This window comes from Taudactylus pleione, unplaced genomic scaffold (genome assembly GCF_031769625.1).
Source record: "Taudactylus pleione unplaced genomic scaffold, aTauple2 ptg000627l, whole genome shotgun sequence".
In the NCBI taxonomy this organism is placed as follows: domain Eukaryota; kingdom Metazoa; phylum Chordata; class Amphibia; order Anura; family Myobatrachidae; genus Taudactylus; species Taudactylus pleione.
The window spans coordinates 2403513-2547691 of record NW_028285029.1 but is presented as its reverse complement, the minus strand read 5'-3'; the positions used below and the strand labels follow the sequence as shown (position 1 = coordinate 2547691).

Genomic DNA, 144179 nt, shown 5'->3' with positions numbered 1-144179 from the left:
ATATATGTTAAAATGCATGTTAAAACATATATGAAAACATATATTAAAATTCAGGTAATACATGTTTTACATATTGTTTATAGAAACCACTTGGGCTCAAAGTCGGCATTTAATCTGTGTGGTTCAAAGTTTTTTGCTTTATAAATTATTCTCAATTCAGTTTTGGCAAAGAAGGTTTCTACCTCCTTAATGCGCCAATTCCCTTCCACTTTCTGGATACCCATAATGTATTTAATTCACTTTGTGGATCCCTAATGCACTTCTGAAACATGTTTGGACAGGGAATGATTCGAAACCCCTTTCTTGATATTTCTGAGGTGTTCAGCCCATCTCTCACTAAGTTTTCTAGATATTTTTCCATTGTATTGTAACCAACACATACATTCAATCACATATATACAGTTCATGCTGTTACATGTTATGAACTCTTGTACTTTAAAGGTTTTATCATTTGTACTGGAGGTAAATGTCTCCAATTTAGATATCTGTTGTGTGTGTTTGGTACACATAATGCAGGACCCGCACTGGAGAAAAACCTTATTTTTTTTTCTTCTTGCTCTATTTTCAGATCTCACACTCTTAACAAGTCTGTTACTAATATTGGGAGATCTCCTGTATGTAAACATGGGTTTAGGGGGTATTATGTCCTTCAAGATGGGATCTTGTTATAATAAATATCAGTTGTTTCTGAATATCTGTTCTACAAATTTACATCTATTATATTATATGAGGTGATTAAATGAATAGTAGTTTGTTCTATACTATTATTTTTACTTTTGTATTCTAATAAATCTGCTTGTGAAATGTTTTTCATTTCCTCAATAGTATTGTCTATTAATACCCTATCATATCCTTTTACAGTAAATTTATGTTTCAATGTTTTCACTTGTTCATTGAAAATACTCCCTTCTGTGCAGTTTCTACGTACCCTACAAATTTGTCCTTTTGGGATGTTTCTAAGCCATCTCAAGTGATGATGGCTATTAGCATTGATGTATGATTTGCTATCAGTGGGTTTTTCATAATTTCTAAATGCTAAGTGAGCACACGTTTTTTGAATTACCAAGTATAAAAAATGTACTTCCTTCTGGTCCACATTAAAAGTCAAGGATATATTAAAATTGTTTTGATTTAAGTATTCACATAACTTTTTAAGATCCTCCTCTTCCCCATTCCAAATAAAAAATATGTAATCTATGAACCTTAACCATATTGAAATATTTTTAAATAGGGCTTATTATTCCATATCACCTGGTCTTCCCACAATACCACAAATAGATTTGCATAGGAATGTGCCACCCTACTACCCTTTGCAGTTCCCTTCTTTTGTATATAATATTGACCGTTAAACCAGAAATAAATATTGATAAGAATAAAGTCTAAACATTCCTTCATGAATTCTATTTTCTTTTCCTCAGTGGGTCCTGATTTTTCCTTAGGGTGTATTCATCTGCATTAATGCCTAATTTGTGGTCTATTATGGTGTATAGGGATGAAACATCTGCTGTGATAAGAAAGTGACTGTCCTATACCGTAATATTTTGTAGATGTTTTATGGTATCCATGGTGTCTTTAACATAAGATTTTACTTTGATCATTTCCAGCTGTAGGTAGAAGTCAATAAAGTGTGCCAAATTAGAGGTATTAGAATCAGAACCTGCTAAAATGGGCTGCCCTGGGGGGTTGGTAACATCTTTATGTATTTTTGGGAGGATATATATCACAGGCAATAAAGGATGTTCCTGTATCAAATATTTTTTTCTCCTATGTGTTATTAGTGCCTTTATATTCATGCGTGTTCGTGAAGTTTATTAATCTATTTTCTATTCGGTCAGTAGGATTTCCTCTTATAGGCATGTATGTCATTTTGTCACTGAGTTGCCTCATGATCTCCAAGTTATATTTCTAAGTATCCATGATCGCACCCCCCCTTATATTTCTAAGTATCCATGATCACTTACCCCCCCTTTTTATCAGCTGATTTAATGGGTATATTATGGTTCTTTTCTAAATCTTGTAGAGCTGGAAATTCCTTTTTGGTGAGATTATGAGCTGTGCTCTGCTTACAGTTGTTTTTCAACTTCAGAACACAAAATATATAGATATCCAACTCCCTAAGAATATAGCGTGTCTTTATGATATGAACATTTTGACAACTATACAGTACCTTAATAATGAAATTCAGAAGTGGAAACATCTTAGTCTATCATATATGGGTAGGGCAAACTTAAATAAAATGGTGTCCCTTCCGAGATTATTATATCCATTACAAAATCTCCCTGTACTTTTAACAAATAGAGATAGTTTAGAAATTAATAGATTGTTCCGCAATTTTATTTGGCAAAATGGAAAACCCAGAATTAGTTTAATTAAACTAAAACAGAAAAAAAATCATGGAGGTATCAATTTCCCTAATGTAATGCAGTATAACAAGGCTGCATTATTGCGCCATCTTAGAATTTGGATTCATAATTCGCAGGTATATACAGACACCACACTGAAACAAGGATTCTTGAGAGATATACATCTTATAGCTTTTCTAATCTAAAATACACGTATGTAGATTTGACAAACCGCAATAATCCTATACTAATGTCCACAAGGAAATTATGGTGAATATTACGTAAAATATTTAAGGTAATAAGTCTCAATTTTTACCATTCCTACGAAACCCGGAGTTTCAGAGAGGTGCAGCAGCCTATCTGTTCAGTATATGGAAATTAAGGAGAATTAGTAATGTTGGCCATCTTATGGATATGACTCTTGGTAAGCTGCTAACATATACACAAGCTAGTTCTTAATATGGTGGTCTCATATCACATAATTGTGCATGTTTACAGGCTTAGCATTATGTGGCCACTCTATGTAGTATCTTAAAGCAGGAAGATCTATTTAATTCACTGGAGCGATTGTTACAACAACAAAACCCAATTAGGAACGCAATATCCATTCATTATAACTTATTACACATTCCATTTGAGTATAATAAAACAAATATAGGAATAATTAAATGGTTAGATTACTTTCCTCATCTAACAGTGGATAAATTGTTAAAGGCCCTGACTGACTCCTCTCAAATAATTCCAGCAATAACATATGTTGAAATGTTTTACAATATCTATCATAAATCATACTTGTCACCCAAAAGGCGGTTTCAAATAGGATCTCTCAGATGATAACAGCGGCCATAAATGTAAGGCTTCAATAGCTTAAATATATCAATTTCTGTGGCAATGCCCTAAAATTAAAACATTTTGGTTGGAAGTATGGCAATTCACGGTGAGATTCTTAGTGAGACCTTTTCTAATAACCCCATATTGGGCAATACTGGGAATACTACAGCAGGGTATCAAAATTCAGAGGGGCCCGGAAAAGCTACTATTTGCAAAAGTGTGCTCCAGATGTGGGCACATGATGAGCCCCCAACAATGATACTCTGTTTTATATCTTTTGCATGGAATAGGTTGAGGCTTCACTTCAAAAAGAAAAAAGGGGGAAACAATTCTTTGAAACTTGGGAAAGTTTTATATTCTGTCTACAGATATAAAAGTACAAATTTGCAAATGTTTTTATGCAACACAGTGGTTTGAATTTCAAACAGCCAGACAGGAACATTTTTTATATCACTATTGCACATTTTTAGATTTAATTTTTTTTTTAAGATATACATTTCTCAAAATTTTTTGAATATCAATATATGTATCAAATTTACTTAATTTGTTTACCGGTGCATATTTTAGTCCTTTCTTTAGTAGGTTATCCTCATCCTTCTGTAATGTGTATGTACTTAAATTATTTTTTTTGTAGTGTCCTCTACTTGTATTTCCTCAGTTTGTCTGCAGGTGGATAAAGTTCCAATTTTTTTCATTTTGTACCTTTCCCCCTTTTTCCTCTCTGTGTACAGCTCTTTTTATTTTCTACATCCATCTGTTTTGATTTATGTCCCTCTCCAAAAAAACAAAGCGGTTTGAAGTGGGAAGGTGATGATATGTATTGTATGGGGATACCTCATAGTTTCTATTTCTCCATGATTTTTCAGAAATTCATACCCATCATCATCTGTTAGTTTTTCTCTCCCTATTGTCCTCATAATTAACCCTCCTACTATTTTGTTGATATATTTCTCCCATATGTTGTATTTCTATGATAATACAATGGATGATCTCTATGTCTTCCATCCTTTTTGTTTTTCATTAAAGTTCTTATAGTTGGTGTGTAATCGGATCTGGGTGTATGAATTGGACATGTTCTGGGGGTCTCCACTTCAATGTCACTGTGATTCTTTATTTCTTCCACTTCTAATATGTTTAGAGATTCTCTCTAATCTCTAATATATTTCTTCTGCTGTCTGTTAATTAAATCCTTCTCTTTACATAATACTCTACCTTCCATTTTTTTCTCTAGATCCTTATATTCTTTTAATTCCCTACATGGATCTATGAGGGATGTGAATTCATTTAATTCTTTCTTGCTTTGTTAAAGGTATGTCCTCCTTTCTTTAATTATGAGACCAATTAATGAAAAAGCACATCTATTCAAAATGAATTACCATTCTTTTTCAAAATCTTCATTCTCTGTTTTAAAAGTACAATGTTATGGATTTGTAATCCTTTGGGAATTAACTGCTCTGCTATGTATCTCTCTAGTGTTGCTAATTCTCACCATGCCTTACTTTGATTTATCAGAATTTTTTCCAATTTGTTCATTATACTCTCCAAGTTTTCATCATACACAGTTCTGTGCTCTCATTATTTAGATGTTTATCATCTACCATGAAAGTACAGAACTGTACGACGAAGACTTAGAGTATAATGAACAAATTGGAAAGAATTATGGGTATCTGGAAATTGGAAGGGAAATGGCGCACTAAGGGGGTAGAAACCCTCTTAGCCAAAGCTGAAATGAGAATAATTTATAATGCAAAAACCCTTGAACCACACAGATTAAATGCCGACTTTGAACCCAAGTGGTTTCTATAAACACTACATATACCATGTATTACCTACATTTTAATATATGTTGTAACATATGTTTTAACACATATTTTTAATTTTTCACCTATTTTTATATACACTGTTATGTACATTGTAATTTTACTGTGCATATTATGTTATCATTCTTATTTGTATGGTTTTACATGTTGCCTGGAAGAATTATGTATGTTTTATGGGTGGGAACCTAACCACAATATATATCAGTCGTACCGCTGGATATTGTGAAGTATTTCATCACTCATATACTTACCATAACCTCATCCACCGTTGTTAATATAGGATGGCAATTCTCATTTTAGATTTAGATACTGCATTTAAAATAGCATATCTAAGTTGAATATATAAGTAGACATGGCCATAAGAGGAGTTTTGCATATAAAACACGTGTAAGTGGAATTAAATCACAGCAATCTCTAGGACAACAGGTAAATATACTTGTTGGATGAAATAAACCATAGAGTACACTCCTCTGTCCAGTTATAGTTTGAATTGTAATTCTATAGAATAATGTTATTGAGAGAACAAGTCTCCCTAATAAGAATATGGGAGGTGATTACAACACTGTCTATAAATACCTGGTTAAACATTACCTCCACATTCACCTTGAATTAGACCAGTGAATGGTTGAAACATGTTGGTGCAGGAGATTGAAGTGCTGCTATCTAGATCCATCCCAGGGAAGGTACTGCTCTATAGGGGGAGCATTATTCCCCTATATGTGTTTTATTGTATCTTTCATAAAAGGGCTCTGATGGTATATGGCCATTTTATTGTATTTTATACATTGAATAAATGTTTTTGGTTTTACACTATTTTGTGTCCCCATATTGTGTTTTACATATGCCATCAAGAACACTGTGTTGAAATTGAGGGGCTGTAGTGTTGAACCTTATTCATGTGATTGGAGGAATCAGGTCATTTCCCCTTAAGGGACTTAATACTTCAACAGGAACATTATTTGACTTCAAGTGAAGGACACACTATCTTCAGAAAAGTGACTATACTCATTTTATTTATCTTGGGACTAATAATCCGGTAGACTGTACCTAGAAAGATCGTTTTTACTGTTTTATAGCTTGCATTTATTTAAGGTGAATGGTCAGAGTCACATTTGTTTCAAGCTGCCTTTTTGAATTGTGGAGTGCAAACAAGTATTTTAATTGTATGATGTTGATAACTGTTAGTTTTAATTCGTTTTGAGAATTACAACAAATCAATGCTTATTATATTTAGCTCTAATAGCCTATAAATACTATACTACTAAATAAACAACCTGGAAGGGTTGATTTCAGGGAGGCATGATATACCATGTGTGATGGAATTGACCCATTAACCATGGACCATGGCATGAGGATTATAAACTTAATAGGAAAATATAGAAGGTGGGCCTAACTGGGTTTTCATTATAGACATAATGTCTAAACATTCTACAAAGCTTTCCCAGTGCAGAGCACCTGCAGAGACTTTACCAACCATGCCATGTCTGTTGAGAAGCCTGTCAGGTGATTATGTGCCACTGGCTGTTGGCTAGCTTACTGCTCACAACTCTGTACTATATACTTGCCTGATTCCCCATCTTCTGTGTTCTAGGGGCTCCATACCTCTCCAAACCATCAATCACTATCTACCACTGTATCTGTGCCCATGCTCACTGGCTCCCAGAGAACCAGGCTCACCCTCCTCATGGCTCTTTACTACTGGTGTGATCTTCTTCTGCCTACCTCTGTGGGTGGGCCATGGACTTGATTTGTAGGCCAAGACTTGTGACTCCACAATAACAATAATAGAAGTGTGGCTGATGTGACAAAAGGTGAGCTCCTGCTTATTGTGTTTGTATAGCTGCTCTGCCCTGGCTCAGTCCTGGTTCAAAAAACACATCCAGCTACTTTTTTTTATTTATTTATTTTATTTATTATTATTATTACTTATTTTTCTGGGCATCTGTGTGAGGTGTGGACTCTAGAGCTGGGTGATTGTCTTTACTCTCTCTGAATGGCAGTTATAAAAACAAAGTTGCAAAGTGACCGAATTTACATAGTTCAAACCATCAGAGTTTATAATGTATCTGAGAACCACCTGAGAGAGCCTGCATAAGTTATAGTTATTCCTCAGATAAGTCTGCTGCTGGGACTGGTTTTGATTGCTTACTACTATATCCCTGCTAAGCTGCTGTTATTTATTTATTCATCACCTGCTTGATTGTTACCCGCTGTATTGTTACTGCACTGTGACGGACCTCTGGGCCTCATAAACCTGCCCAGCTGGACCAATGCTGCATGGAAAACTCATGATCTCAATACTCTTGTGACAGTGGTCCTGGGTTATCTGAATTAACGGATTCAATAGTGTTAGGATGTGGATTGTGATCGGCAGCTACTCAACTCTGCGCTTGCGTCCTTGGGCTGAGGTGTTCAGTTGCTGGGAGTGGAGGTGAGTGGTGGCTGAGTTTTTCCCTGGGGTCTGCTAGGTATTCTGTTCATGCGTCCTTGCTCCAGTGGTGGCAGGCATGGGCACAGCGATGTTGTTCCATATCACCTGACAAGTCTCTCCCAATGGCAGTCCCAAGGTCATTCAGCTGATCTCCTGATCCAATGACCAACTGCCTAGGGATATTTAGATCTGCAGGAACAGGATGTTGCCTTATCAACTTCATTTCTTCATTTACTTCATTTCTGCTGTGTTCCAGTGTCTGAGTACTATTTCTTCACTCCAGGCTCCCTGTTTTCTTCAATTTCCAGAGGTTCCCAGTAATTCTCTCTGCAGTGAGCAGTTCAGCTCTCAAGCTGATTCTCTGAGTTACATGTTTCTGCTGTTAAGATGATTACCAGTGTTCCAAGTTCACCTCTCATGCTGATTTCTGGTGTACAGTTCAGCTCTCAATGCTGATTTCCTGTATTACATGTTTCAGCTGTTAAGCTGTTACCAGTGTTCCAAATTTCACCACTCCTGCTGCTTTCCCTAAGTAACATGTTCAGTTCTCTCACTGTTCTCTAGTGTTTCTTGGAGCAAGTCTGCATATTGATTCCAGTATTTCCCAGAGCTAATTTGTTGCAGGATATCTGATATTTCATACCACCTTCTGTGTTTGTACTTACTATACATTTTCACAGCAAGTCAGTATCAGCATTTCCCTGTGTTTCCCAGAGCAAGCCTGCATCTGGCTTTTACCAGTATTTCCAGTGCCAATTTGTTTTAAGTGTTTCCCAGTGTCGTCCCATTCTAGTTATTTCTACTACTGCCTCACTGCTAGTATCTCCAGTGATATTAATTTTTTTAGTAACTTTCACTGTTATTACATTTCAAATAATTCTCAATGCTACTTAATTTCTACTATTTTACTGTATCTCTGTCTTTTGCCACTCCCAGATACCTGTCCAGAGGGCCAGGATCTGCTCACTTGGTGCAGCAAAACCCAAATCCACATAGGATGGGTCTCTGGTGAAGACCATCAAGTGGTTTAGACTCCGCACCTCTGGGCAGGTCTAGCTAAACCTGGGTTTTGCCACAGTAGGAAGATATTATCACTGACACCCCCATCAGTTGCTGCTCTACCACCCTAACTCCAAATTTCCTGACCAATACAGAGGTAACCCTAGTGCCTAGTTGTGACAACTAGGGTTTTTCCTCTCTACTACCTGTTATATAGCCATGATGGGAGAGATGTAATTGCTATGATTCCATTGTCATCCACCAATGTTTTCTAAGTATATAATTTCTATTTCCACATGGGGTAATGATACCTAAACAATATTGACTCTACCTCAAGCCATCTTTCAAGTTTACAGCAACATAAATCTCCAGAATTAACTTTCTGGATTTGTGGAGCATTCTGTGTTGCTTTCTCAGGTCCCTTCTTCCATCTCCCTTCATGCCTCCCAAGAAGATTAAGAAATGTGCTCCTCCTAAACTAACTATTAGCAAACCAAGCACCATCCAACCTATAGGATTTTATCCCCAGCTGCTGAGTTAAGAACAGTGGCTGTAGCTAGTACTGGATCCCAAGGCACCTCTATCCTTTTCTTGGACTTTGATGTAAATCAAGACTCTAATGCTTTACCTACTGTTAAAACTCTCTGCCCAGTACTGTCAGCATTCAGAATGGATCTTAACAAGGAACTTACAGCAGCCAATAGGGAGGTTAAAATTGATTTATCCACTTTTGGTGCCTGGAACAACAATTGAAGCCTAATATGGATAAGTTGGTCACATTCCATTTCAGCACATGATCATCTGCAGTCAGAAATGGAGGCATTTCAGGAAAAAGTGGCAGATATGCAGAGTCGCTCAAGGATAAACAACATTAAGATTAGGGGAATCCTTGATTCAGTCTCCAACTCTGTACTAAAAGATTATGTTTTATTACTTTTTGGTAAGCTACTTCCAAATGTCAAAGACAAAGATCTCCTGATAAATTGGATACATCATCTCCCCATGCCTTGTTCAATCCCAAGCTCTCGTCACAAGGATACTCTGCTTTGTATCCATTTCTTTATGGTTAAATAATGTATCTTTCAAGCTGCATGGATGGCTTGGAAGTCCAATATTTTAGGTGACCTTCAACTATTTTTTGACTTCACCATACCTGACCATCTCTAAATGCAGATCTTTTGCTCCTATTTCTTTGGCACTCTGGGCCTGATTCAGACACGCTCGCGAGCACTGAGAGCTCACAACGGGCCGATGGTGCCCTAGTGCGCATGCGCACAATGGAGGGAGCTCCACCGTGCGCAAGCAAGAGACCAGCATAGCAATGGCCAAGCCGTCACTATGGGTCTCGCACCAAAGGTGGCGTGCTGTCGATGGTGAGTGACAGCACGCCCCCTTTGGTGGGCATGCCGGGGGCATTGCTGCCCAGATGGAGGCATTCCCATGGGAATGCCTACCTTCTGGGGCCGGCCCCACTGACATCACAAGTGATGTCAGTGATAGTGCTTTTGTCTCTGATAGAGCCAAAAGCACTACTGGGCTTGCGGCAGCAAGACCCTAATGCAGGGTATCGTCGCAAGCCCGATGGTCACGATGGTATTGACAACCGCGACCATCTTTTTGGTTGCTTGCATAAGCTGTGGGTGGTCACCCACAGCAATGTGAGCGGCAAAGAGGCTGCTCCAAATTTAGGTAGGAGGGCCCTGATTAAGAGCGAGCTCTCTTGTCAGAGCGTCCGGCTCTGAATCAGGCCATCTGTTCTCAAGAGAGCTCTTACTGATGGGGTTTCATAATAAAAACTGATAGTTTAATACAATTGATCAACATAGATGATCTCCTTGTTCGATGGCGAAGTTAGATTTTCCAGTTCAACTGCCATTACTTGCAGAGAAGGAAGCCAATATACAACCAGATTGTTCAATCTAGTTGTTTGTTATTCTCTATTGCAGCTTTTATCTATGATTTTTAGTTTTTTATATGACATGATAGCATATTGTGACAGATACAGCTGCCTGAGGTGTGTTTGAGTGTGCAGGGTTGTTGCAGGAAACAATCCACGCTATGTGTTTCTTTTGGCTAGTGTTGAGAAGCAACTGATTGCAGACACCGGTCAGATTGTTTTAAAACTGTCTTAGGTAGTGTGCTCAGGGCTTCTGGTGGTGGTTTAACTGCCCAGTGTCATGTCCAGAGTGGGAAGTGGACCCGGACTAAGGCCCTGATTCAGAGCCGGATGCTCTGACTGAGCGCTCGCTCTGAATCAGGGCCGTCCCTCTTACTTTTTGGTGCGGCCTCCTGGCCACTTGCATAGCTGTGGGTGACCACCCACAGCTATATTGAGTGGCCAAAATGATGGTCATGATGGTGAAGACCATCACGACCATCGGGCTTGCGACGAGACCCTTGTGGTAGGGTCTCATCTGCCGCAAACCCAGGAGTGCTTTTGGCTCTATTAGAGCCAAAAGCACTCCCACTGACATCACTAGTGATGTCAGTGGGGTCGGCCCCAGATGGTAGGCATTCCCATGGGAATGCCTCCGTCTGGGCAGCCATGCCCCCGGCATGCCCACCAAAGGGGGCATGCTGTCAATCACCATCAACAGCATGCCCCCTTTGGTGCGAGCCCTATAATGACGGCTTGGCCATCGTCATTCGGGTCTCGCGCATGTGCACGATGGAGCCACCTCCTTCGGGCACATGCGCACTTGGGCAACATCGACCCACTTGCGAGTGCTCAGCGCTTGCGAGCGGTTCTGAATCAGGCCCTAAGTGCATTAAAGTCCTTGATAGTAGTTTCTTCATTTTCAAATTAAGCTAGATGTAAGAAGTATTTGTTTATGAATGTTTCAGCAATCGCAGGATAATGCGGAAGATCAAGATCCAGGTGAAACCAGACAACCATCGGGTATTCTTTTCATGACACCTGGAGACACTGTGGTACAGGAAATAAGTATTAGTGCTGAGTATGGTTACTGGTGTAGGGAGGGCTCTATAACATAGCACTGTAGTGGTTAGGATACCAGAACTGAGATGGCTGACCAATTGGCAGAGGCAAAATGAATCATAGCAAGTAGCAATGATTTCTGCAACTGAATATGGCACACTGTAATCGGGACAAGGGAGCACAGAGAACTAGCACACATATTGCACACAGATGTGGCTAGTATTAACACTGCAACATGATGGTCTGCACTTATACTTCAGGCTACAAGTAGAGAATGAATTATACAATTTTCAAACAAATGTCACCATTATTTTATTTTTTAAATGGTGCATCTGTTTTATATGTCACATGAGTACCTTAACACATTACACATTATTGTGGCCTCCAAGATGGACGTTTTCAAGAATAACAAACATTTTTTTTCCTTCAATACTAAATCATATGTGTATACAATGCAATCATATTTTCCTAGTGATTTCCCTTTCAGAACAGTGTTGCCACACTTATGTACTGTGTAATGAGTGAACTAGGACAAACAGTTGTTTATTGAACTGACATGTAACAAAATCTTTAAGTTTATATGACAGATGGGCAGACTTCAGATTCCGCCTAAAAAAATAGCTGCAAGGAGGAACCATGTAAGAAGAACAGTTGGTGGGACCTTCCATCAAACATTGAAATACACCCTAATAGAAGAACTGACATTGGTTTGTATAGAAGAGGAGGTAAAAAGCATGGCTCACACTGACATGCCAATGCATGACTTTGCACCTACTGTTGAGACCCCAGATGCTGTTTCAGGTCTTTGTATTGTATTTTTGCAAAATTTACTTTCTTCATCATGGTAAAGCAAATGTAAACAAGCATTATTTATTCCATTTCAGATGTTGATGATGCTGTTCTTGAAGAGATTTTGGCAGAAGATAGTCCACCAGCTGCCCCACAAGGACCATCTGGGCTACCCATTCTTGCCAATGAAGATATTTTTTACCTCATGCATGAGGAATGCCAGAGGAATGTGGGAGTCTTAATGTGCCCATACACAGTGCGATTTGCATACGATGCAATCTTGTATGAAATCACCCTTGAACTCTCTCCGGCAGCAGAAGTGGAGAATGTGCAGCAAAAGCTGCATGATGTTCACCCAATTTATTGTGCAAGATCTAATGATTTGCATAATCAATAGTTTGAGTGTGATATGACACAGATGCACATGTAGCATGGACCAGGGAGATCCATGCTACATGCATCTGTATCATTGATACAGAAGCATGGGCGGGATCAGTGAGACCCATCGGTGCTAATGTGTATTTCCATGACACAGATGCATGCACAGACAAGGAGATCTGTGGTACATGTAATTGTGTAATTGACACAGATCACGGATGGGATCAGAGCGACCCACCTGTGCTGCTGCAGTAAAAAAAATCCCTTTGTTAAAAAAGAAAAAACATGGTGTGCCCACTTTCAAAGAGAGCAACAAGCCACGGACTTTTAGTGATCCAGTGGTGGTTGTGCTTAGATACAGGGTACAAATGATATAGGCATCTCATGTACTTAAGAACAACCAGCACTGGGCTAGTCAGAACCAGCCCTAATTGCCAAAATATTTCACAGCAGCAGAACAATCTAGTTTCTCAGATCCCGTCTGTGCTCTGTGTCATAGACACAGATGCATGTAGCAAGGATATTCTGGTTCGTGCATGCCATTGTGTCATTGAAATACACTGCAGCACACACGTGTTTCACTGACCAATCCATGCTTCTTTGTCAAGGACCACCACTTTTTACATGATTGGTCATTAAGAATGATCGAAAATGGCCAAATCATGTAAAAAATTGCACCGTGTATTGGCCTTTTAGACCTAATTGCAGCATCATTGGAGCTGAAAAATAAGCTCATGCTAAGGATGATTTCCAACCAGGAACAGCAGAACCTCTTCTTGCATAACAGCATCCGGGATGTCTCCACTCTTCTCGCCCTAATGTTTGAGGGATATAACAGCCAGGTTCCCACTAAAAGTCCCTATACCACAAATCCCCATTAAAGCCACAGCCACTACCACAAGTGTAGCATCCCCCAGCCCTGGCCAGGTGTAGTCCAGGACTGGGCAGGCTACTTGCAGATCGAGTCAGCGATTGGCCTCTGTCACATTTTCGAGTATACCTGCCAAGAAGTGGTCCTTTAATTTTTATTTTTTTGGTGCTATATTCTGTTATATATAGTATTTTGCAAAGGTTATAATTGAATTTAAACATTTAGTTCTGACTCCTTTGTTTTGACTTTGTAGCAAGATTGTGTGCTTATTGCAAATTTGTTTTTGTTCTGTTGATGTTTATTATTAAATTTCATGAATCTAAATTGTTGTTTATGAAAGATAATTATTTCTAAATACAATATATAAATGGTTCAATGCTTTAGTTTTGCAAAATATTATTTGGACATGATAGTGAAAATCTATACAAAATCAAACACTGAAAAAAAATTAGAGATTGCTTTTGATAAAACACATATGTGCATATTTGAGTTTAATATGTGCAAAAAAAATGTAAGACCTTATTAGTTTGTTTCACCGATCATACTTAACACATATTATATGTAACTAAACAAACAATGATGTAACATATGGGTTGGTTCACTGAAAGTGTAATGAATACATACTGTATATTCAACATACAGTGCATCCAGAAAGTATTCACAGTGCTTCACTTTTTTCACAATTTGTTATGTTACAGCTTTATTCCAAAATGGAATAAATTCATATTTGTCCTCAAAATTGTACAAACAATACCCCATAATGACAACATGTAAAAAGTATAGATTATTGCAAATTTAATAAAAAAAAAATGCTAAGAAATCACATGTACATAAGAATTCACTGTCTCTGCCATGAAGCTCAAAATTGAGCTCAGGTGCATCCTGTTTTCACTGATCATCCTGTGGTAAAATCAGTTGATTGGACATGATTTTGAAAGGCATACACCTGTCTGTATAAGGTCCCAAATTTGACAGTGCATGTCAGAGCACAAACCAAGCATGAAGTCCAAGGAATTGTCTGTATACCTCCGAGACAGGATTGTCGCAAGGCACAAATCTGGGAAAGGGTACAGAAAAATATCTGCTGCTTTGAAGGTCCCAATGAGCACAGTGGCCTCCATCGTTTATAAATGGAAGAAGTTTGGAACCACCAGTACTCTTCCTAGAGTTGGCCGACCATCTAAACTGAGCGATCGGGGGAGAAGGCCCTAGTCAGGGAGGCGACCATGAACCCGATGGTCACTCTGTCAGAGCTGCAGCATTCTGTGGAGAAAGGAGAACCTTCCAGAAGGACAACCATCTCTGCAGCAATCCACCAATCAGGCCTGTATATTAGAAAGGCCAGACGGAAGCCACTCCTTAGTAAAAAGCACATGTCAGACCACCAGGAGTTTGCCAAAATGCACCTGAAGGACTCTCTGGTCTATTGAGACAAAGATTTAACTCTTTGGTGTGAATGCCAGACATTACATTTGGAACAAACCAGGCACCGCTCAACACCAGGCCAATACCATCCCTACAGTGAAGCATGGTGGTAGCAGAATCATGCTGTGGGGAAGTTTTTTAGTGGCAGGAACTGGGAGACTAGTCAGGACAGAGGGAAATATGAATGCAGCAATGTACAGAAACATCCTGGATGAAAACCTGCTCCAAAGTGCTCTTGACCTCAGCCTGGGGCGACTGTTCATCTTTCAGCAGGACAATGACCCTAAGCACACAGCCAAGCTATCAAAGCAGTGGTTTCAGGAAAACTCTGTGAATGTCCTTGAGTTGCCCAGCCAGAGCCCAGACTTGAATCCAATTGAACATCTCTGTAGAGATCTGAAAATGGCTATGAACCGACGCTTCCCATCCAACCTGAAGGACCTTGAGAGGTGCTGCAAAGAGGAATGGGCAAAACTGCCCAAATGTAGGTGTGCCAAGCTTGTGGCATCATATTCAAAACACTTGAGGCTGTAACTGCAGCCAAAGGTGCATCAACAAAGTATTGAGCAAAAGTTGTGAATAATTATGTACATGTGATTTCTTATTTTTTTTAAATTAAATTTGCAAAAATCACAAAAAACTTTTACACATTGTCATTATGAGGTATTGTGTATGAATTTTGAGGACAAAATGAATTTTTTCCATTTTGGAATAAGGCTGTAACATAACAAAAGCCCTCATTCAGAGGCGATTGCAAGAAGTGATCACTCTCTCTGAATGAGGGCGACCGCTTCCTTTTTTTTAGTGCGGCCTCCTGGTCGGTCGCTAAGCTGTGGGTTACTACCCACAGCTTAGCGACCAACCAGGTTGATGGTCGCAATAGTAAACAGTTCTGTTTGTGAAACCACCACCCCCTCCCCGCCAACAAAACAGGGCAAGCTGTCGATCAACATCGACAGCCGACCTTTTAGAGAGATCCAGAGCAAGAGAGTTTCTCTCTTGCTAAAGGGCTTGCGCACGTGGTGTGCGGCCGCTGCGCGTGCACAGGGCTAACCATCGACCTGGTTGTGAGCTCAGCGGCACTTGTGACCGGGTCTAAATGAGACCCAAAATGTGGAAAAAGTGAACACTTTCCGGATGCACTGTATATAAATATGAAACAGAGTTCTGGCCAAAACATACACACTGTGTAATGACCATACTGTGGGCCTGATTCAGCCTGAACAGCAACTGCAGATGGCCGATTGTCATGCAGAGCGCATACATTGCAGTGTGCGTGTGAGAATGCAGCTCGGTGACAGGTCTGCGATTATGCAGAGCAATCACAGAGTTAGTGACAGATGGAGAGCATTTGGGGGTGGCAATGATGGGGTGGTCAGAGAAATGCAGGCGTGCCAGTGAGGGTGAACACCATTAGAGGGACGTGCATAAATTAGCCACAGCATCAGCATACTCAGCTTGAGTCCTTACCGCATGCAGGAAAGTTAGCAATTTCTGAGTAAGGTCTGACCTGCTGTCAGGGCAGGATTAAGGTCTGTGGGGGCCCCTGGGCAACAAACTTGTGTGGGCCTCTATTTAACATATATATATATATATATATATATATATATACATACACACAGTATATCTGTATATATAACTAACTATACACACACTCATATATAGGTGTTAGTGTGTGTATATATACATATACTGTGTGTGTCAGTAAAATGAATTTTGAACTACCTTTTATTACTCTTGTGTGTGATGTGCTTATTAGTACCAATCTATATTGCTGATAAGGCTGATACCATAAATGTATCTATCACATTAGTGTCTGGTTACTAATACTAATATAGCGGTGTTTTGGTCCGGCTTTTATCTCAGGATTTACCTGTTAATTTATCTTATCTTCAACTAATATATTCACCTATCCTATTACATTTAGCATAAGATGACAGCATATTATTGACTAATTATAGTCCGTCTGAAATCTATTTTCCTTTATGCTGTTTATGCTCTTCACTAAGATAACAGCATAAATTAATGACTAATTATAGTCTGTTTGTAATTCATTTTTTTCCTATGCTGTTTATGCTCTCCATCAATATCTAATTGTTTGGATTTATATGTTTTATGTTGTGTCATGTCTTGTTAGTCCTAGTCTTACGAAATATATTAAAAGTTAAGTTTTAACCTACTCAGAAGATGAATCAAACACAGAAACAGACCTAAGGAGTCCCACTACATCACAGGGGCAATAAGCTCTGCTGTCCTCAGATTTAATTAACCTAACTCAGTGTGTCAATCAGTACCACTGTAAACAGGCACAATTTGATCTGTATATAAATATATATATATATATATATATACATACAAAAAATTTGGCACTCCAAGGTATAATCCAATTGTACTCTTTTTACTGATGTCTGAATAAAAACTTCAGTATTTACATTACACCCTGGAGTGCAGTTTATTTAATTGTTATATTGCCTTATCCTGGCACCCTCTTTTGCGATTTTGTTTGGCATGCCCATTTCTCCTATGACATATATAGTCCAACAAAGCCTGGCACTCTGGATATCAAGTCCAACGGTTGGGTGCCCTCCTGCAATAAAGTATACTCTCCAAGAAGTCCTTAATTATGAGACCAAGGCGGCACTCCAATGCACAGCGTAGAAAAAAAATGTATTCAATAAAACATCAGAGACATAATCAACGTTTCAAAGTCCGCAAACTTTTTCCTCAGTATATGTCACAATACGTGACGTAATGTTTGTTTCACGTATTGTGACATATCCTGAGGAAAAAGTCTGCGGATTTTGAAATGTCGATTGTGTCTCTGATGTTTTATTGAAAACAATTTTTTCTAAACTGTGCATTGGAGTGACGCCTTGTTCTTATGATTAAGGACTTCTTGGAGAGTATATATATATATATATATATATATATAATAATATAACAAAGCCAATTACTCGGCAGTCCCCAAAGCTGTTAGTTAGTCATGCTTGCTGGGTGCCATCTAATTCCACCAGGAAAAAATATACAGTAATCCGGCAGCGCTCTCAGACTGAAATATCTTGGTCAGAGCAACCTAGAGCTATAGTACAATGATTTCTGTTTATTACAACCTTCGTCAGGAACATACATATAATGAAAAAATCATACCTTTAATAGAAACACCATACAAGTGTCATCTGTATTCCCTCACCCACATTTGGGTGGCAAGATAAAAATAAAACATACTTTAACTTGTTCATCAAGATATGTCATCCACTTTATTAGATGCCCGTGCAGACAACTTTATGTGGGCAAAACTATGCGTAAATTTAAATAGAGAATGGCACTAGATCTGCTCTGAATGGTAATCACAATGAACAGCCAGTAGTGAGACATTTTTATGAGTACAAACACTCACTGGCAACAATGAGATATAAAATAATTGACTTTGTCTCTGAGGACCCGAGAGGAGGGGATAGAGAACGTAAACTTTTACAAAGAGAGGCATGGTGGATTAATTATCTTAATACTGTAAAAACTTTTGGATTGAACAACTATCTTCCTTTGTCTTGCTTTTTGTGATATGTATAGTTAGTGCGCTTGGATACAATGTATAACTTGGATTAAGATTAATTATTTTCTGCATTACAGGCATAGCCTTGTTGTCATTGTGATGGTATTCACAATTGTTTCAGACCTTTACTCCCCTAAGCTGACATCATTTCCACACAGGTGTGCTGTGAGTGATGCTGGAGAGGAGGGGACAGTTTGAATTCAGCATTCACTTGTATGGTATTTCTTTACAAGGTTTGATTTTTTCATTATATGTATGTTCCTGACGAAGGTTGTAATAAATAATTAATAAATAATTATTTTTATGTTCATAGTAAGCAAATTATGAAAATTGAATCTTCATTTAAACAAAAACCAGAGTTCAGTGTAAAAGCATGCCAATATATTTTTCTATTTTATTGTATGAACTTTGATCTATGAAAACTGACCACATTTCCTCCCCTTAATACGTTCCTACAATTTATCATGGATACATCTCTGCATATGGTTCTGATGAGTCATTTTTCATGTAGATATATTGTGCTATTCAAAAGTTATTATAATAAGGGAAATTGGGTATATACTGTAACAGAGATTTCAGTTCCACATTAACAATACTGATGGAGTCATCTAAGTGATTATAAGATTTGGCACATGGGGAATACTGTGTTACAGTGTTTCTGAAGTTTACAATTAAAATTTGGATGAATGTACTAAAGTTTAAAATGAATATCCATTAAAAAAAATTATGTCAGTGCTACATGACAGCATACCGTTTCATTTTTCCATTGTATTTTCCATGTCTCAACATGTAACTGTGTATCACCTGAAACAGATCCATCATATTTTTCACATTTTGTTCTATAAATTGTAAATTTCGTTTCATTAAATGTTACCCAATTCTCGAGCTCCAATGTTGAAGATAATTCTCCATTTTCATCAAAAAAGGTTTCATTACCATATTCATCATTATAATGAACCTTTTTTATGTAGTTGTGAAACTTTCAAAGGAAAAACAAGAGAGAGAGAGACTGGACATGAACAAATATAATCATTTATGAGCATAATAAAATAAAGGATAAGTGAACTAATAACGCAGACTGATATAGAATTAAGACATAGCAATGATGGAGGACATTATTCTACAGATAAACTATTTATATTTATTATCTGTTATATTATCTGCTGTGAAACTGGGTGACAGCTCTTATACTTATTTCCTCTATAAAAGGACTGTTTAATAGTCCAATTGTTTTTTTTTTTTTAATTACTACTAATAGTAGTCTTCTTGGTCCATTTCTGGGATAAAGATCCACCCCCAGCAGCAACAATAGGCGTAGCACTCAAGGATCCTTCTGAGGAATCACATATAGGAGAGGAGTCAGTCATGCTTATGAAATTGGATGCAGTACTACTTCCGATCACGATTGAGGATGTTGATGATAATGCAGGTGTTGGTGGTAAAGATTGCAGGTGCTTATATCCAGAGAGAAGGGAAAAACTAATTGACACTGGACAAATTGTTACTTTTTTTTAGCCAAAGTTTCTAAATTGGAAAAACACTTTTCAAATTAATGACTGCGCTGAAAGTGACATAACAGGGAGGAGGTTCCTAGATTTTTAAGGTCCTCACCTCTACTCACTGTTACTTGACAATGGTTGCAAATGGCTTGGCAAAGACTGTCCGGATTTGGGTGGAACTAATTCTACACATGAGAAATAGATTTTTTGCTCCTTTGCCCAAGCATGTCAACAATGGGATTTTTACAACCGTGGCTACAACTGTTGCCTGATTAACTGTTTTTAGACACAAATCTTCTGCATCAACATCCTCATCATCATCATAAACATCCACATAATTCTTGTTGTTATCACCAACTACAAAAATATCCTCCTCATCCTCCTGGTGCAATTCCACATAAGCATCCTCGATTTCTACTTCAGCATGTTGACTTGTGCTGCTCATCCCCACATTTGCAGAGGGCACACAAATGGTGGATGGAAGATCCTCTTCAAGTACAATATTAGAAAGGTCAGGCTCACACATGGCAAACGCTGACACACTTGGACTTTCCTCGGGGGTCTGTGACTTTTCGGAGCACACTGGTGGTTCCGGTGTCTTACTCTTCTTAACAATTAAATCTTTTTTACCTATCCTACAAGCAGAAAGGCTTAAATCATCACAACAAGACCCACCAGTCATAAATAAAAAGCCAAGGCCTTATCCATTCCTTGCCACTTCATGTAGTGAATGGAATATTGCCAATTTTTTGTTTTAATAAAGCTAACTTAGCTTTAGATTTATTTTTTCTTTAACAGGGTAACAGTTGATTTTACATGAATTAAGCCCTAGTGCATCGGCCTTCACAGAATATGTTGATAACCTTGTATCATCATCATGACTACTGCCAGCAGCTACAAGACTGGTATGTGGATCCGGCTCTACTCTCATGTGACCATTCTCCATATGCACTGCAGTCCTACAACAGTGTCACCAAGCAATTATAGTGCAGCTAAGTTGCAGCTAATTCACACAACCATACAAAAAAATAATAATGTTTCAAAACTGTGGAAGGGCACCCCGGAATGAGTCAGCAGCCCCTTGATAAATGACACAGGCAGCACTCCTGCACAGCTACATTGCTGATAAGTGTGGCTAATGCACACACACAAAACACTTTTATAAATTAATTTTTTGGGGGGAACTTGGGGGAGAGAGCACCCATGAATGAGGCAGCAGCCCTGCACAGCTACACTGCTTATAACTGCGGCTAACGTGCACACACACATACACAGAAAATAAACACTTTAATTGATTTATTAATTTTTGGGGGGTAACTTGGGTGGAGAGCACCACTAAATGAGGCAACAGCCCCTTTATAAATGACACAGGCAGCACTCCTGTGCATCTACATTGCTGATAAGTGTGGCTAATGAACACACACAGAAAAAAAAAACAATTTCATTAATTAGTTTTTTTTTACATTGCTGGGGAGAGCCCCACTGAATGAGGCAGCAGCACCTTGATAAATGACAAAAGCATCTCCCCTGCACAGCTACATTGTTGATAATTGTGGCTAATGTGCACACACACAGAAAAAAATTACTTTTTTATTTTTTTCACACTTGGTGTGAAGAGCACCCCTGATGGTCAGAGCACCCCCTGGACAACACAGCAGGACCACTTTATGGACTGCAGTGATATAGGAGCCATGGAAGCCCCCCCCACAGCAGCCAGCCTCTATGGACAAAAGCAAGCCCCTATGGACAACAACCAGCCCCTATGACAACAGCAGTCAGCCCCTATGCAAAGCAGCCAGCCCCTATGCACAGCAGCAGTACAGCCCCTCTCCTGCATCCTCTTCACTCAGTCTCCACAGCCAGAATGAAAATGGCAGCAAGCTTGGGGAACCTTTATACAATCCAAAACACATGAGAATCCAACACAGGGATGATGAAGTTTCGCTTTGTGATCTGAGTCAGGCGGTAAAACCTGAGCCAACTTAGATCTCATTTAAAATTACTAAGTTCGGTTGGGTTTGGTTCTCAGAGACCCGGACTTTCTCATCCCTAATATATATATATATATATATATATATATAAAACCAGGTAGTATTACAGTTAGTAAAGTGCTTCAGTTTATATTCCATTGTGTTATCAAATTAATGGAAATGTCATCTGTTGGGGTGTGCAAATTTTCAGATATTGCGATGTCCGCATTTAGAGAATCCTTCAGATTTAACCATGGGGTATTGAATGGTTCCACTATCCTTCTCCTTACACCTGCTAGGGGCTAGAAATTCCTTAAGGTTTCTTGGTTTCTTGAAAATGATGTCTGGTTTATTTGGGAGTATATTGGCCAGAATGGGATACGTTTGTACAATATTTACATTTTTGTTGCAGGTTTTTCTAATTCTATTTTCTTCACAATTATATTTTGTAAAAAAGGGAACAAACTCATCTGTCTATTCTTTATCAATCTGAGTCCTAGTTTTGCAGAGTAATTGCTCTCTGTTCAGTTTTTCACTCCTGTAGATGGCTTTAGAAATATTCTCTTAGATTCAGAAATAGAGGATATTCCTATCAGTATATATGTTCATTTGTTCTTTGTATATTTCAGGTTAACTGCAATGAATCTTAATTCTATAGAATTTGGAGTAGGGTATTATATTTTTCCAGGGTTTTGCATGGCCACTTTTATAGTAAAGACTAAAGGTGCACATCCCCTTGCCAATTTTAATGAGAAATTGAATGATAGTGATATTGTTATCATTCAATCACTCATTAATTTGTGTATGAATCGGGCACTAAGATGTCAGAAACAATCAGCAATGCACGCTCCCGCTGGCCAATTCTGACATCAATCATCGCTCAAATCTGCTGGTCAATCTGCCGATAATGGCAGATTGAACATGTTCAGGGATGATAGATGGTGCATACACTAAATGATTTATCATTCAATGTAGGTACTGCAGGGTATGGGGAACAATGGTACAATTACAATGTCGTAATCATACTGTCTTTCTTGGGTCAGCACGTGCATGTGTGCCTTAAGATTTATGGTAATCTCTTTGATGTAAATTTGGGTGATTATTTAATTGCCTTCACTTGTGAGGATCAAATCCAAAAATTCTACCTAAGAACTGCAGATGTGATACATCAATTTAAGATTATAATCTTTGTTATGGATTGTGACCGGACGCTTTTTGCCTAGGCCGTCCCTGGTCACGGGTTAGCACTTTTGGACTCCCACTCACCGTCAGTGACCGCCTGTCACTGACTCCGTCAACTGCATCGTGGGCATGTAGCGATGCTGCCACCACCAAACTCTACCATCGGCATTTGGAACCTCTTTTTATGTACAATTGGGCTCCTGCCTCAGCACCTGGAACCGCTTCTGCTGCATATGTGTTTGACTAACTGCGGACACACCTCCTGTTTGGTGTCGGCTGTATCCTCCTGATCCCTCGCAATGGACCAGGTCTGCACGGAAGCTTGGCAGAGGGCTTGAACTTGGAATCACGGAGCTCTTACCCAGAACAGCAGGAGAACAGAATAGCATTTTCCGCAATTCTGTTGGTCGCAGGATTGAGATACAATTGGATTCAGGTCATATCATAGGTCAGGACAATTAACATATCACTTCCTATATCAGGAGGTGAGAATCTCTCATAACCATTTGACTTAAATGTTACAGCCTTCTTAATCAAAACAACTTATACATTCCTTATAAGTGCATTTTCTCTTCAAAATATACATTTAAACCATATAGTGCATAGCCTATTAAATATATGTTGCTTCATGCACTAATGCATTGCAGATCAGCTGCAGTGCATTACAGCAATACATATATACTTTAATACAGTTTATTATAAACCATGTACAGTGTGCTTTTACACTGTCCTTTTAAAAATGGTGCAATGGCATGAGGGTTAATCCCCTCAGTGCCTTGGCAGCCATTTTAATAACGTGTAGTCGGCCTCCAGCCACACTTCTCCCCCCCTCAAGCGGGACACCAGAGGGCCATGTCCCAAAGATTTGGCTCCTGGTCCCGCAGTCTCTTGGGGGGTTCAGGAAAGCTACCTGGGTGGCTTTGGCTCCGGCCCGGACAGTTCATCCATATTGCAGTGGGCCTTTCCTTGCCTTTGCACAATGTCCAAATAGTCACACTGAAGTCCAAGCCTGCACCACAACAGTCTGTCAGTTTCCCTTTAGGGGGGCCGGTCGCACACATAGTGCTGAAGGTGGTCCAATGCCCAAACAATGGCCAACCACTGTGTTCCAATTTGCCATACCCCACCTCCCACCGTAGCAGTATCCTGCTCAAACAAGCAAAAGGGTGCTCCTGCCCATATGGCTCCTTATGGCTCCGTACTGCTCCCAGTCAATGCAATGACGCATTAGTTCGTACCACAATGTCCTGGTCCTGAAATTGCGCCATCTGCACTGGAGCTGGTATCAGAGCCTCCTTCAATGACTGGAATGCCAACTCACAAGTGGGTATCCAGTCCACTGACTTGGGAAGTCCCTCCCTGGTCAATTCAGTAAGGGGTGTCACTACAGCACTAAGGTCAGGGACAACTCGTCCGTAGGGCCTTACAGTTTCTAAGGTCAGAACCTGTCTTGGGGTTGTGGGATGGGGATAGTTTCTGGTTGCCTCCACCCCCACTGATCTGGGTCTTCCCCTGTCTCCCCCCACTCTGTACCCCAGGCACTGCACCTCTGTCATCTCCACCTGGCATCTGTCTGTACTACCTGTCAGACCTGCCCTACCATCCTTCTCCAATGACCTATGACTAAGGGAACCAACCCTGTCACCTAGGCCTTCTCTCACCACCTCATCCACTACCTGTTCCACAGTGATGGTGGACAGATCACCAGCCTCAGAACCCCGTGTGGCATTCACCACGGGTAGGCTGTGTGTCTTCCTCAATCTACTTAGCACAAGCAGGGGACCTTGCTCCAAAACTGGCCTATCCCCTTCTACTTTCTGGGCTACCCTGTATCTTAACCCTCCCCGCCAGGTCACACTCACTGCCGCTATCCCTGAAAGGCCACTGCCAGCTTGGCACGATATGCCTTCCAGATATGGATCAGCAAGCTGAGCTTCCCTGAACTTCTGTTGGTGGCCCTCACCTCCTTCTAAGTTGGGACAGTCTACAGGGGGATATGGGTTGGGATCGCTAGGGTCAGTTTGGTTGAGGTCAGTCAAAGGGAAGTCAGTGTGGTCACTCATACTCACCGTTGGAGATGGCACTAGGGACAGGCGCATCACTAGGCACCCTCACAGGATCCACCAAGCCGGAACCAACATCCTCTGTGTTGCTAGGGGACGTAGGCATACCAGAGGCAAAAGGCATGCTTGGTAGATGTGCTGATCTGGCCACTGTAATCTTTTCCGCTGGGCTGGTTGATGCTGTGCTAGGCTGTGCTGGCAGTTGTCTAGCTGCTGTGGTCTTTTCCTCTGGGCTGGGCTGTTCTGGTGCAGTTGATATAGACTGTGATCTGGAAACTTGACTCCAGGCAATGGCGTCAGCAAATGTGGTAACGATTCCACCACCAAGGTCAGTCCCCAGGACCACATCTTTTGGAAGGCTATCCATGACAGCAACATCCCTCAACTCTGGGCCAGCTCCCCAGTCCAGGTAGACTCTCACCACAGGTACCTCTCGCTCCATTCCACCTGCCACGGTCACTTTGGCACTGCGACCTGGCAGTACTGTGGCAGAATCATTTAGGCAGGGGCTCACAACAGTGATTGAGGCCCCAGAGTCTCTTAAACCTTTTCCCAGCAGGGGCCCCACTTGGACAGACTGCAGGTGCTGCCACATATTTTGGGGTGGCCCCTTGGCCATGCAGGTGACTCTCTCCGTAGAGTTCACCTGATTCTCCCCACACTCCATTGGACTGACTGGAGGAGGAACAGTCTCTTTGAGCTCATCTCCCCAGGTCAGGAAAAGCAAGCCGGGCTCCAGCACTCGGATTTGGGGCACGAGTCTGGGGTGCTTGGGGTGTGGGACAGTTCATCCTCAGATGTCCGATTTTACCACAATCATAACACTTCTTGACCAGTCGGGGCCCCGGTGGTCTCTGATGATTTGCAGGAACAGGGCGGGGCGATTGCTGGCCAAGAGCACCCGGGTTGGAGGATGCCTGCTTTGGGGGGTGATGAGCAGAAGAGGGGTGTTCCCCTGGTTGTACAGTCCATTGGGGTCAGCTACTAGTCAGGCACTTCTGCCCTTGTGGCCAAATTGCCACATACTTGTCCGCTAACTGGGCCGCCATCTTCAAGCTTGGTGTCTCCCGGTCTAGAACCCACTCCTTCACTCTGGGGCGCACTTGCGGTAGAACTGCTCTTGGCATAGCAGATCAATCAGTGTGTCCCAGGTAGTGGCACCAGATCCCTTCGCCCACTTCACCACATACTGCCTCAGCTGGGTGGCGAACTGTTCATGGGTGCTGGTACGGTTCTTAGGCAAGTCCCGGAACTTTTTCCTGTAGGACTCAGGAGTGACAAAGTATTGCTGTAGGAGGGCCCTTATGACTTCATCATAGTCACTGCAGTCCTCGGTGGCCACTCCTCGATAGTCCTCCAGGGCCTCTCCATGCAGTGTGGGCACCAGGTGTCTGACCCACTCCTGCTTGGGTAAATCGTGTAGTTTAGAAGTTATTTCAAATACTTGCAAATGTCCATCAATGTCCCCATTGCTGTCTGCAAACTTGGCAAACTGGATACGATCTGATCCCGGTACAGCAGTCTGCTACTGTGCTTGGGGTACCATGGCCCGTGGTGCCTGCTCATCATGCCACATCCGAATGATGAGCATACATTCTTGTTCCGTTGCCTTTTCTCCCAATTCCGCTAGCTGATCTGCTAGGGAATCCATTCTGTCCCCCCTGGGACGTTGGGATCCCTGCCATGCTGGGGAATGCTGAGAAACATAACTGCTGTGAGAGGGTGTGGGACTTGTTGCTCTCACCAGGTTCTGTGGGGCGTCCGTTGTTGCGCTGGCTGCACTTTCCACCTCCGTCTGATACAACTCCATTCCACTGTAATCAGTCATCCTTCGCGTTCTCCTGAACTTCAGTTACTCCTCTCCTGAGTAACTTGGCTTCTCTCGTTGGGTGACCGAAAAGCTGCATGGGATTATCCCACCGCTATGCCACCAGATGTAAATGGATGCCTTTCGCCTAGGCCGTCCCTGGCCAGGGGTTAGCGCTTTTGGACTCCCACTCACCGTCAGTGACCGCCTGTCACTGACTCTGCCCACTGAGTCGTGGGTGTGTAACGATGCTGCCACCACCAAACTCTACCATCGGCATTTGGAACCGCTTTTTACATACAATCAGGCTCCTGCCTCAGCACCTGGAACCGCTTCTGCTGCATATGCGTTTGACTAACTGCGGACACACCTGATCCCTCGCAATGGACCAGGTCTGCACGGTAGCTTGGCAGAGGGCTTGAACTTGGAGACACGAAGCTCTTACCCAGAACAGCAGGAGAACGGAATAGCGTTTTGTGCAATTCTGTTGGTCGCAGGATTGAGATACAATTGAATTCAGGCAAGATGTTTATTGCTCAAAGTCTTAAAGAAGACCCTCCCTTCAGCCTGAAGGGGAATATCACACAGAAATCAAACAGCAATTCTCCACAAAGGATTTCCAAAGATGTACCACATACAGGAATCTTATCAGCAGCTCTTCTCCTCAAAAAAGTTACTGGGTTGTACACATACAGAGGCTCACATTCCCTGTATATATAGTCAGAACACATAATACAGCATGGTGACATCCACCCACAGTTGGTCTTGTAACCCAATCAGACCATCTATCGCAAAAGTAATTACAACTCACATTCCACAGGAACTGGTCATTTACTTTCATCCTTTGATACATTTATCACACAGTGACAAAATACCTATGTAGGATGACCAGCAATAATATTCGCTTTGGTCTTCCTGCAATAATCATGAAAAAACAAACACTTCTCTCCCCCAGAAGTGCACACACACACAAACACAGGAGAGATAGTCTCAGGCCATTTCACCCTCTTCACACCACACAGAAAAATTCCAGCCAGGTCTAAACTGGAATGCACTTCAAAGAAAGCTTTGTTACACAATGGTCTGACCACTATCATAGGTCAGGACAATTAACATATCACTTCCTTTGTCAGGAGGTGAGAATGTCTCATAACCATTTGACTTAAATGTTACAGCCTTCTAAAATAAAACAACTTATACATTCCTTATAAGTGCATTTTCTTTTCAAAATATACATTTAAACCATATAGTGCATAGCCTATTAAATATACGTTGCTTCATGCACTAATGCATTGCAGATCAGCTGCAGTGCATTACAGCAATACATATATAATTTAACACAGTTTATTATAAACCATATGCAGTGTGCTTTTACACTGTCCTTTTAAAAATGGCGCAATGGCATGAGGGTTAATCCCCTCAATGCCTTGGCAGCCATTTTTATAACGTGTGGTCAGCCTCTGGCCACATGGATCAAGTCAATTAACTTTTTAAAATGTCCTCATCCCTCTCCCATATAATAACAATGTCATTAATATGTTGTTTATAGAAACATATATTATCTATGTATGAGTTATTATAATAAATATAATTATTCTCCTACACCCCATCAAGATGTTTGCATATATAGGTGCAAAGACTGTGCTCATGTGTCCCACAGGTTTGAAGATAGAATTAATCTAAAAACTTACAATTATTGTGGGCTAGGATAAAATGTATTAATGTACATATAAAATCTTTATGGAAGTTGTTTAGTTCTGGGTCCCTTTCCAGGGATTCTCTGCAGGTTTAGATACATTTTCCATGTGTTATTGAGGTACAGATGTGTCCTACTACATCATTGCTGCACCCATTAGTGGATACTTGCACTGCATTTGCACCAACTCTTCCATAGGATTGCATGGTGCGAATGCTGTTGCCATAGCGTATGCTGCTGTGGCTAATCACATAGCCTGATTTGTGCACACATTTGTAGTGAGATCTGATGCACACCGCACATCCCTGCCCCAGGAGAAGAATTCATGGCAGGGAGGAGTGATGCAGTGAATTCAGTTACTCCCTGCAAGCACTGTGTGGAGAACTGTACAAAGCACTTCCCTGATTTAAAGATGGTTCCCAAACCCAAATAGCAGAGGAGCTATATAAAGCCCATACAATAGGGGGTGGCCCAACAGTCTCTTCACGTCCTTTGAAGAGGAACTGAAGCAAGTCATTCCCTTTGAAGCCCTCCCAGGCAGCCATATTGATAACACAGACCATCCATCCACTCAAGAAGCAGCTGGTGAGTTATAAACAATATTTTCATGTTTTAAGGGTAAAATCATAATTCATTCTGAACATACACTTACCCATGTTGTTACAATTTGATAAACTTATACTGTAACAATTGGAGGTAATTTCAACACAATACCCTGATGAGTTTGATGAACCAATGTCAGAGGAACTGCTATTTGCAACTGTGTACAATGTTTATCAAGAATATAGTGGTTTGATTAGTGTAAATGACCATCTTGTATATTGATTTGCCTCAGATACTGATTTACATTAAACTCGCACATTGAACTCCATCCTAGATCAGTCTATTATTTTATGAGTTTGTTTCTGCAATTTCTGCATGAGTTTAGTGCTCGCAGCCTATTACATCTGGAGAGTTGTATGTTTAACATGGAAAACATCTGGATGGCATGTTTGTCCACAGTGAGAAGGGGTGATGAGAATTTATTGCAAATTTGCATGTTCTCATAGACAATTACATTGGTTGAATGGAAACTCACATGTATCCCTCAAAAAAACTGGCATTTTTTTACAACCTTGAATCTTATTACATTTACCCCAATGAATACTAGTGCCTTATTGGATAGTATAAATTATCGCATACTGTATTTTTTTCTCCAAAGTGCAATGTTAGTGAGTCCTTCTGAGTATGTTACTGTTACTTATTGTCTATAAGTGATCATGTCTTTCTATCAGCATCAGTCAATTTAAACTGCATCTCTTCCAAACTGAAGATTAGTTGATCCTTTTACCTGAGACCCTTTAATAATCCATATTCATATATACTCCAGATTTAATAAATAGTGGCAATTACTGTATGTTGATGTTATTCAGTGCAATATAATATAATAATAATAATAATAATAATAATAATAATAATAATAATAATAATAATAATAATAATAATAATAATAATAAATAATCACTCATCATATAAACTCACATGGTTCTGATTTACTTTATACTTGTTTCTCATTCCATTATTGCTTAAAAATAAATACATATCATGCAAAGCTTGAGCCAGGATATAAACAGCACTATACACGTGGTAGGCCATAGGATCTTCATAATAATAGTCAAGACTTTGAAGTTTCTTGTTAGTGCAATTTCTAAGGGTTTTGTCAGTTAATATTGGAAAAAGCAAATTCTTTTTAATATTTTTAGACCAACATTGAAATTGAGTTATCCAGATATCCTCCAGTAATGGATTATTTGATTGATTTGATTGACTGACATTATTTAGAAATATTTCTATTTCTACCTCAGGGATAATACATACAGGAAGTGAAAACACAAGGCTGCCATTAATGGGAATTCCATATTTCCTGTCAAAAGCAATGTTGAACAATGATGACCATGAAGCCGTAAGAATAAAAGTCTTATTGACAATAAATTGAGCTATTTTGTGGATAAAAAGTAAAAAGTACATGGTATATGTGCCACAAATTATTATAATCTCAGCAGTAAAATGAGAAATATTCTCCATTAATGAAGTTTTAAAATTGTCATCAATATCAAAATGTTTTAACCTAAATTCAATACATATCCCATGAGTGATTAACTCCCAGCTCAGCTGTTGGAGCTCCCGCTCTCCAGTGTCATCATCTGATGAAATTATCACAACCCAGTTCCAGCCAAACAGTTTCAATAACCTGACAATTGCCAAAAATTGCATCTGGTCATTGGGAATTGTTCGAAAAAAATGTGGATAAATCCTTCTGTCACTCAGCAGAGGATCTTTTGCTCCATAACTGATCTAAAATTAACATTAATTTATATTTAGTTGACATAATAATCAATTAAAACAAACTGTTTTATTTTCATAATAGTGTTAAAAACTGTAATATTGTTTTTTAATACTACAGGGGAACATGTTTAAACAAATAAAGGTTCACATTTTAGTTTTCACATTTTCTCTGCACAAATACTTGGTACATCCACTTCTGGGATCAGATTTGTTCTATGCATGTTGATAATGGTAACATAAGTCAGTCACTACAAAATATTCATACTCTTTTAATCCTGGGTTATAGCAAACTCTTTATTATTGTCTTCAGTAGTGCTAATTGGACCAGATGTGATATTTGTAAATTGTCAAAGTAAGAGGACATTGGGATTGTCTGTGTCATATGTTAAATTTCAAATTGCTTCATTTCTTTTGATTTTCAGAATACAAGTGTACTATTACATATTCAGTGCATCTTGAATGGATCATAATAGTCTGTGTCTTTATGCTAATGTCATGGTCTATCTTATGAATAATGAGATGCCCACTTGCAGCATCTTGTGGCAGTACAAATTTGAATATACTGTATGCACATAATTCACAACCATAATGGTTCAGAAGTGGCAGTGTAAGTGATAAATGATTGCCAGGTTATAAAAACAATGTAAATAAAAATATTATCTAACTGAAGCCAAATACATAATAAAAACCCAAGTGCTGTAGATACAGTTTTTCATAACTTTCCAATGGTCATAGGAGGCAGAAGAGAATTGTAATCAAAATGGAACAGCTGAGAAAACAACAAGTTAAGCAATTCATTGAACCAGAGGTGGCAAGGCAGTTAACACTGTAGTAGGAACTATCACTGGTGTAGAGATGGTCATTGACCATGAATGATTTCAAAACATCAATAGTGGCGACCCAATGTTAACTAGTTTTGCCATCAATGGTAGAGAAACAATTGTTCTCCATCATCGATGGATAAGTGGGTGCTAATGTTTTTTTTCCCTTGACAGTATGGAGCTTAGCCCCACCCCCTTTCAGCCACTAAGCAACATATCCAGGTTTGATTGGCCCATGGCCCACCGTCACCCCAGTAGTGATGGCCATCGATGGGGTGCAAACAATTGATAGTTCACCATAAATAGTTTTTGTGCCATCAATGGTAATAACCAATTGGTCTGTAACCCACCCTCTGGGGAAATTATATAAGCGCCTCCACCCAAGCTAGTTTGTATATGTGTTCATGGGTCAGCTTGGGAAAACAAAGAGGAATATGGTGTACAGTTGTGAATTGATATATAATGATTTATCAATAATAATACCCATTCAATCACAACCTGTCATTCATTTGCAGATCCACGGCCACTAACAAACAGGGCTCTTCATCCTTAGGAAAGTAACTACTCTATGCTGATAGAATTATAGGTTAATTTGTATATCTTGTACAAAGTGTAATAGACCACACAATTGAGTAAATGAAACATACAATACTAAGTTACAATGGAAATCAATATGTTAATACTGACATTGCAAGACATCTAATAAAATACAACGTGTACATAAAACTACCCTATCTCATACAATGTCTTGCAGTATATACTTGCAAAATGATAATCACAGTTGTGTGTGTACAATGTCTATACTAGTGAGATTAGAGTTGGCTATTCTCACTCGGAAAAGGAAGTCTAATTCTCCCTATTTAAATTCCTTACAATACTACTTCACTGTTTGCATAGCTGTTAAGCTAATTCAGAAGAAATAGTATAACTGATCTCGTTATCCCATTGCTGAAAAATATTCCCAAAACTTATAATGTAAGTACTGTATTGATCTTGAATTTGGCTAAAATGAAATGTCTTCCTCCAGTAGATGATGTAATCATTATATTGTGGATGATAGATTGGATAAACCGGGAGATAGTCAATTCAAGACCTGACAGTCTATAATAATATACATGTAGTGCAGGATTGGCAGAATAATAAGTCATTACATTTCTGATAATATAATTTACATATCACTCTAAGGTGATTGGTAACAGATTAATAAATTAGTGGTAGGCAACACATCATAATATAAATATCTTATAATTTTCTCTTGGCTTTTAGTGAAAGTATCGATCCACTCTCTTTAAGAAATGGCCCAAAAATCTTCCAACTCCCTCTGCTCCCTCAGTGTATCGACACTGGAATGAGGTAATATGATTTCTGACAATGTCTTGAAGGTGCTATGTCCCTCAACTTCCCCTCTTTGGCAGAAATAATTTCCTATTAATGTCCTAGTAGCCTCTTCTGATTGACAGTAAACAATGCTTGCAATTTGTAAATATGCCAACTAGAATAAGCCCTTATAGGTCTGCGATCACCTCCTCCTCTAAGCTGAATATCTACTCACACAACTCAGCTGTTTAATTCAAAAGTGGCAGACTAGTGACCTGCTGCTGACTTGACTATGCTAATCGGCTTCACTGACCATCCTTGCTTTTAATCAGAGCTGAGGTTCTGTGATGCCTCCCGGTCTCACCTCAGGCCCGCCTCCTGTCAGTACTAAGTGGCTGCAGCAGTGCTGCCTGGCTGCTCTCACTAGACCACTGGAGGGGTCTGTCTGCTGCTGGTTGTTTATTTGGGTACCCCTCTGATCGAGTACCTCCCACTGCCACTATGCCCTCATTGGCTCAAAAAACCTGTACCCTCAGCACTGCTAGCCAACACTCATGTAATCTGGTCAGTAGGCTCTCAAGGGGAAACCAACCGCTCTCCAACTGCCACAGCATTCCGTTCTCCTTTGTCCCCACTGACTGCACAGACCCCTTCTCCCTCTTTAGGCATGAGCCCCACTTTGTGCCATTTCTAGATCATTATACATGCATCCAGAATAATACCAACAATATCCCATTTAGTGCACACTGCTCAAATATGTACATAAATGAGTTGCCCCACCTCTGTACAATATAAAGGCTTTCACCAAACAAATTATCTTAGTGGATAACAATAATACAAATCAATTATATATATTCCATACTCTGGCCCCTCTCATTTCTGCTAACACTAAAGAGCTCATTCTGACCTGGTCGCTAAGTTGTGCTCACTCACTCTGGGCAATGGTCGCCCGTCTGCGCATGCCTATAAGTCGCAGTGTGCATGCGCAAATTAGTCACTGCAATGTGCAATCATGCACTTTTTGTACACAGACAGGACACTATTTTGAGTGACAGTGCAGTTTGTGGGTGGTAATAGGGACAGGTGCTTGTGAACGGGGGAGTGGTGCTGTGAACGCAGGCATGTATGACTGTCAAAACGGAGTTTAATGGGAGTGCAAAATTAGCAAAGTAGCATCATTGTACACGTGACTTGGCTTTATACTCAGGCGTGCGCTCACTGTGGTTGCTCTCTAATACATAGAGGGCATCCTTAAGCCTGACATTGCGATTGTGGGAATTGCATGTCCAGGCCCTTTAGCCATTGAGACAGCACAGCTTAGCTACAGGGGTCTGAATGAGCTCATAAGTGTGTTACATGTTCATAGATGGTAAAATTTGATGGACACCACACTGATGGATATCCCTACACTGGCATGGAGTCTAACCACTCCCTGTCTAATTAAATCCTCCAGCTAATCACAGACTGAGCTATTATCATATGACCACTGCAGAGTTCAGATTGTTCAATGAAATATTTATCTATACATAAACACAGTTGCAGTTGTGGCGGTTGCAGCATATTCTACCAACATAGATGAAACTTTTGGGGTATAATTTTACATTAATACTGATTCATTTTAGAATGAGGCTCTTCCATAGAACTATTTTATAAATATATGTTCATGGGGGCATATCCAATTAGCCACAGGGTTTACCCAGCAGCTAATTGTCGCACTGGATGGGATACAATTAGCGGGGATTCCATGCACGGGTATCCCTGAGACCCCCACGCATGAGTCCTTGCTGTTTGACTTTGCCTCGCACCGAATGTAGGTGTGAGGTAAAATCAGTGTGAGGCTGCCCTATTCAGCCTAGCATGAGAGGGTATTACACACTCATTCAGCAGTTCTCACAGATGTAGTGTGTTCTTGCACAGGAGTCCCTGTCTACTGATGCAGGGAAATAGCTGTTTCATTGAATAGCTAAACCCTGCGTTGCGGGACTTTTGCCTGTCAATTAACCGCGGGGGAAATCCCATGGCTAATTGGATATGCCCCATAGTGTTGAACATGACAAAAAGTAGTTTCAACAATTAGTCATTTTGCTCTGACCTCCTCAATATTGTATGGTTAAAAGAGTGTCAATTATATACTCATTGCTTCTTTGGACTTTACGCTGTCTATTAACTTCCTTTGCCTAAAGAGTCTGCACAATACTATGAGGTGGCATAATAATAATAATAATAATAATAATAATAATAATAATAATAATAATAGTAATAATAATAATAATAATAATAATAATAATGTTTATATAGCACTTTTCTACTAAAGGACTCAAAGTGCTTTACATTTGCCTTTAAAGCACAAGAAGAGGACAGAAACATCTGGCAGCTGGTAAGTATGTGTGAGTGGTTAGGTGTATGCAATAAACTTTTGCTTGTCGCGGTGTGTGTGTTTTATATTTGTTTAACTATTTTTTTTACAAAGGGGGTACAGGTGTTGCTCGTCTGCTGGCACTTGTATTTCCACAAGTGCAAAAGGGCATGCATGCTGGAACCTGTAGTCCCACTGTAAAATACAATAGTTTACTAATATTTCCCACTTTGTTACCCCCATACCCAATGCTCCAGGGGTGCGGGGAAGAGACCCAGCATTCAGACCAGGCCTGGGGATAAGGGAAATGGGTTATCCCTTCTTTTCTGTGGTCCCCACCTCCCCTGGGATCCCCGGTTTGTCCTGATTGGCTTGGCTTGATAATGCTTTGGCCCAGGAGCCTCAGTGAAAGGTTCCCCCTGGGCTGTGGCATTACAGCCCAGCCATTTTGGGTCCAGTGTTGGTTTTATATATAGGGTGTACCCTATGCATTGAGTTTCCCCCCATAATTATAACTAGTACTGGCCCTGCAGCCTGGTGCTGGTACCTAAAATACAGTGGAACCCTATTCATTTTGTTCCCTGTAATCTTAGGCACCAGGATAGGCTGACAGGTCTGGGGCTGGTTAGGCTTTTGGGGGGACCTCACATTATTATTATTTTTTTTTAATTATCCCTTTTTTTTATTTAGAGGCAGAAACATACATGGATCACAGTGATCTGTGTATGTTTCTGCCAAACTCACAGGTCACAGGCAGGTAAATTTTTTTCATGAGTTTTTATAGGAGAGTTTAGAAACTTTCTGCTTGGTTAATTCCCACTAGTGTAAAGTTTCTCGAGTTTTGCCGATGGTGAATTGAAAAGAGTTTGCTAACGCTCTAGTATTTTCCCGTAGCAAAGGAGACTTATCTCCCAAGTTTGACATTTGTAAATTTGTGAGTGGGAAAAAATGCCCAAACTCTCCAGAGTTTGAAAACTCTCCCAAACTCAATTCTTAGTAAATTTACCTCCTCAAATCAAGTGGGATAGTAGAGCTCAGAAGCTACTACAAGTACCTTGGATCCTGGTCATGCAGAGCTTTGAAAGACAGTAAGCCAATCTTGAAAACAATTTGCCATCTGACAGGCAGCAAGTGAAGGGAGTAGAAAATTGGTGTTAGGTGGCTGGAACAGGGCTGGTTGGTTAGTAGCCTGGCAGCTGCATTCTTTTTCCTTGGAGAACAAGGTAGAGGTCATTGCAGTAGTATAGGCATAATGATATTAATGCATGTATGACTTTAGGCAGATCTAATGAGGGAATTAAGTGCTTGATTCTGGCTATGTTCCTTAGATGAAAGAATGAGGATTTGATTGTGGCTGATACATGATGTTTAAATGTCAAGCCACTATCCAGGACAACACCAAGCCTCTGCACATGTTATTTATTTTGTAGTTCTAAACCCCAAAAGTGTAAGTCCTTTTGGTTGGCTGTGCTGCAGACTTGTCCTGTGACATATCAGAAATCATAAGGACCTCTGTTTTATCAGGGTTCAGTCACAGCCAACTGGCACTCATCCACTCCTGGAGGTCAGAGAGGCAGTCATTTAGAATTGCTAATGGGATCTCAGTACCTGGAAGAAAGTACATGTACAGTTGTGTATCATCTGTATAACAGTGGTAGACAAAGCCATGACTTCTGATTTTTTCACACAGAGATAGCATGTATACTGCAAAAAGCATGGGATATAGTATATAACTTTGCTGGGCACTGCATGGAAGTGGCACTGTTGCTGAACAGTTTACACCAGAAGAAACTCTCTGTGACCTGATAGTGAGAAATGATTTGAACCAGCTCTGGACTATGTCATACAGTCCACAGAAAATTTTAGGCACTCAATTAGAATCCCAAGATCAATGGTATCAAACTCTGTAGAGAGATCCAGAAGGATTAAGATTGAACACCTATGTCTCTTGCCATCAGAAGGTATTTAAGCACACACACCAGGGCTGTTTCAGTGCTATGTCTTCTCCTGAATCCTGACTGGAAAGAATCATAAATATGATGGGTAGACAGGCAAATTTACAGTTGCATTGCGACCACTTTATCAATGCCCTTTCCTAGAAAAGGAAAGTCTGATACCTGTCTGCAGTTGGTAATGCAGTCAGGGTCTAAATAATTTTTTTTAAAGTGGTCTAACAATTGCTTCCTTTAGTGGTTCAGGAAAAATGCCTGTCTGCAAAGAGCATTGGACTATTTTTTGTAATTACAGGGCCAATCATGTCTATACACTCTATGAGAAGCTAGGTTGAGGCAGGGTCCAGATTACAGGTGGTGGAATGCAACATTCAGATAATGCACTTGAATGAGTGAGTAATTTTCCTTGGGTGGACCCTAAGTTTAAGTTATTTTTTAAAGCAGATGGTCATTCGCCCTCCCCTGCATTTAAGTCTTAGGTTGTGAATGACAAAGTAATTTGTTGAAAATACAGCTTCCAAGATATGTGCTGCATTTTCATTTAGCCAAGTCTCTGTGATATAGGCAAGATCTGAAGATTTAATAAGGTTAGCAATTGTATCAATCTTGTTTCTTATAGATCTAGAATTACAAAAGATGTACCTGACTATGCATACCAGAGGACCTGTAGTTTCCTTTATATTGAGTGTTGAAGCTCTGGGGATGTCAGTCACAGAGCGAGAATTTACAGAACTGTTCTTCCAAACATAGGGCCATCTATACCACTTCTATGTGACTCCTATTTGAAATTGGTGGGCCTGAAGGCAAGGAACTTAGGTGGTTACAGCATATAAAATATTTTTGACCTCTCATCCCATGACTGCCCTGCTGAGTGTTGCCAAGAAATTTAAGAAAGGAAGTTTGTGTTGGATCAATAGGAACTGCCACACAGGGTGGGCGGAGTAAAACCATAAAGCTGGATATGTAAAAATACATTGGGTCATCAATGAGAAAGGAAGTATGAATTGCATTTGATCATGAGAGAAGATCAATAAAAAAAATATTTTACTTTTTTTCTCAATTCCGTGTGAGCTCCAGAAGTTATATTAGGATTCCTGCACAGTCTAATTTATTTTGGCTATTGCTATGTTCAGTTGCTTCCCTCTTGTAAAAAAAAGTATACTGTTAACAAGGAGTTTCTAAATAAGCTAACTCTTCTTTTCAGTTGCTAATTTAAAGTCATACAAATTATTTCAGAACAAAGCAGGCTTGTGGAAAGGTTTTAGAAGTCATTACTATTGTGTAGGTGGAAAAATCCCAGTGTGAGATTCCTTTTGAAGTGGATATTCTGTGCAATGGTAAAGATAACATGTCTGCAGGGAAAAAGATGGGATCCTTTGTTTTAAAATGGACAGACCTCCAGATTTCAGAGGCTGGGGATATTGTATTTTAGATTATTAATGCAAGAAATCTTAGTAATTTGCTGAGCAGAGTACAGAAGTTAATGATGTATAAGGGGGAGCTGGATGGAGCCAATGATAGTTTGATGGCAATAAATGAGAGCAGAATCACTCAGTAATATATGGAGAGATGACAATTTTTATAATAACTGCTGTGATTGGTTAAAAATATGTTCAGTGTCTTAGTCAAATTGTGGGGGATAATGACAAAAGGTAAAATTATATCTAAAATCTAAGGCAGAAGTTACAAATGCATTGAGATTCTGTGTGAAGTGCAAAGACAAGGTAACCAAAGTGGCTAACACACAGTATATTGCCTATACAACTTAGCTGTGTATAGTCAATATCGAACATCCCATTCTTTAACTGAATTGAGAAGGAAAAGCTTAGACAATGTTGATGATTTGCTTGTAGTGAACCTGCTGCTGCTATTAAACATTCTAGAATGCACAGTGCAAAAGTGTGCCCCCTTCTGGTCATGTAGCTTCTATAGCTTTGCATCTGAGAGTAATGTCACCTACTTAAATTGGGATATATAAATATACATCTTGTTGGGCACCACAATACCAATAAGATGTAAATACAGAGAATAATATAGATGAATTTACTCACAAATAGATCACATAAATAACATTAAAAAAAATCCAAACTTAATCCAAACAAATAAAATACTTCCCAAAGCAATGGAATATACATATACTGTATGATAGAGAACAAATGTACCAAGGACTCCAAAGCCTCTCACCCTATAAAGTGATTGCAGTGGGCTCATGCACTAGCAAACTCCGGTCCTGGGTGGAACACCTCAGCACCACGCAACAAGTTTAAGATGAAAATAGGTGAGGATACAGGTTTCATATACCATCCTTTCTAGATTTAATCATGCCATCCAAATGATGCTTTTCGGAGCTATGCTCCTTCCTTAGGCTTGAATGGCATGACTGTATGGTTCAAGGCTATTTATACCCCTCTCTAAGGATAATCAGGGCAATAATCCTTCAATTTCCGGATTCCGTCAACTGGAAGTGATGCTTGTGCTCCATTTATCAACTTCTGGTAGTGTTCCACATGAGAGAGACGTATGCGTTCCATACACTCAATTTCCGGGTGCATACCAAATGGCGACCATTTTGTTCAATACTTCCGCTTTGCATCCCGGAGCTCTATGAACTTTGATGCACATTATGACGGCTTCTGGAATGACTTTTTACATGTTCCCAAACTTCCATTACCCTTACACTAGGCTGTACTTAGTATTCCAGACTAGTCCCTCCCAGTTACCAGAAGTAGGGAACTCTCCATAATTTCCATATGTAACATGGAAATATAATAAAGAGAGAAAATAATATGTAATATTAATTTAGTAAATATTTTATATTTAATAAAAAAGCAAAATAACTATCAAAGGGATAATAATATCTCTATGAATTTGGAACAGGACATAGAATAGAAAGATAAAGAAAAAGTCCTCCAAAAATTGAAAAATATCACATTAAATACCCCTTTAAACAAAATGGGAAGTTGGAGACCCCCATATAGGTCAGAAAAAAGTAAACAACAAAGACTAAATAGATGGGGGTCTAAACAATGGAATTATTCCCAAAAAAGAGAGTATAAACCCACATATAGGAGGGAATTTCGGGGAAATTTCACCCCTAGATGGAATAGAAATGAAAATCATCCAAGAAAGGAGTACAATGTCCTTGTCAGAAATTGTTTTGCACCCTTGAGAAATGCAAGAGTACCTTTAAGGGAAAATAAAATGTCTTCTTTGAGATGAAACCAGTGGTCCCCGATATGGGATTATAGATTGAGAAGAAGAAAAAAAACAATTAGGGGGAATAGAGGAGGTATAGAAAACAAAAATAAGTATAAAAAGAGAGCTGCTGTATTTTTACCTATAAAGTAAATAATAAAGGAGAAACAACAAATTAGGGTAAAGTCTTCAATCGAAGTTGTTATGAATTATTAGAAGATTATTGAAAAATACTTGAAAATTGTTTAAAATTCACCCCACAGCTAATGTGATTCATTTTGGTATATATGTGGATCTTCAAAAATTCATAAGAAAACTCTGTGAAGAAATTCTTTCTGACGAATGAAAAATCCAAAGAGCCAATAAGGGAGGAGAAAAAGAGAGCCACTTTTAAGCTCCAGACTAAATTTTATCCAAAGTATGTAAAGGGAGGAAATCTAGATTGTTTTAACTCAATTGTAACCAATGTATTAAGAAAGCTCACCAGTAATAAAAAGAAAACTATAACTGGAAAAGAATGGAAAGCAATTCAAACCTTACAAAGAATTAAAGTGTGATAAGTAAACTGGCAGACAAAGGGAGGAGGTGGTTTTAATGAATAAATGTGATTACAAAGAGAAGATAAATAGGCAGCTGGGAGACCAGCTGACCTATAAAAAGCTTAGGGGTGATCCCACCGCAAGTATCATAAAAAAACCTCTTGGAATTCACTAATAGGGCAATTCTAAAAAGCACCATCTCCAAGGATGAGATGGATTTTATTAATGTGTCAAACCCTTCCATCCCCACAATTTATGTCTTGCCAAAAATCCACAAGGATCTCACCAATCCCCCAGGTTTCCCCATTAATACTGGAATCAACACTATCACATCTAATTTATCTGCTATGATAGACTTCTATCAACAAACCCCTGGTTTCAAAAACTAAATCTTTTTTAAAAGATACATGGGAAGTTTTAAGGAAATTAGAAGGTTTTAAATAGGACACAAATTGTTTTTTTTGCCAGTGCTGATGTGAGAAGTTTGTATACTATGATTAAATGGGAAAAAGGAAGAGAAGCAGTTACATTATTTTTAAATTGCAGTGAGTATTCTAAAGATCTTAAGAGTTTTTTAATAGAAGTGATTGATTTTATTCTTAAAAAAAATATTTTTATTTTAATGACACTTTTTTCTGGCAAATAAAGGGTACCGCCATGGGCACCAGGTTTTCCCCAGTTATGCCAATTTATTTATGGCCTACTGGGAGGAATCCACCATTAACACCTTGTTGGTGTTGGGGGCAAACCTGGTGTGCTGGTGGTAGTTTATAGATGACATTTTTTTTTTTGGAGAGGAGAAAAAGCCTCTAGATTGTTTTTGTATTTTTTAAATAATAACTCTTTTAATATTCAATTGATTTTTAACATTAGCAATAAAGAGTTAGTGTTTTTAGACTTGGTCCTATATATGGAAGGAAATATTTGCACAAAGACACATAGGAAACCAACAGATTTTAACTCCTATATTGATATAAGGAGTGAACATCACAGAAGGTGGCTAGAGAATATTCCCTTTGGATAATATGAGGTTAAAGAGGAACTGCACTAAGGAAGGCACGTTAAAGGAACAAATAGAATAGATGACTATATGTTTTGAACAAAAGGGTTATCCAATGGAAGTATTGGAAAAATGAAATGTAGGGTCCATGAAATAGAGAGAAAGGATCTGGTAAAAGATAAAACAAAAGAACAAAGAAATTAACACAATGATAATACCCATCTGTGGGCCTTTATTACTGAATATGGGGACACTATAGAAGGATAGAGGGTATCATCCAAAAGAACTGGCAAATCTAAGAGATGACCCTGTTCTAGGAAAAGTGATACTAGAAAATCCGAGATTCATATATAAAAGGGCCCCTTCTTTAAAGAAAATTTTTGTGAAGAGTGCACTTCAAAATGATAAAGGTCCTAGTGTGAGAACAATAGGATTCCACCATTGTGGATCCTGTCTGATGTGCAGGACCACTACAAATAAAGATGTGAATAGGAAAACCACTGAGTTTCATGTTAATGGCAAAAGATATAAAATAAGAGATTTCATCACATATCACTGTAGGAATGTTATTTACCTTTTAGAATGTAAATGTGGAAAAATTTACATATATAAAGCTTCGAAAAGTCTGAAATGTAGGTCAGCAGAGCATATATACAATATTAGGAAGGGGCTAACCAGACATCCCCTCTCCGAACATTTTTCAACTACTCATGATAAATGTGAAGGTGCCATTATAAGATTTTTAGGCATCCAACAGGTGAAAAGCAATTGGAGGCATAAAGATGTAGAAACTAAGGCCCTCATTCAGAGCCACTCGTAAGCGGCCGCTCGTTCGTTCTGACCTATGTACGCACATCTGCGCATGCGTACGGATTGTAATACGCATGTGCGAACCAGTCAGTGCAGCCAAAAATCGTTTGTTTGCTATATTGCGAATGCCTGTTATTTTGAGTGACAGAAGGAGGCGTATGTGGGTGGTAACAGGGGAAGGTGCTGGAAAATGGGGGAGTGGAATTAGAATGCAGGCATGCTTAAAGGTCAAAACGGGCATTTTAAGTGTGTGCATAATTAAAACTGGAGCGTCATTGACCACGTCACTTGATTTTTTTTTACTCAGAACTGCTTGCAAAATAGCGGTTGAAAAAAACAGCCACAAGAATAGCGAGCAGTTCATACGCTGTTCGATGCACTCGATTAATCTAATAAATAGCGGACATGATGTATGGTGCGAGCGGCCAGGGGGCGTTTTTATCAAAATTACAACCGCAAGTTTTGCTCGCTCGTTCAGACTTAGAGGCGTGAACAGACCGCAAAGAGCGAACGGTTCATTTGAATAGCCACCCCTTGTTTTAGAACGAACGACCGCAAATAGTGAACACCTCTGAATTAGGCCCTAAGTTGGCTCAAAATTAAATGAGATGGATTTTTAATATAAATACTTTACACCCGAATGGACATAATTCCAATTTTGAGTTAAAATGGTTTTTAGATTAATTTATAATGTATTTAGTGATCTAACACATTTATTCATAGTGATATAACATATTTATTTATATTCATATTGTATATAGTGACCTAATATATAGTGACAAAATATATTTTAATATTTTAAAATATTTTACTATATTAATATTACATAATAATTTCTCTCTTTTTTTATATTTGCATGTTACGTATGGAAATTATGGAGAGTTCCCCACTTCTGGTAATAGGGATGGACTTAATATTCATACCAAGTACAGCCTAGTATAAGGGTAATGGAAGTTGGGGAACATGTAAAAAAGTCATTCCAGAAGCTGTCATAATGAGTGGCATCAAAGTTCATAGAGCGGAAGTATTCAACAATTTGGCCACCATTTGGAACGCAATCGGTAGTTGAGTGTATGGAACGCATACGTCTCTCCCATGTGGAACACAAATTAAAGTAGACAAATGGAGCTCACGCATCACTTCTGATTGATGGAATGTGGAAATTGAAGGATTATTGCCCTGATTATCCTTAGAGAGGGGTATAAATAGCAATGAACCATACAGTCATGCCAACTAAGCCTGAGGAAGGAGCATAGCTCCAAAACATGTCATTTGGATGGCATGATTACATCTGGAAAGGACGGTATTTGAAACCTGTATCTGCACCTATTTTCATCTAAAGCTTGTTGCGGTGGTGCTGAGGTGCTCCACCCGAGAATGGCATTAGCTTGTGCATGAGCCCACCACAATCACTTTAACAGGTGAGAGACTTTAGAGCCCGTGGAACATTAGTTCTCCATCATATATGTATATTCCATTGCTTTGGGAACTTTGTTTTTGTTTGGATTTTGTTTGGAATGTATTTTTAATGTTTTTTTAATGTTTGTTATGTGATCTATTTGTGAATAAATTCATTTATATGATTCTCTGTATTTACATCTTATTGGGATCGTGGCGTCCATCATGATGTATTATTATATCCCATTTGAAGTATTTGTATAAGGAGTGAGGTGTCCCCTTATTTATATGACTTGGGAAGCCTGATCCCTAATTGATGTGCACCAGAAAGGATACTATATTTTCTACTCTATAGTAATGTCACCTACAAAACAGCTCCACCAGTGCATAAATAGAGCAAAATATGAAGCAAAAATGGGTGTTCTTAGAAGAGGAGAGTTTAAGGTTGTCCAGGAGATCTATGTGTGATTCTTATATTTGAGATCCTCATACTGAAATAGAGCAGTTCCTTCCACAGGTTCTCAAACATTTGTATAAGTGAAGATAAGTAGAAATGATGATGTTGATTTATACTCGAACTTGAGGATGCTGTTTTGGAAAATGCTCAATAGTATGAGGGGGATAATTGTGGTTCTAACAAAAATAAGGATACTTATGATGAAAATGTTATTGTTGAAAAAAGCCAATGAGTATGATGTTGATTGAGTAGTATCAAGGCAAAATCCAGTGGTACCATTTCAGGACCATAATTATCATGCTTAGGAAAAGACAAAAAATCCTAGCATGTGGAAATATTTTATAATAACCAAGACAATATTAGTCATGTCTAAGTAAGTAGGGGTTAGGATGGTAACAATATATGCATCTACTCACTGTTTGAAAATTTGCTGCAAATTCATTTCAATGTTTCATGAAATGCTGATAAATCATATGTACTGTAGTAACAAGGAGTCCAGCATCATTTATGGTTAGCAGCGATTGATACCACAAGCAATCTTCATGGACAAAACCTTCATTAGCAACCTCCTCATTATATTTAGAATACATTTTGTGCTACGGCTGCTTTAGCTGCTGGGTATGATAAATCATTACTAAATGGGACCAAGACTAAGAATATTTTTTGACTATTGTCTGATATAATAATTTGCAAGATAAATCATTATATCAGCACCCTGTTGAACAGTGGATCACTAAACCCATGACATCCATGTAAGCCTTAGCACTGCATCCAATTTATGACATCAATGTATCACAATGTGCCCATGCTATTAAAATCCATTTCAATTCCATTGCCTCCAAAATACAAATTTTCTGCATTCAGCAACTGCATGTAGAAAATTGCTGGAGCTCAAAATTAAATATGATGCCATGGCATCAAATGAAGTAAAAGTGACTGATATGCTTCAGTGACCTATAAAGATATACAGGGCCTGGTTCAGTAATGATCACTGATGTAATTGCGGCTGCAATTGCGTACACAGGTTTGCTGCAAAAGTATGCTAATATGTGCAATCGCAAAGGAATCGCAAAGGAACCGTGCAGACGCCCACTTCCCCTCTCGTACATCCATAATACCTTGCAATCCAGCCAAAATATCGGTAACATCAAAGTACATCGGAGCCTTTAGCACATTTACAGCAGGTCTGACCTCACTAATAAAATGCTATCTTTCCTGCACGCAGTGATTACTTAAGCTGTGTATGCCATCATAGTGGCTAACTTATGCACGCCCCTGTAACGGTGTCCAAATGCACTGGCATGCCTGCATTTCTCCAACCATGCCCCGTCACAATCCCCAAATGCTGACAACTCACCCTGCAATTGCTCTGTGTAGTCTCTGTCATTGCAGTCCAATCACAGTGGAACATTCACTCATGTTCATTGTGAAGCATATGCATGCACCCTGAGCAACAATTGGCCATCTGCGTGCACGATCACAACATCAATCCTTGCTGGTTCAGGCCCATAGTGCAGTGTTTTTCAACCATTTTTAACTAACAACACAAGATTTTAAAATTGCCAAGGCACACCATCAGTCCTCCATGGGAAAAAAAACAACACATATACATTGGCCTCCACATAAACACAAACAATCACATTGCTCCCCACTGAAAAAACAAGATTGTTTGCTTTTTTCCTTTTTCTATGGGGAAAACAATCCCATTGCTCCTTACATAAAAAAATCACATTGGCTACCACAGAAAAAGAAAAAAAAGTTAATTAATCCTATCAGTCAGTAGCTGCGATTGTTGTCAAAGGGCGGCTCCAGGGGTGGGGCTGCAGCACAGTCCAAAATTCAAACAGGGAAACCAGACCAACAGGCATTTCAAATGCTGTCAAACATAGATGGCTGAGACTCAATGGCAGTTGGTGTGGCTCTCCTATTTGAATTTTGGACTGTGCTGCAGCACCACCCTCAGAGACATCACTGCTTTAAACCCTGTCTTGTCCCTCATTGGCTGGGGTTGCTGCTGTCACACTGAGCTTGGCACTGTGTACTCAGTCACTGTTTGGGCAGCTTGCAGGTGGGCTAGTCAGCAGGTCTGCATGCGGGCTAATGAGGCGTGGGTGACCTATGATGTCATGCCACCACATCTCTGTAGGTCATGGCCCAGGCATTTCTGAGCCTCCCAGAAGAGCCCAGACCCACAGTACAAAGGAAGGCAGCACTGATTGTGCTGACTAAAGTGTGCATGGCACATTTGACAAGCGCTCACAGCACACTACTGTGTCCCCATGGTTGGAAAACACTGATATACTGGATAGCCAGCCATGACATATTTAGATTATGGACATGTTATCTTACTGTAGGACAAAGACAATTATTGTGTTTTAATGCAAGCTACTTACAACAATTAAAAATGTAAAAAATAAAAGTTATTTGAGCAGTGGCATAACTAGGGTGTTTGGAGCCCAGATCAAGATAAGAAATAGAACCCCTCTACTATGTGCATTCACCCAAGGCATGCATGCTGATGTAGTGGGTATGGCCACATGCTGCAATGGGCATGGCCACTGAAAAATTGGGACATGTCAACATTTCGCACCACCATTTCTCATCACTCTGGGAACATTCCTTTCCATTCCATAAGAACATTAATGCCCCCAGTAGTAGTGCCACTTATGCAATGTCACTAGTACTAATGGTGCCCCTCAGTAGTGGTATTTGTTTTTGTGTGTAGTGCTGCATACAGTATGCAAATGTTGCAGCCACAGGAAGAGGCACTAAGAGGGGGGGTGAGTGGGTACTAATTATCCAGGCCCAAGCTTTCTGAAAGGGCCAGGTGGGGGCCTGGGTCTGACGCCACCGCATCCTTCCTGTCAACTGAGCAGCCCAACACAAGCTGCTTTTTGTTGGGCTGCAAAGGGAGACTGCTTGCTGCTGCAGTCTCCTCTGCCTGTGGTTGGGAGCAATCAGCCTGATCACGGCCCCCATGGATATGCACTGGGCTGAGGGGCTCACAGTACCCCCTCCCCAGTGCTCAGCACCGCAACATGATTTTTTTCTTCTTAAGTGGGTGCGGCCATGCCTCCCAAAATTAGGCCATGATCCCTTCATCTGGGACTGGCATGGTTCTTGGCAGCCCTGGCCACAGGAAATTGTAAAGTACCTGTGGCTGCAACCTCTGCCCACTGTATTTTTATTTTGTTTATTTTTTTACAGGCAGGAATATACAACACTACAATTATCAGAGTCTCCTTTATTGAAAGCTGAAAGTGCATCTTTACACCACCACCAATTCCATGTTATACAGTATGTGTACTGATTAGCATCATTTTGAGCAAGCTGCTAGCACCAATGTCTATAGTAGTTAGCAGCAAAGCTGTCTATGTGTCTTTGCATGGAAATGAAGGCTGGGGGATTGTGTGTAGCCACAGTATGCAGTTAGCTATGCAGCAATACCCTGCAAATGGTCAGCATGAATGCATCTCATTTTAATGAAAGATCAAAGTGCATATTTGCTGCTGGGGTGCATTGTGACTTATGCTGTGTGTTTGCGGCTTACTCTGTGTATTCAAATGCACAGTAAGTGTGAGTTTGTGTGCACCTGTATGCGTGTGGCTTGGGCAAGATGCTTTACAGTGAAGTAGCAAAAAGAGAAGTCACATGGTGTGTCCTCCATTTCCCCTCCCCCAAAGAAAGCATAAGATAATTATATACAGTCATTAAATAACATAAGACAGACTTGTTTTGGGTAGCCATACATGCAGTAGACAAGTGTGTATTGAAGGTGTACATGTTATGAGCCACCATCATGGCTCATTACAGGCATGGGTTTCAGCTGTTAATAGGTAACCAGAATGCTGCATCTCTTAAGCCACAAAAGCAGATGGTCTTGCTGATTGCAAAGCAACCAGGGAATGCCATGTGGTTGCAGAGTATTGTGGTCCTGGTTAAGACAGAAAGTCAGGATGCTGGCTGTGTGAAGCTTAGAAGCTGCACAGAATTATCATTTTGGGGGATGGGCTCACTGGAGATCTTTGTGCAGGTTCTTATTAAAAAGCAAACAAGGGGAAAACGGGTGTGGGGGAGACCCCAAGCACTGGTACCAGACAGTTTATCAAGCAGATTTAAATAGAAAAACTCCAAAATACTAGAAAGATTCTTAGGTAATATATACTCAGAAGAGACGTGTGTCGTTCTGTCAGGAGCCTCCAGAGTGCACAAGGAGACTCCCCTCTCCTGGACACACTGCAGTTGGATGGTATCAGGTACTCCTATTTACTTTCAAGGGACACAAGGACTGCACCTCCTCATCCAATGTTCCCACTACACTGTAGCAATACATCAGTGGGGTGAGAGCACTGCTTGCAGATCCTTTTGTTGTTTTTCCCTTCTATCTATTTTCAGGTGTGTGTAGGTTGCTATTGATGTCTGCCGTCTGCTTATTGAGAGATATCTCTTAGTTTTTTGGCACTGACATCTCTTTGATTATCCTACTATCACCAATTATCTGTTGACTATAATTCTTTTCTATAGGTACTCTTATTCCCCCACTGTCTCACTGAAATAACCTGCCTGTCTAATCGGGTTTACAGTGGATGCATACAGGGGAGATTAGCAGATACCACTTATTCTATATTATACCCTCATGATATATGCAGTGGGTCCGCTCATGTACTATTCACTACATTTGCACATGGGATACAGTAGCCACCTAACCCCTCACCTCAAATGATTGGTAACTTTTATATCATACCTGACACCATATCCAGATATTGTATATCCTCTCTTGGCACAATTTGCATATAGAGAAACTTATTTACCACACAGGTCATTTATAAAATCAGTACCCAGATATATGTTGATGTGTGAAGTTTGTTAAGTATCAATGTCATCTTGTGCTATACCATAATATCTATTTTGGTGTTATACATCTATAACATGCCCCTTGGTTGGGGGAATTTATATATTATCATTTAAAGAGGACATCTGAGGATATGCATTGAATTATAATTGTTCATAATATTGTCCTATTGCGGCATATGGATGTTCCACTGTTTATTATAGGAATATATCCATCCATTCATTTAATAGCCTATTGAGATATTTCACCTTGAATTGTATGTTCTCAATAACAGCATACAGTTGATGAGATTTACAATATATTACCAAAATTATTTATTCATACATGTGATTATCATGACTATTAAGATATTTCACCTTGAATTGTATGTACTTTAATACCACATATAACAGCATATAGATGACATGATTTACAGCACACTGCTGAAATGATTTATTTATATATGTGATTTTCAATTAAATATTCTATTGATTGAACACTTTGATAATCACTAAATGATGTCAATCATCATTTAGCTATTTTTATCAACAGGATATCTATGTTTTGTCCCTGCTGACACTATATATATTTTTTTGTTTGTCTCTTTTTCTTTCTTTCATATATTTATGATGTTTTCTTAATTGATACTTAATAAAGGTTATATTTTATTTTATAATATAATTTGTGCCCCAATCAAAGAGAGTATTTTCCCTGCCCCTTTTGCTGTCTTATTAAAAGGCAACAAGACATGCACGCCAATGCCAGTGATAGTTTTAAACTCCTGTTCAAGCCTCTGGTCTGTTATTGATTCCTGTGTCCTGGTGATTTTTCCTGCATGCACCTTGCATGATCTGTGTATTTGGAGACCCCCAGTCTGCTTGGAAACTGTATAGTATATTGTCCCTACATCCATGGGCCACTGAATATTAATCTTTTTCATTCATATATATTATTACTATATGCAAGATATATATCCTACTCCTAAGGGTTTATCACACTGCTCTTGTAGATTATTGCAGGTTACACCTGCTAATTAGTGTTATCCACCTCTGCTATGTTACCATTTGTTTGTAATCTATATTACCAGCACGGCTCTATAGTTACCCTGCAGGTACTTTTAGCATCTTGTCCTATTTTTGTCTGTTTATTTTCTGGTTTAGACTGCTCCAGCCAATTGTTCTGTGATCACCATAATATTTTATAAGTTTCTACTGTTCTGAGTTTTAAGATCTGGCAGCATCCTAAGTACAGATGAGAGTGCTTTACTCTAAGGGATCAATTGGCGGCTGTTAAAGGTGAACACCTCCGTAGTGTTGCTCTAGGAATCTTATACAAATATACTGGTGTTTATAAACAGTACATTCACTAAAAAAACAGTATGTGAATAATGCAGAAACTATTATATACTTGTGAACATATAAAAAATAGTACCTTCACTGCCATGTTTGAAGTGCAAAACAATGGTTATGATTTAACTGCCTATTGTGCATAAAGCCTCTTGGACAATAGCTTAGGGTATCCACCTATAACAACTGCCTTTACTCCATTAGAGAACAACACTCTCAATTGTTCTAAGATGCTGTCAGGTCTTAAACTCAAAATAGTAGAGGTATATCCAAAAAGGCAGGTGATAACATGATTTAATTGGAACACTGAATAAACACTTTTATTGCAATGTTATAGAATTGTTCAATGATGTGTAAACAATCACTGCAGGTGTAACAACAAATGACTGTCACAGATGATAATAGTGAAAGCAATCCCAGAAAGTGTTGCAAGAAATGACTTTACAGTAGCAGATGATGAATAAACCAAAAAGTCACTGTGTAAAAGTAAGTAAATATATACTTAACACTAGAAATATTAGCAGAATGCCGGAGAACAGACTGGCCAGGCACAAAGCTATAAGGAAATCCAATTGCTCCAAAGAGACCAGGATAAGTAAGCTACTGTAACTCCAATGCAAAAAGCTATAACTGGCAGGGAGTCTAAGTCTGCCTTTTATCAGAAACTAAAGCCAATTAAAGCAAAGGTCTCCACATATAATAGCAAGGTGTCCTGGCTGCAATCAGACAGCATGGACACAACCAATCAATTTACCATGGATCCCCTTGGTAAAAGCCAGTCAGGACCATCATCCTTTGTATCCTTTGGTACACAGTGTCCTGGTCACCTAACAATGGCCAGGACATGCTGAGATCTGACATGGCTACTAAAAGGTACCCTCCTTGAGGATGGGTTAAAGAACCCCGAAACCCAGGCTTATCTGTAAATGTTTTGAAGAAGTCCTGCTTCAGTTCTTCAGTATGAAAATTTATTTTGGGTACCCACGATCTTTCTTCAGATCCATAGTCCTTGCAATGGACAAGGAAATGTACCTGTCCTTTAACTCTCTTGGAATCAAGAATCTTTTCCACAATGAATTCCTGCTAACTTTGAACCAGGGCTGGAGATGCTATTCTTGGGCATACAAACTTGAATTTTTTTAAAGTAATGATAGGCTTAAACAGAGAGCAATGGAAGGTGTTAGAAATTGTGAAGGACTTGAGCAGCTTAAGGTGAGAAGCAACATAATGCACCTATTTTACAATCTGAAAAGAACCAATGTACTTAAGCCCAAACTATTTTGATGGTTGACAAAGTAATGTTACAGGTGGATTACCATACTTTGTCGCCCACTTAAAACATACAAGGTCTATAATGAAAAAAAATCAGGAAAAAGAGGCTTTGCTGAGGGTGAAGTGCACTTTCTTCCAATGGCTCTGAGGTGAGAAGCAGTGTTTAAATTTAATGGCATAACAACAGGTACTAATTAGGGAAACAGTATAAAATACAGACGGGATACTGATTGTCAGAATCCCGATGCCGGCAACATAAAATGATTAACATACCAACACTTGTTGGTCGGTATGCTAACCCTTCCCCTCTCCCTACCATAACCCTCCCTGCTTGAACCTAACCTCCCCGCACCCTACACTAAACCCTCCCCCCTTAGTGTATAACCCTAACCATAAACCTAACCCTTCCCACAGCCCTGTTACTTACCTTCAGCATCCCGACAGTCGGGATGCTGGTGACAGGGTTCTGAGAGGCATCATTATTCTGGCACTGGTAATATAAGCATCAGCAATCTGACCACTGGGATGCAGAATGCATGTTCAAATGAGGACAATAATTATGCTTTGGGGTGATATCCGAATATAGTATATATACAGACAGAAGAATATAGTGGCAGAGTTTCACGCATTTGTATAAGTAAATTCCAATAGCGGCAAGTATACTTTTCAGTTGTTAACTTTAAAAATATAACAATGAAGGTATTTTTTCAAAGATTGGTTGACTCATTCTGTCTAACCATTGGAACTTAGATAATTTCCAGAAGACATACTAAGGTTAATACACAATGAAGAGCAGAAAGCTTTCTAAAAGCAGGCTGAGTGTTTCTATTGGATACAATGTCTGAAGGCAAACCATGCAACCTGAAAACATGTTGGATGAATGATGTAGATAGGTCTTTAGCACTGGGAAGCTTGGTCAGAGGAATAAAAAGGTCCGTCTTGATGAAATGATCCACAAGCACCCAGATTGCATTACAACCAGAGGAAACATCCACAATAAAATCCATTGAAATATGTGACCATGGCTTGGTGGGAATGACCAAAGGCAGGAGTAGACTAGTTGATAGAGTTTGAGGAGTGTTATTCTTGGCATAGACTCCACAGGCCTGAACAAATTCTCTGACATCCTAAGTGATAGTAGGCCACCAAACAGATTAAGACAATAATACCAGAGGCATAGAATGTCATGGATGCCAGGACACTTTATTATAATGAAAGTCTGATAAAACAGTACCCCTTAAATGTTCATGATGAGTCTCAGAAGGAGACTGATTTTGCAGAGATTGAAGCTGAGTGGAGAGATCCAATACTAGACCGGCATGAATGGATGCTACAGATATTATATGCATTTTAGAATTGGTGGACTCATGCTCCCTAAGGAAATTATGTGATAAGGCATTCACTTTGACATATATTTAGACCCAGGTATGTAGGTAATGATAAAATCAAAATGGGTAAAGAACAGTGCCCAGCATGCCTATCTGGAGTTAAATCTTTGGCTGACTCAATGTATAATAGATTTTTATGGTCTGTAAATAATGTGTGCTTAGCACCTTCTAGCCAATGTCTCCAGTCTTCCAAAGCCATTTAGATGGCAAGTAGTTAATACATTTCCTACATTATAATTAGCTTCTGCATCAGATTATTTCTGTGACATGGAAGCACAAGGATGTATCTGATTATCCACAGAGTCCTTTTGGGAGAGAATTGCACCAATACCTACTTTAAAAGCATCCACTTTGATGAAAAAAGGCAAGTCAGGATTCAGATGGCAAAGAATTGGAGCTTAGATGAATGCTTGTGTAGAAGCTTCAAATGCTTGAATAGCTTGTGAGGACTAAACAGAAGTTTCTGCTTTCTTGTTAGTTAAGTCAGTGTTTGGAGCAACCAGCACAGAAAATGAACAAATTGCCTATAACTGATGAATCCCAAAATCCATTTAATGGCTTTTATGTTAGTGGGTTGTTTTCAGTCAATAATGAACTTAAGTTTACTAGGATCCATGGAGCACCATTTAGAAGTGATGATGTATCCCAAAAAATAAACTTTTTTGACCCTAAACTCACATTTCTCGAGCTTAGCATAAAAATGGTGCTCACAGAGTTTTCCCAGAACCTGATTGACCTGGCTTTGATGCTTCTCCAAGTGCTGGTAATAGATCAAAATATTGTCTAAGCAGACAACAATACATTTTTCTAATTCATGAAGGACATCATTTATCTTTTCTTGCAATACAGTGGGTGGTGTTTTGGAAGAACAATATGGCATAACTAGGTTTTCGTAATATCCAGAGTTGGTATTGAATGCCATCTTCCATTCATATTTCTCTCATTTCATTAAGATTATAAGTACACCACAGATCTATCTAGGAAAAGATTGTTGCTTCATTAAGGTGGTCAAACTATACCTAGATAAGAGGTAACAGAGGTGTTTTTAAGGGCCTAATAATAACCATATTGTTATTTACATCCCACCATAAGATCTATTACATGTAACCTGTCACAGATGATAGACTACTTCCTCCAACCCATTGACTGTAAAGGCAAAGCATATCTGAGATATACAATAGCTGCAATTAACAAACTGAGGGAGGTAGAATGGCAGGAAGGGGAATATGTTAATAACGGCTGATAAAGGGTCATTATATACATTTATTAAATATGATGAAGGTCTCCAACTGGTTAAGGAGACACTTTTGAAAGAAACATTGTCTAAATACACAAGTATTTATTTTAGAAGGCAAATAATTTATTTAAAAAAATAATCACTTTGCCTTTAAGGACAAATATTTTATGCAGCACTACGGAACTGTGATGGACACTGGGTTTGCCCCCAGTTTTGCCAATATTTTCATGGGCTTGTGGGAGGAGCACCATGTTTGGCAAGAGCTGGGGGTGGGCCTCATGTCTTATCATCGGTATATAGATGATGTTAATTTTGTATGGAGGAGTGGTTTAAATACCATCTCCAAGTTCCAGGAGTATCTGAATAATGATTATGGGATTGTCCTTATTTACACCATTGATAATTCTTTTTTTAATTTACTGTGTATATTGCTCAATCTAAATTCTGTACCAAAAACTTTTTTAAACCCACAGATAGCTGCCATCATTACCTATAAATTAATTGCTATCATCCTATTTGGCTGACTAGAGTACCCAATTGGTAATTTTAATGCATAAAAATAAATTACACTAATTAATTGATATATAAAAAGCAAGTATGCCCTTTAAAATAATATTTTTTAAATAAGGGATATAAAGAAGAATTTTTAGACAAAGCCCTTCATAATATTGATGCCATCTAGAGAGATGACCTTCTTGAAGAGAAAATAAAAAAACAAAAAAGTTTTAACCTTTATCAGAGATTTTTAAGTTTTCCCAATGTTTTAAAAAACACTTTGGCAGTTTTAAAGCTGACCCTATTTTAAAGAATAAGCTACCTGAAAAACCTATAGTGATATATAAAAAAACCTCCAAATCTAAATAACTTTTTAGTTAAAAGTTCTTCTTCCCTTATAAAAAGAATAGATGGTAGGATAAACACAAAAGGTTTCTTCCCTTATTGTCTGTGCTTTGCTAGCAAAAATTGTTACAATAAAGAAGGTAAAAAATTTATACATTTATTTCTTCTGTGACAAAGAAGGAGTATAGAATACATATTTTTTTAACTTGCAACAGTAGCAATGTCATTTACCTGATACAATGCAAATGCAATAAACAATATGTCGGAAGAACAAGCCATCCTTTTAAAATATGTATGGGTGAACACCTATGAAATATTCGTAAAGGGGTAGAAAATCATTGTATGGCATTACACTTTAAAACTAATCAAAATTGTTAAGTAAATGATATAATGAGCTTCAAAGTAATAGAACAAATTAAAAAAAAATAGAGAAAGGGAGATTTTAATGCAGTTTTTAGCACGTGCTGAAATAAAATAGATTTATGAGTTAAAAACCCAACAGTCATGTGGTTTAAATGGTGATTTCAAATTGAAGTGGTTTCTTTAACCCTGGTCTTTTATTGAATTTTTTTGTTTTGTACATTGTTCTAATGGAAGATCAATATATGTGTTTGTATTATTTATACACCCTTGCCTATATTTTTATTACTTATTTTTTACTGATACTTGATTGGTTTTTGCAGGATATTTTTTTTAAATGATCCAAACATAGGTATTAGCATATATCTATACTGTATGTAGTTATGTACTATATATATGTGTGTGTATATATATATATATATATATATATATATATATATATATATATATATACTATTCAACTTATAATACACATTGGAATACTATTTTAATCATATGTCTTTTTTTAAGTATAATGTGTCTTGGGAATATGGATTATGTATAAACTATGCTTTGACAAAGACCACCTTAGGATGGCAATGCTTTGGAAGCCAGCTTATTGAGTCAGTGAAAATATTCTATATTGTGTCCCTGTCACACTCTGTAACAGTGACATTATAAGCATGGTAATCACTTGGGAGGTTAGGAGAGAGCCAGGACAGCTTTATGTTTGGGAAAACAATGGAAAATTCCTGTTACTGAGGCAGTAGACCTTCAGGTGCTGTACCTGCTGCAGAATCCAAACTGGCAAAGACAAACAACCAGCAGCACATTTAGACCCTCACTGGATTATTTCTCCTGTCTCCCAGTTAATCACAGGATGATAAACTTTAAAACAAGGATGGCTTAATATCAGTGAAACCATGGGACAATGAACCAGAAAGAACACTAATATTTCAATATGCAAAGAAGCTTTGGCCACCAGAACAGAAGTAGTTTGGGATTTAATTTGAATATTCAAGAGTGAGATAACATCGATGACTGTATATGGTAATTGCTGGTGTTTATTCAAGACAGGGAATGCCAAGACACTGAGTAAAACTAATGTCAAAAAAATTCCCTGCAGCTCCACTGTCCAAGAAAGCAGATACATTGTCCATTTGTTGGTTAAAAGAAATCTTGGCTGGAAGTAACACAGAATTTTTGGAAGATATTAGTTTAAGGCCTATATGAACTCCTTCCTCATCCATTAGGCCCTGTACTTTCCCAACTTACAAGTACAGTCAAGAGTAAGATGACCTTTGCCCCATAGTATAGCCATAGCCCTAAAGTCTGTCTTGTAATTTGATTCTATTTAACATTTATCTAGCACACAGGTTCTCAAACTTGTTCCTCAGGACCCCAAACTGTGAATGTTTTCCAGGTCTTCTCACAGAATCACAAGTGAAATAATTAGCTCCAACTGTGAATCTTTTAAAATGTGTCAGTGAGTAATGAATACACCTGTGCACCTGCTAGATGACCTAGAAAATTTGACCTTTGTGGTGTCCTGAGGATTGAGATAGCACCTTCTAGAAGATAATAGCTAGATTCTGATTGGTTGCTATGGGCAAAATATCCTCTTCTAAAAACCTACACTTTAGTAAATATACCCGACAGTGTGATTATTTCCAAACAAACTCAATTGTTTCTTAGATTTTTTGCAGCAGAAAAAAAGGTGTTATCTGGCTAAAAAGCACCATATTTGTTCCTCTGTGTTTTTACTTGGTCTTGTTAAGTTTGGGTTTGGTACAGATTGCTAAGCACAGGCTGCTAGGAAAAGGTGTATCTGTGTTAATCTGTAATGCCACATGAAGAAATGCTTTGAATTTATTTAAACAAAAAGACAACATGGTACAAGTAAACCAGGGAAGTTTGTTCCTGTGTGTATTGTGAACAAATAATTCATTTGCAAGACTGTTTAAACCCACTTTAAGGTGAAGTTTTTTTCTTGGTGTTTTTTGCTTTTTTTGAAGGTAGTTTGCAGTGGCCGTTGGCAGCTAGATTACATCAAAAGCGGTGGAAGAAATTAAAAGAAGTGAGAGATCTACTCTCATAAACGGTCAACAGAACCAGAAATATAAAGAAAAAAAGGAAGGGGCAAAAGATAAACAAAAATGGGCTCTAATAACGAGATACCATGTACAACATAAACAAATTGAAAAATGATTTAAGAAAAACTGGTATCTGTTACAAAAGGACCCCATACTGAAAAAAATAATCCCGGATAGACCCACCTTCATATATAGGAAGGCCAAATACATAAAAGACCATCTGGTGAGAAGCATGTTACCGGTTGCTTCTAGGCAGTTGAAAAGAACAAAGGGATTTCACCGGTGTGGCTTATGCATAGCATGCAGAAATATCATGGACACTCAAAATATATATAATGAAATTCAGGTGAATGGAGTAAATTTTAAAATCAGAGACTTCATCACATGACACACGTCAAATGTGGTTACATGGTGGAATGTTCCTGCAGACATGCATATATTGGACGGACTACAAGACCACTCAAGACCCGTGTAGCTGAACACATAAGAGACATTAAGAAAGGACTAAAAACATACCATTTGTCTAACCACTTTCTAACATCCCATCAATGTTCAGTAGGTCATGTCAATAGATTTATAGGCCTCAAGCAAGTTAAAGCGACATGGAGGGATAAGAATACAGAGAGAAACCTAGCGGTTGCAGAGATGTAACTTATTTTTAAACAAAAAAATCTCAACCCTAGAGTCCTGAATCAGGACTTGAATTGAAGTGGTTTTTATAGAGATATTAAATAATCAAACCCTGGAATCCATAATTTTATGGTTTTATTATCATTTAGTAACCGCTCTTCTTGCCAATTGTTTTAAATTTAAATTATTCATTTGTTTGTAATATGTCGTTTATGATAACATTATCAACCAGGTTTTATAATTTTAACAATTTTTGCAATGTATATTGTTATACCTATCATCCTCCAGATCGCAGTAAACTATACTAAATCCTTTATAGTTTGGAGTAATTATCCCTATTTTATTTCAGATTATTGGTCATTTGGGAAACTACAAATCCCATCTTTCCTGTGATACACACAATAGAAGTAGTAATGGACTTCCTGTTTTGAGACAAATCAAAATGGCAGAGAAAAAGAACTAAATTTCTCTACTGCCTCAGCACGTGCTGAGAAAACAGGAAGTCCTTGAAAAGACTGTTTATAAGACAGCCAAGGGCTCCACAGGATAAAAGAAGAACCTTCTACAGCATGGGCAGCAGTATTAAGAATAAAGGAAAGAGCTATGTTGTCCGCGAGTCCCGGAATGCGGTCGCGTGCACACTGGTCGGAACCTGAAGTGCCACCATCTTCATTCCAGCATTAGCCCTTATATAAAGAAGCTTCATAACAATACTCCCTGGACCTTGATAAAGACGTGATACACGTCGAAACGCGATGGTTTGGGAGACTTTTATTCGGGGATCCTGTGCTGTACCCTCACTTTGAGGTAAGTGTTTACACATTTTTAATTGGATGAGAACTGGCCCAATCTGCTTATCAGAATCTTTGAGTTTGCAGCACAGACCCCTATTTTTTACATGTGATACAGTATTTCCCTAGCTATATGTGGGATGATATGTAAAGACATTTTTTTTTTAATATTAAAAGTTATATTTTAATATGGAGAATCTCTTCAGCTAAGAGCGATTACCTACATAAAGAAACTGCTATGTGCTTGAAAACTTCTACCCTAACATGAGTACGGGTACGTCACTCCTTTCAACATTCCCTGGGGCTGGGCTTACCTGTAATAGGAATCGTCACCTGTAAAGAAACCCATATATATGCATATATATTGCAAAAGGTGTAAGTACGGGTACACTATACCCCTTCTTCCGTTAGGAATTACTGCTAAGTAAACAACACAGAATATATTTAAGGATACCTTTAGAAGTTTAAATATGCACTCTTATGTGTAAGTGAGGTGCACTGACAATGATCTCATACATCTTTTTGATTACATTCTGATCCAAAACTATACTAGACATGTTGTGCTTTGTTTTATCCCCTTTTTCCACATGTTATGAGGGAACATCTGTGTGAGAAAATCACTTTATAACAATGAAGGAATAGATACCTACATATAAGTATTCCTTAAATATTATTCCCATATTTTCTGTGCACAACCGGATACAGTGCTATCACATTTTACTAATCCCCATTGTTTACATCAAAACAATGGCTGGCCAGTCTATAATAAGAGAGGCCCAATTTTTCTACTCAGTTAGATTAGACAGCAAGATGGAGGAAATCCTCTAAACTTTAACTAATCTAGCTTCATCACAACATGGCTAAGCAAGCCCAGATGCCACCTCCTCAATGACTAGTAAAATAAGGTCTAAGGAGCACTTATTAAGTACCACACACCACCTTGCACAAAAGACAGGTATGTCCTTCCTATTGTGGGAACATTGTGTAATCCATGTGTAATCCATGTGGGGATTTTTTGGATCTGTGATAATTGCTAAGAAATTGCCCATGTAATAACAGATCTGTCTCCTTGTTCTTTTATCTTAATAATTTGTGATATAGGTGAGAAGGAGGCTTAGCCAGGAGATTAGCAAACTCTAATTTGTCAAAGTAAACCCTCTTTGCATCAACATCGGTCAGTTTTATAAAGGAGGTTTGTGCAGCTGACAGGAGTTAATCATCAAGGATAGAGAACATTTGTTGAAACATAGTGTAAAGAACAGGTAAGTTGCTATTTAAATAAGTTAATTTATTAGTTAATGTGTTATGCAAACACAACATAATAAAGCAATAGTTGACATATGAATATAAAGCAATGGTTAGCAAATGAAACATGTACAGTGAGTGGATCAATGTATCAACTTATTAGACAGTGTAATCACATATTTTGTCAGCATGTATCCACAATTCCCAAAAGATGCTCTAATGGCAAAAACATTTTTAAGGTAGTTTCTGAGGTAATGTTTTTGATGGGTGCAAGGCAAAGTAGTCCACAGCAAGATGGACACAAGATATGCAAAAATAAGTAATTTTCATTCACAACCAAAGCCTGTGCAGCTGCAATGGGCTTCTCTATGGAACCCAGGAGAGATTCCTTTTATTTGTCCATAATTGGCTTTAAACAAGCAATGGAGGGTTTTTACCAATTTTCATGCAAAAATGGTTATTTATTTGATCTGACATCATCATACAGGTGAACATTTCAAAACTCTGGGGATCTTTGTTAATACAGGTCACAAAGAGAGATACATCACCAGTAGTACCAATAAAACACCATAGTAAATCTAGGACAATAGATGTGTTTATATAGTTTTCAAACTATTCAGTCTTGTTACTAAAAGATAAAATCCAAATGTACCACAGAAAAAAAATATGTTAATTAAATATTATTTCTTGAGCAAAGAAAACGTGGACTCCTCTATGTATCTTTTTACACTTCTTGCATCAGCCTTTTGATCATAAAATCATATGACCAAGGGAAATAACAAAAAAGCCAATCTCATGCAACATTGTAAAACTCTTAATTATTTTTTCTGGATTCACTAGGGTGTTTTATTGGTATATAACCTATTGTTGTTTTTTATTTATTTATTTTATAGGTTATGTTGGAATTATCACAAAATTTCACAGCACCAACAGATTAAATGTAATATAATAGAAGGGATAGTTTTAGGCTATTATATTGCTCTATGGCTGCAGTGAAAAGGTTCACTGAGAATCTTATATATTTTTCTATACTATGGCAGAGATTTTTTTACCTAAACATGTTTCCTCCTTTTGTGAAGGAGATCAGGGAGTAAATTTACTAAGATGGGAGTTCTTTTTAAGAAGTGATGTTGCCCATAGCAACCAATCACATTCCAGGTATTATCTTGAAGAAAGTTCTAGATAAATGAGAAGTAGATTCTGATTATTTGCTATGGGCAACATCACTTCTTAAATAGAACTCCCATCTTAGTAAATTTACCCCCAGGAGTATTCAGCACCTTAGTTGCATCTGGCAAATATGCCAAGTTTATTTGAGGTAGTTGGGCAAATAACCTATATGGAGCTCTGCATTTCAACCATCCAGCTATGCAATTCCATCCATGCTATCCCAGGTAAAAGGATGGGATAACCTTTGCAATCATTGGTCACATTGGTGGATGGCACCAGCCAGCTGAGTAAGCCTCGGCTTATGCATACTGGCAGGCGTGTAAGGCCACGAAACTGTGTGCATGGACACAAATCCTAGCCTTGCCACTCGCAGAAAATGAGGCAACATGGGGCATTAGGCAACCCACAGGAAGAGGGGGATATCAGACTCCCACAGGGGGAGGGGGGCCAGATCGGACACCCACTGGGGTTGGAGGGGGGGCCAGATTGGACACTGGAGGACACAGGGGGGAGGGGTTGAAGACAGTGGGTGGTAGAGAGGGGGAGACATGCAGCAGTGTGGAAATACTGGTAGATAATTCAGCTGCAGGGGAAAAGTATCACTTTTCCAAAAACCTGACTCTCCAAAAAGAGCAGTTTTTTGGAAGTGAAACATATGTTAGGGAGGCATGATGAATGAGGCATGATGAATGAAGCATGCTGAATGCCTCCAAAACATTTTTTTAAATAACAGTTAGTTTAAAACTTAATTATCACTATTTATGATTATGCCATGATGAATAGGCCCCTGTGACTAGCTCTCTGCAGATATACAGTAAGGATCTCAGCAGTGATTCTAGACTATTCGTCAAGCACCCTCAGACTGTTAAGCCTGATAATTATATCAGAAATCCTGTGGAATGCAGGTACCCCCGAGTGTGCATTTTATTTAATTAACAAGCTTTACTCACTTTACACTTATGATTGTATCATGCCTATTAAATCTAACTTAATAGTTAAATATCTTGATGACACTATTGTTGTTGATTTGATTAATGGTGTCGATAAGTCTGCATACAGAGATTAGATTGTGCTCCAATCCCAGAGGAGTGAAGTGAATCCTCTGTTCGTAAATACTACTAAAACTAAAGATGATGTAATTGATTTTAGCTGTTCAAGGAAAAGCATCTGCAGTCTCTAATCTTACATGGTAGCAAGGAGGAGGCAGTGAAAACTTTTAAGTTGCTGTGGACATCGCTGCAGATCTTTCATTGTCTACTAACAACTTTTTTTTTGATAACTAAGATTCAGCAATTCCTCTTCTTTTTGATATGGTTGAAGGCTGTAGATCTGCTGAATTGTTGTACATGTGCTGTAGAGAGTATTTTTTTTCCAAATATATCATGGTGTGGTTTGGAAAGTACATTCTGGGCCTGATTCAGCAAGGAAAGCAGCCACAAATTTGCATGCATTGGGTGATTGTGTATGCATTGCAGTGCATGTGCAGAAACCGGCCACTGTGATTGGGTAGTGATCGCAGGGAGCACACATTCTCAGCACACATTGATTGACAGGAAGTGACCATTTGGGGGTAGTGACAGGGTGGCCAGTGAAATGCAGGCATGGCAGTGCATTTGAATGCCATTACAGGGGCGTGAATAATTAAGTACCCATGATGAAATATTCTGCCAGAGCTCTAGATGCAAACAGGAAGTTTAGCAGTTTGTGAGTGAGGTCTGGTAAACCACATTTGTTCGTTTGGGTCCAATGGTTTTCGATGTTACTGATGTTTTCACTGTCTAGCGAGGTATTGCAAATGTAAGTAATGGGAAGTGGACGGCATTATGTATTGCTGGGTGTCGGCTTATCGTGCTGTGTCGGCATCTTGGTTGGATTTATTAGCATATTTTTGTGGTGGCCGGGTGTATGTGCAAACTTGTGATCTGTGCTGAATCAGGCTCTCTGTCAGATTGTAACGTGCTCCAAAGGGTAGTTACTTTGTTATCATTCAAAGTCTATCTATGATGAAAGACATTTTAAATAAAAAGAGTGTAGGGAATGTAAATTGAATTATTAAGGACAATAACAAACGTAGTCATGGCCTTTTCAAATGGCTGCTTTTTAAAAAAAACACTTTAGGAATATTAAAGTGCATACTAGTTGTTTAAGAAATAGTTTTTACTTATCTGTTATAGCTAGTTTGAACTCATGGTTAGTAGTCTCGTTTTTAGAATTATTTCCATTCCTGGAACCTGGCAAAAAATTTAATATGTAATCCTTTGAATTGTTTGATGTTTTGTAGTGTGAAATATAAATGTTGATTGATAAAACTTTTAGGTGGAAATGTAATACCCTCTGAGGTGCAGGCATCGGCGAGTCTGCCCATTTTTTTTAAAGTGCCAATAATATAAAATTCAAAACCATGTTTGTTTTCTCTTTTTAATTATTGACACTTAAAAAAACAGGCAGACTCACAGGAATCACACTTGATACCAGCATCTCGTAAATGTTATGATCACTTGAATAATTCCTCTAGAGTCTTACTGGTGATGTCTTCAAGCCAATAACTGCCCCACATTGTTAACTTAGAGCTAAACATGCTCACCGGTACTTAGATTGCCACCTGGACTTATGCTCAGGCAGTAGTGGATTACATAGTAGTTCAAAAGATCACTATCAGTTTATGCAACTAATGACTGGATGCCAGTACTGATGAGAACCAGGAGATGCTAAACAATATTTGTATAAATGAATAAGTAAGGCTGAGTGGTTAGACCGCTGACAGTGACTTGGCTAAAAGGTGAAATGACACAATGAGGCTGATAACTGAGGACACTGTATATGGGTTGATTATGTGGCGATGCCAAGGTCAAAGCAAGCAGCTTCCAGCTAGTATGGAGTAGCAAGGCCACAGCACAGGTCACAATAATCAGATGACAATGGAGCAACAAGGTCATGGACAGATTCCTCAGCACTGTGATAAAAGTGGAGCAGCAAGGTTGTGGGCAGAATTCACTGATAACACAAAAGCAAGGCAAAGTCCAGAGGGTCTAATAGAATTTAGACTGTTAGAGATTTTTCAGGAGTATGGACAATTACCAGAGTCTACACACCCGGTATAAACTATAACGGGCAAGGTAGAGCAGACCTGACATTAACAGAGAGCTCCACTAATCAGTGTGAAGACAATCAAATTCCAAAATAGCAAGCACTGCAGTATTGTACAGCTATCTGGCAATTCCTGCAGTACACATGGCCGCTCTCCATCTAGGTCTCCTAGCATCTTCAGGTGCCATCCCAGCTCAGTTTTCATGACCAGTGAGAGTATCAGACCCTGTGTCCAGAAGACATCCTGATTGCCCAGTGACTGGCAGAACCTGAGAAGGTAATAACCCGTGGCATTGGCTTGTTACAGCAGACATTTACATTTATCCCTTCAAGTCATATTGGAATACATGTAACAATCCTTTCATTCTTGTTGGTAATCCAAAATGGTCTCAGTGATACTCTGCATGTTTCATTAAAAGTGAGTTCTGTGTTGCTTCAACATTCATACAAATAAATTACTAGATTGCATCAATATTTCTAAATAAGATGTGATGGCACTTACCTGTGTATAACCCAATACATTCAATGTGTCTGCCATTGGAATGGTGGTGTGAGAGTTGAGATCTCCAATAAAACCGGCTACTGTGCTTTGCCCTGTACGCATGTAATTTGGAAAACATTTTTTATGTCCAGACAATATACGTAAAACATCTTGTACAGCTTTATTCTCACTTCCACAAGAATCATACAGATGATAACCCAGAGTCATATTGGGCAGGATGTCTGAGTTCCTGTTAATCTGATCAATTGCTAAGAGAAAAGCTCTGAGATGTCTGTATTGTCTTTGTAGTATACTGTTAAAAATAATATATTGTCTACAATTAATAATAATAATAATATTAATAATAATAATAATATTTATTGTTTACACTGTTTTTCACAATATGCAATATGATTTTCTCAAATTAAAAGAACATAATAAACTTACAATACTATTTAAAATTCATGTTTATACACAAAACCCACACTTTAAAAAAATAATCAGTGCCCAGACTTAAAAAACAGACAATATCATTCCTCTCTCACATTCTTGTGACACAGTCAATTATGTCAGAAAGACCTCTCTCCAGATCATCACATGCAAGTAGATAAATATACTGTACCTCTCAGGCAAATATCTACATATTTATTTGAATGACAGATACTGCCATTTGAGGGTGGTAACAGGGGAAGGTCCAGGAAAACGGGGGAGTGGATGAGTGAACGCAGGCATGTCTGAGCATCATAATGGCATTTTATGGGCATGCATAATTAGCATGGAAGCATTATTATACATGTCACCTGGTTGTATTTCACACTGCAATGAATGCAGTGTTTGCCACGAAGTAGGGTCTACCTCAAGGGCTGAGAGCAGCTCCGATGAGACTCAATGTTACTGATAAATCATACACTTTCTTGAGTTGATGTGTGCTAAGTAAAAAAAGTAGGCATCATTACACCACCGTACAATTGCTCTGTTATCGTTCTCTAAGACATATAGGGTGTCCTTAAGCCTTGCCATGTGAATTGCATACCCTGCCCCTGATGGCTGTGAAAGTGCACTGCATTGTGACCGGGTCTGAATCACCCAATTAGTTTCAATGTAATTAACACACTGTATATGTCAGAAATCGGTCTTAGCCTTGGTGTTGTGCTGATTTGTCTTTGAGGGAGCCTGGCCTGGGTGTATATGGAGTATGCTGTCAGGGAGTTCAATGCATGGAGGTGGTCCCAGGGATCTGGAGCTCTGGTAGAGTTCCTTCTGGCTATGGGCACTGGACGTGGCCATTGTGGCTTCTGTTTAGCTAGGTGAGTTGCTTTTAGATTCTTGGTGTTGTGGTGGTCTCAGTGGACATGGGGTACTGAAAGGCATCCCTGCCAACCATGGACACTGGGCATCACCATGTTGGTTCTTGTCAGCTGATTATTAAGTGTCCAATGCTAACAAGGCCAGTGTCCAACCGACTGCACACAGGGTATATATTCCTGGTCCTGACAGCAATAGGCAGCCTGAGCTTTGTTGCTGATACTTCTCCTTGGCTCCAGCTCCCATGCTAGTTTTCTTAGATGCTCAGAAGAAATCCACTCAAGCTCCAGTTGCTAAGTCTAGTCCCACTATGGCTTCAGTTGATAAGTTTGGTCCAACTCTGCTCCAGTTGCTAAGTCCGGTCCCACTCCAGCTCCAGTTGCCAAGTCTGGTTCCACTCTGGCTCCATTTGCTAACTTTAGTTCCTGTCAAGTTCCATTTTGGATCTCGTTATATAGCAAGTTCAAATTAATTCCAGCTGTTTTGTGAACTCTCAGCCTGGCTCCACTCCAGATCTCATTTATATTTCAAGTCCTATTCCTTTTCAGCTACTTTGTATGTAGGTAGTTCAATCCTCGGCTGGGTCCACAGGTTACTTAGTGCTGACTGCATTAGCTCACCTATACTATACTACTGCCTACTATTTTTAATCTTTACATCTATGAGCAAGAGTTATATAAAACCTTCTTTATTAAAGACCTCCCAAGCTTCCCTCAAACTGCTATCCAGCTATTCCTTGTGGAAACCAGTGTCCCCAGCCTTGACAGTATAATAGTTACAATTATTGTTTAATAACTGATTTTGTTCATGAAGTTCATGAAAATGTCTATTATAAATAGGATGTGAAAGAGAAAATTTATGGATCCTTTCTATGCTAATGACATCCTAACTGGAGATCTTCTCTAACATTAGGAAACCCTTACTACAATTGCTATTCGTGGTGTTAAATTGTGCTGAGTAGGTGTACATGTAACATTAAAGCACTCAGATTTAATTGTCCTATACCCTTTAAAAAGATAATGCTAAAGTGTTGAAAGTTATGGGGAGATCTTTTATAGCCTATTTGCATAGCTTTTGTGGTATTTATTTGATGGAAAATCACAAAGGCAATTAAAAATGATAGACACAACTCCAGTGACTTACAGTTTCTATTCCACAGACAAAAGTGATTTTTGTTTGAATTCTTCATAAACATATTGTCTTCCACTTTGGCAAAAATGTAAAGTAAAATAACTTTAGGGTGTCATAAAATTAACAAAATATAGTGAAATATACTGTCACAATATCCCTGAATTGCATTTTCAAAAGTAGGCAAGTATGGATTATAAATAGGTCAGCCTGCTCTACTCTCCAATTGTTCTTACAGGATTTTTTTTTATTTGTATCAATATATTGTTAATTGTACAATGGTGCTAATTATATGCGATTATAGTAGAGGTATATAGGTCAGACTATGACACTTCAGAGTTACCTTTGATAAAGCTGCCATTTTGGTGCAGTGAAATGCGTTAGCCACTTTATTTTTAATGCTTTATCTGCTGGATGAACTTCTGGCTTGCAGTGCAATACCATGACCCACCTTTGCTTACTTTACACACTATATGCTGCTAGAACAAACTCCTTGGCTCACAGGTGATTTACACATGCATGCTCACCGTACTATTTGAGGATACAGTGTGGATTTACCATCTCAACAGCAGGAGACCATTCCTATATCAGTGCACTGACATGTAATTGTAAAAACCAACTTGAATATTGACTAATAAAGTAGGAGCAACAGCATTACTGTTTGGGACTTACTACAGCAGGGGGGTATATATAGGAATGGGAGTGGATATCACATCTGCAAAAATATCCAGCGGGGTTGCTTAAATGTTTTATATTGTGTGTATTATTTTTATTGCTTACTAAAAACAAATTTACTAATATTATATTCACTTGTAATTGTGATATTCTGTTACTTCATCATAGCTCTACCAGTATTTCCTCTATCAGACACACAGGATGATCACAGAAGTTTACTCTGGGATCTGCTTTCCCTTTCAGCAGACAAGGAAGGGTTGAGCTAGAGTAGAAGAAATAGGGGGGCCCTGCATAACCCCATTTCCACAATTATTATCACAGGGTTCCCTACTGGTAATATTTTACTTTAATACATTTGAACAGATCACATTTCCCAATACAATTTTGGGAATTATGATCTTTAGTAAAAAATGTGATAGTGAGGGCTTTTAGGAGTTTTTTACAAAAGCTCCTCCAATTACCCTTTCATACATTTAAGTGATACTAGAATATTGTTACATGGGTGTGAAAGCACCAATTTCACATTATTTTAGTAAAAATAATATTTATAAATGTGACCCTTAGTGATTGTTAGTCTGCTAATGCAACCTAGAACATAACTGCAAATAATACTTTTTTGAATCTGCGGAAATAACTAATGTGCCATTAGTTTTTAATAAACTGTTAAGTTTAACTCTTAAGGTTCCATTTCCTCTTCTTCCAAAGCAGACCACATTGGTATTACAACCAAAATATCCTAAAGATGTCATGACCATTGATATATCTGCTCCTCAATGACCTACTGTATTCATATTTGCACAATATCTCTCATTTCTTCAATTGAAAGCTTGCTGAAAAATGCTCACATCAACAGACCATTCCCATGTGAGTTTACTTATATAAGAAAGAACAATTTTTAACTTTACCTGTTAATGTATTTTTGAATTCATTTTCTTTTCCATAAATATTTCAGTCTGTGTAATGATTGTTTCATGCTAATAATTTTAGTATGTGTGTTACTGTAATCTACATTTGTGCAACCAAGAAGGGGTAATTTATACAACCGCTCCTGTTGACCACAACTTGCGTCAACCTTTTTTTCGTCATGGTTTAAATTTCTCCTTTGCTTAAAAAAATATTAAGTTACAGTATGTTTTATTGTTACAACCTTGGAAAATCCTACATACCACTACAGTGATCCACTTCTCAGTGCCCTTTCTATAAATATAAGTTCCTTTTTGCTTTCCCTTTTTGTTATAATGAATTACTATTCTGGGTGTTTCATTGCAATTGTCATCATACTATATATGCATGATTTAAATTCTACTGCAATAAGTTTTTACTATATATATATACATTTTATGGCATTGGGCTTTTTTATCTTGAATGAAATACATAAACCTAGAGCACTTAATTGCTTCCTCATATTTCTTTTTACGGGTGATGATAGAGACCAGAGGACTTTTGGAGATGGGCTTTTGTAAACAGCCTTACACTGGCTACAGGAAGTAGATGGAGAATTAGGTACCCCTCCTACAGATGAGTCCTCATACAGCTAGCCTCACTATGCCATTTGTTGTGACACACCACGTACAAGAGAGCAGTGCTACTCTCTCTCTAAATTTATATCTTGTTCACATTGATAAACTCTAGGAAACACCACTCAATCTGTACCCAGGGTCATAATGAGGGTGATGCAACATGGGAGGCAGCACAGGGCACTGCAGGATGGGGAGGTCAGTGCTGTTCTGGCTTGTCAATTTTCTGTTTATAATCATCCTTATTTGTAGCTTCTTATTTTTTTCCCCCAGCATCTCCTGGCCCTTTCACTGGCCCTCCAGCTGTAGTATCAGTCCTGATCACTAGTCAGCCCAGGCCAGGGATCCCTGGGGAGTAGGGGACCCCCCCAATAAAGGGATCCCCTTCTCCAGGGCACCCCTGGTCTATGCTGATAGCCCGGGGCTATCCCCACCACTCTTGGGCATTGGGTGGCAGGTTGATGGTGTAGGTGTGGTGTAAAATAAGAGAAGTATCAACATTGTTTTTACAGTAGAACTGCAGGTCCCAGCAAGCCTCCCCTGCATGATGGTACTTGGAGGACCACAAGTATCAGCATGCAGGACATTAAGGGCCCGCTGGCACCTGTAGTTCACCTGTAAAGAAATGTCTAAAAAAACACTAAACACTGATAACGTGATAGCTCTAGATTACTTACAGACCTATAACCTTGTTTTAAAGAGTACTGAAATAATTCACACAAATACAGATCCTAAAATAAATTACAATGTTTTACTTAAAAACAGCTTAATCATACATTTATATTCCCAGTGCAGACTTACAACAAAAAAAGATATAAGTTAGACCAACAACAGTAGGGAATACTTCTAATATAAATGTGTGACACCCAGTACAGAATACCAGGATAGCAGTCAGTCAATACTTCATGCATATGTAATGGCAATGGCACCCCCAACCCCATTCTGTGCTGTCTCCTCTCCTCTGTTCTCCGACTGCTCCCCCCTACCTCTATCTCTGGTCATAGTTATATCTTAATTTTGTTTATAACTTCAATTAATTAAATTAGTCCAATTTATCCATTTAATATTTGTATGTACTAGGTCCTCATTGGTCATCTGCTTTGGACATAATTTTGACATAATTCCGTGTTATCTTTCTTTTTCCATGTATGAATCAGACAAGGTCTCATGTAAGAATCAGACATTTAGCCTTCATTTCTGCTGATTGCAGTAAAATGCTATGCCAGGTAGGTCATTTGTTTATATAAAAGCTGAGACTTGCTACTATCAGCTATTCTGTGTGTGTTAAAACTTACATTTAAAATCTATTATTCTTATTGCTAAAACCATGTTTTACCAGTTTAACCTATACATATCTCTACAGTTAATCACACTTGCAGAGGAATAAAATACTAATCTCTACCCACTTGTTAATACATAATTTAACATGCTTTTAGGTAAAATATAAAACAAGATGGCTACTGCATCAGTCACACACTTGCTTACTTTAGGGAGGAAAGGGTAGGCCTTATCCTTTCTAGGCCTGAGGCCATTTGACAAGTGTGGCCTTCCACAACTCGCACAACAAATATATATATATATATATATATATATATATTCTCAATCATTTCTATATACTCTAAATTGCAGTGCAGGAAAATAAAGTAACATAAGCATGCATAAAGAAGTGAATTGTTAAAGGAATATGTACGTCCACATTATTATCATCTCCATCCTCTGAACATTCTACATAACTCCGAAGAAAGTTCATATCTCTCATAAATTGCATTGTCTAATTTCTTTTTAATGCATTGGAAAATATTCTTGAAGCATTTCACTAATATTTAGAAAATCAACAACATTATCAGTACAAAAAATATTAAACTTCCCAATGTGTGCATAATATTGATCAACCAATTTCAAACCCATGCAAACAAGGTACTGGGGTTCAACCATGTGAACCAACTGTCAGGGACCACACCTTCACATTTATTTTATTCAGCATAATTATTTTAACCCGAATAAATTAATTTAACCTTTCTTTTGTTATTTTTTCTACATCACAAGAATTGGTGATGTATGTATAACACTTTAACCCATATACCATTTGTAAATTAACACAATATTCTGAAGTTGCAGCTATAAGGTAGTCTGTGCTGCATTCATTTGTTTTTATTGCTTGAAGCTCTCTTTCCACAAATCTAAAACAACACATGGGATTTTCTATCTGGACACAAATTCCTGCAGAATTTCTTTGCTGTGAATGATGCTGTACATGATGTATGATTCCTATGACAATATCTGGATAACTTCATCAGGAGACTGTGAAGTACAGTACTCACAAACAATAAATGGTTAGATAAATGCAAGGTATCCAGGACACATTGAACTTGCTAATGATAATGAGATTAGTTGCAGAAGGGACACGGACATCAGTGATGGTCATCAATTGAATCAACTGAATCAGATTCAACAGTTCACTTCTGGGGATTGGTCATAAACAAATTGTTGATTAGGATAAGCAAGCATAGATATAGTAGTAAGCTTAAGCATTAAATCCACATCATCAGAGACAACAGTCTATGAGGTACAAATCTTAGAATTGTTAGTTAAAACATGCAAACATAGCTATAGCAATAAGCTCAGGCATTACATCAATATCATAAATCATCAAAGACAGCAGTCTTTGAGGTACACATCTAGAATAAAACAAATTAAAAAGACAAAACAGGAGAAAAAAAACAACATTTAGGTAGAAAGGAGGTAAGAGGGTTTGAGGGAGGAGGACCTGTGAGAACTGAGGGAGAAGGAGGAAAGAGCTGTGAGGGCAGTGGGTGCCGTTGGCTGACTGTCATCCCGCACTGTAGGTGTCATTGTGTAGCTTCTTGTTGCCACAGTGTGAGAGATTACAATTGTTTAACTCTGTTCTTGGCCAATTTGGATAAAATAATTGTTGCTTTAACAGCTTATAAAAAAGATTGGTTAGATGTGCTAAACATTGGGAAAGTCTGGTGACCATTTGGACATATTCACACTTTTAGAACCAAATTTCACACTCTCATCATCATACAATTCTTTCATAATTGCATACATAATTGACATTCATAATCACATATGCATTTTTTCCCTAGATCCTGCATTGCACTAACCTCATTACCAAGCTGCCAAGCTCTAAACATTGTTTTTTAATTACTTGGTTAACCCCCTGACTCATGGCACTACACTCTGTGCCATTCACAAGAGACCTTTTATTTCTCTGATACAAAATAATACTCCTTTATTTTCCTTTTTATTCCAGTCAGTCTCCTGACCTCTAAATGGGAATACTCTTTCCAGTCTCAAAGAAACATTATACTTACAATGAGAAACATAACATTTTTTCTAAGCATAAGTTTTTAGTGGGATACTAAACAATTATGTGGTAATATACCCTTGTATCATTTGCCATTTCACCAAACAAATTCACACAGCTTGCCCCTGTACTCTGTAGAGTTATTGCAGGCCACAATTAGCTACCTCAGCACTTTCAAATTACTTGCTCATACCCTCTATTTCACTTACATAAACTCTCGTCAATCCCATACAATTACTTATACAGTGTTACCCTTTAAAAAAATAACCTTTTTTTCACTTAAAAATTGTGACACGTCTGTCATAATGAAAACCCCAAAAAAACCTACCCCGTGTTACCTGTCTTTGTTATCAGATCAACAATTTCCCTTTGCTTTCTGTCCATTGTTATCAGACCAGCAACTTTACACCACCTATTACTAAAACCTACCCTGAGTTACCAGTCTTCATTGTCAGATCAACACTTTCCAAGCGCTATCTGTCCATCATTATCAGATCAACACCAAAATTATCTTGTTATCAGATATCTGCTGATCCTTTTCACAGTATCGACCATGTGGATTTTTCCCTTTGACTATGATATTACCCCTGCAACTCACATAACCAGATTCACGTCTCTCTACACATACTTCTCATAAAAGACATTAAAGAAATCCAAAAATACCTATGTCACCAATGCCCATCACCCTAACCCCTAAATAATTACTTATATTTCAATCTAATAGCAACAAAAAACCTAAACAATTTATCTGTCACAAAAAAACAATATTTCAATTTATTTCCATTAATTAGTGGAAAAACAAAATCAACTTCCAAAAAAGTTATTGAACTTAAAACATCAGAATTCTTGAATAAACAACTCAGTATTGCATATATCATAAAATATCAACAGACATTGATCTATGTTAATCAGACCATCCGCTAAATCTAACACAGCAAAATACAAATAATTAAAACACATTTAACACTTCGCCCAACAAGGGGTTTCTACCAACAGAGAGAAAGGTAGGAGAAGGAAAGGTGAGAGAATGTATGTGCAACCTTATTTTGATGGATTACTCACACGTGTTACATACACTGCTATCTATGGGCTAGTAGTGTGTGTGTGTGTGTGTGTTTTCCACTAGTGACAGAGGACCTCTTCTAATCCTATCTCTGAGTGGCAGCCAGAAGTGATACTCAAGTAGGATTCTTACCAGAAGCTACTGCCATAAAGGTCAGTCACAAACATGCACACATCTCTCAAACACAAATCAAAAACTTTGGTTTGCACAATTTTTTTTTCTGAGAATGAGCAGAAAAAGAAACAGAATATATCAATGCAATTCCTTGATACTTACAAGTTCAAGACACTTTACTCACAAGAAATTATTATAACAAAAAGTCTGTCCAATATCTGACAGATAATGCAATACCTCAACCATCCATTAATAATTTCAGAAATCAATGTATCAACAAAAGAATAATTTAAAGACAATCTCTCAATTAGCAAATTTAAAGAATACCAATTTTTATACACATCTTTATTTAAGGAGGGAGGAAAAGAAAAGCCACAGAACAAGAATAAAGTTTGTCAAATACCAACATGCTGCCCAGAGTATCAAAACGAAAAAGGGAGGAAGAAGCAGGCAGAGGTGGAGCAGGAGAAAAAACACTCAGAACCCACAGCACAAATTTTTACACAAAAGCTTATACTTAATTATAATTTATAAGCGAAAAACTTCAAACTAGAATGAAAAAATCCAGAACTCTCAATTAACACAAGCAAAGTTTAACTTACCACTCCATCAGAGACCGAGAGAGGAGGGGCAGGAAAAAACAATACCGCACTAAAAAAAATAATTTATGAGTAAAATAGCATACCACCTGCAGACTCTCTCTCTCTCCCTCCCTCAATCACTGAAATATAGTGGGCGATAACTGTGTTGAGATCTTGCTGGGGCCTCCATGATTGATAACGCAATAGATCTGGATTACTTAAAAACCTATAACCTTTTTATAAAGAGTACAGAAATAATTCACACAAATACAGATTCTAAAATAAATAACAATGCTTTTACTTAAAAACAGCTTAATCATACATTTATTTTGCCAGTGCATACTTACAACAACAAGAAAAATATTAGACCAACAGCAGTAGGGAATATTTCTAAAATAAATTTGTGACACCAAGTACTGAATAGCAGGATAGCAGTCAGTCAATACTTCATACATATGTAATGGCAACGGCAACCCCGAACCCCATTCTGTGCGCTCTCCTCTGTTCTCCGACTGCTCCCCACTCCCTCCCTCTGGTCATATTTATATCTTAATTTTATTTATACCTTCAATTAATTCAATTAGTTCAATTAATACAATTAATTTCCTATGTAAGATTCAGACATGGTCTCATGTAAGAATCAGACATTTTGCCTTCATTTCTGCTTATTGCAATAAAATGCTCTCAGTTAGGTCATTTGTTTATATAAAAGCTGAGACCTGCTAATGTCAGATGTTCTGTGTGTGTTAAAACTTACATTTTATAACTATTCTGCTTATTGCTAAAACAATGTATATAGCAGTTGAACCTAAACATATATCTGCAGTTAATCACACCTGCAGAGGTATAAAACACTAATCTCTACACACTTGTTAATACATCATTTAACATGCTTTTAGCTACAATATTAAACAAGATGGCTGCTGCATCAGACACACACTTGCTTACTTTATAGAGTAAAGGGTAGGCCTTATCCTCTCTAGGCCTGAGGCCATTCGACAAGTGTGGCCTTCCGCAACTCACACAACATATTTATAAATTCTCAATCATTTCTATATACTCTAAATTGCAGTGCAGGAAAATAAAGTAACATAAGCATGCACAAAGAAGTGAATTGCTGAAGGAATATGTATGTCCAAATATTCCTGTTTTATCAAAACACACACCATGAAAGTACAGTTTTATTACATAAATACACACACATACACACAGACATACTCAACTATATTACTAGAAGTGGTCCCCCTGTCCAAAGTAGGCATCCATGGTCTTCTTAAAACAAAAAAATGAATATCACGATCTACGCCCTGAAGAGGGGGACCATTCTATTGGGGGGTCCCCAACTCCCCAGGGTGCCCTGGCCTGGGATGACAAGAGTTCAGGACTGATGCTGCCATTGGGGGGCCTGGTGAAAGGGCTACCCTGGCTGTGGCATCAGCCCCCCCGCTAGAAAGGGTCCAGTGCTGGTTTTTATTATAGGGGGACCCTTATGCAATTTTTCCCCTTATAATTAAAACCAGGACTGGCCCTGCAGTCTGGTGCTGGTACCTAAATTATGGTGGAACCCTACTCATTTTGTTCCCCATAATTTTAGGCACCAGGACAGGTTGACATGTCTGGGGCTTGTTAGGCTATTGGGGCGGACCTTACAAGTTTTTTTCTAAATTAAGCCTTACAACACACTTCCCATTAATAAACATACATAAATCACTCAGATTTGTGAATGTTGAATGGCAACTCACAGCTCAGGAGGTGGTGCATTAAAAACAACTCCTGAGTCCCCGATTTGAGTGGAAAATGGCCAACTTTAGCAAAATGAATAATTGTAAATTGACAATTTGGATGAAATAAGTTAAAAGTACTTACGAATTGAGCCGATGGTGATATAATTTATATTGTTCAAAATGGTCAAATTTGCAGCATTAAACCACCCGATTTCAACACCAAAACAAACACAAATCACTCTACTTTAATGATAGTAATTTCCTGATTTGCAAAAAAGTGATATTGTCACCCAAAAATGCAAATCGGGACCAACACAAATCTTAGTAAATATACCCCTTAGAAAGACAGGAGAAAGTGTGTTTGAGGCCAGCAGCATGTCTTCCAGGACACTACTGTAGCTAGGCAGCAGAGAAGGATGGAGGAGCAGGGGGAGAAGGTTGTTGTGGGCCACCCTTGCAGGTAGGAGGATGAGGGAGGTAGTGAGGTGCCGGAGGTGGAGGTGGTCATATAGGAGGAGAAGGATGAGGTGGAAGAAGCTGATGCACCATTGCCAGGGAAAACCTGCACTGGCAGAAATGTCAGAGTAACCTATGAGAATTTTGTACTAGTGTGTGCAATGGTGAGAGTTTTCCCACCACCTTTTAAGGGACTCCCCTGGCCCAAAGGAAACAGATGTGGGAGGACTTCATTGACTCTGTGAACATAGTAAGCTCAATCTAGCATGATTTTGCCAATGTTATGAACATATTTTACAATGTAAAGCATGTATTAAAGCTGAATTTGGCAGATGAACAGAAACAGGCCAACAGGACAGGGGGTGGCAGACAAACACCCACCCACTTTACATCATATGTAGAAGAACTCAATCAGATTATTCAAACTGAAGTCCTCCCAGTGGTTCACATAGAGGACACAGACTTACCTCCAACCCAGGACCAATCAGTTTAGTAAACAATTTTAACACCACATTATCTATAACTAATAAATTCAGTTTGTGCTGCAAATATACCAGGCCTCACCAATATGCACACCTCCTGCTGTTGTTAAACAACATATCCCAGCATATTAAGACAACCTTTCACCATTGACTTTGGTTTGCAATGTCACGGCATGTTTGTGAGGTTTTGTTTGAAGTGGTTGCAGGTTAAATCAGAAAAATTGGGAACACTAAAATATAGTTTGTAGATTAGTATGCAACAGAAATACATTCATTATGTCACTTAACAGTAATGAGGGTAGTATCATGACATGTATTCACATATCTGTAACACCATGTAATGTGGCCTAAATAATACCAATGATTTCTCGGCAAAATATTTATTTCATATTAATGTACTTTTGCCACATACAAATTCTTTATGAAAACATTTGTGGTTTAGCCAGGATATAATGGGTTTAAATATTAGGCACTGTTAAATGTTTTTTTAATTATGATTTTGTACCAAATCTTTAAAAATATTTCCATCACAGCCACATCCACCAAGTCCAGCTCCACCAAAGCTAGCTCCATCAACACCAGTTGTCCATCTTGATGACCCTGATCAATAGGACATCATAATATAGCCTGTGGATAGCCTGTGGAAGACAATAGGGATGTGGTAACTGTGGCACTCAGTAGTTACAACACACATCACCACAGCTCACACCCACACCATAGAATGCACCAACTGTGGAGGAATTGTCACATTCCAAAATACAAAAGTGGCATTTATAAAAAAAGCAGATGGAACAAATGGATAGCATTAGTCATCAACTATGTAGAATCTCAAATGCCAACAGAGTCGCTCAGGATATTAGGATTAGAATGGTCAGTAATATAGATTTGTCCCTGGTTGTAGATTACACCGTGAATTAGTTGGTCAAAGAGCTGCATTTAAGGCACCATCAGTATCCACAGTAAGCAGTGTGCCACCATCCTCAGTGTCTGACACACCTACTACTTCCTCCCAGCGTAGCCTGAATAGTCCTGGAGGCCTAGGTAAAGATCAAGGTAGGGGGTGTGGAGCCTCTGGGACAAAAACATAAATATGTAAAATTGTATGTCATCAATTGTTATAGCTATGTGGCTGACACAAATATTTTGAATGTCACATGTTTCTAAAGACATTGCTTGTCACAGTAAAAACTTTAAATCTATGTTATGTGCTTTTTTAAACAGATTCATAACAGTATATTGTGTGCAGTCAAAAACACAAAAAGGGTTAACATTGATATTTTTTTACTATGTTTTAAAAGTGATTATGTTATAAGGAACTTATACAGGTTGGATCACACAGCTGCATTTGAACGCAGCAGGTCACAATGTTTGTGCTTTGTGCATGCATATGCACTGCAGTGCATGAACCAGCTTTTGCAATTGGGAAGTGATCGCAGTGAACACGCAGTCCCATCTCATAGCGATTGACATGAGTTGACCATTTGGGGGTGGAGAGGAGGGGTGGTTGGCGGAAAGTAGACATGCCTTTGCATTTGAACGCCGTTACAGGGGCATGCATAATTAAGCCCCCTCAATTGCATACACTGGCAGAGGTCTAAATGGCGACAGGAAGATTAGCAGTTTGTGAGGTAGGTTCAGGTCAACCACAACTGTGCATATGGTTCCGATGTTACTCAATGTTACTGATGTTTTTCACTGACTTGTGGATGCATGTCATGGGAAGTGGGCAGCTTTATACAGTGATGAGATTATTGGTATAGTGCTGAAGTTGCCGTATGATTGCATTCATTAGCATATTTTCACAGCTAGTGGGTGCATGCAAACGTACCCATGTGATCCATGCTGAATCAGGGCCTAAGTACCAAAGATTAGTGGGTTGCACATATATTACACCAAACAAAACACATGTACAGTAGTTTGCTTTTTGTGTTAAACAGCACTTACCAAACATTCACTGACCTCAAAACTTAAGCAAGTACATCTCAAGGCCCTTCTAAAAATGACCCTATAATGACAGTATATTTTAAAAGTAGTACTTATTAATATGCACTAATAAACATATGTCTCTATATTGATATTTACTAAATTCTCACTTACTTGAGATATTCTTGTGAATTATTGTCCTGCTGATATCATTCCCCACCTCTGTAGTGCCCACGTCCTCTGATGGGATAGGATTTGGCTCCTCCACAACTGCTTCAATTTCCCCAAGGTCCTCATGCCCTTGACCTAGGGCAAAGTTATGGAGCATGCAGCATGTCTAGATTATATCTCCTACTTTCCAGGCATCAAAAAATATGGACTCCATATGACCATTTCAAACAATACAACAGGCTCTTGAGCATGCCAAATGTCCCCTCGATGACTTTGTGGGTGGCAATGTTTGCGCTATTGTACCGGAGCTGAGAAGAGCCTTGTGGTATCGATAGAGGTATCATGAGCCAAGTTTGACACCCATATCCTAAGTTAACTGTATTTTTGAAGGGATTGTAAATGAAAAACAAAATACTGTCCAAACAATAAAAAGCACTATAATACCTTCTATAGCACATGTGGTTAATTTAAAGGATAAGTAGCATTTGCAGTTGCAGATTTTTTAAAGTTGCAGTACTGCATATTTTGTGGTATTAAATATGCTTACAAAACTACCTACACTTATATGGGGTAATTATATTTGCTCAACATTAAAAGGGCAGATTCAATTGGGGGCGAGAATAACAAAAATCCGGCACCTGCGAGGTTTTCCTGCAGGTGCTGGATTTTTGCTATTCAATTAGGTGCATGTTTTTTTTTTATTTTGAGCCCCGGGAGGTTTTTATTCTCGCACCTCCAGAGCAAGTGTGATTTTTTCTAAAATCGTAAATTTTAGGAAAAATCAGTGGGACTTGCTCTGGGACCCCAGCAGCACCCTCCCTGAGGACTAAGGGCCTGATTCAGACCAGTTGCAAGCGCTGAGCGCTCACAACCAGGTCAATGGTGGCCCACAGCGCATGCGCACGACGGAGCCGACTCTGTTGTGCGCTTGCGCGAGACCCGGCTAGCGATGGGCAATCTGTTGCTCCAGGTCTCGCACCAAAGGGGGCTTGCTGTCGATGTTGAGTGACAGCTCGCCCCCTTTGGTGGGTGGGCTGGGGGGGTAGCTGCCAAAATGGAGGCATTCCCATGAGAACGCCTACCATTTGGGGACTGCCCCACTGACATCACAAGTGATGTCAGTGGGAGAGCTTTCGGCTCTTTTTGAGCCGAAAGCTCTCTGGGGCTTGCGGCCAGGAGACCCTACTACATGGGTCTCGTCGCAAGCCCAGTGGTTGCGATGGTCTTGACCATCGCAACTATCATCCTGGCCACTTGCATTAGCTGTGGGTGGTCACCCACAGCTATGCGAGCGGCCAAGAGGCCGCTCCAAAAAAAAAAAAGCCCGGCCCTGATTCAGAGCGAACACTCTGTCAGAGCGACCAGGTCTGAATCAGGCCCTAAATATGTAATTTGAAGATTCCAATTAGCTTAATTATTCCACAATTATTTACCTTCTGCAGTGCTGTATTCTGCATACAATGTCGGAAGCCATGTCTTCTGCAGCAGGGTGAATATGTCAGTATGTGTGAGTGTTTGTAAGTGTGTATAGGTAAGTGTCTGTGTATGAGTGCTGTATGTGTGCTACCCCCGGTGTGTTTGGCCCTCCAGTGTCTATGTGCCCTTCCAGAATGGGTGCTGATAGAACTACATCTCCCAGCAGCCCTTGCCCTTCCCAACAGCCCCTGGAGCCTTCCAGAAGCTTCTGGGACTCCCAACAGCCCCCTCTCCAGTGAGAAGATAGAGGGGAGGCCACCAGAAGCCACAAAGACCACCGGAGACCCTCGAGGCAGGTAAGTGCATATTTTTTTTTTTAACGCAGTGAATAGTTTTCAGAGCTAAAAACCTAATGACCACTTTTTTTAATTGGATGCTGTGGGTATTTCAAGGTATTCCTCACAAAACCTCATGCCCAATTGAATATGTCCCATAGTGTGTTAGCCATTAAACTCATGCTTGTTCATATCTGTACATAAAGAAAGTAAAAGACACATGATACAGTAAAAATAAATGATATGGGGATACAGCAAGTGCAACATACCAAGTAGCCAGCCCTCCAGCATGTGTCCTTCTTCAAACTTCTCCCACAGTTATGACTGGCACAGGATATAGGCATCATGGCAAGACCCAAGGTAACCTGTAACCACAGGTTAGTGTTGCGGACCACCTGCACATTGAGGTAGTGGTAACCATGTCTATTTACATAGACATATCACCTCATGTGAGGTGATCTGATCCCAATGTGGGTGCAGTCTATACTGACTGAAATGAGCCTGTGGCAAAAAAAAGTGCAGGGCACAAATTAATGTATGCAGCCCAGACACTGCATAGTTGCTACTAGCCAGAGGCTCCAAATCATCTCTCATCTGCTCATATAAGTTCAGGAGGTTTGTCTGGGGTTCAACCTAAAAAGCTCAACCACCTCCTGATCTGAGAGAGAGTCCAGGTCCACTCTGGCATGATAGCCTAATAGGTACCTGGATCTGGTGCTACTCCTGCGCCCACCTCCTGCACATCTCTTTCAAACTAAGTACTCCAGACACATACAGCTCAAAACTGCTCTGTGAAAACGCCATTGCTACAATCCACACAGGTGCAATTACTGTGGGTGTGATATATATAGTGTTGTAATTGCCCATTAGTGTGTTCTCCTGTGCAAATCAGCCTCACATGTTGATTTACAGTCAACTGAACCTCTTGTATTGTTTTTGCGATTCTTGGTAAGGTTTCGGGTGGAAGTTTATAACTTGCACTCTATTACATTGCTGAGTTATATATTGTAAATTGGAATATATTTGAAAGCAATTTTGATACTCATGAGTTGTGGGATTGTGGGAAACATGTGAGTTTATATGATCTTGCACCCTATTTCATTTGCGAGTTTACCAAAAACTTGCGGCTTATTACATTTACCCCTGTATTTGGCAGTGACACCTGGGTAACAATGGTATAATGGGATCTGTACCCTTTCATCATACAGGACAAATCTCATTTGTCATGGCCCTTCCCCATGAGGCCACCCCTCTATTTCAGGCATGCATATTATGTCCCTATTTGAATACTTGTGTATGTGGGGGGAGGCGCCAATGCTATTTCTGGCCCAGGCACAATATAGTCTAGGTACGGCTCTGTCTGTGCCAGAAACACCAAACTGTGACTTTCAATGAACTGGAATTAGTTTTAAATATGCACAAAGTCACAAATCAAGCACAATGATACTTGCACACAAATGTACAAGTGTTTCATATAAATGTAATCAGTGCAGTATTGCACAGTGGTTTTGTCACATGCATCTAAGGTGCACCTTCAAGCAATAAAAAATAGAGGTGTAAATTATGTTTACCACAAGCCAAGTCACACGGGACCTGGCACCCCCAGAAGAGGTGCTGTTTGGAATGACTGCAGCAATACTCTATGCGGACACATCTGTAGTCTTCAGCATTCCCCTATGTTCTATTGTTTATTCCTGTGTGTGACCCTGACTTATTCCCGACCTCTCACTAGTTTTATCCCTTGGCTCTAATCTGTACTGCTCATTTTTTTTCTTGGCTTGTGACCTGACCTTCCTATTGATAGATCATTTTGAATTTAGCATTTATTTTCCATTACCAGATCCAAGTCCTGATATAGCAGCAGATGCAATACCGATTTTTATGCAAATTGTTATAGAGTACACACATCTCAAAGTGAGTGACAAGTAGCCAGCATTTGGGGGAGGTAACGAGGGTGTGTGGTGGGGGGGTTAAGCAAATGCAATTGTATCTGAGCATTCAAACACTCTTTCATGGGAGTGCATAAATTAGCTATTGCAATCGCCTTTGCAGCATAGGGTCTCTGGGCCTGATTAAGACCCACTCAAGAGCGCTGACCATCAAGACCATCGCGACCATCTTCCTGGCTGCTCGCTATAGCTGTGGGTGGTCATCCACAGCTATACGAGTGGCCAGAAGGCCGCTCTAAAAATCAAGAAGGACGGCCCTGATTCAGAGCGAGTGCTCTGTCAGAGCGTCCGGCTCTGAATCAGGGCCTCTGTTCATTTTTTGCAGCTAGTCAGACCTGCCACAAGAGCTGGATGTGCATTGATGATACTGATATTTATCATTGTGTACATCATAAGATGGATATGAGTAGGCAGTTGGGTGTCCATATGTTCGGGTAAGTTTTGGAAAGCATAAGCATATTTTTGCAGCTTTGTTCCATGTGTAATCACAGATGTCATTGCAATAACATATGTTGCTAAATTAGGCACCCAGTTTGCTGACTACTCTTTGCTATCCTGCTTGGAACCAACATTGGCAGTAGCATCCTGCGTATTGGGTGAAGCAAAGTAAATTGCTACTTGTGTGGGTCCCTGGTGAAACCCTCCAGTATTTTGTACTCCGTAACCCTGTTTTTGATTGTACCAATCTTAGTAGTTCACTACATTCAACATTTTAGTCCATAATAAAGACAAGGGAGGGAACTGCACAGCGTGGGTTTAGCCTGAACAATTCAGCAAGCATTGGGAGAGAATGACAGGCACAGCAGGTGTGGAGAATAAAGGAGGGGTTGAGTTTGGAGTTGTTAATGTAATTAGAAAAGTGATGACATTTTGTTAATGGCTTTATATGCTAGTTGAAATATTTTTTATTGCATTGATAACCAATGTAAGTGCAACTATACAAATCTGTATAATGGAATATTTTACAGTGAAAATTAGTAAAGAGTCTACATGTAAAATATAGAACAGCCAGGAAATCTGGTAAAAGGAATCTCAGTAGAAAAGGAAATGCAATAGTCAATGAAGAAGCTTGACATGGAGTAACCATAATAAAATGTATCTCACTTAATTTCACACATTACTAAATAATTAATAGTAGTTGTTCCTCTGGTCTGGTGTTATTATACAAAAACTGCATTGCATAGGTATATGTAAATTACATGACTTCTTTAGTTTTCAAACAATTGAGATCCACACTATAATCCCACACAGGACCACAGTATCACATATAGATCTGCTTAAATTCAGAGACAGCCCTATATTTTTATAGTATGTTACTTACCCTAGACACACTGATTTTTTCCCATAATCCACATGAAAAGATGTAACCCAGTTATGGCATGTAATTATTCCACCTATAATGATGTGTCCATCTTTAAAATATGTATTTTCAAATATATATTTATTTTTCAGAGAAAGATGACATCCAGGTGTTGGGGTCTGAACCTCAGATGAGTAGAGCATGATGCTAAGGACACACAGCCAGGTCATTTTATATGGAAACATGAAATATAATATTGAATGGCAGAAATGTAGTTTTAATTGTGTCCTCTTCCTTAAATTGCCTCATTAACAGCTGCATAATTGTAATAAAAAACAGATAACACTCAGGAAACTAAATTTGTCCAGTTACATTTACAGTCACTTTGTGTAACAAATGTTGCATATGTATTTAAATATATTTTTCAGATCATAGCACCTTTAATAGACAGAAAGGAAACATTCTTATGCATGTACATTACTATAGTTATATTAATATTGCTCATGACCAATGCTGGCACGGTTTTTATACTTGACAATTATGACTTGTATATTTTGTCAAATTAAAAAATTTAAAAAGGAAATACAGATATGTATGTTTGTATATATTGCACAAGCACAGTCATGTTCTTATATTAAGGCAGAATAGAATAATTGAAAGTAAAAAAAAAAATAAACTGACATTTTTTTTCTTCCTCTTCCTGTTAGGACAAAACTGACAATTTACTGCTTTAGTCTATGAGAGATATTGAGAGATTTTTGGCGAAGGCAAAACTCAGGGTAGAGGACGAATTCAGACTTGGGGTTTATTTTGTCAGGTAGCTCTTGTTCCAGTTTAAGCCCTTTTGAGTTTAAAGTCCTTGAAAAACTTACAGTTTTTTTAACAATTAGCTAATATAATTCCCATTTTCAGTATAGGAAATTCAATTTGTTTCATATATCAAGTAGTTTTCTCCAGGGGTTGTACTGTAAATGGCTTCAGTTCAGAGCACCAACATGGCTGACTTTTTCCCACATCCAGTTTTTATTCTATAAACTTTAGGGGAATTAAATATATCTAAGTGATACAGTCAGGGGGATGCTTTGGGGTTGATAGGCGCACATTGTCACTATAACTAGCCCTTTCACCGCTCTCATTAATGAGTTTTATTGTCCACTTCGAGAGGAGGCAGAGGTGACTGTTATAGCATGAGCTCATGGCATCACTATTTTATTCATGGCTGGGAGAGGGAAGTTCAAAGGTGCTTTGTAGTATATATATATATATTATCCTGCTGGCTTAGTTGGGCATGTTACTACCTCACATAACACCAGGGCAGGACACCTAACAAGGCTGACAGCATTACTATTCAACCCCACTGAGCTCATTGTATGGCTCACCACCATCCCCCACCATCATTCACTTCTATTCAGTTGTCACACATGCTGAGTCTGCTATTGACATTTTACACATTCCCTGCTGTAATTTGCACATTAGACATTGTATTGTACATATTGCAGGGCATCCTGCATCATCATGCTGCCCTGATGCTTACTCATTTCTAACAATATGGCCGCACATTATATGCCATATTGCAGGGTCGAGCTGCTGATCCTGGTGCATTGGCAGCACAGGGTGCTCACCAACAACAGTGAAAAACAGTAGGTATACACTGATGCTTGCCATGACATACTACATAAGCATATATTTCATCTGTGGAGATTTGTTGCAGCAGGGGTAAATGTCTTTTTCTGGCTGAAAAGCACTAAATGTGTTCTCTGTGTATTATTTGGTCTTGTTAAGTTTGGGTGTGGTCAGTGGCATCCCTTCCCATGCTGACACCCAGTGAGGGGAGGGATGCCATGCATGCGGTGAAGTCATGCGCTGCCAAAAAAGGGGTGTAGCCTTGCAGGATGGGGGCATGCCCTCAAAGGTAGGGGCATAGCTGCATGGAAGGGACGTGGCCTCGTAGCTCAATCATAGGCCGGTGGTTATCACTGGGGTGGTGGGGGCTGCTGGAGGTGCGGAGTGCCTGCTCCTTCACTGTTACAAGAGCCAAGTACTGAACTTAATGCTGCCACTGGGTGTGGTATAGATTTATAAGCTCTGGCTGCTAAGGTAAGAGTGTATCTGTGTTAGTCTATATAAGTCCAATTAAAGAAACAGTGCTTTCATTATTGCAGGGTAGTGGAGTGTCATATGAATAAATGTGTTGACTGCAAAGAAAACACAATGTAGTTCAAGTAAACCAGGGAAGTTTGTTGCTCTCCGTATTGTGAACAAACAATTAATTTGCAAGACTGTATAAACCCACTTAAAGGGGAAGTGTTTTGTTGGTGTGTTGTGCCTCTTTAGAAAGTAATAAGCAGTGGCCACTGGCAGCTAGATTATATTAGCATCCACACACTGTCTGTTGGTGTATGATAAGGTACATTAGGCCCAATTTTGCTACTTAGTCAACTCAGAGAGCAAGAGGGAGGAAATCCTCCAAGCTAGTGAGCAACAAACTGTTGCATACAGAGCTCATTTAGCTGTGACTGGGTGAATGCAGGACTGTCATGATGCAGAAGATGACCCCATCAGTCTATGTTGAGGCATTTCTGTTGTCTTTTGAAATGATGGCAACTTGGCTTAAATAGCCAATGAAGGAATGGGTGGCACAATTGGCTCCTTATTTTTTGGGTGAAGCACAGCGAGCCTATGTGGAAATGCACAAAGCTCTGATTGCAAATTATCAGCAGTTAAAAGCTGAAATTCTGGTGCAGGTAGGGGTGAAAGGGCCTGGGAAAGAACACTGTTTCTATGAATGGTAATATAGGCCAGGATCTGTAACATGTGCTCTGCTAGTCGATCTGGCAAAGTTAAACAAGAGTTATTTAGAGCCTGGACAAATACAAGATATTTCTTTGGAATCCACACAAGTATTCAAAATAATATCCAACATGAAAAAAGACCGAGGGTAAATGTAATAGGTTGCAAATTTGTTAAAAATGCGAGTTAAGCACTAAACTCACATTTTTTATTCACTGGCAAATGTAATAGGGTGCGACTATAGTAAAATCTTTACTATAACTCACAAAAAACATCTTGCATCCAGATGGTTTCCTATTTTCTAGATAGAACTCAGGCAATGTAATAGAGTGTGAATGCTTCACTCGCACATATTACTGCCTAAGAACTTGCAAAAATACAGGTCGTAGTAACACAGAACCATGCACCATGATATATGTGCATATTTCTGTTTATAAATATTTAAATAATTTTGTACTAAAAAAAAGACATGCACCCCCTCTCCAGAAGCATAACCAGCAACGGGCTCTGTACTGCCTGTCCTGATTCAAAAAATACAGGTGCCAAAATGCATAGGGGGCCACTGGGTAGTGTTGTGTAAAAATCAGAATTGAAAATATTGTTTTTAGCTGTGGTACTAAAGGTCCCTGCAAGCCTCCCCTGTATGCTGGTACTTAAAGAACCACAAGGACCAGCATGCGGGCCATTATGGGCCCACTGGTACCTGTAGTTCCACAGCCAAATAAATACTTAATAAACACAGAACACACACACCATGTCAGTAAAAGTTTATTATAACATACATGCACACTTACACTCTCAAATACTCACCTAGTATCCCTGTTGCCATCATGTCCCCTTGTCCAGTAGGAATCCACAGTGTACCTATAATGAAGAATCCATACTCACCTCTCCTATGCATATAGTTCATGTCATCTTCAGTCTATGTAGGCATCCAGGGGGTTAAAACAAAAAATGCAAAAACCCAAACCATGCTGCACAGGAGGAAAGGTATGTGTTTACACATACCTTTCTCTGCGCAAGTGACTGGCGCCCACGTGTATCCAGTCATTGCAAGAGCCTCCAGCCAATCAGCTGGCATCTCCATCAGAGCTGCCTACTGATTGGCTGAGTGTGGTCAGCCTGTCTCCACCATAAACTTCAATGGTGTGAAATCTCTATTGAAGTCTCACGGGAACCACTACATTGTATCCAATTTTGTAAAACAAGGTTACTTGAGGAGAACTAATCACACAGATTTGCATAGTTTAGTAGCCTTGAGATCAAGATTTTGCAGGCTATTACATTTGTGAGTACCAGCACCAACTGGTACCTTCCTACAATGCAAGAAAATGTGAGTTAGATTTTTACTTTAAATTGCGACCTGTTACATTTGGCCCCATTAGTCAAAAAAACAACATCATCTATTATAAATAAATCTTTTATGACACTTCGTTGGTGGTGCTCCCAAAAATTATTTGTGTAAAACACATAGACAATATTTTAGTAAGAAGCAGAAGAACAAACAAGTCTTTCTGGGGCACACTTAGATATATATGAACATATGTAAATAGAAACTGACATTAAACATTACCTTTATTATAGAAACCCCTAATATAAAACAAGAGTAAAACACTAAAGGTGCATACACACACAAAGATTTTTTGAACGATTATCGTTAAACGATATCGTTTAACAATAATCGTTTGAAAAATTTGTTCACATTCTGAGTCAAACGATGAACGATTATTGTTCATGCGCGTTCACGTTTGTAGTTTAGTCAGACTTGTCAACTCAACGATTTTCATTAAGTTAATATGCAAAAATCATTTGTAGCTCATAAAAATCGTTCATTACATTTAAATGAACATAGTAAATGAACAACTTTAGTAAACGATTTTAGTTCATTTTTTCAAGGTAGAAAATCTTTTACTAAAATCGTTCATTAACTAAATTGTTGTGTGTGTATGCACCTTTAGAGGTAAATTTACTAAGAATCATTTTTGGTCGAGTTTTGCCAATTCTAAACTCAAATTGACATGCTGAAACTAAAACACTTAAATTAACAAGAATCATGTTTTGCTGAGTGTGTTTTCCAATGGTGTATTTTATTGAGATTTTTCACCTGAGTTTGCAGTGTCTGATTGCAACAAAACACTCCCGAACAAACAGCCTCCACATATCAGTGAGATATGTGAAGGCTACTTGTGTGTTTAAGTAAAAAAAAGGGTTATTTGAAAAAAAAATTCGTAGGTTTTACCTTAATAGAGCACAACCTACCCCGGTCCTAGTTCCTAAAAATACAGGGAAAAATATGAGTAGGGTTCCTCCATATTTTAGAACCCAGCACTGGGCTGCTAAGCATGTCCAGGTTTTAAAAAGTTGGGGAAAAACATTGCGTAGGGGTCCCCTTATTTTGAAAACCAGCACTGAGCTCAATTCCTGCCAGGGTATAATGCCGCACCCAGGGAAACCTTTCACCAGGTTATCTCGACCAAAGCATTATCACCCCAAGCCAGTCACCCCAAGCCAAGGCTCTTAGGGGAGGTGGGGACTCCCCCCAATAAAGGGGTCCACCCTTTAATGTGCACCACAGGCATACACTGAAGCCTGGGGCTCCTCCCCAAACCCCTGGGCTGTGGGTGCAAGGGTAATAGTTTAGCAAATAGTATTAAAGTATTGTTTTTTTAAAGTGGAATTACTATGCCAGAAGGTGGCCGGCACCCATACCCCAGCTGTAAAAAAATTGTTAAAAAACCACAAGACACACACTGTAGATTGTACAATTTATTACATACCTACCACACTCACACATACTTACCTGCTGCTAGCTGTTTGGATGTAGAATTCCAATGGGATGCCTGTAAAAAAAAGCTATACTCACCTACCTCTTGGCATAGATTTGGTCCTCTTCTCCATGAAGCATCCAATGGTTCTTGGCAAAATAAAAAAACAAGTGACCAATTCCACCTCAGACAAGTATAGGTATATGTGTTATCACATATATTTATACCATGTGGAATGATAGATGTTACTCTTCTTAAACTCTCATGGTCTGCAAGCCAATCAGAGGCCACTCTCCATATACCAGCTACTGATTGGCTGTGACTAATGTGCCTGTCATTCTTCATGTAATCAAAGTGACTATTCCTTACATTGAGTGTTGTAAGTTTCATCACTGGAACATTTGCGATGTATCCTTAGAAATACCCCTTTCGGCATATTTTTGATAGTTTGGGGGAAGTCTAAGCTGCTGTAGGGTAGCAGTCTGTTGATTAACATCTCTTTCCTAAAAAAAATAATATTATTTGCATTATTCGCCCCCCTGTAGATCCTAAGATCTAAGAATGAGATGCTGGTTCTGCTGCTTTTATATGTCAATCCCCAATTAAGTAGGTTATTATTGAGAGAATTAACAAAGTTGTCTAATTCATCCTGTGTTCCATCCCAAATTAACATGATGTCATCAATGTAATCACATGTTGCATATGCTCATCCTCTCAGAAAATAACTTCTTGCTCCCACCATCCCCGGAAGAATTTTGCAGAAATAGGGGCAGAGGCTGCCCCATCACTTTACCTCTCTCCTGGATGTGGAAGTGTTTGTTGAAGATGAAATAGTTGTGATGCAAGACAAAATGCTAAAGTTGTTAAAGAAATTCTTGGAATGCATCTATCCTTTCAATGGTTAGAAAGTATTTAACCACTTTAATTCACAAGTCATGTATGATGGATGTATAAAGGGATTCAACATCTAAACTTACAAGAACATATATTTCTTATAGGAATACATAATATACTTTGCACAGTACATATGTTGTGTCTTTCACATAAGAGGGCAGACTTAGAACATGGTGCCTTAAATGCACATCTAAAAAGCAACTTGCTTTATGTAATAGTCCAAAAATTTTCAGATATTATAGGTCTCATAGGGGGTTCAACAGATATTTATGAAACTTGGGTAATGTCACAAGCCGCTGCACTGCCAATGCTGTGCGGGGTGAATGATGGGCAAGCATTCGCTGAAGTCCCCTCCTTCCTCCTGTTAGGATCTGTGGTTGCAGCATTTTGTTTGCAGTCCTAGTCTTGATTGCTGCTAATGCTCTACACTAATTACTGCCTTTCTGTGTGCAGTGTCAGGTGCATGCTGATTGATTCTTCTGTCTGTGCACAGCCCAGGTGCTCACTAGTCTCTCATTAGGGAGTCTTGCTCTGGTTGGGCCCTGCTTTTGTTAAATTCCAGCCAGCCCTTCACTCCATGCCGTTGGTAGAGTTGTTCCAGTCTCCTGTTTGTTCAGTCGAGTATCTGTGTCCAGTTTAAGTATTATTTACTGCTGTTTGTTCCATCCAGGTGGCACAGTCTGCATTCCATCTGCTGCATGCTTCTCAAGACATCTAAGCAGCACAGTGTGTATCTCTGCCCTCAGCAGGATGTGTCATCCCAGCAGTACAGAGTACACCTCCATCCCGGTGCATGCCAGAGTCCGATGGCTAGTATCAACCCAGCGACACTGGTCGAGTCTCAGCATCTCAAGTGTGCAATCCAGAGCACCCATGTCAGTGTCAACTCAGCAACATTGGTAGCATATCAGCATCCCAAGTGCGCAATCCAGTGCACCGACGCCAGTGTGAACTCGGCGACATTGGTAGCATCTCAGCACCCCAAGTGCGCAATTCAGTGCACCGACGCCAGTGTCAACTCAGCTACATTAGTAGCATCTTAGCACCTTGTTCATATTTTCTCTAAAGAGACTCACTAGCCCTCAAGGCTGCCTCCACAGCCCAAAGACTGCATCACATCTTCGGCCACAACAAACCACAGCATTCCAGCCCTCAAAGCTGCCTCCACAGCCCAAAGGCTGCATCTAATCTTCAGCCATCAGGCCACAACTAACCACAGCATTCCAGCCCTCAAGGCTGCCGTCACAGCCCAAAGGCTGCATCACATCTTCAGCCATCAGTCTACCACTACCACAGCATTCCAGCCCTTAAGGATGCCTCAACATCCCAATGGCTACACACACATCCTCGGCCATCAGGCCACAACTAATCAACTAATCAATTCAGCCCTCAAGGCTGCTGCATGGCCAAATCCAGCCAAGGTATACCAGCCCTCAAGGCTGTTGCAGGACTATTCCCTACTATCATGCCCACGCCTTATCAGGTAATTAATAGTATGTTATGGTTCTAAGAAAAGGTGTCTGTAGAAACTTATACTCTTTTTTGGTGATGGCCGTATTAATGGTCCAGAAATATAGATCTTTAAAATTAGTGGTCAAAAAATGTAGTATGGTAGCATGATGTGTCACTTAGTTGTCTATTAACATCTTTTATATAAATGTCTAATGGTCAAATTACTATCTTCTCATCTTTATCAGATGGTTTAATTAGAAAGTCAATAAGATCACTGATGTGCTAATAAAATGTAGAAGAAGTACAAAGGACCTCAGTCACAGCCACTCTCAAAAAGCGAGCGCTCGCTCTGAATGAGGGCGCCCGCTTTTCTTTTGAAAAGCTTTAGAGAGTGACTAGGTGATGGTGGCGATGGTTGAGACCATCGCGACCATCGGGGCTTGTGACGAGACCCTTGGGGTAGGGTCTCATCTGCTGCAAGCTTCAAGTAGCTTCCTGCTCTAATGGCAGGCATTCCATCAGGATTGCCTCCATTTGTCTGGCCACCCCTCCACCCAGTGGCGGATTTACCGCTAGGCAACAAAGGTAGGCGCTTAGGGCCCGGCAGGTCCAGGGGGTCCCACCAACAGGGCTTTTATATAGAGGGCATTTCTGAACGCTGCGCTGGCAGTGTATGGAGTCCCCCTGGCAGGCTGTCAGCACAGCTGCTGGGTGCCTGCTCCACCGAACGCCTGTGTCCTGAGTCCTGCAGTGTGTAGAGCGTGTGACATCATGATGCACGTGTGTATGATGTCACATGCATGGAGAGAGGAGTGGGGATGGCAGTGACAGACCTCTTTGCGGGAAGGACATCAGGCACAGGGTGGAGCTGAGGGAAGGGCCAAAAACCATGCGGGACTCTGAGTGGTGAAGCGGGACCACGGGAGATGATGTGGCTGCGTTGAGACCACTGGTGACGATGCTGCAGCAGCAGGACCCCAGGAGTGGATGCGACCAGCACCAGTGATGGCTCTCCGGCAGGCTTACAGCAAGAGGCCAGGACATGCCCAAAGAAGAAAGAAGAGGCTGAGTTTAGTGCTCCTGGCATAGTTGCTGCCTGCTCCTGCCAGTGCTTTTATTGTCATTTTAATTTTGTATATGCCCTCATACCAGGAGTGGCAGGTAAGTGTTATTTTAAGTACAATTTGACCCATCATCTGCCTGCTGTAATGGAAGAAAGGGCAAGGTGGGTGAGCTTGTGGCACACACTGACTACGATATTTTATATGAGAGCAGACAGGCCCCCATCTCCTATACATACACAATACTCTAATAGTATTGTGTATGTATAGGAGATGGGGGCCTGTCTGCTACAATCAGGAAGGGGCGGGGGCACTGATGTATAATACAGTCACACTAATGGGTGTACTCAAGGGTATTATAAGGGATGTGGGACCTGCTAAGCTGCTACTATCAGTGAGAGGGTGGGGGGGGTAACTGATATATAATGCAGGTACACTAATAGTTGTAACAATAAGTATTATTTCAGTGTCTTCCCCTCATTGATTGTAGCTGCCTAACAGGTCCCACATCCATTATAAATAATACCCATTATATTACACTCATTAGTGTGACTGCATTATATCAGTGTCGCCATGTCCCCACTCCACACTGCTTAATGCCCCATAAGGTCTAAATCTGCCTCTGCCTCCACCCCACCTACAAAATGGGGTGAGCTGTAGATCAACATCGACAGCCACCCCTTTTGTAGTGAGCCCCGGAGTGAGTGCATTTGTCACTCGCTCTGGGGCTTGCGCACATGCAGTGCAAGCGCTGCATGTGCACAGGTCCTCACCATTGAATGTGGTCCAAAGAGCAAGGTGTAGCTTAAATGGGAACAGATGCCTTATGGAAAATGTACACTGTATAGGGGGAGAAGTAAATTGAGGTGTGATTTAGGAGAGAGCTGGTATGCTCATGGAAATGTGCATTACACAAAACAGAGCGAGAGGGAGAAAAAGAGCAGGAGGCTCTCAAGGCATTCACAAAAGTTTTTGTTGTAAAAATATACGTAATATTACTGTGCAGGCTCAAGAGCTGAGAGACCTTAGTCTCTGAACTGTATACAAGATATATTTTCTCCAGTCCACACCAGTATTCAAAATAGTATTCAACATGAAAAAAGTAATTAGTCAAAAAACCAACATTGTAGTCTATTATAGATAAATCTTTTATGACACTTGGTTGTTGTGTGAAACACATATACATTATTTTGCTAAGAAGCAGAAGAACAAAGAAGTGTTTCTAGGGCAATCTTAGATAAATATGAATATATGTAAAAATAAACAGACCTAAAATAACCTTTATAATAGAAAACCCTAATATAAAACAAGATTGAAACACTAAGTATTCTCTTGGATGAAAAAACAATAAAAAGAAGTGAATTCCATATTCTGCCCCCCCAATCTCCTATCATCATGTTTTTCACTCCTTCTGTCCAGTTTTTAATGTGTGGCAGCTCCAAATATCTTGCCATCATTGCTGCTCCTCCATGTCCTGTTATTGTGGCCCTGCACCTCCCATATCCCATTATCAAATGGTCTAATCTCTCATATAATTTTCTCACTGCCTTCATCAAGTCTCACTGCCCTGCCCTGCATCCCCATTTCCAGTCTTCACTGCACTATACCTTATAAAATTAAAGAAAAGTTGATGTCAGAGGGTGGTGTATGTGGGAAAATAAGTTATATAGAGGGTGTCATAATAGAATGACAAAAGTGGGCTGAGGGAGGCTTCTCAAATTTATTTATACAGTTTATAGGATAAATATATTGTCTTTAAAACAACTGTGAAATTCCATAAACCATAATTCAATTGTTTCCTATGTCCCTTTAAGGCTTCTTACACATTTAAAATTTGATAAAACTACCAAATATCTATCACTCAACTAAAACCAAACACAGTTCAATTCCAATCATTAAGGCTGATGCCTTAATGGACATGTTCCCTGTGCATAACAGATATGGTATGCCATCACACCGTGTGGTTAACTGTAAATTCAGCCCACTCACAGAGTATGGACCTTATTCAGAACCGCTCGCTCTGACAGAGTGCTTGCTCTGAATCAGGGCCGGGCTTTTTTTTTTTTTGGATCAGCCTCTTGGCCGCTCGCATAGCTGTGGGTGACCGCCCACAGCTATTGCGAGTGGCCATGATGATGGTCTTGATGGTCAAGACCATCGGGCTTGCGACGAGACCCTTGTGGTAGGGTCTCGTGGCCGCAAGCCCCAGAGAAATTTCGGCTCTAACAGAGACGGAATCTCTCCACTGACATCACTCGTGATGTCAGTGGGGCTGCCCCAAATGGCAGGCGTTCTCATGGGAATGCCTCCATTTGGGCAGCCACCCCCTGACCCACCTACCAAAGGGGGTGAGCTGTCACTCAACATCAACAACTTGCCCCCTTTGGTGCGAGACCTGGAGCGACGGATTGCCCGTTGCTAGCCAGGTCTCGCGCATGCGCACGACGGAGCCGGCTCCATCGTGCGCATGCACTGTGGGCCACCATCGACCCGGTTGCGAGCGCTCAGCACTTGCGACCGGGTCTGAATCAGGCCCTATGTTTGCTGTCACTCATAAAATGCAGGAGCTACTAATTCACAGATTTGTGTGCTCACTGCAATACACACATGCAATCTAATCAACTAATATTTGAGAAGACTCATCCCACTCAGGGCCTGATTCAGAGCCGCTCATAAGCGGCCGCTCATTCGCTTTGAGCGATGTTCGCACAACTGCGCATGCGTATGGGTCATAATGCGTATGCGCTAACCAGTCATTGCGTTCGGAAATCGTGCACTCGCAAAACAATGAGGGGCTGCTAATTTGATTGAAAGAATGTTCCGTTTGTGGGTGGTAACAGGGGAAGGTGTTTGAAAACGGGGGAGTGGAGATCCGAACGCAGGTGTGCCTAACAGTCAAAAGGGCATTTAATGGGAGTGCATAATTAGTAAAGGAGCATCATTGACCACGTCACTTGGTTGCTTTTTAGCCTGAACTGCTCGCAGTATTAGGGGAAAGAAAATCCTACCACAAGCACTGCGAGCAGTTCAGATGCCTTTCGATGTTCCCGATTAATCTAATAAATACCGGAGATGATGTGTGATGCGAACGGCAAAGGGGCATCTTTACAAAATAGCGAGCGCATTTTTTGTTTGCTCACTCAGACATAGAGGCGTCAACAAACCGCAAAGAGCAAGCGCTCAATTTAAATAGCCGGCCCCTTTTTTGTTACGACCGTCCGCAAATAGCGTCCGGCTCTGAATCAGGCCCTCAGTGCCCACAAGCATCCCATTTGGTCATCACATCAATCCCACTGGACCACAGTATTTTGCTCTCTCTATACATCCATCTTATGCAATATACACATTTGGCTTCCACAAACATCTTGCTTAATCGCTAAAACCATCATAATCTGTCTAATGTCTATGCATCTACAGTTTCTTCCCCTATATGCTTCCATGCTCCTATCTTCACCATTCCCTACTGCTGCATGTTTTCCCATCTGTGCAAGTCTATATTATCTAATTCGTACCCATCTGTATTTCCCCATCTTTGATCCCATGTCTTTCCTCATCATTGCAACTCTGTTTCCATCCATCCATGCTTCTCTCTCCCCACCTGTGCTTCTGTCTCCCTCTTCCATATGAGCAGCTCTGTTTTCCCATCATCCATGTTGCTCTGTCCCCCCATCCATGCTATTCTCTCTTCCCACCATCCTTGCCACTCTGTCTTCCCCATTTGTGCCACTCTGTCTTCCCCTCATCTGCTTCACTCTGTCCCCCATCTGTGCCACTCTGTTTTCCACCCATCTGTGCTACTGTCTTCCACCCATATGTGCCATGTTGTCATAATTCCATCCATGCTGTGTAGTCTATGCCCTATCCACTGCCTTCTGTCCCATCTTATCCACAACCCTCTGTCTCAACCTCCTTATCCACACTATTTTACCTCATCTGTGGAGCTCTATCTTCTGCTCAGACAATCAGTTGCACAGACGGCATGTGTGTTTTCAAATGAGCACACAAATCTGTGAATTTGCAGCTCCACCATTTTGTAAGTGACAGCAATCTCACTCCGTGAGAGTTGTCATACCATATCTGTTTTACACAAAGAACATGTCTATTAAGGTGTCAGCCTTAATGACATGAATTTAATAGTTTTTTTGAGGTTGAGTGGCAAAAATCCAGTAGGTTTTGTGAAATTTCAAATCATGTCTAAGTAGCAATAATTGAACATGTGAAATCATAAGGATTTTTGCTTATGGAATTTCATTGCTTTTTTAATTTATTAACCATCAGTGATGGGAGCAGCAAATCGCCCCCCCCCAAAAAAAAACACAACCATCCCCAGGCTATTCACAGCAAGTACTGGTTGTCAAAATACAGGGGACAAAAGACATAGGGGTCCCCTTTATTTAGTAGAACCAGCACTAGGCTCAGCTGAGCTGCTCCTGGTTTTGCAAATACAGGGGATTAAAAATGTAAGGGTCCCCTGTATTATCCATAACCAGCACTGGACCCTTTGCAGTGGGGAGAAATGTCACAGGAACCCTTTCACAGGGTCCTCCAGCCAAAGGATTACCTCTGACTGCTAGTAAGCCAAGGTTGGGGACCACTGGGGAGCTGATGACCCCCCCAATTAAATGGATCTCCCATTCCAGGGCACCTCGGGCCTAGGCTTATAGCCCAGGGCTATTTCTGCCAACCTTGGAGCGGTGGGTGCTGGGTTGATAGTGTATAGTGTAGAGCAAAGAAATATGAAATAATATTGTCTTTTGCAGGAGTACTACATGCCCCAGCAAACCTCATCTGCATGCTTGTACTCGGAGAGAACAACAAGTACTAGCATGTGTGGTATTATGGGCCCACTGGTACCTGTGGTTCACCTGTAAAATAAATATTTAAAAAGACAAAACACACACATAAAACATACATGCACACTCACACTCACTATCACACATACTCACCTAGGGGTGGCACAAAGTTACTGGCATCTGTGATAGGCAGCATACCTGAGCTCAGGGTTAGGTTTAATATGATAGGAGGACATGGTACTGACAAATAACTTATATATAAGGTTAGTACTGGTTAGGGAGACCTCAAGCACTCGGGACCTGATTCAGACCCAGACACTAAGATGCGTTTGCCCGCTATGGGCGATTGTCGCCCGTCTGCGAATGCATATGCATCTAAGTATGCATGCACGAACCAGTCATTGCATCCGGGAATCGTGCTCTCATAGTACACTGACAGTACACTACTTTGAGTGACAGATAGTACAGTTTGTGGGTGGTGAGAGGGGAAGGTAATTGTGAACGGGGGAGTGGATGTGCGAATGCAGGTGTGTCTGAGTGTCAAAATGGAGTTTAATAGGTGTGCATATTTAGCAAATTAACATCATTGTACATGTCACTTGGTTGTATTTTAGCCTGAACTGATCACAGTGCTTGCAGTGCGGTAGGGTCTACCTCAAGTGCTGCTTGCAGCTCCAATGGCACTTGATGCTCCTGATTAATCACACATTTCCAGGAGGTGACGTGTGCTAAGAGAGAAAGGTGGGCGTCTTTATACTCCAGTGTGCATTCTCTCTGCTGTCGCTCTCTAAGGCAGACGGCATCCTTAAGCCGGACAGTGTGATTGCAGGATTTGCATACCCGGCCCATTTTGGATGCAAGCGAGGCGCAACTTAGCATCTGGGTCTGAATCAGCTCCTCTGGCCGGTATGAGTAGTGGTACCCCATACTGTTAATAGGGAATAATAATGGTGGAGTGTTGAGCAGAAGGTAAACCGGTGGCAAGCAAAAATCAGGAGTAAGGGGACATGGGGGGCACTATGTAGCTGGGAAAGGAGAGTGGCCCAATTTGGCTAAGGATGGTGTGTGTCATACAGTGAAAGGGGCAAAACACATGCAAGGGGGCACAGTTAGAGCAGTGTGACCAGTCTCAGGATGGGGTACATAGTGAGGAGCACAGCAAAGGAGTGTGTTATTGATCTATCTGGGTCAGATGAGGCTGAGGGCTGGGCAAACAGGTGGCTGACAGCCCAGTCAAGAGCGTATCTATAATGGGTGCAGTTTGTGCAGTTCAAATAGGCTCCCATGTCCAAGGGGGGCCCGCACCATATAGCCTGCACCCATGTTATCTAAAACTTACCTCTCTGAGGTCCTGCGTTAGGTGTCTCAGCACTGTTCTAAAAGTTTTGTGCATGCTCAGTGAGGAAATCGCCAGTAAAATGGCAGCTGCCCCACTTCCCTGGTGATCTGCACATGTGCATTTGACTCTGGGCACACTCTATTGCCCATAATCTACTGATGCTGTGGTGACCAGCCAGCCACATCAGTCTGTGGCCAGCTGCCAGGGAGAGAGGTGGGGGCCCCAGACAGGGAATGCACATGGTCCCCCTCCTCTCTTAAGATGCCCCTGGGACAAGTGGGTGATAGGAAGGGTGGGGTAGTGACAGGGGCGCAGTGTGTATAATATAATGGTGTTCGCTTACCATCCACCATCTTCTTCTTGAACAGGGAGGCCAAGTATGCTGCTGCTGCCCACATCACTCTATTTCCTTATTCACATTGCAACTAAGAACAGGTTAAACTGCTGCTCCAACCACATGACCTGCCTTGCCCCTCTAATGACATCACTTGAGTGTGCAAACCCCCTCCTCCATTACTACATAGACAATAACATGACTGTCAGTCTGTCATCATTTCAGAGTCTCAGACCAGTCACACAACATTGTACACTGCATTCACTCACCCCATAATGTACAGTGCTGAGTGCCGCCCACATAGCAATAAACTGGTCTGCTACACCCCTATGTGTAACACACTGCTGTACTTGGTGTGATATGGTTTCCTACACCAATAGCTTGAATACCCCTCACCTGTATTTATTCAATGTATTACACACTGATGCCCTCTGTGTGATCTGCATCTCATACACCCTTAGCTCATATTCCCCTCACTTGTATTTATTCTGTGCATTTTGAATACTGTGGCCACCAGCTGAGTATATGAGTATAAAAGGCATCCATGTTTGTGCACCCAAGTGATGCAATTATACACCCTAAGCAGGAAGCCACCCCCGGAGTATACACAGCAAGTTGACCTACCCGATCTTTAAAAAAAAGAGTATATTTTGGCCAATTTTTAAAATCTGTAACTTTATCAATTACCTGAACCCCAAAAGACAATACACAGGAAAAAGAGTAACCTAACAAAACAAACCCCAAGTCCTAATTTGTCCTCTGCCTTGAGTTATGCCTTCCCAAATATCTCCCATAGACTAAAGCAGAAAAGTATAATATTGACCAAAAAGCAGGAGAAAAAAACACAAACGGTTTAAAATCTAGAATACTCCCAATTACTCGTTTTTAATTTTTTTGCCCTGAATTTTGGCAGAACTGCCAAATTTCAGCTTAGTACATCCAATATGGTTTTAAGATGTAGCCCTTCAAACACCATACCCCCATATCAGAAATTCCTTTAGGGCAAATTCAGTTTATTCGATTCAGCCTTTATATAAGCTCACAGCCAGCCAGCACCAGCTGTTTATGTCCACCCTCCCAGCCAGCCCCAGCAGCCCCTCTTCTAAGACCCCCCCTCACAGTGGCATATCTATAATGGATGCAGTGTGTGTGGGGCACACAGGCCCCCGGATCCAGGGGGGCCTGCACCGCACACACTGCACCCATATTATTTTAAACTTACCTATCCGTGGTCCGGCGGTGGGTTTCAGCGTTGCTGAGACCACCGGAAAATGGCCGCTGTGGCCATTTTTCCATTGTTCTGCGCATGCACAGTAGACTCCGGGTACACTTTAGTGCCCAGAGTTTACATTGCATGCACAGAATGCTGGTAAATGGCTGCCATGCCCATTTTCTTGGCGTTCTGCGCATGCGCAGTAGACTCCAAGCACACTCTAGTGCCTGGAGTCTACTAACGCTCCGGTGGCTGGCCAGCCACATCAGTCAGCTGCCGGCCACTGCGGAGAGAGGAGGGGGCCCTGCACAGGGATTGCACATGTGCCCCCTCCTCTGTTAAGATGCCCTTGCCCCCTCCCCAGCGAGTCCCACCAGCCACCCTTCTGTGTTTCCACTCCCCAGCCCGCACTAGCCTTTTATGTCCCTACTATGTAGAAGCCATTTTTTTAAGTCCCCAGTCCCAGCCAGCCCCAGCAGCCACACTTCTATGTCGTTACTCCCCAACCAGCACCAGCTTTTATGTCTCCACTCCCCAGACAGCCCCAACAGCTGCCCTTCTATGTTCCCACTCCCCAGCCAGCCCCAGCAGCCATCCTTCTATGGCCATATGTTATGAATCTCTGGAAAGATTCACATTGGAACCATGACCAGGAATATGAAGCTGAATTCAGTATAGTGAGTTGATTGATTATGGATCTTAGGTGAGTGAATTGATTAATAGTCAATTGATAAGGAATTATGAGGATTAGATGGCTCTTGACTGAAATTGGCCTTGAGAGCTGGTATGTACTTGGCAAGTTGTAGCCTTGAGGACTGATACATATTTGGCAGGTTGCAGCCTTAAGGACTAATAACACTTTGCGGGTTGCAGCCTTAAGGGGTTGGTATGTACTTGGCTGGTTGCAGCCTTGAGAGCAGGTATGCATTTGGCTGGTTGCAACATTGAGGGCTTGTATGTATTTGGCTGGTTGCAGCCTTGATAGCTGGAATGCATTTGGCTAGTTTCAGCCTTGAGAGCTGGTTTGCACTTTGCTTGTTGCAGCCTTGAGAGCTGCTATGCACTGAGCTATATCAGAAACGGATGTAAATGTTAATTGCTTGCTTGTTTTTAAAAGACAATGAAACTAAGGAGTTGTAAATGGCATATAGTGCACATAAGCACTGAATTGCAGTGCAGACAGCTGGGTGTTATTTAGTTGATTGGCCACACAGACATAGAGGAGCTGGTGAAACTGCTGAACTAAATAAACAAAAAAAAAGATTACACAGTACTTAAGTGTGGCTGACATTGCTATAATGTACTTGCAGGGAGTCTACACAGATGTTGAGGTGTGGCAGGCACTGCTATGATGTGACTTGCAGTTAATCCTCACAAATGCTGGGAAGTGGCAGCCACTGCTTAGATGTAACTTGCAGGGAGTACAAAGACGCTGGATATGAGGAGCTGGTACACACAGGAGGATGAACTTCTCACTAGAACCGTAAGCCACAAATAGAAAAAAGTAGGAGATCCAATCAGTACAGAGAGGCAGAGAAAGTACAGTCAGGTAGGAAGACCTCATGGAGCAGAAGCCCGGCATTATTGTCTCCTATCAACAGGCCTAAGAAAACCACCAGGAGCACCTTTGTCAGACAAGATGCAGTGGTGGCTTGTGATACCAAACACCCCAGCCAGCAACAGCCTTTTATGTCCATAATCCTAAGCTTGTCCAAGCAGACTCTCTTCAAAGTACCCACTCCACAGCCTGCTTCAGCCTTTTATGCCTCCACTTCCCAGAGAGCCTCCCCTATATGTCCTCACTCCCCAACCGGCCCAACAGCCCCCTTCTATATCACCACTTCCCAACTAGCCCCAACAGCTACCGTACTATGTATCCTCTTACCAGCCAGCAACATCCTTTTATGACCCCACTCCCCAGGCAGTCCCAGCAGTGCCCCTGACTATGTCCCCACTCCCTAGCCAGCCCCAGAAGCTGCCTTCTACAGTATGTACCCACTCCCCAGCCAGCCCCAGCAGCCATCTTTCTAAATCCCCACTCTTCAGCCAGCACCAGCAGCACACCTCCTTTGTCTCAACACCCCAGCCAGCCAAATCAGCTGCCCTTCTATGTCCACACTCCCCAGAAAACAACAACCTTTGATGTCCCCACTCCCCAGCCAGTCCACTTTCTATTTATCCACTCCCCAGCAAGCAAACTTTATATGTCCCCACTCCCCAGCCAGCCCCAGCAGCCACCATTCTATGTCCAAACTTCTTGTCCTGCAACAGCCTTTATATCCCCACTCCCCAGCCAGCCCCCATTTCATGTTCTCACTCCCCAGCCAGCCACAGCATTCCCCCTTCTATTTTTACACATCCCAGCCAGCAGCAGGCTTTTATGTCCCAACTCCCCAGAAAACCTCCTTTCTATGTCCCCACTCCCCAGCCAGCACCAGCAATCACCCTTCTATGTCCAAACTCCCCATCCAGCAACAGCCTTTTATGTTCCCACTCACCAGCCAGCCCCAGCCTTTTTTGTCCCCACTCCCCAAACAGCCACAACAGCCACCCTACTATGTTTCCACTCACCAGCCAGCAATAGCCTTTACTGACCAAACTCCCAAGGCAGTCCCAGCAGCCCCCTTTACTATGTCCCCACTCCCTAGCCAGACCCTGCAGCTGCCTTCTACAGTATGTCCCCACTTCTATGTTCCAACTCCACTTCTATATTCCCACTCCCCAGCCAGCCCCAGCAGCTGCCCTTCTATTTTTCCACATCCCATCCAGCTTTTGTCCCAACTCCCCAGAAAGCCGCCTCTCTATAACCCCACTCACCAGCATTACCCAACAGCCACCCTTCTATGTCCAAACTCCCCATCCAGTCACAGCAGACATCCCTTATATGTCTGCACTAAACAGCCTGCACCAGCCTTTTATGTCCGCACTCCCCAGACAGTATAATTTTTTTGTCCCCATCCTCCAGCCAGCCCTAACAGCTGCCCTTCGATGTCCCTACTCCCAGCCAGAACCAGCAGCCCCCATCTTTTTCCCAACTCCCCAGCCAGCCACAGCAGCAGCCTTCTACAGTGTATCACCACTCCCCAGCCAACTCCACTTTAATGTCCCCACTCCCAAGCTAGCCCTTTTTCTATGACCCACTCCCCAGCCAGTGCCATAAGCAGCCCTTCTATGACCCAACTCCCCAGCCAAACCCTGCAGCCATCTTGCTAAGTCCCCACTCACCAGCCAGCCCCAGCCATTTATGTCCCCACTCCCCAACCAGCACCAACAGCCGCCCTACTATGTTTCCACTTAGCAGCCAGCAATAGACTTTAATGACCCCACACCCCAGGCAGTCCCAGCAGCACCCCTTACTATATCCCCTCTCCCTAGCCAGCCCCAGCAGCTGCCTTCTACAGTATGTCCCCACTTCTATGTTCCAACTCTCCAGCCAGCACCAGCAGCCACCTTATTTGTCTCCACTCCCCAGCCAGCCAAATAAGCTGCCTTTCTATGTCAACACTCCCCAGCAAACACCAGCCTTTTATGTCCCCACTCCCCAGCCAGCCACCTTTCTATGTCCCCACTCCGCCGGCAGCCCCAGCAGCCACTGTTCTATGTCCACACTCCCCATCCTGCAACAGCCTTTTATGTCCCCACCCCCCAGCCAGCCCCATGTTGATGTCCACACTCCCCAACCAGCCACAGCAGTCCCACTTCTATATTCCCACTCCCCAGCCAGCCCCAGCAACCCCCCTTCTTTGCCCCACTCCCCAGCCAGGACCAACCTTTTGTCACCTCTCCCCACCCAGCACCAGCAGCCACCCTTCTATGTCCAAACTCCCCAGCTGCAACAGCCTTTTATGCTCCCACTAAACAGCCATCTTAAGCACTCCACTTCTATGTTCCCACTCCCCAGCCAGCACCATGCTTTTATGCCCCCCACTCCCCAGCCAGCCCCCTTTCTATATCCCCCCTCCCCAGAGAGCCACAGCAGCTGCTGTTCTATGTCTAAACTCCCCAGCCAGAAAAAGCCTTTTATGTTCCCACTCCACAGCCAGCCCAAACAGCCACCCTTCTATGTTTAAACTCCCCAGCCAACAACAGCCGTTTATGTCCCTTTTCCCCAGCTTTTGTGACCCCACTCCCCAGCCAGCCCCAGCAGCTGCCCTTCTATTTTTCCACATCCCAGCCAGCTCCAGGCTTTTGTCCCAACTCCCGAGAAAGCCGCCTCTCTATAACCCCACTCCCCAGCATTACCCAACAGCCACCCTTCTATGTCCAAACTCCCCATCCAGCAACAGCCATTTATGTCCCTATTCCCCAGCTTTTGTGACCCCACTCCCCAGCCTGTCTCAGCAGTACCCCTTCTATATTCCTTCTCCCCAGCCAGACCCAGCAGCTGCCCTTCTATGTCCGCACTCCCCAACCAGCACTTGCAGCCCTACTTCTAGGTCCCTAATACCCAGCCAGACACAGCAGCTGCCCTTATTTGTCCAAACTCCCCAGCCAGTCAAAGCATTTTATTCCCCAACTCCCCAGCCTACCCCAGCAGTCACCATTCTTTGTCCCAACTAAATAACCTGCAACAGCCTCCTATGTCCCGACTCACCAGCCAGCCCCCTTCTTTGTTCCCCCACCTTAAGCTGTTGCTGCTCATGCAGATCCTCTGTCCTCTTTTTAGCTGCATGGTGTGACATCAGGATGTCAATCATGCCGGTTCACAAAAAAAAAACTTGATTGCATGGCTTCTTCAAGAGTGTGCATTGTCTATAACAGGCCTAGTGAGGGCTGACAGAAGCATTCTCATCCTTGTTTTGACCATGCAGCTGTAATAAAAGTAAAATAAAAAACTTCCCAATTGACAGGGGGTTGGATAAAATGCAGCCATCTTAGTGCACCCAAATGAAGCCACTATAAACCCCCTGCTACATGCACCTACAGAGCATGTGCACAGACAGTGTAATGGTTAGCATTACTGCCTCACAGCATTGAGGTCATGAGTTCGATTCCCACCATGGCCCTACCTGTGTGGAGTTTTTATATTCTCCCTGTGCTTGCATGGGTTTTCTCCGGGTACTCCGGTTTCCTCCCACACTCGAAAAATATACTGGTAGGTTATTTGGCTCCCAACACAAATTAACCCTAATTTGTATTTGTGTGCATGTACATGTGGTAGGGAATATGTGGTAAACTCCTCTATGGCAGGGACTGATGTGAATTTCCAAATATTCTCTGTAAAGTGCTGTGGAATGTGTGTGCGCTATATAAATAACTGGTAATAATAAAGTTAAAGCACCTTGTCTCTATAATGGGGAATTTCTGGGCTAATAGTTTAAAACCTATTACTTTCTAAATTACCTGAACCCCAAAAACACCTACTATACACTGGAACAAGAGATACCTAACTAAACAAACCCCAAGTCCTAATTCACCCTCTGCCCTGAGTTATGCCTTTCCAAACCCCCCCCCATAGTCCAAAGCAGAAAACTGGTCCTAACTGAAAGAGGCAGAAAAAAATGGCTGTTTAAAATTTAGATTAGTCCCAAATACTCATTTATTTACTTTTTTTGCCCTGAAATTTTGCATGCAGCGCCCAGAAAAAGTTCTACCCTTACATTCCAAATTTCAGCTCAGTACATTTAATAGCTTTTGAGATGTAGCCCCTCAAACATCGTGCACCATCTCAGAGAATTCCGTTTAATCGATTCAGCCTTAATATTAGGGCAAAAGTGCCCTTATATTAAGGCTGAATCGAAAAAAAAGTAATTCTCCATAGAGAATTCTGGAGGGGGGCATGATGTTTAAGGAGCTAAACCTAAAAAGTTATAAGAAATACAGAGCTGAAATTTTGCAAGGATAGGTAGAACTGTCGATTGGTGCTGCGTCCCAAATTTCAGGGCAAAACTATAAAAAATTAGGATTAGGGAACAATCTAAAATTCCAACTGTCAGTTTTTTCTGACACTCTCAGTTGGAACCAATTTTCTGCTGTTCTATATGGGGATTTTTGTGAAGGCAAGGGTAGGTGGCAAATTTAGACTTGGGTTCTGTTTTGTTAGGTAGCTATTGTTCCAGGGTAGGGCTTTTTGTGGTTCAGATAATTGAGAAAGTTACAGTTTTAAAACTATTACCTCACACTTGCACCATTACAGAGATAGGAAGCTTCAATTCATTGTGCAGCCTCAAACGGTGCTTTCAGCAGGTGTACTCACTGTGTCTTCACTTGAGTGCATGAAGATGGCTGGCCAGTGCAGGCAGTAGTGGTGGTTGTACCAGGAGAAAGTAGTGGCAGTTAGCTACAGCCAGGATTGGGGTTAGGGGGAATGGGGTAGCGGGCATTAGCGGTGGTGGTGAGGGTTGTGGGACCCGGTGGCGGTGTGGGCAGAGGCAGAAGACAAATGCAGTTTGCACAGATCTGGAAAATCAATGATGCCTCCATCTGTGTGTGATATAAATAAACAAAGATGCACCTAGGGGGTCAGTGAGACCGGTCTGTGCTGCTGTGTTTAAAAAAAAAACGTAAAATTAAGAAAAAACAAAAAAATGGTGTGAGCCCCCACTATGTACAACCAGCATCGGGTTTTGCAGACCCACTCCTGGATGTGTTAAAAACAGGGGACAAATTACATAGAAATCCCCCGTATTAAGCACAACTAGCACTAGGCTATTCAGAACCAGTCCTCGTTGCCAAAATATGAGGGGCAAAAGACATAGGTTCCCCCCATATTCAGTGCAACCATAACTGGGCTCTGAGCTGGTCCTGGTTCTCGAAATACAGGGGGAAAATGTGTAGGGTCCCCCTGTATTATCCAGAACCAGACCCATTCTAGTCAGGGTAGGGGAATTACACAGCCAGGGGAGCCCTACCACCTGGCCTTCCCAGCCAAAGCATTACTCCTTACTGCTAGTCAGCCCAGGCCAGGGATCCCTGGGGAGCTGGGGACCTTCCCCAACAAATTGACCACTCTCCAGGGCATCCAAGGCTATCCCTGGCACCCCTGGCCAGTGGGTGCCAGGTTGTTTGTGTATAATGTGGTGCATTTCTTAATAATAAAATGTTGTCTTTGTCTGTGGAACTGCAGGACCCAGCAAGCCTCGCCCACATGCTGGTACTTGGAGAACCACAAGTACCAACATGATGGGCATTATGCACCCACTGGTACCTTTTAGTTCCATAAAATAAATATTAAAATAAATACAATACACACACACTACAGAAGGTAAACATTTATTAACACATACATGCACCCACTATCTCACATATTCACCTATGTATCCTTGAAGCCAATCACGTCCACTTGTCCTAGTAGATAATCCAGAGTGTATCTGTAATAAAAAATCCATACTTACCTCCTCCTATGCATTTTTCACATCTTGTTCATTCCATGTAGGCATCCCCGGGCTTGGCAATAAAAACCACAAATACCCGGACCCAAGGACATTATTACTATCCTCTAATGACAGTAATACCAGAATGAAGGCATTGCAGTGGGATATCTCTATAGAAATCCCGGTGAGGAGTGCTCAATGGCTGAGAGAGGTGAGCATTCCACCTCTCAGCCAATAATTGGTTCTCACCATTGACTTTAATGGTGAAAACCATGTTACTTATTTAAAAAATGGTGCCTCAGTGCCATTTTTGAAACTTATAGATGGCCACCATGAGCCAATCACGGCTTGCGACCTTAACGGGCCAGACCCCCTCGGCTGGCTTATATAAGCCAGTGCGAGGTGATTGCACAGCAGTCCATCTGCCGGGAGGAAGCAGAGAATAGCTGTCAAAGAAAGAAGATGCCGGGGAAGTCCTGGAAACGGCCATGAAAAAACACTTAAAGGCCGCCATTCTCCAGGGAAAGATGCCGTTAAATTCCTGGGGGTGGCAGCAGCCATGTAAAAGGCTGCCACCCCCCAGATGAAGGTGCAGGAAAATAAAATATTAAAACAATCGGTGTCCTTGTTTTTTTTTATATTTATTTTACAGGGGTATTATTGGTATTATTGGTATTAGCGGGCCCTTAATAACCCGCTTGCAGGTTATTGTGGTTCTCCAAGTGCCAGAATGTAGGGGAGGCATGATGAAACCTGTAGTTCCACTGCAAAAGACAACATTTTTAATTTCAAATGCACCACACTACACTATCAATATGGAAACCACCGCATAGGGGTGCTTGGGATAGCCACAGGCTATCAGCTTAGGCTTGTGGCATTAGCACCCCACTAGAAACAAATCTTGTGCTGGTTTTGGATAATACAGGGAGACCTCAGTCATTTTCTCCCCCTGTTCTTCCAGAACCAGGACCGGATCAGAGTCCAATGCAGGTTGCGCAAAATACTCCTACATCATTTGATCCTTGTATTCTTGCAACCAGGGCTGGTTCTAACTAGCCCGGTGCTGGTTGTACTTAAATACAGGAGAGCCCTTTGTCATTAGAACCCTGTTTTTTCACAACCAGGACTGACAGTGAACAGCCCAGGCTTGGTTGTGCTTTGGGAGGGGGGAACAATCAATCAATCAATACCACAATCAATACACAATCAATACAGCACCCACCACCCAAGGGTGCCAGGGATAGCCCCAGGCTATCAGCCTAGGCCTGGGGTGCCCTGGAAAGAGGGACTCCTATATTGGGGACATTCATTCAGCTACCCAGGGACCCATGTCTGTGGATGACTAGCAGTCAGGGGTAATGCTTTTACAGGGGGGCCTGGTGATAGAGCTCCCCAGGTTGTGCCATTATATCCCTGCTAGAAAGGGTCTGGTGCTGGTTCTGAAATTTACAGGGGAACCCAACTAATTTTTCCCCTATATTTCCAAACAGCATCTGATCAGAGTCCACTGCTTGTTGCGCTAAATTCAGAAGACCCTTATGTTGTTTGTCTCCTATATCTTGGTAACCAGGACTGGTTCTGAATAGCTGGTAATGGTTGTGCTAAATATGGGTGTCCCCTGTTGTTTGTCCATTGTATGTTTACAACAAGGACTGGCAGTGAAAAGTCTTGGGCATTGGGGGTACATCATTATATATATATATTAGGGTGGTCATTAAAAATAAAATTTCTGAAGAACTGAAGTCTTACCCCCTGGATGTGATGTATGTATGGTAGCAATACCCTATGTAAAATTGCATAAGGATTGCAAAGGTATTAGTTGAATCACAGAGTTTGACATTTTAACAATAGGATTTATTATTACTGTTTCAGGTCACTTGAAGTTGTAACTGTACAGACAGTATGCTTGCAGTAAAAGGTGATATTTTCAGTTTTTAATGGTTGTATTTCTTTTTCAGTAACTTTAGAATCGAAATGTGCAAAATTGAATTGATGAAAAAAGATGTGTGGTGGTGCTGTAACACGTTCTGACTCTGATATCTGGCTTGTTGGTCAACAACTTAAACTGATGACAGGAAAAAAGATGCCATCTAATGTGATGCAGACATTCAACAACATTTAGCAAGGAAAGAAGAGCAAAATCAGTATATTCTGAAGGTTGGGGAGGAACATAGAAATAAGTTTCCAGATGCTGCAAAAACAGGAGTTACCGCAAAATTGTCATTCAAATAATAGCTGTAACTGTGATCACTGATCAATGCTTTTTTTACACAAATGTTGAAGTTATTATTGGTATAAATACAATGGGTAAATTGGAAACTGAGTAGTACAAAATTTTTTGGTATTATCATTTGTGCTACGCAACAATTGCTCTTTTCAATGTCAATGAGATACCTATAAATATTATTTAAATAAAGTCAAATTATGCACATAAGGCTTTTTTTCATGTACTTCAATATAAGGTGGTAAGACTTCCACATATTTGAAAAATGCAAAACATGGTAATATATATATATATATATATATATATATATACATACATTATATATTATAAGGGCACGGTCAATCACCTGGGATTCAGGTAATTGAGAAAGTTACAAATTTTAAACTATTACCTCACGAACCTGCCATTCTAGAGAAAGGGAGATTAAATCCCTTGCACAGCTGCAGTAGGAGCCTCCAGCAGGTGTAATAACTGTGGCTTCACTTGGGTACACAAAGATGGCCGTTGTTTGCGGGCTTTATCGGTGTTGAGCTCGGGGGAAGAAAGCGGCTTTAGTTGCAGTGGGAACTGGGGGAAAGGCATGGGGGTTAGCGGGCGTTAGCTGCAGCCAGGAGACTGGGATGGTAGCAGGTCTTAGTGTTGGCAGTGCAGGTGGCAGTGCGGTCAGTGGTGGGGCAGGCATTAGGACCCAGGGGAGGTAGCATCACACAGATGCAGGCTCATGGATCTGGAAGATCCATGATACCTGCTTCTGTGTCTAAAAAAGAAAAATGGCATGGCCCCGCCCCCAAAAAACAACCAGCACCAGGCTTTGGAGCCCCAGTACTGGTTGTTCTAAATACATGGGACAAACGATGTAGGGGTCCCCTGTATTAAGCACAACCAGCACCAGGCTATTCAGAACCAGTCCTGGTTGCCAAAATATGGGGGACAAATGGTGTTGGGATCCCCTGTATTCAGTGCAACCAGCACTGGGCTCTGAGCCAGTCCAGGTTCTATTAATACAGGGGGAAAAATGCATAAGGTCCCCCTGTATCTACAAATTCAGCACCGGTTTGTTCTAGTGTGGGACTAATGCCACAGCCAGGGGTGCCCTTTCACCATGCCCCCCAGCCACAGCCTCAGCCCTGACCACTAGTCAGCCCTGGCCAGGGATCCCTGGGGAGCTGGGGACCCTCCAATAAAGGGGCCTACTCTCAAGTGCACCCCAGACCCAGGCTAATAGCCTGGGGTTATCCCCACCATCCCTGGGCAGTGGGTCATGGGTTGATTGTGTATTTATAGTGTTATTAATAGAACAACATTGTATTTATAGTAGAACTGCAGGTCTCAGCAAACCTCCCCCGCATGCTGGTACTTGGAGAAAAACAAGTACCAGCAAATGGGGCATTAAGGGCCCACTGGTACCTGTAGGTCACCTGTAAAGAAATGTGTAAAAAAAGACAAGGCAAACACACCATGAAAATAAAGTTTTATTACATACATACATACATACTCAACTTCTTCCAGATGTTCATGTCCCCTTCTCAATGTAAAGTTTACAATGGAAGTATCTGTTAATAAAAGATCCAATACTCCTCTTTTGTCCCACAATATTCTATGCAGTGAACCAAATAAGGATCCTGAATACACTGTAACAGCACTATGCAGCTACAGCATCATGTTATGCTGACTACGCTAATGACAGCAAAGGGTTTGAGCTATCATTAGCCCTGGTGCCATGAGATAATCAGCAGTGGCTTCACTTTAATGGCCGCTCATTGGCTGGGACCCACGTGGAGTCTAATGTTAAGCCCACATGGGTCCTAGATAATGAGCAGTTGCTAATGTGAAGCCACTGCTGATTGGCTGCGGCCCGGTAACTAATGACAGCACAAACACTGTGCTGTCATTAGCGTAGTCAGTGTAACAACATGCTGTAGCCACAGAGTGCTGTTACAGTGTGTCCGGGCCCCTATTTGGATTACTGCGGAGAATATCGTGGGACAAAAGGTGAGTATTGGATCTTATTTTACAGGTAAGTCCATTGGATACTTTACATTGAGAAGGGGACGTGAACATCTGGAAGAAGGTGAGTATGTATGTAATAAAACTTTATTTTCATGGTGTGTGTGCCTGGTCTTTTTTTACACATTTCTTTACAGGTGAACTACAGCTACCAGTGGGCACTTAATGCCATGCATGCTGGTGCTTGTGGTTCTCCAAGCACCAGCATGCGGGGGAGGCTTGCTTGGACCTGCAGTTCTACTGTAAAGACAATGTTGTTCATTTTATTTTTAACATTACACATACACTAACAACCTATCACACACTGCCTAGGGGTGGCAGGGATAGCCCCGGTCTATCAGCCTGTACATGGGGTGCCCTGGAGAGGGGGAACCCTTCATTGGCAGGTCCCCAGCTCCCCAGGGATCTGACTAGCAGTCAGGGCTGATGCTATGGCTGGGGAGCACGGCAAAAGGGTAGCCTTGGTTTTTGGCATCAGTCCCCGACTAGAAGGGTAGGGTGATGGTTCTGGAAATACAGGTGTACCCTATGCATTTTTCCCCCTGTATTTCCCGAGCCAGGACTGGCTCGGAGTCCAGTGCAGGTTGTGCTGAATATGGGGGAACCCTACATCATTTGTCCACTGTATTTTGATAACCAGGACTGGTTCTGAAAAGCCTGGTGCTAGTTGTGCTTAATACAGGGGACCTCTCTGTCATTTGACCCCTGTATTAAGCACAACCATTACTGGGGCTACAAAGCCTGGTGCTGGTTCTTTTTTGGGGAGCTGGGCCACGCCATTTTTTTGGTGTATCTTACCCTTGGAATGCGGTTTCATCGGTGTGCATAAATTAGTCTGTATGTAGTCAGGAAGCTGATGGTCAAAATGCTGACTGCTCGATTTCCAACTGTAAAATCCCATAAGGGGTCTAATGTTAGGTGTCAAAATCCCAACACCTTTCATTATCCCTATGTCGGGAGTCTGACGCCCGGCAAATTGAACAAAGGTAAGCTGAGCGACAGGTGCGGACTTCCCCAGGGGGAGGAGGGCTAGGTTAGGGGCTCCCGGGGGGTGACAGGGTTAGGCACCCTCTGGGAGTGTTAGGGTAAGGCTAGAGGGAGGGGGGTTAGGGTTAGGTACCCCTGGAGGGATTTGATGGTTAGTCACCCTGCTGGGAGGGTTAAATTTAGGTTGTGGGGAGGGGGAGGTAGGTTTAAGCACTGACAGGTGGAGGTTAGGGTTAGGCACTAGAGGGGGAGGTTAGGCACTAGGGGGGAGGATAGGGCTAGGCACCCCTAAGGGAGGGTTAGGGGGGGGAGGGTTAGGGAAAGTTAATTTACTTACACCATTGGGATCTTCACTTCCAGTCTTCCGGCATCGGGATTTAAAATTTAGTAATTGCAATATCCCATTGTGATGTCCTGGTTTTGTTGTGGGCACGGGGTATTGATAAGAGCAGACACAGGAGCAGATTTAAAACAAAATGTGGAACTTTTAATAAGTGGTTTGGCAGACATGAACAATGGGAGAAAATAAGTCCAGGGATGGCACTAAAGTGCAAATGGGAACTAAGGTGAATGCAATGAGTAAAAGTCCAGTTAGTGGAAGATAGGAGCAGTCCAGTATCCGGGTCTTGTGAGGGTGGTGAATAAAGACTTGTCCAGCAGTGTGAGGTTCTGGTTAATAGGGAAATGTCCAGTTAATGACAGGCAGGGGAAATCAGGTGTAGTGGTTGAAATGAAAAATGCAGGCTGAGGGAAAATCATCCAGCAGAATGTCAGTGGAGGCAAAGTGCAGGGTGAACAGCAGTCTCAGGTTCTCAGGCAAATGGAAGGCAATGGAGGATGCAGTGTAGTCCAGCAGGGTAGGAGAAGACAAGCAGGCAGGCAGGCAGGTAGCATTACACAGGAACAGATGGTGAGCACAGGGAACACTCTCTCTCAGCTATGCTGAGAAACACATTGCACTGGCAAAGAAGTGAGGCTCTGAACCTCCCTGAATACCAAGTGCTGTGCCATGACTGGCCAGAGAGAGCATGTGACAAACCAGGGATTGGGCAATTAGGTCCTGTGACCGTAGGCAAGATGGTGGCGCCCATGCTAGAGTGGAACGGAATCACCACCAGGCCTCACCAGCCCAAAGTGACAACATGCCCGCACAGAACCACACACAGCCAACACCTGTCACCAAACACCATAGTAACCTCACAGGTTATACCCGTCGACCACCATGCTGAGAAACTCTTGTTGTGACACCCATTATACATGAGAGCTCTGCATGTCAGGAGGGTTGCAGTGTTTGTGGCTGGTCAGACTTGCACGCTGCGTGACTTCTCAATGTGCATTGATGTTACAGATGTTTAGGCTGTTGCACATTTTCATACAGATATGAGAAAGCAGCAGTTTATGTCCCTATGCTTGCGTATGTTTTGTAAGGCGTGAGAGTAAGCAGTTGTGTTTGCATTTCCATCCATCTCTGAAACAGGTTTAAAGGTGCTAGTTATGTTTTTTTGGGGGTCACCTTTTTTATTTGACACATTCAATTTTTAACATAGATGGATCTCACTGCTGCGTTTGTTCATCTGTGACTTATTGATTTTATTTTCACAGGTGCATGCGCACTACCAGTGAGCCCTCTGTCACCTGCTGATGCCCCATTTGCACTGCACTGCTGCCACTGCTCTGAATCACTGCTGCTGCCGGTACCCACACGCGTACAGCCATCTCGCACTCTGCACCTCCCAAACCACCTCCTGTGTGCTGTCCCTCATCCACCTGTGCTAGTGTACCATTAAGTTGACCTTCTCCCCTGCAGGTGGCCTGGTTTGCTCATCCAAACCCTGATAGTTAATTAATTTTAAAAAAAGCTATAAAATCCCATAGACAAAAAACCTTATGATTTCACATGTCCCATTAAGGCTGCTTAGACATGATCTGAGATTTCACAACATCTAATGATTTTTGTGCCACTCAAACTAAAAAAAGCAATGAAATTACGATAATTAAGGCTGATGCCTTAATTCACTTGTTCCTTGCACAATACAGATATGGTATACCATCACACCCGGTGGTCAACTGCAGATTCAGCACTCTTACAGAATGAGATTGCTGTCACTCACAATATGGTGGAGCTGCTAATTCACAGAATTGTGTGCTCATTGGAATACACACAATGCAGTCTATGCAACTGAGGTCTAAGCAGAAAATAAAGCTGTGCAGATGGGATAAAAGTGGTGTGGATGTGGGAAGGAGACAGAGCAGCATGGATAGGGGAGACAAAAAGGCATGTAGAGGAGGAAAGGTTAAGCAGTACAGAGGGGAGGGTAGCCAAAGTGATGCAGATGGGTGAAAAACAGTGGTGCGGATGGGGGGGAAAAGAGTGGCACATTTTGGAGGGACAGCGACGTGGATGGGGGTAGAGAGAGGCATGAACATGGGATGACAGAGCAGTGCAGATGGGTAAAGACAGAATGGTGCGGATAAATGAATTCAGAATAACACAAATGGCAGAACACACATCAGTAGGGATTGGGGAATACAGATTGGTGTGGATGGGTGGGAAGACAGAGTAGTGTGGGTTTGGGTAGGAGACAGAGTTCTGCAGTTGTGGGGAACAGAGTGGTTCAGAGGGAGGAAGGAAGAGTGCCACAGTGGAAAGGAAGACATAGTGGCATGGATTAGGAGAAGGCAGTGGTGCAGATAAAGGAAGAAAGTGTGCCACAGAGGAAAGGAAGACATAGTGGCATGGATTAGGGGAAGGCAGTGGTGCAGAAGGAAACAGAGTGGCACAGATGCAGGGTGGTGCGGATGGAGAAAGATAAATTGGTGCGGATGAGAGAACACAGACTAGCACAGTTTGGAGACCACACAGCAGCAGTAATTGGGAAAGACAGATTGGTGTGGATAGGGAGACAGAGTGGTGCCCATGGGTGGGAGGCACAGAGTTACATGGTTGGGGGAACCAGAGTAGTGTAGATGAAGGAAAAAAGAGTGCCACAGATAAGAGAAAGACAGCAATGTGGCTGTGGAGAAGGCACGGATGCAGGGTGGTGCGGAAGCGAAAACAGATTGGTGTGGATGAGGGAACACAGACTAGCACAGTTGGGAGACCACACAGCAGTAGAGATTGGGGAATATATAGCACCATAAAGGCATGTAGGGGAAGAAAGTGTACATGCTTAGACATTGTATGATAGTTTTAAAAATAAGGGAAATGAAGGTGTATTCTAAATGAGACAAATGTATGGAGTGAGAAGGATGTTGGAAGCCAGTGAGATTGTTGTGGTGATGAATGGGAAGATTGTGGGCACAGATTGGGATGTGGGAGCCACATAACTGCTTTGACCTCAGCTTTGAAGACTGCATGTGTGTATTCCAATGAGCACACAATTCTGTGAATTAGCAGCTCCACCATTTTGTGAGTGACAGCAATCTCATTATGTGAGAGTGCTGAATCTGCAGTTAACAACAGGATGTGATGGCATACCGTATCTGTCAATGCAACTGAGGTCTTAGCAGAAGATACAGCTGCACAGATGGGATAAGAGTGGGGTTGATGGGGGAAAAAGGGGGGAAACAGAAAGGTGTAGAGAGAAGTGTAAGATTAAGAAGCACAGATGGGGGAGCCACAGTTATGCAGATGGTCCGAAAACAGTGGCGCGGATGGGGGGACAAAGTGAAACAGTTGGGTAGAAAACAGGTGCAGATGGGGTAGAGACAGAGTGGTACAGTTTTGGGGATGGATCATTGTTTCTGGGTAGTACAGAGTAGCATGGACATGGGAAGACAGATTGGTAAAGTCAGATTGGTACAGATGAGAGAATACAGACTAGCACAATGGGAAAACACACATCAGTAGGGATTGGGTAAGACAGATTGGTGCAGATGGGGGAAGACAAAGTGGTGCGGGTGGGGGGAGAGACAGAGTGGTACAGATAGAGGATGGAAGAATGGCACAGATGAGGGGAAAAATTATTGTTAGGTTGCACTAGTAGGTTATGTTAATCCAGTTACTTTGCTGCTCTAGACAAACAAAGCATATCAAAATGCTTCCGAGATAATAGCAACATATGTGGTGTCTAAGCATATTCATATATATTTAATTCAATAAAAATTAAAAAGTCTTAATAATATTATTTAATTAATAATACCACATAGGTATATAATTGATAAATGCCAACTTTATTTAAATATATATACATGAATGGGTAAAAGTAATGGGCAATATGAATAAATTAATATGTCATGAGAATAAATATCAAATTCATTAAAAAATACAGGAATAGGTGACTGTCAATGAGCAGTATAAAAAGGTATAAAGAGGATAATTTATGTATATACTGTAAACTAAAAATAATTTCTGTAGAATAAAGAGCTGGGGCTCTCTAATACTGGTATACATAAACATATAAATATATACATTCAGAGAGTACAGTAAGCAAAGTAGCACCTATATGTGGAATCTAACCACTTTGCTTTGAACTCAGTGGGCATACACCAGAGGAGCAGATTACTCCCCACTGAAAGTGTGTTATATCAGATTTAGTAAAACAGTTAAGGTAAAGTGGTCTGCTTAAGTATGCATGTTATTGAACCTGTACAAATTTCAATTGTGTAGGATGTTGCAACTGGTAGGTGTTTCTGCCGTTGTTCCAATATGTGTAAAGGGGAGGGAGGTAGGTTACCGTGGTCTTAGTGTGTTTCCATATACCTCCATATGGTATTTCACTGGAAACAGCTGTAGCACATACCTGACCACGCCATCCTGCTTTCCATCTTGGTGGAGTTGATTAGATAGGTCTGCCGGCAGATGCTCATGCTCACGTTGTGATCGATGGTTCCTATCAATGCGTTTCACCCTCAAAGCCTCTAAGGTGAAACGTGTTGGAAACCGCTCTCTGCTTATCACAGCCTGGACTGAAAATCCCAGGGGGGGGAGACAAATTCCCCTAGGGCTGCCTGTGTGTGACTGGCAGGAGGCACTTCCAATAGGAAGACACCTTCATTCACAGTGTAGCCAGTTCACAGAAGTGGAGGATTTTATTAAAATCTGCCACTGATTATAACCATACTTGGATCAATCCCAAATGTTATTATATTTATGCAAAGTCCAGCATCAAGGAAAACCAACATATTTATTTTTTGGTTAAATACCTGTTAGAATTTGGCATATACCTGTATTAAATGGTAAGCTCTAAGGAACTTGCAAATATCTGTGTATGCTCCTATTGATAATAAAACCTCCTTTAGAATAAGAACCTGAGGAGCAGCATTCACAATAAAGGTCCCAGCAGCATCCAAGTATGCAGATGTCACCTGATTCTTACACATCAGTAGTGGTTTTAAGATTTGATATCAACATATACAAAATTCTTATAGGTCTCTAGCTGGGTTATGTTTGGATATGCTGAGTTCATAGAAAACATGTCACTTAAATATCTGGTCTGAATTAGTGAACATAATAAAATATGTTATTATAAGCAGTTTTCTGAGTGAGGGAAGACAGAGCATCCCCAATCATTTGTAATTCACTTTTAAGAATGCATAAATAACAACAATACTGCACATCACTAGTGCAGTACTGTCCCAAGTGTTAGATGGGGAAGATAAGCCCATCTTAAACTTAATCCATGAATTGTTACCCAGGGAGCACAAGTACTCCACGGTGGAATGAGTGTTTGGCTATTAATTGGGCAGTAGAATCTCTAAAGTACTACTTGTTGGGAAGGGAGTTCCTATTAATTGCTGAACATGCACCCTTACAGTGGATGCATACAAATATAGTGGTGAATGCTTGTGTGACCTGCTGGTTTCTGGCATTCCAGCCATTCAAATTTGTAGTACGATATTGTCCTGGAAAGCTCCACCTCAATGCAAATGCTCTCCTGAAAGTCTATACCTCCTGAAACCCCAGTCAATCATATGGCGCAGCTAGGGGAGGGGGAATTGAGGAGAAAGGAGGGACTCTGGAAGGATGTGAAGAAGAGGTGTATTCCCAGATAAGTCATGGGAAAGAGGCAGGTAAGGTAGTACCTTCACCTGAACAGTTGGTAGCTTCAACAAGGCGGTTGAAGCTAAGGGGGAAGGATTGTGGCAAGGGCAGCACAGATCTGACATGGTTGTACAACTGCAGGTTGTCAGATCCAGGCCAGGGATTTTGTGTGTCAGCTTGAGTTTGGAAAAACAGCTGATTACAGACCCCTGTGTGAGGCTGGTAAAAATGCTGCAGAGACACTGGGAAACTGATCCTGACAATGATTTTATCACCAAGGTTATAGGCCCGGGGGGGACTAGTGTTAGGAATCCTGGAACTGAGGGTCCACTAAAAGAATTGTGTTGCTGTAAGGAAGACTCTGAACCTGCTGTAATATATTGTCTGTGAACACTGCACTGACCTGTATACCTCCCTGTGGTGAGAAAATGAACTTCTGCTGGATTTTTCTCTGGTCTATGTGATTCTTGTCACAATAATTATTGGTGGGTATTAGATGATTTTTGGATTATAGAGAGTCTATTTCCCTCTCCCTGTCACCCTCTTACCATCACCATCTGCATCTCTCTGTCACCCTGTTCCACTCCCTATAAACCACTGTCTCTCCTGATCATGCTGTGCCCCCTCTTTCAACCTCTCCCCATGAACATATACATCTCCTGGTCACCCATTGCCTCACCCTATCATCCTCAATCTTTCCATGCCACCTTTCTTGTCAACATCTGCAACTCCCTGACACCTTCTGCCTCTCCCTGTTACTTTTCTTGTCACCCTCTGCCTCCCTGTCACCTTCCTTGTGACCTTCTCCCTGTTACCCAATTTACTCAGCTTGAAACTCACTCCGTGTCACCCTATGCCTCTGCCAGTCACCCTCTCTGTTACCCTTTGTCTCTCCCCATCACCCTCTTCCTGTCCCCCTCTCCCTATCAACCTGTATGTTATCCTCTTTCTCTCCCTGTCACCCTCTGCCTCTCCCTTTTAGACACTTCCTATCACCCTCTGCCTCTCCCAGTCTCCCTCCCTATTACCCTTTGTCTCTCCCCATCACTCTCTTCTTGTACCCCTCTCCCTTTCAACCTGTATGTTGTACTCTTTCTCTCCCTGTCACCCTCTGCCTCTCCCTTTTACACATTCTCTGTCAACCTCTGCCTCTTTGAGTCACCCGGGTATTCCCTGGGTGGTGGCTTATAGCAGTGCTTTGTGGTCACTCTCCACTCACAAGTTCCATCACTCATCAGACTCATACACTATAGTATGCTCTGGTAATTCCATAACTAAGAAAGGATGTTGTCCAACCAATATATAAATATATATATATATATATATATATATATATATATATATATATATGAAATTTAAGTGTGTAAAGCAAGGTGTTGGGTTTTAATGGAAGAGTAGGATGACAGAGGAAGGATGTGAGGGAAAAGATGTTCTGCCGATTTTTGTATGTAAAGGATAACCTGTTTGGCCAGGGTGGCTAGTCAAATTCTTTGTTTCTAAATTTAAAAGCATAAATACTTGTATTGTAACTTAAAAAATGCTATGAAATTCCATAGACAAACCTTGCAGTTTTGTATGTACTATTAAGACATGTCCCATTTCATAAAACTGTCAAATATATATCACTCAAGCTTGAAAATGCAATTAAATTATCAATGGGTATTTCAGTGAACACACAAATCTGTGAATTAGCAACTCTATCATTTTGTGTGTGATAACAATACAGTCCATGAGTGTGCTGAACCTGCAGTTAATCACAGGGTGTGATTGCATACCATATCTGGATTGCACAAGGAACATATCCATTAATGATAGGAAATGAATTGCTTGTTTGAGCTCAACTGGTAAAGATTTTTCAGTACTATGAAAATTTAGATAATGCGTAAGAAACCTTAATGGGACTAATTAAAATATAGATATATATTTATTGTATATCTATAAAATAAGTGAGAAAGCGTGTTTGTCTTTCTGTCCATCTATTTATCCTTTATGCTTGGTCAGAGTTTTGGACCTGGGTCCACCAAATCTGTCAGAGTGGTGTAGTTTGATCAGGTTTAGGTTTTTGCCTAGATTGGAACTTTGTCGGGGTTACACATTCTCACACAAACTCTACAAATGAGGACACTCTTAAATTACACAAGTTCCATAGCTGGCTCCAGGTGAAATTGGCTGTCTGCAAAAAACCTGTGAGAATACAACAAAAGCATAATTTTAACCTCAGCCTGAGCAAACTTGATTAGCCCTGCAAGATCTTATTAAATCCAGAACCTCTGTATTTGCAGGCAAGGGCACAATTAGAAATTTGTGGGCCACAAAGCAAGACATTAAAAGGGCCCCCCAGAGGTAAAAAAAAAGTACATTTACCCCCACACAGAATCCATTTATATTATACTTCAAAGATCCCATTCATGTTAAACCACACAGAGCCCATTCAGGTTATGTCACACAGTAGTACACCTTATCTACATTATGCCACATTATGCCATGCAGTAGAAGTGCCCCTTATACATTATACCACACAGTAATGCATCTTACACTACATAGCATGCAAGGGCACATTTAGAAAATTGTGGGCCACATAGCAAGACCAGAAAAGGGCCCTGCAGAGGTTAAAAAAAACATACATTTACCTCCACACAGAGTCCATTTATGTTATGCTTCAAAAACCTCATTCAGGTTATGCCACACAGAGCCCATTCAAGTTATGCCACACAGTAGTACACCTTATCTACATTATGCCACATTATGCCATGCTGTAGTAGTGCCCCTTATACAATATACCACACAGTAATGTCTCTCACACTACACAGTTATGCTCCTTGCACAATATACCACACAGTATTGCCCTTTACAGATTATAAACTACAAAAAAGAGGATAGCACTTGAGGGGGGAATTCAGCAGAGATTATCTATATAATTTTATCACTTGAAGGAAATGGGAGTGACTCCTCACAGAAAATGAGTATATTGTACCATATATATTAAACCAACATTTGAATATATTTCTGGACAATGGATTGCTCAGTTGGTGGTGCTCCCCAAAGCCAAAACATGAATGTAAACAGACAGGAGAGAGGGCTCTTTTTACTGGGGCACTCTTGTGTAAGTGATGTATATTAAAATGTAACATTTAATAATTCCATTAAAATAGTATAACTCTAGAGATTATCATGAAAAATGGGTCCAAAGTCACTGGGACTATCAAAGAGAATATATAATACACATGGACAATTTGACAAAACACACACAAAACATACATAGTAAATATTGGCAAAAATATTATCGTTAATTTTAACGGTCTCCTTTTATGCACACCAAGAAGTATGCATTTATACTGAGAGCAGAGGTTCTCTACCTATATGTGGGTGAACAAGCCCTACAGATGAAACGCGCGTCCCCGAGCGGCACAGCAGTGGTTGCAGACAAATTGGTCAGGCAGGTGCACATGCTGACCATCTCTCCCTTCCTGTCCTTCTACAAAGGATAAAAGTATCATCTCTGTGGGACTCTGATCCTGCGTGTATACTCTGCTACCTTGTCTTATGTTATTACATTTACTAGTGACTATGATGACACAGCAATAACTTGGCTGTAATATCTATGACTATTATGGCAGCTACAAGTGTTTTAGTCTATTAATGATCTGCATATCTGACTGTTATATCTCATGCTATTTCACTATATAAATGACTATGGCTGTATTCTATATTTTGGCAGCTATAGATATTTGTGAGTATGAATGATCTGTTCATCTGACTGCTATGCTTCATGCTACTATGTTGTGCAGGCGAATATGGTTATATAGCACTGCTTAATTGTTGTTTTGGAGTCAGACACATTTTAGGCTAAGAAGGCAGTCATACCCTGACATTATGCAGGTGATTATGGTTATACACCGCTGTCAATCTTTTGGTCTGGAGTAAAGGCAATATATGCTAAGAAGACAGTCAGTTCCTGACCCTAACGACCTATGATACACTCCTTTATTCTCATAGGAGATATATTTACATATCTATATGTTGTCATTTTATTATTTTTTGTACAAATTATTTATACATCCAGTATGGTGCTATTGATAATCGAGTAAATACTTGGCAATTTTTTCACAAATGGAATACCAATATAACATCTGATAATTGTTATATATGTTGGGATAGCAAAGCACTCCAAGGAACTACAACATTTCTCCAGGGGTTGCATACTCGGATTTATTTTCCATTTGAATGACACAAGTATATGCCTGTGATCTCAGACAATAACTCAAAAGCCAATACAGGTAGCTACTTTTCACGCCCTTTTGTTACTTCTGGTGATTGCCTACACATACACTCTGTAGAGAAGCACACAGACTATAGTACCCCCAACACTAGTACATTTGTATATTTATGTCATAGGTACTTATTACATGTGAGGGGAACCCTGTATGAGAATGTTTATTCTCTATTTATTAATTTTTTATACAATAATGTTTTCACTGATATCTCCTATGTATGTTTTGTGTGTGTTTTGTCAATTTGTCCATATGTATTATATATTCTCTTTGACAGTCCCTGTGACTTTGAACCCATTTTTCATGATACTCTCTAGAGATATACTATTTTAATGGAATTATTCAATGTAATATTATCACTCAACTGAAAATAAAAATATTTCAGCAAGGCTTCTTATAAATAAAATACACATTTATTATACAGAATAGAAAAAAAAATCTGAAGTGAGATATACAAAGTATATTAAAAATCTAAATAAAAAACATGACAAAAAATGTTTTATCTGTAATAAAAAAATCTAGCTTGAAATAGGCAAATATAGAATAGTGTCCTTGTAGCTGCAATGTGCCTGTAGACTATTTCATATATAATAATTGTCCAAATGGTAACAAGAAGCTGCCTTCTCATTCATTTGTTAAATGACAGTAAGTCTCCTATGTAAAGAATTTAGCACAAACGGATTCCTTAGGGTGCTGTACGTACACAATCCAAATGCAATACCTCATTAAGCATCTCATTCAAATGGATCTCTCTATGCCAGTTTATGGACATTGGCAGCTGAACGCCACTGAGGGATGTAACGTCCTCCTGTGTATGTGGACCTAAGTGTGTACTCACTGCTAAATAGTGTAGAATGCCAACATCAGTCGCACCGGGACTTCTCCTAGTGAAGCACTTGTGCTGTTGCTTTGGCTGGCAAAAGGTAAATGGAAGCAGACTGATGAATTTCCATTTGATTGGTATTTTCAATTTTTTGGAGAATACTCTAGAGTGGCAGGGCAGGTTTAACTAGCACCTTCTAGAAGATAATAGCTAGGATCTGATTGGTTGCTATGGGCTACATCTCTTCTAAAACTCACTTGTAAACACTCTCACTTAACTAAATTTACCCCTAAAACGCTATTGGAATTATCTAGGCTGTCCATTTGGCTTCTATATATCAGCATTAATCCAGCCCAAGGGCCTGATTCAGTAAGGGATGCAAGTGGGAGATCGCACGGAGCCAGCCGATGTTGCATCTCTGTGCATACATATGCACAGAGATGCAACGTATGCATCTTGTATGCACTGCGGCCGGGTAAATGTTTGCACAGCACATGCAGTGAGGACAGAGACCCCTCCAATGTTGATTGACAGGAAGCACCGTTTGTTGGTTGTGACAGCGGTGGCTGGGTGAATGCAGGAGTGCCTTTGCATTTATACACCTTATAGGGGCGTGCATAATTAAGGCAGTGCAGTGGCATACACAGCCAGATGACTCGATCAGAGCCGTAGCTAGACTTTTTGATGTCCTGTGCCATAAAAGTGTTTGCGATCTCTCAGATGTGTCTCTGGCTGAATCAGGCCCTAAGTTGCCAGTGGCCAATTTTCTCTATAGCACAGAAGTCATCATTGTGTTTTAGTGAAAGACCTCTCTAGGGAAGAGGTTGATGTTTTCCACTGAATCTTCTTTGCTTCATACTGTATGCATCAATAAAGTAGTCTTAGGAGGGTATTCAATTAGTCTGCAAAAAGTCGGAATCGGCGATAAATTATCGCCGTTGTCATTTTCGCCTATTTCAATTATCTCCATATTCAATTTCAAAGACTTTTTGCAGGTTTGAAAAGTCTTTGAAAAAAAACGGGGGTAAGTTTTCACCATGTTTTACATGGCGAAAAAAAATGCAGAATTGGGGTTTAGGGCTGCTGGCTTATAACAATTAGCCTGCACCCCTGCTAATGTCATTTATAAATGATCTGTGTCAAAAAAAAATTAAATATAAAATCGGGACACCCAAAAAAATTAACTTTTTTTTTTTTTTAAACCGCAAAATTAGAGTATGAAAATAATTATTAAAATAGCGGAATAGCCTCAGGGGGCTCCCCATGTATGTGGCAGGTGTTTTCTAGAATGCAATTGCTAGCGGCAGGTGCATTTTTGCAGAATTTTGAAAAATCATTTTATGGACTTAAAAAAATGCTTACCCCCATTTTCATGTACCCGAAATTTGATGGGACCACTTAAAAAAAATTAAAAATATAACCTAAGTGCTCTTCTACATCACTTCTTCAATGTCGGGAAAAAACACCTTGCGCGGCTATTTAAAAACTAGACTTTCTTTTGCAGACAAAAACGGGGTACCCATAGTGAAACCCCATGTCTGAACATCTTTATGGGGGACCCAGGCATATTTACCGAAAATTCACATTTTTGTTAGTAAATGGGGTGAAGGGTCAATTCTAAAAAACAGGGATAATTTTTCAATTACCTATAGCAGGTGAAAAAAAGTGCAGATTTGGGGTTTAGGGGTGCAGGCTTTAAAAAATAGCCTGTACTCTTGGGAATGCCCCCTTAAAACTAAATGTTCAAAAAAAATAAAAAAATAAAAAATTGGGACACCCCCCAAAAAAATTCTAAATTTTGGGGTGAAAATAAAAATAGGGAAACAAAATGCCAAACTAACTAAATTAATTCTGGTCTGGTCCCCAAGTATGTGGCAGGTGTTTTTTTTTCAATACATAGAGTAGCGACAGCTGTATTTTTGCATAATTTTTAAAATTACCTTTAGGGACTTCAAAATATGCTTACCCTCATTTTCATGTACCCCAAATTTGGACTCTTCTGCATCACTTCTACAATGTCAGGAAAAAAAACACCAGCCACATCTATTTAAAAAGCCGACTTTATTCTGCAGGCAAAAACGGGGGTACCCATAGTGATCCCCCATGTCTGGACATCTTTAGGAGAGTGCTACAATTAAAAATCCTAGTTATTTTCGCTGATCCTAAATCGCCGGGTCCTGTTTTTGTTCATTTTAAATTGAATACGGAGATAAAGCGGGCACGCGCCTGATACTTTATCCCCAGAAAAGCTCTGACGTGGAGCGACAAGTCCAGCACAGACTTTTCACTCCAATATTGAATACGGCTTTGTGATGATCAAAATTTCTTAATGGTTCATAATGTATACTTAAACATGAAACTAAATGTCAATGTATGTTTTGAATGTTTTTTGCCTCTAATTGTAAATAAACTGTCAAATAAATACAATGTTACCAATAAAAATAAGCAAATAGCCAAACACAGAAAAAACTATTGTCAATAGTGTGTCCATTTTGCGATTTTTGTATAACAAGGTCTACATTAAAACCAGGATGCCTATCACTTTGAGGGGACCATTGACTTCACAAAAATATATTTAATAACATCAGCCTCCTGTCAAAATAAATGTGGCCCTACTCCATCTTTATATTTCTAGCATTGTCATCTAATGTTGTGTGTGCATGTGTTTGTGTAGAAAGGATCATTCTGTTTGCGTCACAATATTTTGTATTTTTATACTGGAATATCTATTATACCCCAAATCTCCTCTTTACAGATGACAGAAGCAGCAGGCTATGTTCCATATATGAATACAATGATATAATATGCTACAGTAGGTATAGTGGAAAATATTCATTATGGGGAGGCATGAGAACACTTATTAGATTTGATCTATTTTAAATTGCAGTGATCACACAGCAAAACCCCCTAAGAGAGTATTAGGATAATCCAGTTAATAAAGCTGTAATAATAATAATAATAATAATAATAATAATAATAATAATAATAATAATAGTAACAATAATAATTCATTAATTTACTTAAAGAAAAATACATATAAAAGTAAAACACTTCTTAAATTAAAAACATGAATCACCAAGATACAGTATTTAACCACAACTCATTCTAATGTCTGAATAGAGGGGGAAAGAATATTACAACAAACAAGTTAAGTAAAATATGTATTTTTTTTTCTGTACATCTAGTATGGTATTCTTAAGAAATATTATAATCTACCATTATCAAGTTTTTATTTAATGACATTTATAACTTAAATGAAAGTTCTTACTTATGTTTTTAAATTAAAACCTTAAATAAATAACTGGAAACTTACACAAGAAGATGTAATGCATAATTATTATTCTTTAATCATGTAGCACCATAGTGATATACTGTACAGTGAAATCAGATATAAGCTTTATTCTGAATAGGTCCTGAACAAATCACATTTACAATTTAATTAGTTTACCAGTGGCACAAAAACACATCAGGCAATATGTTCTGAAGTTAAGTTACCTAACACTATTCATCTGAAAAAAAATGCACATGGCCAAGGGGAGGGGAAACATATAACCTTTGGTTATTGCACAAAATGATTGTGTAATGATCAGATTTCAGCCCAGGGACCCAGCACTAGCAGGTGGTAACACTAATCACCGCCCTACTACTTAGGCTGCACAGTGTTATGGGAACTGCAAAAACAAAGCAATATCAGATTACTGGAAACAAATAAATGTAAGCATAATATTTTAGCTTGATTTTAATTACTTAAGGTCTTGTAAGAAATAATACAGTAAAGCAGAAATCATGTAACAGCAGATGAGCAGAAAGGAATTGATCACAATAACATTATTTGGGGACTAAACCTGCTTTTTTCGTAAAATGTTTAGAAACAATGTAATTTAGGAATATACCTCTGTTTTTGCTAAATAACAACAAATAAAAGTACAAGTAATGGTCAGATTTGTCAGACTTGTCAGATTTGTCAGATGAACGACTGAACGATTAAAGGATTTGAACGATTGAACGATTTTTGACTGCATTAAAATGAATGGAATCGTCCAAGTCTGACTGCAAACCCATCAGATGTCAGATATCGTTATCTGACAAACGGGAACGCGCATCGTTGATCGTCCATCGTTCAGGCATGTCAGATATGAACGATTTTCCTTCAGATATGAACGACTGAACGATTTTTAAATCGTTATCGTCCATATCTGAAGAAAAAATCTGATCGTGTGTATGCACCATAAGAGACAAATATAATCTGTTTGATGTAAGATTACACAGAGATGTGGTCAGTTATATTACTAATGTAATGCACAGAATTTTAAGGAATGTTCTGTGTGTGTGTGAAATGTCCATGTAAGTTATGTAGCATCTAATGTACTTACATCATGCAGATGACACCCATAGCTCTGAGAATATAATCTTGTACGTCAAGTAAATAAACCTTCAATAATGCTATCTTCTTCCTGAGAATACTTATATTTTAAATGATTAATAGTTGATTACAAGGGGACATCCAGGTCTAGAGTTCCATGTCTCAGCCAGATCTGCAGAGTGTTACATACAGGACCAGCAACAAAAACAAAATGAGTAAAAAGTTACGGAAAATAAAAAACATGTGAAAGGGTTTCTCCTCTCTGTCCCAGCTCAGCACTGAAAGCTGCCCAAATGTATTATGGAATATTCAGGACACAGGGAGAAGAGGAGCTAGTGAGAGCTTTATATTCACTGCATATTACTCTTTTGTCATAGACTAATAAAAATACATCAGTGTAAATAGAATAATGTTCCATTTCAATTGAACAGAAAAAAAAAATTATTAAAAATAGAAATCAATTGCAGCACCAGGGGCCACCATACATAGATGCTAGATTATGATTTTTTTTAACAATATAATCATCAATTTTGTAACAGGTGTGCCCATAAGGGTTTTACAGTGAAATTAAACAAAGTAAAAAAGAAATGAATAAATGTATTGTAACTTTATACTGCTGCTGTACAGGACCTGGTACCAATGGTACTGAACACTTACAGCATTGGTGAAAAATGTGGGTCTCATTCTGAGCAACACACAAATGGCCATAAGTGCGTATTGGGGCCCATACATCAGCAACACCCAAAAAAAAGGATTCTGCTTTTTTTCCCCGATTTCATGAGTCTCCAATCCACCAATCTGTACCCCTATAATACATATAATTATGAGATCATTTTCAGCAAATAACAAATCTTCCAGTCGTGAAAGGCACATCATTATTTTGTAATAGCTGGCAAATAGGCTGATTTTTACCATACACTAGCCATATACAATGTCAATTGTTCTGGGAATTCCAACATGTTGGACAACCTGATTTACAGATTCATCTTGTCTGAATTGGCAATCGGTAACCCCATGCTTTGCAAATATTTTTAAACAATTTCAATCACAACTTGGAGTTGCCCCAATTGTTTGCTGATGTATTGCCTCCAGGGCCGGATTAAGGGGGGGGGGTGACAGGGGCAGTCGTCCCAGGGCCCCCACACACAGAGGGCCCCCACACTACTGCATGCAGCAGCACAGTCAGTGCTGCTGCATCAGCTTGGGGCAGGGTGGTAGTGTGGATGGCACATAAGCACCGTCCGCACTACACAGCACAAACACACAGCTGCAGACGCCGGCAGCTTTGTGTTTATTTAGCAGCTGATGAGAGTCACACAGACTCTCATCGCTGCTGCGCTGCAGCCCACTGCTGGAGCCTCCATCTTTCGGCTCCCGCAGTGGCTGATGGGAGAGATGATGACGTCTCTCCTATCATGCACAGCATGCCGGCCCGGGAGGATGCCGGACGGAAGAGCAGATGCCGGAGCGGGGATTAAGGTAAGTGGAGATTTTTTTTTCCTGTGTGTGTGTGTGTCTGGGTGTGCTGATGACTACTCCTAGGCACACTGATGGGGGGGAATGAACTACTACTAGGTGTACTGTTTTAGTGGGGAATGGACTACTACTAGGTGCACTGCTGTGGGAGGGAATGACTACTACTAGGGGCACTGCTGTGGGGGGGAAAGGACTACTACTTGGGGCACTGTTGTGGTGGGGAAATGACTACTTCAAGGGGCACTGCTGTGGGGGGAAAGGACTACTACTAGGGGCACTGCAGGGGGAAGTATAAGGGGCACTGCTGGTTATACTACTGGGGGCACTGCACACTGCTGGGACCACTACTGGGGGACACAGCATAGAGGGGGATTACAACTAGGGGTACTCCTGGGGGGACTACTGTTGAGAGGGACTGCTACTGGGAGCACAGCTGGGCTGGGCTCGGCTCTGTGTGGCTTGAAGGGGCCCCCACAACTTAGTTGCCCTGGGGCCCCCACAAGCCTTAATCAGGCCCTGGTTGCCACCATTAGACAATGTCATCCAGGTTTAGGGGGAGATTTATCAAAGCTTGGAGAGAGATAAAGTGTTAACCCATCAGCTTCTAACTGTCATTTTTAAAACACAGGCCCTGATTCAGAGCCGTTCGTTAACAGCAGTACGCTCGTTGCGTTCCGATGTTGAGTAACCGCGCATGCGTCGGTGTTACACTGCGCATGTGCGTACGGCAGATTGCGAGTTTTTTTTGTGTCGTTCGTCAAATAGCGTACAGGAAGTGACATGTCAAATGTGATTGACAGAACAGGCCGTTTTTGGGCGTTGTTGTGGTGGAGATGGAAAAACGCAGGCGTGGCGAGGCTTATTTGGGGCGTACATACATTAACAAATGCGAACATCAAATGTGTTCGTACCAACTCATACGTCACTGGATGATCCTCTTTCCCTTCAAAATGCTCGCACAGCTTAGGGGCTGGATAACTCGACCACAGTGGCGATTGCCTTCTCCTCCGTCCCGGTACTCCACGATGTTGCATCGATTAATCACAGTTTGTCAGAAACTCAATTAGTGTTGGATTGAAAACCGGCTTGGTATGTGTTTGGAAAGCAGTTTTTTTGGTTAGCACACAACCAAACGCAGGTGGAAATCATAGCTGCTAATGTAAGGATTACACAATCAATTAGCGTACATTTGTGGGGGTGTATTTTGGCCGCAATGTGTTCGTTTTTGGACTATTGTAACAATAATGTCATCATGTTTAGGTTTGGTCCCTCATTTTGTGTTTGCAAGGTGTTTTTTCCTCCTTAGGTAATGTTTTAAACGTTCCTTAGCGAGCACTTTTGTTACAATGTGTAATTTTTTTTTTGAACGTTGTTGGTTTGTGGGCCCGGATTAAAAGTAACCCATTTTTTCAATAATGTCAGAATACAAAGTCGTACATTTTTGGCAAATTTATTGGTATCCACCCAAAAAAAAACCACATATTGAACTCCAACATTTTGGGCAGTGTTCCACAATATTTATTAATTGTGCAAACAATAATTTTTGGGTAAACGTAAAAGCAAAAATTAAAAACAATTCACAAGAAAGGAGAGGGAAGTTTTGGCCAGAAAGGAATATGAGGCAAGCACAGAAGGAGTGTGGGAAAAGTAGCCAATGGTGTCACCGTTTTTTCGTCCGTTTGGCTGGGGGAGGGAGGGCGCCAGACCAGGTCCGGGATGTCATCGGGCTGGCCTGTCCAGAGGCATATGTTGTGGCCTCTGGACTAGGCACAGGGCTAGGCACATTTGGAGGATTGGCTGATGTTGTGCCAGAGGTGGAGGATCCTGATGTTCCGGCAGGAAGGGAGGTCGGCTCCACCATGTGCTGGCGAACGAGCAGCTCCAGGGCAGTGGTGATGCGGATGTTGGCCCTGGTATTATTCCGTCAGGGCCTGACCAATGGTCACGTTGGCCGCAGCATTTTGCTCCAGGGCCTCAGCCACCCATACCAGACTGGCGTCCATCCTCTGCAGAATCTCCGTATGGTAATCCGATTTAAAATTGAGTTCTGTGAGGAGGGACACTGCCTGCGAGGGGGATTGCCCTGGACTTGCTTCTGCAGGGTCCTCAGCCGGATGTACTGGTTCCTCCCCAGCAGAGCCAGCAGAAATTTTGCGGCCAAGGCTCCCCTCTGGAGCAGACTCATCTGCCTGTGTCTCTGTTGGAAAATGAGAAAAGACTCACATTAGAATCGACATATTGGCACAATAACATTTCACAGTTGGTGACATCACAACATTTACCTGGGACAACATGAGGAGCCGCAAAGTCTGGCATGTCCGTATCCATGTTGGACACTCCAAACACCTCCACAGGCTGCACACGCCCCTGTGCCAGCTCTTCTAAATCCGTAAACTCCAATGACACAGGGGTTGGACCTCCACCTGTCCCCCTTGCATGACTAGCCCTGTGTGCCATTTTTTGTTTCAGGCGATATTTGAAGTCTTGCCATCTGTGGGTTAAATTGGAACCATTACTTTTTATTTGATTTTGTTTTTGGTTTTAGGGTGGTCAAGTGTTTACTTACCGCCGTTTGACATCCCGGGCTAGACAGACATAATCACCCACCCTATTGACATCCACGGCTACCTCTTCTCACATTCTACACTTCTGGCTTGATGTCATATTCCTGTCTGCCTGTGGCAGGATGTCCACACACTTCTGAATCAAAACCTCCATCTCCTTTCTTGTGAATTGTGGCTGCCTTTTCTTTTTGGCAGCTTTGCCTGGAATACTGGGCCCAGCAGCCTCTTCCATGTCATCCTCCTCACCTATTTGGGTAAATTTGCAGAATTCTCAACTTCACAACTTGCACAATATTATGTTTATAATTGCAACAAATCATGACAATACCCCGGCATGTAAGCATCAATGGATGGTATTTTCAAGCAAAGTTACATGTATTTTTTTTGGGTGGGGTAAAAAGGCTGACATTCCAATGTTGTCATTTCAGGTTGATATGGGTCGGATTGTTATGGCCCTGCTCCCGGAAGCCGACCAACCTCAATCTCATCCCAGGCATAGGCATCGTAGGCGTGCAAGGCCCCAGATATTTTAAACACGTGTCACCCTTTTTGGAATGCCAGATGATGAGGTTTTAAGACGATACCATCTTCCTCCAAAAATCATCATAGACACTCTCTCATTAATAGAGAGTGATCTTGAGCAGCAAATTGACAGTCCAACAGCAATTCCACCACTTACGCAATTAATGGCGGTGTTACATTTCTGTGCCTCAGGATCGTTCCAAACAATGGTGGGAATAGTGGCGGGCATCACACAATCCTCCTTTTCCCGGATCCTGAGGGCAGTGATGGAGACACTTTTCAAGCACCTCCATCATTTTATTCAAATGCCTTTGGATATGGGTGCCCTTAGTGTGGCCAATGCCAATTTTTACCAAATAGCTGGCTTCCCACACATCATAGGGGTTGTGGATGGTACTCACATACCACTTCAGCCTCCAGCATGGCTGGAGGCAATATTTAGAAACCGGAATCACTATCACTCCCTCAATGTAATGGTGGTATGTGATGCCTCCCTCCAGATCCTGTCCCTGAATGCAAAATTACCAGGAAGTGCACATGACTCCTTCGTCATCCAGCAATCAGGGAAATGGCACAAATTAACCAACCTACAAGCTGGTGATGCGTGGCTTCTGGGTAAGTGGAGACCTTTAGTACATAACAATGTTAAGCTTCATACAGAGTGAGCCTGATGTTGTCTTTTCGTTTTCACAGGAGACAGTGGCTACCCTTGCACGCCCTGGCTGCTCACTCCTTATTTGTCTCCCACACCAGGGCCACAAAGTGAGTATAATTCCGCACTTACAGCAACCAGGCAAGTGGTGGAGTGCTGTATCGGCCTTTTAAAAGGTCGATTCAGATGCATCCACCGCTCTGGTGGCGAACTCATGTATTTGCCGGATATGGTTTCGAAAATTGTGGTCCTGTGTGGGATATTTCACAACATCGCCATAAGGAGTGGTGTCCCAATGCAGCCAGAGGATGCCTTACCTGAGGATGGCCCCCCCGAGGTTGGTCGGAGGTCAGTATGTGGGGGGGCCATACGCGATGATGTGGTGGCCAGATTTTTTAGGTAATTATTTGCCAAAAAACAGTGTTGATACCTAATGTGTTTGGGTTTGTTTGAGAACATCTAATTTTTGGCTAATTTTTTTCTCCCTCTTCTGTTTTTTTACATAATCTTGGGCACTCCAATGATGACTACTTCCTGCTACCCTTACAAAACCTGTATGTGGATATTTTGTGGCTATATTCTGGAACACTTATTGCCACGCCATATATGTGGAATCATGTTGGCATGGTCCTTCATCAACCAGTTCTTGATTTTTTTTTTGTGATGTTGGTTTTTTTGTATGTGTTGTATTTGAGATTATCACTGTGTGTTTTGTTTGTGAGTGACCACTTTGAATTTTCAGTTATGTTGCTAATAAATGTTTTGAGAGTGAAATGTTGTCCCTTTTTTGGAACGTTACCACCAAGTGTAACCTGGTTCACACACGTTACATTTGACTAAGGGGTAATCCAGTACTGACGCCATTTGAGCAAAAATGTTTTCTTTCTTCAGGGTCCAAACCAACACCAAAAGGAAGCCTGTACAATCCTTTAGCTTCGTAATATTGCCCTAAGCTGCTTGCACACCAACTAGGAACCTGTAAAATGTCAAAATATCTAATTGTGACTACACCAAAAAAGGGAAATCAGATTTGTACTGTTTGGTGTTTCTTGTGGCTGTTTGACAAAAAAATACCAAACACACTCTTATTGCCCAAAACTAGAAATCCTTGCAGGAACACTCTACTTATGTCAGGGTAAACAATATGTGGTTTGGACAAAACGAATGAACTAGAACGTAACTTCAAACAAAACAATTTATTTACAGAATGGGGAAAAAAACCAACTACTCCCTAAGGAGGACCGACATACGGTCAAGGACCACCAGCACCCCGATGATTTGGCTGTGCATATGGGCCACACAGCCGGATAAATTGGCCTGAAGCCTCTGTTCCTCTGTGGGTGAGAAAAGTTTGGGGATTAATACAACAATAGTGAAACCACATAAAAAAAAAAAAAAAAAAAAAAACAACAAAAAACATTTTAAAAAAACAGCAAGAAAACTCATCACACTAAAATGGTGTAGGGCAAAAATACAAGGCCTATTTCCAAATTCCGACAGGTGTGCTATGTGTATGTTGAAAACAGCAGTAACAGGTTATGGCAATCGGCCAAAACCACTTAATTTTGGAAAATAAACACAAAAAACAAAAATAAAAAAATACATACAGTTTTTGATGATAAAAAAGTGCCAAAAATACATACCGGAAGACCCAACGCCAGCTACAGAAGGCCCTCCATCGTCCTCCTCGGAGGTGCTTCCATTCCCCAAAGATCGGGGCGGTGTAATGACCGACTCTGGGGAGGGGGTCATTCGAAGAGGGGTGGTTGGAGGAGAGGGGGAATTGGGACAGAGGGGAAGGAGTCAAGAAAAATCTGGCTGAGGGTGTAGGAAGGCTGGGGAGGAGTGGGGAATAGGGGAAGGAGTGGAGTTGGAGTGTTGGCTGGGGGTGGGGGAGAGTGGCCGTGCTCGGCGTCTGGCGGGACGCTGACGGCGTAGTCTTCGCTGGGCCCCTAAAAGATGGGAAACAAATTGGGGTTAGTTCCAGCACAAATCCGCATACAAAAACAATTTCAAATGTACCCCCCAAAAAAAAAAAAAACAAATATGAGGAGAATGAATAAATATGAAAGACAGGGAAAACATGGCCATGCAGATATGAGGAGAATGAATAAATATGAAAGACAGGGAAAACATGGCCATGCAGATATGAGGAGAATGAATAAATATGAAAGACAGGGAAAACATGGCCATGCAGATATGAGGAGAATGAATAAATATGAAAGACAGGGAAAACAAGGCCATGCAGATATGAGGAGAATGAATAAATATGAAATATAGAGAAAACAGGGCCATGCAGATATGAGGAGAATGAATAAATATGAAAGACAGGGAAAACATGGCCATGCAGATATGAGGAGAATGAATAAATATGAAAGACAGGGAAAATATGGCCATGCAGATATGAGGAGAATGAATAAATATGAAAGACAGGGAAAACATGGCCATGCAGATATGAGGAGAATGAATAAATATGAAAGACAGGAAAAAATGGCCATGCAGATATGAGGAGAATGAATAAATATGAAATACAGGGAAAACATGGCCATGCAGATATGAGGAGAATGAATAAATATGAAAAACAGGGAAAACATGGCCATGCAGATATGAGGAGAATGAATAAATATGAAAGACAGGGAAAACATGGCCATGCAGTTAGGGCCTCAAAGACAAACATGAAAACCACAATCAATTAAACTTACTCTCAGCCATCTGCATGCGAAAGCATGCCAGCAAGCGGGTCGTCCGCCGTTGCAGGTCCGACCACCTGCGCTCCAGCTGCCCGATATGGCGGCGTGAGCCGAAGGAGCGCAGGCGGGCCCGAACCTCCGCATATGCGGATCGCTTCTCGCGGTTGGTGATGGGTGGAGGCCGGCTGGTGATCCGCCTATCCATCACCTCCGTAAGCACCAGTAGCTCGCGCCTGGTGAATGCGGAGGCTCTCATGATGGCAATGGAGTTTTTCATAAAAATCATTTTTGATAAAGTGCTCCCAAATTTAATGATAGGCTAATGTATTTAGGAAATTTACAGGAGCAATTCTATTGGTTAGTGTATGAGTCATGTGTTCGACAGGGCTTGAATTCTGTGGAGACTTATGATAGGCTTAATGCAGTGACATGCGTAAGGAAATTTACATAAAGAAATGAACTCCAGGAAATATGCGGGTCTAAAAACAAATAGACCAATTATTTAATAGGGGCTAACATGTATTTTGACAATTAAAAGCGAATGTTTAAGCCGTACGTATTCTGCGGGTAAACACAAACACGGACATAAATAAATTTTATTGCATTGTGTAAAAAAAAAAAAACAATTAAGCTAATTGATATATTGATTGGCATGTTACGATTGATGGAGGTAGGCAGAATAAACGAGCAGTTAATCGAAATGTCACAGTCCAACTTCCGGGTAGTACTAGTGCGTGCGTTCCCTTCAAACCACTTTGGGGAAGTACGCTCGCTATTTGGTACGCTCGTTAGTTAGAGGAGGGGTCGCCTGAGTTTTGATGCGAATGAAAATACGAGCGTGTGCCTGAATTTAAATATTTTTTTACGTTCGCCTAACGTACGAACGGCCACTTGCGACCGGGTCTGAATGAGGGCCACAGCCTTTATGTAACATGGCAGTTAGAAGCTGATTGATTTATCTCTCCACTTTATCTCTCTCCAAGCATTGATAAATCTCCCCATTATTACCCTGTGCTAATGTGAGTATCTGTATAGCTTCAAGGCAGAAGCCGCACTGCCCGTGGTTGTTCCATCTACTGTCTCAACCCCTATCATTAGTATCATCGATTTCACCAGCCCCATGCTATGTGCAGGATATGTGTCGTAAACAATCTTCCTTCCATAGTATGTGTGCCTCAGATTAGCATGGAACACTAGCTACTGTACAATTACCCAACACTCCAATGAGACTGATATCTTGGGCTAGATGTAATAGGGTTTAAGTTTTTTGTGTGAGACAAACTCAGAGCTTCTTTCACATTTTGGGGTAAATTTACTAAAGTGAAAGTTTTTAGAAGTGATGTTGCCCATAGTAACTGTGGAAAACTAATTTACAAGAAAAAAATTTACATAATTCCATATTTACATATGCTGTATGCTTTATAATGTAACAGTTCATGAAATTCAATATGCCTTTGCACATCCATTTTAAACTCACATTTAAATGGAGAAATTAGGTAAGGTGCCTTTAAACCCGCTCCCAAGGGAAACTGTTTATCTAACAGAGTGTACAAGAGCTTGTGCATTTATGTATAAACACTCTGACCACATATAGGGATGCAGCTCAACATGACCATCTCTTAAAGGAATTTAGTTTCATTTTCATTGACGAAGGAAATAAGACCATAAGAGCAAACTTTGTCTATTTGATTATGTCAGTGGTAGTACAGGGGAGTAGTACCTGAAAACTGTAATAGAAGGTATAAGTACTATGTAACAAAGTCAATGGGTGTTGGTTTGCTGCATCAACCCTGAGAGACATGTTCCCAGCTAAAAGGGCTAGATCTATTTATTTAATTAATTAATAAAATAACAAGTTCTTAAGTATACTGGATTGGACTTTATTACTATATGCAACAATGGAACATCTGATAAAAGGTAGATTTCTACAGTAACCAATCAGATTCTAGTTATTATCTACAAGAAAGTGCTAGTTAAATGTTAAGGAAAATCTAATTGGTTGCTATGGGCAACATCACTTCTAAAACTCACTTCTAAAACCTCTCGCTTTAGTAAATTTACCCCTTAGAGTTTAAAGTCGAGTTTGACTCAAAACTCGCCAAATATTATAACCTGCAAACTGATGAGTTTGAAGCTATTACAGTATGAGAGTCCGGGAGAGTTTTCTCTGAGGAAAACTCAAACTTTTAAATGTGACTAGCATTAAAAGGCAATACAAAATCAAGTGGAGGAGGTATTTGGGAAGCTTTCTGCACAGGATATGATATAATGTATTACATATACCAATGGTTAAAAATCATGAGTGAGATTGTAAATCTTTTTAGTAATATATGATTTGTTGGTGCTGCTACCTCGAGTCAATGAAACAGTCACATATACGGTATACAAAAAATTCCTTGCACAGGCAAGTAAGGTCAACTCCTTTTTCCGGCACTCTTTTTAGTTCAAAATTACGTGCGAAATAGAGATCATATTTAAACATAATTTTTTTAATATTCTAAATTAAAAATGTATAAAAAAAATATATAATGTTTTTTCCAAAAGGATTATTAATGTTTATTGGATGGTCAAGAGTTGGCCATCAATAATAGTAAATTGGGTAAAAATATTAAATAGGTAATCCTAAATTATGGTATCCCACAGAATTATCTTTATTGTTATATATACAGCAAGAATTACCTTTAATCACAGGCAAATAACATACATTTTATTAAATTCCACAGTGAATTGTATGAACACAGTAACTCCATCCATAAACCAATCTGAAAAGGTTCAATATTTATATCTGTTGAATTTATTATTCACAAGAAATCCAAAATCTTAGATCACAGTAGAAACATACAAAATAATAAACCAAAAATAATTTTGTAGCATTAAAAGTTCCAAGTTATACAGAAGCATTCACAGATCAGTGAAAACTATGAAGGCTTCTGTGTTGTAAAAAAAAAGTAAACTGAAATAAAAAATGTGCATCCCTTCCCCAACAGCATAAGAAGACCCGGGCTCTGTTGAGACTGTCCTGGTTCTAAAAATACAGGGGAAAAATGCATAGGTGTCACCTATATTTTAAGAACGAGCAATGGGCTCTGCTGAGCCAGTCATGTTTGTGGAAATACAGGGGACAAAATGAATCAGGGTCACCTGTATTTTCTATAACCAGCCCTGGACTTTTTATAGTGGGGGTGTAATGCCACAGCCAGCAGATATCTTTCACCGGGTCTCCCGGCCAAAGCATTACATCAGACCACTAGTCAGCTGAGGCCAATAATGGGGTCCTTCTTACCATGGCACCCTAGGCCAGGACTGATAGCCAGCGATATCCTCAGCACCCATGCCTGGTGGGTGCCGGGTTGATTGTGTTAAAGTGTAAAAGAAAGATGTATTAAAATTGTCTTTTGCTGGAAAACTACAGTTTGCAGCAAACCTCTCCCTTATGCTGGTACTTTGAGAACCACAAGAACCAGCATGTGAGGCATTAAGGGCCCACTTGTACCTATAGTTCACCTGCAAAATATATCTGAAAATAAACACAAGACCCACACACCATGAAAGTAAATTTTTATTAAAGCATACATGCACACTCACATTCAAACTCACATTCACATACACTCACATAGAATTCCTATAGCCATACACATTCTCTTGTCCAGTAGAATCCACAACACCTGTAAAATAAATTCCATATTCATCTATTCCTAGAGTAGATCACATCCTCTTCATTCCAAGTAGGCATCCACAGGGTTAGAAACAAAAATGTAATACTCAAATCCAGCACTGATAGGAGGAAGGGTATATGTTTACACATACCCTTCCTCTGCATGAATGACTGGGACCCACGTTTGCCCCATCATTGCAGGAGCAGCCAACTAATCAGCGGTTGCTTCCATAGGAGCTGCCTGCTGATTGTCTCTAAGCAGTCAGGCTGCCTGTCCGAATTTCCCCCATAGTCTTCAGAGGTGGGAAAGCACCATTGAAGTGTATGGTGGGAACCACTACATTGTAGTCTATAAAGTTAACTGCAAGGTTACATTTGGTTGTATATGTGACAATCACTCCTAGGGATACACAAAAAACGTATAAAACAGAAATGGAAACCTTCATTGGGCTTTTATATTTGTAGGGAGGATTATTATTATTATTATTATTACATTTTATTTATAGGGCACCACAAAAGTGCCCTATACATACAGAACCGTACATACAGTAAAGGGTATACAGAACATTACATTACAATACAGTAATCAACTTATAAACAGAGCACAAGTAACAATTAGCAACACAATTCTCCATACACAATACAGCTGGGAAGGTGAGGGCTGTCATAGAAGTGCTAGAGAAGAAGGCTGTGACACAGTGGGGAGGAGGACCCTGCTCCTAGGAGCTTACAATCTAGGGGAAAGGGGACACAGACAGATGATGTGAGGCATGAGTATGTAGAGGGGGACCTGAGTGCAGGAAGTAAGCAAGGTAGAGATGGCTGAGGCGGGAGGGACAGAGACCTGGTAACATGGTTATGTGGTGGAAGGGTATGCTTTGTTGAACAGGTGGGTTTTCAGTGCAAATGATTGGGTTTGTTTTCAATCTAAATGATTTGTGGGATAATGAAAAAGTTTGATTGATGATGAGTCTCAAAAGAATCTGGTTCATACTTCAAATGTTGAGATTTGACAACAGAGAAATCAGACAACAAAAACAAATAGACCATCTAGCACCTATTTGAGACTTATCCAAATTATTTTTGAAAAGGTGCACCCACACCTGAAACAAAATTGACAAATATATATATATATATGTGTCCAATCCTGAGTGCTACCCTTCTTCCAATATCTTCTTATTGTAACAATATAACACAATATCCACTTGCAAAAGGTAACAAGTACAGATTTATTAACATTCAAAACACTATGATAAAATTATTCAAAGTATTACAATAAAATTATTTGTTAATCCATAATTTCAGTATTTGTAAAGCTGCAAATGGTGATATACTGATATTGATATATAAAACGTAATGATAAGCTGAATATCTTTATATGAAACAATGGTAAGATGGCTGCTTTTCCAGATCCCAGACGTTAGTGTGCTAGGTAAAATGGTATGAAGATTAATCCGGAATCCTCCTCCACCTTCCTGACATGTTCCTCTGTCCCGGTAGCAGATACTAGAATGAGGGTAGCGCTCAGGATTGAACACATAAGCATATTGTTCTGTTGGGGATGATGTCACAATAGACGCAAAATTAGAATCCTTCAGAGGCAGCTGTCCTTTTATACAGTATATCGTTTTGAAACGAGCAAAATATGGTGACAAAAAATTTACTTTATTCAATTCAAAAATGTATTACACCTGTAATATGGAGATTTACGCAGGTAGACAACTGGAGGGGCCTTTTCAAGTTAGTAATATAAGTACAGATGTTGTGGAGCAATTGATATCCCCTATTAAAAGTTATGTAACTGCTGACAACTAGCTCAGTAAGGTTATTCTTCTTCAACTTTTGTCAGAAAAATATTGCGTGTCCTTCATGGTTTCTTACTTCCCTCAAAATAAGAACAAAAAAAGTCATTTTAATCTCCAGTATGCACATGGATGAAACAATTGATGAAGACACTGAAGGCAAAAAAGCCTGAAATAATAACATAACACAACAAACAAAAGATAGGAGTTGATATGGTGGCCAAAATGTGTTCTATTTATAATGTTCAGATTGGCACTAAATGTGGCCAATGATTGTTTTCTTCTCGTTGCTCAGCATTGCAGTAATTAATTCTCAAATTATTTATTTGGGAAATGTAAATGATGTCCAATCACATTGGAAGTTCCTTCAACAACTGGGAAGAGAACTAATTGATGGTCAGTTTCATGAAGTGATTGCTCCTTCCCAGCCTACATCGGACAATTTCTGAAAGGATTCGAGAACTTTTGTCCAAAAATCAGCAACCTGAGGTATCTAGTGGGAACAGTTCAAGCAACAAAGACTGAAAACCAAGAAATCAGTATTGACAAAATATTCCTTCCAAATGTGTGAACAATATTTATGCTTGTAGCACTGTGTCTTGTTTGTCCCAATGGTTGCAATTTGAGGGTCTCCAAAGATGAACAAGAATTGTGAAAACAACACGAGTAGTGTTCTGTGAGATCCAAGTAATTTATTGTTAAGTTACCCATTGTATACAAATTATATTGTTAACTACTTTTTGTTTAATAGTAAGTTGCTTAGGCAAACTTGTTCTACACTAATGAATACTACTATATGTGCCAAAGGCTGGTAAAGTAAATGTAAAGATCTCATTCATTTTATATAGTTTATCTGAGAGTTATTTTAATTTTATGAGTCATTTTCTAAATACAATAGTTGCTCTTAAAATTTAATTTTATATTGTTTCCCACCATTTCCAAACATTATTAGAGAAATGTGTAATAATATCTTCAGAATTGGCGACATGTATCCTTACAGATATGATGCAAGCACGTCTGTTAGTTCAAGTGAGGTGAGCAGTGGAGTTTTCATTCAAACCATGAACTCCACTAAAGTAATGAGAGAAGGTAGAATGTACTTTATATACAGCCAATCCAGGTTATTTTAAATGCCAAAACCATACTCCCATCTAGATGACATTCCAAAGACAAGCAATACAAGAGTTATACTTCCTAACCTGCGAATGGAAAAGCAACCATT

General features: G+C 40.5%; 1 protein-coding gene across 1 annotated transcript; it reads right to left on the bottom strand.

Annotated features, from left to right (window-relative positions):
• Positions 1 to 30094: 30094 nt before the first annotated feature.
• On the bottom strand, positions 30095 to 106322 carry LOC148479262 (vomeronasal type-2 receptor 1-like). Its single transcript, XM_088454678.1, has 4 exons — positions 106220 to 106322; positions 79988 to 80119; positions 65536 to 65783; positions 30095 to 30928 (listed from the first exon to the last, which is right to left on the bottom strand). Exons 1-4 carry the CDS (start codon positions 106320 to 106322, stop codon positions 30095 to 30097), a joined length of 1317 nt encoding a protein of 438 aa, XP_088310804.1.
• Positions 106323 to 144179: the final 37857 nt, after the last annotated feature.

Excerpts from the sequence above, each read along its gene's own strand:
- LOC148479262 (XM_088454678.1), bottom strand. The coding sequence starts at position 106,322 with ATGATTGACATCCTGATGTCACACCATGCAGCTAAAAAGAGGACAGAG. Across the intron at positions 80,120-106,219 it reads ACAAAGAAGGGGGCTGGCTG|GTCAAGGGCATGAGGACCTT; the intron begins GTGAGTCGGGAC and ends ACTTTGCCCTAG. Across the intron at positions 30,929-65,535 it reads ATGTATTGGGTTATACACAG|ATCAGTTATGGAGCAAAAGA; the intron begins GTAAGTGCCATC and ends TGTTAATTTTAG.